The 143,963-nt window shown below is 41.4% G+C and overlaps 2 protein-coding genes and 1 pseudogene across 3 annotated transcripts; all 3 read right to left on the bottom strand.

Annotated features, from left to right (window-relative positions):
• Positions 1-39,163: 39,163 nt before the first annotated feature.
• LOC144280865 (nucleoside permease NupC-like) lies at positions 39,164-56,045 on the bottom strand. Its single transcript, XM_077843690.1, has 6 exons — positions 55,812-56,045; positions 47,598-47,711; positions 46,992-47,069; positions 44,662-44,742; positions 43,158-43,238; positions 39,164-39,658 (listed from the first exon to the last, which is right to left on the bottom strand). The coding sequence occupies exons 1-6, from the start codon at positions 56,043-56,045 to the stop codon at positions 39,473-39,475; spliced, it is 774 nt and encodes a 257-aa protein (XP_077699816.1). The 3' UTR covers positions 39,164-39,472.
• Positions 56,046-59,398: 3,353 nt separating this feature from the next.
• Positions 59,399-116,948, bottom strand: LOC144318326 (solute carrier family 28 member 3-like). Of its 2 annotated transcripts, none has more exons than XM_077905189.1 (19): positions 116,620-116,948; positions 95,387-95,485; positions 89,993-90,075; positions 87,285-87,376; positions 85,513-85,702; positions 84,287-84,431; positions 82,940-83,053; positions 82,335-82,412; positions 80,011-80,091; positions 78,499-78,579; positions 77,104-77,229; positions 74,744-74,874; positions 73,415-73,583; positions 72,820-73,017; positions 65,366-65,447; positions 64,374-64,472; positions 64,017-64,137; positions 62,933-63,088; positions 59,399-62,259 (listed from the first exon to the last, which is right to left on the bottom strand). In XM_077905189.1, exons 1-18 carry the CDS (start codon positions 116,695-116,697, stop codon positions 62,962-62,964), a joined length of 2,094 nt encoding a protein of 697 aa, XP_077761315.1. In that variant the 5' UTR covers positions 116,698-116,948; the 3' UTR covers positions 59,399-62,259; positions 62,933-62,961. The 2 variants fall into 2 exon arrangements, with proteins under 2 accessions (XP_077761315.1, XP_077761304.1); XM_077905178.1 differs by having other exon boundaries at positions 62,937-63,088.
• LOC144289159 (U6 spliceosomal RNA) lies at positions 92,245-92,343 on the bottom strand (annotated as a pseudogene).
• Positions 116,949-143,963: the final 27,015 nt, after the last annotated feature.

Below are 143,963 nucleotides of genomic sequence, written 5' to 3'. Positions count from 1 at the left end.
ACCGGTAACAGAGGTAAGATAGCATAAACTTCATGTCAAACCTTTTCTTCCATTAGCTCTCCCCATATATGTCCTAGTCACTTCCCAAATCTATTGGCTCTTAACCTCTTTCTCTCCTTCTCTTTTGTCTAATCACTTTTCCACAATTCTTTTTCCTTTGTTAAAATGTTATATAAGCCCCTGAGTTGTTTAGATTCTTTGAATTTTTTATTTCTTTTCTATGAAGCTACATGAACCTAACATTAAAATATTAATAAATTTAGTATGCCTTTCTCTGTTTAATCTGTCATTTCTCAGTTTAATTCACAGACCTCAGGTGCTGAATCTAAGAGGGAAGTGGACAAAACTATTCTTCCCTTACACTACTAACCTTGAGAGAAGATCACTGTGACTACTGTACAGGCAGCTGAACTGAAACTCAGGGAAGGGACAGTAACTTGTGGGTAGAAGACTTAGGACGTGTGCTAAAGCCCTTTTACCTTCCTTGTTCCTTTATTTGCCAGTGCCTAAAACTTTGCATTGCTTTCTTTGGTGACCCTGAATCCCAAGAGGTTGCTGACCCCCATCAATGTGGACTCCCATGCCAGCTTAGGGAAGGGACCACAGCCTGTGACATCTCTGAAAAACCCCCATCTCAGTGCCAGTCAGAACACCTGGCATTTCCCTGTAACAGGGCTCCTTCCGGGTCTCTGCAGCACCCAGCCCAGAGGTAAGTGGCATTAATCACTCAGTGAGTTTTGGTTGATGACATGAGACTGGTTTGCATAACCTGGCTGCACTGGAGAGGGGAGCACCCAGGCCACTGTCAGACGGGCTTTGGGACCTGGTGTAAGAGAAAGAAACCCTCAGGTGTGCCCCTACATCCTGGAGCTGGGTTCACCCCCATTCTCTCCATTTTACTAACTCTTTGGAAAATGTAGGCAGGGCCTGTGAGCCCAAAAGAAAAGCCAGAAAGGAAATTCTTGTTTCCAAGTGACAGGGCAAAGTTAGGGATCCAAACAAGTTCAGTTAAAAGAGATTTTTCATGTTTATCAACAGGAATAGTTCAAGAAGGAAAAAAACAATAGGTTTTTATTTTTTTTTTAAACAATAGGTTTAGGGATCCCTGGGTGGCGCAGCGGTTTGGTGCCTGCCTTTGGCCCAGGGCACGATCCTGGAGATCCGGGATCGAATCCCACATTGGGCTCCCGGTGCATGGAGCCTGCTTCTCCCTCTGCCTGTGTCTCTGTGCCTCTCTCTCTCTGTGACTATCATAAATAAATAAAAATAAAATAAAGATTAAAAAAAAAAACAATAGGTTTAAAGAGTTTCATGAGAAAATCTTATGGCATTCCAGTAATCCCACTGCTTTGTTCAGAAACCTGCCAAGGTGGTAAGAAAAGAGCCTTATCCCCATTGACGTGGTCTTAAACACAAGGCAACACGCCTGTCTGCTCACCTGGAAGCCAGTGTTGCTGCAGCCCTTGGCTCTGGGGGTTGTCATACCCGTCAGCTCCACAAAGTCTCTGCTGCTCATGGAATTGGCTGGGATCCGAATTCTTTTCAGATCTGGTCTAGAGGTTCCTCAGTAGCTTGAAAGGGATCACAGCCTCTGCTGATGTCAGGCTGCTACCTGCTGTTTGTGGCACCTGGGCAAGGCTAGCATTCGAAATTTAAGATTATCTGTTGGGTGGAGTAGGTGAAAGGAGTGGTTTTAAGGGAAGGAAACCCTTCCAGTTCAGGTCCACTGGACCCACCTCATACATTTTGGCCTTTTTTTTTTTTACTCTGGAAAACTCTTTCAGTGCGCAGGACAGAAAAGGATGCTTTCTCAACAGTCGTGAGTGAAATAATCTATTTCCTGTGGGTGGTGCTGGGGACTAGGAATCTTGGAGGAGGGCCGAGGGCCTTTAGGACTAGTTGCTACCCATTGCCAATATTCTGTGCTTGGTCTAGGCTTATACAGTGGTCTTGAGTTATCGTCAGTAGAAGCAAAAACAGGTGTGGTAAAATGAAGTTAATAAATTGCTCAAAGGTCATTTGGCTAATCAAGGGACGGTCAGAAGTCTTCATGTCTAGGAGATTCCAAAGCCTTTTGACTACATCCCTGTCCACAGACTGGACTGCTTTCAAAATCTACCTCCTAGAGATGCATACATGCAGCAGAAAAATGGAATGTGACCAACTGCTCACTTAATAAAAGTATTTTTAGGAAATCATTAGCTCGAGGATTCTTTCAAAAACGGCAGTTTCCCTTAGTACTTTTAAAATGAAGTACAATTGTGGGCCTCTTTGGAAATCTGAAAACCCTTATGATAAGTGAAAAGCTAGAATTAATGAGTGATATACTGCATACAGGTGGATAAAAGAATGGAAGAAAATATCAAATATTACTAATGGTTATTTCTGGGTTGTGGTGTTATGGGTGGTTCTTATTTTCTCCTTCATACTTTGCTGAGTTTTCTATCATGATTTACTATAATGATTAAGAACTCACTGAAACCACATTGCCTGGGTTTAAATTCTGTCTCTACCACTTCCTGCAGCAAACTATAGCTCAAGAGCTAAACTCAGCCAGCTACTTTTTTTTTTTTTTAAGATTTATTTATTTATTTTAGAGAGATTGAAAGAGAGAGAGGGAGAAGGAGCAAGCATGTGTGGGGTAGGGAGAAGGTATAGAGGGACAATCTCAAACAGACCCCTGCTGAGTATAGAACCCTATGCAGGGCTGGATCTCATGAAATAGACCTGAGCCAAAACCAAGAGTTGATTGCTTAACCAACTGTGCCACCCAGGCAGCCCAAGGTGCTTATTTTTATACATACAGCCTAAGAGCTAAGAATACTTTTTAAATTTTATTTATTTTTATTTACTTATTTTATTTAATTTTTTACTTTCTGTGATTTCTACTTTTATTCATTTATTTTTTTAAAAAGTTTATTTAAATTCAATTTGCCAACATACAGTATAATACCGAGTGCTCATCTCATCATGTGAGTTTTTAGGTTTTTAAATGGTTGGAAAAAATCAAAGGTATAGATATTTCATGACACAAGCAAAATATATTAAGTTCAAATTTCAGTGTCCATAAATAAAATTTTGTTGGAACACAAACATACCCATCCACTAATATATTATTTACAGCTGCTGTTGCTCCACAGAGCAGGGTTGGGTAAACACAGACTGATGGCTGAAAGTCTAAAATATTCACTACCTGGCTCTTTATGGACAATGTGTGCTGATCCTTGACTGACTATGTGAATATAGACAAGGTACCGTGTTTTCTGTGCCTCAGTACTTCATCTATAAAATTGGGATAATAGTTGTCATTTTACACTATATGATTGAGATGCCAAAATGTGTTAGTACACTTAAAAATACATGGCCTGGTGCTGGGCACATACTAAATTTGTTGTGATAAGATAATATTTATCTTAAAATGTTAGGAAAAAAAAGCACAGTGATCTCTAAACAGTAGTTTGCATGTGTTTTAGGGACAAGCTTTCTCCCTGAGGCCAGGTACACCTATGGCTTTGCAGGTGACATGTTGTGCTTACACAGGAAGGCTTAGCACCCCCACTAGACTGTCAATCCAGTCTCTCCCCGAAGCCCCACTGTATTGGCGGTGTGGGAAGGGTGATCTCTGACTTCTCACTGTGTGCTCCTGTACACACCCCTGTTCCAAGTCCTCACCATGTTTCAACACCATCAGAGCTTACTTTATGGTTGTGTTCTTTATTTAATTTCACTGATTAATGGAGACTTGGGAATTTTGATCAGTTCTTCCCCATAATTGTGATATGCCATGGTAAGTTGGCACCATGTTACCAAATGCAAAAAGTCCAACTGTAGGTGATCAAGAGAAGCAAGAAAAACAGAAAGCAGATCATGTGGGGAAATTTTGTTATAAAATTGTTGGAAGAAGCCAGCTGTTACAACCAGCTATCAAAAGCACCATGAACTCAAGACAAATCTACTTAGAGCCTGGGTAAAATTCTTACTCTGGAAAAAAACAAAAAACAAAACCCAAACTATATTCTGCTACTTGTTATAAGCGTAGGTAGCTGGACTGACATACCTGACATTCTGCAGATACTCTTATATGAACCTTTTATAATGTAAAACCTAGTGTTTTCTTTGCCCCCAGGCTGTTTTCAAGCTTAAATCTGAAAAGAGTACAAACATTTTTGATAACATATCACTGTGCAAACAAGAACACTCTATAGTGCCGATTGAAAAACACAGTGACTTGCCCCTTCCGTGCTCCACCTCCACCAGTGAAAAGGAAAAATGGAGACCTAATTAGAACAAATTATATGTACAATGATGATGCTAAAATGCAAAATTGACGGTCAGTCATAGAGAAGTTTTAACTTAAAATGCTCTCTATCTGAAACCTATTAAAAGCTTTAAGAACTAATGAAAATTCAGACTCTTTGCAACATTGGTTAAAATGATCAGTAGCTTAAACACATTTCATATGTAAATAAACATGGGACATGGGCACAAAAAATGATCAGTAGCTTGGTAGAAGCTATGGTTCATTTTGAACAATTTGGAAATAGAAATTGTGATCAGAAAATGAGGTGAAAGACCCTTTCAACTTTACAGGACTGGGTGATTTGGGATGGTCAGCTAAGAAGGGCTGTTACTGGGAAAAAAACATTGCAATTTCTGGAAAAGGGAACACCCAAATATGTTTTCTATATCACTTCATAACTGTTATGGCAAGAATCTTGAACAGGTGATAAACATAGATGAAAATTTTGATGAGAAGAGTATTTATAATGTTGAAACTTTATAATTGTGAGACCTGAAAGATGCATTCTTAACCAAATGGTCACCAAGAATGGGACAAAGCAACATCATGTGCCTCCCGATATGATGCACAAAGCAGGACAAATCACTTCTGAGGGATTCCTGCCCCAAATGCGTGACTCAAATCTAACAATAAGGACATTAGAATCAGTTACAAAATAAAATGGCCTGTGTTCCTTCAAATCGTTAAGGTCATGGGAGGCAATGAAGGCAGAGAGACCATTTTAGATAATAAGATACTCAAGATACAGGGTGAATAAATGTAACACACCATCCTGCAGTGGATCCTGGACTAAGGGCAATGTTTGTTATAAAGGACAATATAGGGACACATTGAACAAATCTGAACTTTGGTCATAGCAATATATCCATGTTAAAGTTCCTCATCTTCATAACTATACTGTGTTACATAAGTGAATGACCTTAGATAGACATTGGATATTTAGGAATAGAGGGGTATGATGTAATTTATTCCTGAATGTCTTAGGAAAATAAGCAAATGGTAAATGTACATGAGTATGAGAGAAAACTTAAAAAAAGCAAATGAGGCAATGTGTAAATGGTGAATCAGATTAAGTTCTGGGAGTTTATGTTATCCTTGCAGATCTTTTGTAAGTTTGAGATGATCTTGGAGTAAAAAGTTAAAAAAGAGATGTTTTTTGAATATTCACATATGCAAATATATAAATATAGTTTCTGCCTGTTATGTATGTAGATAATGAAATGGTTAATTTATATATGTTTTTTTATACACAGTCGCTCTGGAAGGCAGGATCCAGATTCATCCTGCAGGATCTGGTGCACGAGGTCAAAGTTGGATGAGATCATACTCTTCTGCTTGAGGTAATGTAAGGCCTCCTTCAGGCAGACTACTTGGTCTTCATGAGCTAAGCCATGCAGATGATGGATGAACAGGAGATCCCAAAACCTTGCCTCCCTTTTCCCTGACACGGTCAGCGAAGTCTATGCTTCTTAAGAGTGGGAGCTGCTGTCAGCCACATGGCTGTCCTCCTGTTGGATCCATGTGTAGTGGAGGGGGGCCATGCTGGCCTCAGAGCTCTGTTGTGAGACACTCAGTGGCCTGTGATGTGCAGGATGGTGTGGACATTGCCCTGATGCCTGCTAAGCAGTTTGGTGAGTACCTTGCACTTGTATGTATGGTAGGTTCTTTCAAGGTTGAGGAATGGAAGGCTTGCAACCGGGCTGCCCTCACCTGATGTTGAGCAATGTTTTCCACATTGGCTGACGAGGGCTCTCTTGTTGCACTGTTCTCTTGTTAAAATGGGTTTAACAGTCACATAACACTGAGTATACTCCGAGCCGAAGGTCTCATATGCCACTTGGAGGAAGTAGAACCACAGAGTTGTAGGCAGCTGATGGAGATAAGAGCTGCCTGACATGGTCAGCACGACCAGATGCTCACCACTTCCAGAAAAAAAAAAAAAAAAATATATATATATATATAGTCTTTGAATCTTTGTATTATCCCACATATTTTCTCCTATGTGGTTAAATGCAGATTCCATACAAATTTTATTATTTGATTACAGAGTTGGGATGATTTATTAATAAAAGCCTCTAAATTCTGTTATGGATGGAGGTTAAGATTTTTGGTATATGGATTTCCTCTCATATAACACATCCATAAAATGATGTAAGATCTGTCATTACTCAGTCAAGCATCTGGCTCATAATTACAGAATGCCAACAGTGACATCAAATTTCCAATCAGTGACATTGAATTAAAAGAACTTAAGCATGTACCCCAAATGTAAGTTGTTCTAACATTTGATGTAAATGTAAAAGTAAATGTTTAAATGACATCTTGAGCTCACTTACATTTTCAGCCGTACCCATCACTATGCTATAATTTCACATATTATCAAAGCTTGAGATAGTGTTGGGGCTCTTAAACCAGGTAGGAGCACACCTAGAAGTTGTAGCATTATTTAGGGACACTAGGCAATATTGGTATTTTATTCTATTCACTCTACTGTACTAGAAACATTTTATAAGCAGAAAAGTACTATATTCTACATATGCCTTGTAACCTTCACAAATGGTCAAAACTATGTTAAATCAGGCAAGACAACCTCAATTTTTGAGTTTTTCTGTTAACTTTAGTTTGTTAGTCATCATTTGCTTTGTTAGCATTCATTAGCAGGATTCAAAACTTATCAAAAATTATAAAAAAATTCCAGGTAACTTCTATTCATTTACTCTGTGCAAATTAAAAAAAAATTTAAACATTTGTTTATTTGACAGAGAGGAAGAGCCCAAGTAAGGGGAATGGGAGAGGGAGAAGCAGACTCCCCACGGAGCAGGGTGCCTGATGCACGACTTGATTCCTGGACACTGGAATCATGACCCAAGTTGAAGACAGACGCTTAATCAACTGAGTCACAGAGGTACCCCGAGTCCGTGCAAATTTTAATGAGTAAAAGAAAAAAAGAGATCCTAGTCCCAGCTTCCTCTTCTGAGAATTGCACATACAGAGCTACTGTTCACCATTGTTCTCTGTTGGTAGAGTAACAGGGCAGAAATGCCTGGGCCTCGACTCATCTTGTTTGTTCTCATCCTTGCTCACAAGTCTTCCAGACCCTTCAGACTCTGTTTTGGATTGGAGAATTTTCACTTGAACTTGGACTGGTTCTTTTTTTTTTAAATTTTTTTTTTTTAAATTTATTTATGATAGTCACAGAGAGAGAGAGAGGGAGAGAGAGAGAGGCAGAGACACAGGCAGAGGGAGAAGCAGGCTCCATGCACCGGGAGCCCGACATGGGATTTGATCCCTGGTCTCCAGGATCGTGCCCTGGGCCAAAGGCAGGCACCAAACCACTGCACCACCCAGGGATCCCATTGGACTGGTTCTTTCACCTTGCTTGGTCCTCAGCTCCCAAGTGGGTTGTCTCAAGCCTCTGAATCCTCCAGCTGGCCCGCCTCTAGTCCAAGGGCCTGACTGTCCCTGCACTGTTGAATCTCCCTGCAGGCACAGGACTCTTCCTGGGGGCAGCAGAGAGGAGCTATACAAAAGCTTGGAGAGCTCAGATCTTGGCTTCTCAATGCTGTCCGCCTGTAAGGAACCGGACAGGTATACCTAAAACGTGTGCTAGAAACAAGGAAGCTTTTAAGCCTGACTGAGTTTGTATCTAAAGAAGTGATCTGAAAAGGGCATCAAAAGGCATCCAAGTCAAGGTGATTTTAACACCAAAAAGAAAATGTTTATAGTGGAATGGAAACACATCAAGTATATGAAAATTCATGAGTCCATAATGAATTTGAAAAAAGAAAACTCTAGAAAAAAAAACTCTCATATTTGTGGTATTTTAACCAGGATTAATTCCTTACTGTGAAAGTTAGTTCAGGGGAAAAGTAAAACATTTATATTGTCTGGTAGGAATTACATTCAAGGTAACCAAATAGCCCAGTTGACGAGGTGGTATACTTTATATAACAATGCTAGCAGCAAATATAAGAAAAGTGATAAGAATCAAATGGTGTGATTTGGAGACCCCTTGAGTAAGGATGATTGGTTGGCATTAAATTATTTGGTGGATAGTTGGTGTGGTGCTGGACAGGGTATGGATCTGAAGTCTACACACAGGTGACATTCTGGCATAGGGAAGCACGAAAGGGTGGAAAAAGGAGATCAGGCCAATATTGAGAATGGGTCTACCTCTATTTAAAAATTAATTTTTATTAGAGAGAGAGAGTGTGTAAGTGGAGAGGGGCAGTGGGAGAGGAAGAGAGAGAATCTGAAGCAGGCTCCATGCTCAGCATGGAACCCGATTCGGGGCTCGATCCTATGACCCTGAGATCATGAGATCATGACCTGAACCAAAATCGAGAGTCTGAAGCTTGGTTGACTGCGCCATTCTAGTGTTCCAACATTTCTTTTAAGTGGGCCCACCAGCTATTATGAGCCTCTGATGTGGGATAGTATGATGTATGTGTTATCACTTCTCTTTTTGCGTGTGTTATGTTTTGGTTTCTTTTTTTCTTTTTCTCAAGAGCTCTGAAATGAGATTGCCTACTTCTACTCCTGATTCCCCCACTTCTGGGTTGGGATCTTGCGCAGTTTATGCAGCATCTCCTAGCCTCGGTTTCCTAGACCTCTTAGAGTTTTGTGAGGATCTAATAATATCTGTGAGATGTTGGACCAGAGCTAGACCATACAACACTCAATAAAGAGCTAAAGATCATATTGAGAATTTTGCCTGAGCTCCTGAATGGAGTCCCTGTTGCCTGAGGTGGGGTAGTCTGTGATGGGCAGTGTTGGGGACAGAGACTCTTTAAACATCTTGTAGAAGGACTCCTTGCTTCACCCCTGAATATTCTTGCACACAGTCCTCCTGGGCATTAAAACCTCTCCTCCACATGGAGCCCTATTAATCATTGTACTTCAGTTTCATCTCAGTCTTTCGTTGGATAATGGCATTTTAAGTGCAGTAATAAGTGCAGGATTTTTGGAGTGAGGGGGTGACAGTGTAGTGTTTGAAACAGGAGACATACAGCAGTCAGGAGACAGTAAAGGGGACCATGGAAATGCCCACAGCACCACTACAAATCAGATAAGAAGAATATAAGTTAGTTTGTGACAATCATTGCAAGCATGAGGAAGAAGGGTGGGTCAGTGGCCAAGGGTCCTAGACAAGAGTTGATTTGTGTGTACTGTTTTGATTCTTCAAAAGAAAAATGTCTTGGCATGAGTTGGAATAAATGTTAGTAGTCAGTTCTGATTGATGATAACATGGTTGTTTATTATTTTACCCTTGCATTTTCTGTGTGGTAAGCACACAAGGTGGTACTGGTTAAGAACAGATTACCTGGGCCCTGTCCTAGTTCTATTACTTATTACTTGTGTGAACTGGGGCAGTGGCTCATCCAGTCTCTCTTTTGTTACGTTATAAAGACTGTGTGAGTTTATATGGAAAGCACATAGAGTAATGCTCAGCACAGAGCTAAGGGGTATTGAAGCGTTGGCTGTTATTCTTAGAATTAAGAATATAGTTATAAGTAATTATAAATTAATCAACAAAGGATTCACAGGGTTTTACAAGTACAAAGAAACCTTGCAGTCTTGATCAAAGAAGTTCTGGGAAGGCCCTAAGACTCCCTCCGTGTGGGCCTCTGTGTGGACTGCCCCACGAGACCAGGAGCAAGGAGTAGAGGGAAGGCCAGCAGTGTAGACGCCCAGAACATTTACTTGATTCCCTCAGTGCTATCCCAAAAAATAAAGGGCCTTTCCTTATTAGTAATGTATATACAGGAAGCTTGAATTCCAAGAAGCAAGACACAAGGCTGTTTTCACACTCTTCTACACTACAAAGCTCCCCCACCCCAAAAAGTTTATCTTTCAATGATAACCTTTGCCATCTATGCATGCAGTGGATTGGCCTCACTGCAGATATGGATTATTTAAATGTATATCTTGAAGCCCAGTAGGTTTTCTTCTCCTTCGATTAGTTTGTAAACCAGATGCATTTCTACCATCTTTGCTAAGAAGAAATTATACCTTCCTTATACATTGCCTCTTAAGTGCCATGACCCTCTCAGCATGTTTATTAATTTCTGATTTTGCATGTAGAAGAGGAAAGCAAATAACTCAAGTTTAGTCTTTAAAGGAGAAATACTCATGAATGCACACATATTAAGTCAATAATTCTCTCTGTAACTCACATCTCTCTGTATCTTTTGTTTTTCTCCTCTATTCACTGCTTTGTTTCCTTAATGTTTCTTCAAAGTATTTTCCACCTTAAACTTGACTTTAATTTTCCCCCACCTTTTTTTTTAAAGATTTTATTTATTTATTTGTTAGAGCAAGAGAGAGCTTGAGCAGGTGAAGTGGCAGACAGAGGGAGAAGCAGGCTCCCCTCTGAGCGGGGAACTTGATTCCTATGTGATACTGGATCACATCACCCAGAGATCACGACCTGAGTGGAAGGCAAAATTGAGTGAGCCACCGAGATGCCCCCTCAATTTCATTTCCTAAGAGACTCTACAGCTGAGGTAAATATTGATTACTGGTTATTTTTTGCTGAGAGAAGCAGCTATGGTGTGTAGGGTGCTCAATGCCAGTCTGTAAATAATTACCTCACATCTCAACAGACCTTATTTATCCACTTCATCTGCAGGTTACTTCTTAGTTCCTTGTGCCTCATCACACTGTAGAATTTGCTCCAGTGTCCCCAGTAATCCCTCCTTGCAAGCTCATAAATGCTTGGCAGTCCTTGCTCTAGTGATGCTGGATCTTGGCCCACTCTGGCCACATTGTCCTGCGCTTTGGCCACCCTGTCTATCGAGACTCCTCTCTCAGTCATTCTCTCTTGGTTGCCTTTGGGGCTCCCCTTCGTCTACCCTTGGAGTGTCCCTAGGGCTTCCTTTTGTTCTGCCTGGGATGAGTGACTCAGTTTTCACAGATAAGATCCATCATAGTATGTCCTGAGATCATTCAAATGTTTTGCATGCATGCTGTGATACTGTGACTTAAATAAGAACTATGGAGTTGGGCTTTGTTCTCCTTCTTGGCCCAGAACTCTCAAAGACCTGTATAAATCCCCAAGTGACAAGAGCACTAGGAGCATCTTTTCTTCTTTTGAGGTGACTCTGGGTGGGCTCCTGGATAGCTCCTGGATGGGAGCTGGCCCCCAGAGAGACCTGACCATGATTAGAAGCTTGGAATTTTCAACTCCAACTCCCATTCTCCAGACAGGGTCCTGGAAATTGAGTTATTGATTAATCATGCGTACGATCATGCCTCCATAAAATCCCAATGGTACGGGGTTCAGAAGGCTTCCAGGTTGATGAACACAGAGACACACAGAGAGAGTAGTGTGCATGGGGTGGGCATGGTAGCTCTGCACTCCTTCCCACATACCTTGTATGCTTCTCTTCTATCTGCATGTTCATCTGTATCTCTTATCATCTCTTTTCCTAGTAAACTGGTAAATAGTAAGTACTACTTCCTTGAGTTCTGTGAGCTTTCTAGCAACTTAATGGAACCTGTGGAGGGGGTTGTGGAAACCTCTGATTTGGAGCCTATAGATTGGTTGGAAGCACAGATGACAGCCTGGACTTGTGACTGGCATCTGAAGTCTGTGTGTGTTTGGGGGAGGGATGGCAGGAGGTGGAGTCTTGTGGGACTAAGCCCTTAACCTGTGGGAACTGATGCTATATCCAGATGGTGTCAGAATTGAGTTAAATTATAGGACACCCAGATGGTGTCACAGAATTGCTTGGTGTGTGGGTAAAAGCCCCCACATCTGGTGTCAGAAGTGTCATAGGTTGGTGGTCGAGTAAAAGGGAAGTGAAGAGAGAGAACAGGTGTCTCTTCTACATGTATCCATACATGTCTTCCTGGGGATATGGTCTGGAGCTCTCATCATTCTTAAGAATCCGTGGCCCCATGAGAACCAGTGGGGAGCAGGTGGGAGGAGATGAGGGAAGGACACAGATGAAATCCAAGTTTGCAGGTGGCAGATGATCCACACCCATATTAGGAAAGTGCCCATTGGACATCTCCACCTGACGAACCCATAGGCGTTTCCAGCTCACTGTGACTAAAACTTAAATCACCCCTCACCCCCTCCAAACAGGTTCCCATTCCTGTTTTCTTTCACCTGTGCATGGCATTGCCCTTCACCCTGCTTCCCAAGTCAGGACGTTGAAGGAGAGTTTAACTTGTTACTTTGCTGGCACATCTCCCACTGGACCAATCTGTTTTCCCTCTCTGTCCTTGCTTCCTTTCCACCCTTCAGCATCTGCCCTGTCCACATACATACTCACCAAAATCAAAGCCACAGTTTCCTTGCCAACTTCTTACCTCTCATTCTTATTTGTCTAGGTAATATTTACATGACTGCCCAAGAAGTATTTCATACATGGACATTTCATCAGGTCATCCTGATGAAATATTCTTCAGTGGCTTCCCATTGCTCAAGGAAAAAAAACACCCAAACCAGGTTAAGGAAGGCCTTGGTCTTTGCCTACACTTTTCATTATCTTTCATTCACCTGCATGATTTGGTCAGCAATGCCAAATTCCTTGTGATTTGTAGAACTTACCAAGCTTTCTCACTGCATTGTACATGCAACTTCACCTCTGTAGGGAACTTCACCCTCCTTACCTCCCTCTTCATTCTCCAAGTCCACCAGGAAAAGCTCCCCATACCTTTTAAGCCTCCCATTCAAGGGATACCTCCTCTGTGACGCCTCCTGGCTTTCCCAGGTGACATAAGCAGAGAACACACTGGCAGTTGCCAGAGGGGAGTAGGTGGGGAATGGGCATGAAGGGGAGTGGGAGATACCGTCCTCTATTTGTTTTAAAAAAAAAAAAAGTCCTGGGATGCTTGGGTGGCTCAGTGGTTGAGTGTTTGCCTTTGGCTCAGGATGTGATTTGGGTCTGGGGATTGGGTCCCACATTGGGCTCCCTGTGAGGAGCCTGCTTTTCCCTCTACCTATGTCTCTGCCTCTCTCTGTGTGTCAAATAAATAAATAAATAAATAAATAAATAAATAATAAATAAATAAATAAAATCTTTTAAAAAATGTCCTGATTTCTTAATAATAAAAAAGTACTACCTTTGTTAAGCATTTTTTCTTTCCTCACAGATGGAGAACTTATGGAGCTCTCCACCTAGTTAGTTCTGGGGTTTGAAGAAAAAAAATTGCATTTGCATTTGAGGCTGTCATAGGCCAGGAGAGGAGTTAGGGAAAGTAGATAATTACCCCAAAGTGTGCTTAGCCCTGGGCACAGTACCACCTTGCATTTTGTTTAATCCCCACAGTTGCAAATAAATCTCAGCATGTCATAGAAGGATGGATGATACCAATGAAATTAAATAAGTGACCACCACATGTAAACTGTAACATTCTCCATATATCCCTTTCATTCCCTTTTAGCTTGGGAAGGTTTGGATGCCCAGACCTCCTGCGTGTAGGTTTTCTTTTTGTTGCTTCCATTAATCTTGCTCTGATTCTCTCAATATAGAGCAATAGTGTGGGCTTGTGTAAATCACTTAAGGTTGGAGAGCCTCACTCCAGTAGAAAATGCAAATGCAGTATTAGGGGGGTGTGAAACCTGGAGGTATGTAGGTAGGTGGGCTTCCCAGGTAGGTACCTGGGAAGTGGGCAGATCCCAAGAGTCTGGCTTATGTCACCTGGGGACTGGACGAAATCATATGGTGTTTTGTCTTTCTCTCTCTGATGTATTTCTTTTTGCATAAACAGAATTTGATACATTTTCTGAAGGAATGTGTAAAAGAGGGACCAAAAAAAGACATTTTCTAATGATTCTTATAAAGATAATTTATTGTGCCTTTGGGTAAGCAGTGTGCTCATCAGGCACTGGCTTTTTTCCTAACAGCTGGAGAGAGAATGCTGAATGGCAGCAAATGCTTCCATGGTGCAGTGTGCCAGGCTGGCTCTAAGTGCAACTGCTTACTGGATCCTCACACAGTCTGTGGTGCTGCTCATGATCCCACTTCATCAATGAGGCAGCTCAATGAGGTGGACCAGAGAGCGTGCTAGCTCCCCGTTAGAGCCAGATTCAAACCCAGACAGACAAAACCCAGAGTCTGTGCTCCGAGCCTCTGGACCACACTGCCTTTTCATCCAGTCCCTGCTCCTGCTACTCCCCTTCAGCTTTCATCCATCTATGAAGAGCATTTTCCTAAGCTCAGCACCTATATTACCTCCTCACGCCTTCACAATCACCCTGAGGCAGGTTCTACTATTTTCCTCTCTTTTCAGACTAGGAAACAGGCTCAGAGACAGCAAGTAACTGGGTCCTCATTACTTGATCAATAAGTGGGGAAGCCAAATGTTCACTCTCAAGTCCCAACTCTAACCCACCCCGATGTATTGCCTTTCTCTTAACTCAAACAATGGTAGCCTAATCAGAGACCAATACCCTGAAGTGACACCATGAGGGAACCAGTTAGGCTTCCAGGTGAGCCTGGCTCACCTGCCTGCTGGAATGGACCTGTCAGCTGGGTGGGCTGTGGGTGTGGCCCGGAGTGGGTGTGTCTGGTGGGCGTGGTCTGCATGGGTGGCCAGGGTGGGCGGGACCTGAGCCCTGCCTGGAAATAGTCTTTTGAAGTGTTAGATACAGGCTTCTGCCCTCATAGGGGTGGGGAAGACGAGCTAACTCAACACGTTGGGAGCTGGGATCTTCTGAGCTAGTTCTAGGGACACAGACCATCCCTGTGTGGAGGGAGCACTGTGGTTCACATGAGGCTTTAACCCCTCACTAGCTGTGTGATGGGGGTCCTTGACCTCTCCTCTGTCTCAGAGGTGGCTTAGAGGGCTTAGGGGTAAACAGCCAATACATGTTAGTGGGTTCTGCATTCATGAACTCAGATACATCCTTGATAAGAATCCAGACCATCACTGTATTGTACACCTGAAACTAATATTACATGGTATTTTAACTTACAAGAATTGAAATAAAAACTTTTTAGAAAAGGATAAATTGAAACAGAGAGAAAAGAAAGAATTCAGAGACCACTCTATGGAAAACGTTGTTTTCCAAATGCAAGCATCTTCCCTCGGGTCCAGTCTGAACTTCTCTGGCCTGTGGTTCTACAGATGGTGCTGCTTTTTGCTGGACACTCTCCTGGGTTCTCTTCCTTCTCTCCAGGTCTTCTCTTCTCCTCCCAATCTTGGAGGGTGCTGCTTCTCTAGAGGTAGTCTCTCAGGGATTTCCTGGCTCTGAAAATGCAAGAAAAGTGGTGCTTCATGCATTACCCTCTGTGTGAGTATTGCAGGTTGTGTGTTCTGTTCACCTTACTCTAATCTCCCTTACTGAGGACTCATGAACATGGCAGGCAAGTGGTTAAGTTTTTTAAACTTTCTGTATCATTTAAGTGTTGTAACAACCCAGTGAGTTAGGTACTCTTATCATTTCCATTCTCAAGCTAAGGAAATTGAGACTTAGTGAGATTGAGTTGCCAAAGTTTACGTCTTGTAAATGGTGTGTTTTGGATCAAATTCAGACATCAGGCTCCAGAGTCCACTCTTAACCACAAAGCTCTGTGGCCTACCAAGGGAAGATGAAAATTTTATTTTCTTTCTTTCTTCTTTTCTTCCTTCCTTTCTTCTTCCCTCCCTCCTTCCCTCTCTCTCTCTTTCTTTGTTCTTTCTTTCATCTTTTCTTTTTTTTTTAATTTATTATTATTTTTTTTTAGCGGGGCAGGGGCAGAGAGAGAGGAAGAGAATTCCTCACTGACTGTGGAACCTAACACAGGGCTCCTATAACGACCCAGAGATCATTATCTGAGTCAAAATCAAAAGTCAGAGCCTAAACTACTGAGCCACCCAGGCTCTCCTGGCAGAGGAACTCTCTAACAGATAAAACTGGCTGCTGTTGGGGCAGAAAAATGTACTCTTTTTTCTTTTAAATTCTTTGAGTGGTCCAATAATTCAATTGACATAAAACAGATAAACAAGAGAAACATAATTTTGTACAGTGGGAACCACATCAAAACATGAGACTCAAAGAAGTGACAAATCAGGAAGCTTTTATGACAATATATATTTTTTTGTATTTACTGTGATCAATCGACAAGACAAAGAGGTTTGGGCTTGGGGTAGTAAATTGGTGAAGAAGTAACAAGATTTGTTTATACAGCCTTCTTAACTCTGCATTTGCTATGTCTGGTGATAAGGATGTCTTCTACTCTCCTGGGACAGGTACCTTTCACCTGGCAAATTTAGCTCTTGCTTTCAGTGAGACAAAGGATGGTCAGGGCATCCGTCTTGTACTGGCTGTATGTCAAGCACCTTTCATTCAAAATAATCACTGTGTCAAAGTGGCATATTTTGGGGTGACCTATTCAGTCCTCTTCACTGCAAAGAAGAGGACTGGACTCTCATAAGTAGGAAGTCTGGATGGAATTGAAAGGGTTCTTTTACTGGGTATAAAATATGTATAAATTTGAGGGACTCCCTCAACTCAGCTTCTGTAATCTGTGCCATGGGAGCTAAACACAGAAATACAATTGATCCCATTATCTACAGATGTGCAAATTCACCTACGTTCTAAAATTTATTTGTAACCCCCATGTCACTGCATATGGCGCCTTAGCAGTCATTTGCGGACATGTGCACGTTGGAACAAAATTTGAGTCACATGTTCCCAGCTGCACTCAGACAAGGCGACACACTACCTTCTTGTTTCAGTCCTTGTACTGTAAATAAGTGTCCTCTTCCCTAGCTTGTGCCACATTTTTTGCATTTTCATGGTTTTTGGTGATGATTTCACTATTTAAAATAATCAGTCCTCAAGTATGATGCTGAAATGCTGTCTAGTGTTCCCTACGGCAGGATGGCTGGCTTGTATCTTATGGGAGATACATGCGTTAGATAAGCTGTGTTCTGGCCTGAGTTCCAGTGCCCTTGGCTGTGAGTGCAGTGCTAATGGATCAGCAATATACATCCAATAGGGGTCTTTAAACAGAAACACAGACAAAATGAAGCTGTGCATTGATCTGTTGAAAAAAATGTGACCAGAGGTTGACAGGAACTGAACCATGCATTTTCCTTAGAAACAATGATTTGGTGCTTGCTAATTCAGTGTTTACAATGAATTTGTAACAGAACTGCAGGAATAGCAAGAATTGACTGTATTCAGCCTAAAGCTGAAAAACATACATTTTTTCAGTGACAGTAGGAGGAGGCTTACAAAAGGTATTGCACCATAGGGGAAGTGTGCTGATAAATGAGGTACATCTTTGTGAGTATAATAAATATCCAGGATTAACTTCACTTTGTTAACACTAAATGACTTAGAAGATACTTCTTTCTAGGACCTCAGGAAGATTTTATGTCATTTGACCCCCAAGAGTAAAATTTCCCTCATTATGAATTTTCTTTTGCTCACGCTTAGGAGGGAAATTGTACTGATGATGGAAATGCAATCTCAATTTCCTCTTTGTCCTGGAAGTGCATATAGATTCCTGGTGGGCTTCTTTCCCAGTATTAAAAAAATGATCTTATTTTAAGCTCAGTCATATAGAGGACATAAATGGGTTGCAAAAGCCTTTGGGAGTTACTTGGATATGAGGGACCAAAGTGGGAAGAAAACCAGGTAGGCTGGTATGAGGAGCCTAGGGTTGATTTTTTTTGTCATTTATTCCTTGAGTTAGCCTGAAACTGCAAGAAAAAACTCTTCTCCCCACATTTCCCTCTTCCAGTGTCGTTTACACCACTCCGCCTGCTGTATTAGTCATGTTCTCCTTCCTTTCTGGTTGCATAAGTATTGATTCATGGCCTGTTTGAAAAATCTTCCTTGCTTTATTTAAATGATTAATTAATTGATTGATTGATTATTATTTTTTTACTGAATTTCTGGTTCAGACTCTAGTCTGACAAGGGGACAAGGGGAAAGAAGGCAGTTCTCTTCTGCATCTCCTCCTTCCTTTGCCAATGCCACTCTGGGCTCATTGCTGATTCCCAGCAAAAGGCCTTCCCTGGGATGGTGTCACTTTTAGATCTTGGCCCTGACTGGGTCTCCACACAGAGCAGCAGATCCATATTTCTCAGGGCTTCTTGTTTTTCCCCAGCCAGGGGAAGTCAGGGTTCTCAGAATCTGGAGTGGGAGAGCCTGTTAAATTTCAAGGACAAAATCATGTGACTGGGGAATGACTGTGAAGATTGCCTCTCAGGCTGTGACTTTATCACCACGACTATTATATTAGTAGAAGTATTGAGTAGAGGTATTGCTTTCGTTGGTCTTCCAGTCTTTGCAGCATGTTCTCTTGAAACAGAAATGCTCTTTCCCTTCAAAATGATCACTTGAAGCTGGTGTTAAAGGGATGCACACAAGATCTGCACAACTGGAGAGGCTGGCTATCTGTGCTTCACATTTGTAACTGGCATGGCATTAAATTAAATAATGAATAATACATAGTTAGCAATATTTTTTAAAATTTTTTTAAATTTATGATAGTCACACACAGAGAGAGAGAGAGAGGCAGAGACATAGGCAGAGGGAGAAGCAGGCTCCATGCACCGGGAGCCCGACGTGGGATTCGATCCTGGGTCTCCAGGATCACGCCCTGGGCCAAAGGCAGGCGCTAAACTGCTGCGCCACCCAGGGATCCCTTTTTTTTTCTTAATTTAGCAATATTTTTAATAGAGAAAAAGAGGTGAAGCTTCAAGGCCTCATGACTTCAAACCAAGCAACCAATTTACCAAATGATCAAAAAACTCCAAACCCAAAACACTCAAGTGAGATGGTTGTGTGTATATATAGGAGAGTGGACTGGTGATTGGGAGGGAGGCTAGAGTCTAATTACTCTGCCCAGACACATACATATGGGAAGAGTGATGCTCCTCTCTCTTCCCACGTCTGTGTCCCACAACTGTCTTATGAGAAGGGAAGTTACAGCTTCAAGATCAAATGGATGGTAGGGTAGAGCTTAAAATCCATCCCCCCCGGAAGCCCCACTGAGAACACATGAGTCCTCCCGGGGAATGAAGAGACATGAGCTGTCACAATGGTTTGGGGCTCTCCAAAGGGTCACAGTACACAGACAGATACAATATATGGATTGTACAAAAGCTTCACAGGAAGGGGATGGTCAGGGGAAAAAAATGTCAAAAAATGTTGACGGGGCACAATAAGACATAAAAAAAAAAAAAGATTGAGAAGGACTATGGCAATCATATTTCTCGCCAGCACTTTTTCATCCATGGAAACATTATTTCAAACGTCTTGTGTGAAATCATGAACCCCCTGGTGCAGATTTGGCTCCCTCTGGAGTATTATAAACATAGTTTTCCTACAAATAGATAGAAACCAGGCACCAAGATTTGATTTAGTTCTTTAATGAGGGAACTAGCAGGGAGGCCAAAGTGCTGGCTCAGAGCATTTGAGGGGGAGGGATTTGTGGTCCTTGGGGAAATGGGTGCTCAATAAGGTGGCCAGGTTAGATACAGGACTTTAACTTTCTGTGGCCTGGGGGAATGGCAACAGCTTTGGGGCTCACTTTTCTACTAGGTCATAAAGTCAGAACAACTTATCAATTTCTGCAGGTTAACTTTTAACCTGGCAGAGCTAACAACTGCCTGCAGTCTTACTGCCGATTGTTAGCCAAGTATGTGGTGACAGTCCCTGGGGGTGTCAGGTGAGGGTCAGGCAGGCTCACTGGGAAATGCTCCAGCATGACATAAAATATGAAGCAAATATCCCTCTACCTTTCACAAGCTTGGTGCATGGATTTATGATTGCTACTCCTCTGATTATCACTAACTGAACACCTCTGCTTTGTGGAGTCCTGATTTGGGGTCTTCAAATGATGACCAGCCTTCCTAGATGAAGAATAATCTTGATTTACACATATCTATACCCCTCAGACTAATGCTTAGCATGTGCTAAGCATCGTTCTAAGAGATTTGCAAGTATAATTTACTTGTACAATGTTACTTAACTTGTGCTATGAGGTATGCATATTAGAGATTCCAGAGGAATAGAACCAAAAGAATATGTATATATAGAAAAAAGAGGTTTATTATAAGGAATTGGTTTGTGATTATGGAAGCTGACACGTTCAGATCTGCGGTGTGGGCTAGAGGACTTGAGACCCAGGAGAGCAGATGGTGCAGATGAAGTCCAAAGTCATTCTCCTGGAGAATTTTTTTTCTTACCTGAGTAGGGGAGGGGAGTTGGTCTTTTTGTTCTAGTCAGGCCTTCAACTGATTGGACAAGGCCCACCCGGATCACTACAGAGTATGACCTGCTTTACTTTTCTATTAAAATGTTAATCCCAGGGGCACCTGGGTGGCTTAGTCAGCAGTCAAGCATCTGACTCTTAGTTTTGGCTCAGGTCATGATCTCAAGGCTCTGAGATTGAGCCCCATGTCAGGCTCCACACTGAGCATGGAGCCTGAAAAAATTATCTCTCTCCCTCTCTCTCTGCCCCTCTGTTCTTCACTTTCTCTCTTAAAAAAGAAAAAAATGTTGACGTCATCCAAAAACACCTTAGCAGAAACATCCAGAATAATATTTGACCACATGTTTGGGCACTCTGTGGCCCAGTTAAGCTGATACATAAAATAACACAGTATGGATTATTGTCATTTCCATTTTCCTGAGGAGAAAACGGAGGCTCGGAGTATGGCAGCAATAAGCCAGAGGTCCCATAACCCTGAGGCTGGTGCTCTTTTTTTATTTTTTTTTAAGATTTATTTATTTATTTATTCATGATAGACACAGAGATTGAGAGAGAGATAGAGACACAGGAGGAGGGAGAAGCAGGCTCCATGCCGGGAGCCCGATGTGGGACTCGATCCCGGGACTCCAGGATCGCGCCCTGGGCCAAAGGCAGGCGCTAAACTGCTGAGCCACCCAGGGATCCCGAGGCTGGTGCTCTTAACCACTCTTGTGTCAGCCCTCTCCTGTGACATCACGATTATCCGTGGGCCCAAATCCTCCCAGTTTTCTTCGAGGCCTTGAGCCCCCGTGGCCTTCTCAGACCGAATCAACCTCCACACCCAACCTTTCTTTCAGAGGTTTTTCCTCGCCCCACCCCCTGTTCTTTCCACCTGCCATCACCACCTGCATGCCTCCTGCTGCCTGGCGCTGCTTCCCTTCCCTGGGACTGTGGGCCTTGCGCGTTCTGGCCACCTTCTCTCTCCATCCATCTCCCCCAGCTCCTCTTCTCCCCCCTGTGCCTACTGAGCCAAAGCCATTCCCTTGGCTCCCCCTCCCCTCCTACTTCTGACTCCTCTTTTTCCCTTGGGGTCTATACAAAAATCCCACCCAACCTTCAAGGTCTTCCTACGTGAAGGCTTCCTGCTTTCCCCCCTTTGGGAGGAACATAACCCTCTGGATAGCATGTTGGGATGCTCTGGGTGTAGTTTGGAAGCAGGATTCTGCCCCCCAGGGTGAATCTTGTCAAGGACAGACGGAGGGAAGAGGGGTGGTGATACCAGGCGGGAAAGAAGGGACAGGGAGGAGCCAGCGGGTTAACACACTCCCAAGGGAGGGGGTAAAGGCACGAAGGGCTGAGAGGGCTAGCAGGAGGGCTTCTGCACCCTATTCTCATGCTGGGTTAATTGGAAGTAAGAAGCCTTCCCCTCAAAGCCCAGGGCACAGTTAATTCCTCACTCCCTGTGCCCGCCCACCCCTCCTCGCCCTGGCCCCCCTGCCCGGCCCCCTGTCCATCACCACTTCTTTGAACTTAGCACTAGTCCCACTAAACTGCCATGCCAGCCTTCCTGTCGGGGCCAGGTCATGTTGGGGGGTGCCGCCCAAACCCAGCAGTGCTTAGACGTTAGGTGCTCAGTGGTGCTGCGGAATGACCTGATGAGGGATCTGCTGGAAGCACGTGTGGGTTTATGATCGCCGCCTTTCAGTGGCTCTCAGAAACGGGCCTGAGATGAGGATTTGTGTGCAAGTGACATATTAGCAAAGTGCTCCCGGGAGACCAGTAAGGATCCCAGGAAGCAAGACAGGGGAGGGAGGAAGACAAGTGAGGTAGTGAGGTCACATCAAGGCCTGCTGGCCTGGCGTCAGCCTGGTCCCGGGCCAGCTGTGCAGGGGAAGTGACATCCACGTGCAATACTAGACCTGAAATGAGGGGACTGGGCTTTTAAACCCCTTGCCACAGTCACTGGCCTGTGGTCTGCCATGCGGAGGGTGAGAAGCACAGAAATGTCAACAGGGTCAGAAGGGTCTGGGTAGAGCCCCAGTGCTGCCCAGGACCGACACTGAGCACTGCGCTCCAACCAGAATTGTGGAGGAGCCAGTGAAGGGCATGCTTGGGACCATCCCCGCGGAGCCGTCGGGCGCGGTCTGTTCTGTTCACTGCTGGATCCAGCCTCAGTTCTTGGACGTGTGCCTGGCACAGTGTAGCGACTCTGTGTGTATGTTGATGAATGAAGCAGAGAGACAGGCAGACAGGGGGCAGCATGATTTGCCCATTCTATTCTCTCTGGGAGTTTTTAAGCATTCGAGAAGTAGAGGTAAGACAGGACTGATATTTCCTGGAGTCCTGGAAACTTCAGACCTTGGGTGCTTCTTACCCGATAGAATTGCTCTCCAGGACTGCAGGCTTGTGGGCAGTAGGATTGTCCCAGGGCCCCTCCACTTTCTGGCCCCCACATCTTTCTTCTCCTGTTGAAGACCATGACCTTTGTGTGGTCATTGTAAGGGATTATGTTCTATTTTGGCTTGTCACGATAGCCACCGGTACTTAAAGGTAGATAACATTGCATGGACCAGATCAGAGGCTGCCCCGTGTCGGTGTGTATTAAACACACATTTATTGGCAAGCGGGCACAGATCAGTTCATTCTCTGTCTGTGAGCTCAACAAAGCCCCAGCTCTCCGAGCCTGTTCAGAGGCACTGATGCCATAGTAGCATAGAGATCAGATCGAACTAATCTTATATGCATCATGCAGCTAGAATCGTCTACCCAACGATGAGGATCTAGGACCATGTATGGAACAGGGTCAGGTACCATTCCTACAGGGAAGGGCCACCGGACCCGCAGCAATCACTTCTCCAGGTCAAGGCTGTCATGTCAGAGTCCCTTGCCTCTAGGCCCCAGGTCTGAAGGAAAGGCAGGAGCTGCCTATAAGGGAAGACAGGTGCTCAGGAGTGAACGCACTCCCGCAGGTCCTGCAGGGAGCACCCAGAGAAGTGCGTCCAGGGTTTTGGGGAAGGAGGGCTCCAGAGACCTAAGGCCCCTGCTAGCCTCTGCGTGTGACTTTGGGAGAGGGTGTCCTTTCTGGGTGGATGAGTTTAAAAAGAGCAACTGCAGTCCTGAGATATGCAACTCTGGAGCCAAAGTCACCTTTGTGCAGAGGGAAGTTGCTGTCCCCTGCCCTCTCCTCCCCACTAGCTCCTGAAGGGTGCACCCTCCTAGCTAGGGCTAGGGGCTTGGAGCAGAGTGGGGCACCCTGCACACCCATGCTGGATGGTGCACTTCTCTTTCTGTCCTCTGCCTCCCAGCTGGCCCTCGCACCTTTGACAACAACCTGTGGGTGCCCGGGACCTGTTCCCTTGTCTTGAGCGGGATCACAGGTGTCATTCTGGGCCTGTTCACACCTCAGGGAGGACTCAGTATCTCTGAGTACCTGTCCCCTGAGGAAACCAAAGGCCCTGGATTACACTGGAGACATAAAGTGGGGTCCTCCCAAAGCATCCTGGGTTTTGCCTCTGCCACTTGCTTCCCTAAACCCATGTCATGTAGGCTCTGATTAGAAGGAGCCTGCGTTGGGGGCTCTCAGCTACTCATGAGCAGGGCAACCATAAAAATCCCAGGAGACGGGGCTGGTGGTCAAATCTGGGAGGGAGGCATGGTGAGGAGTAGGATCTGGGAGCTAGTGAGGGGGCCGGTGGTGGAAGCGGGAGTGGGTTGTCACTACAGATGCTCCAGCGGTAGAGGAAACAGGCTCTGAGTTTCTCTGGGGTATTTGCTTCCTTGCAGCAGGCCAGCAAGGTGGTGACTCACCCTCCTGTTCCCCACCCTGGGAGCTTCCCAGCTTCCCAGATCACAGCCAGCCTGGCCTAGGCAGGTGTTCACCTTCCCCAAATCTCTCAGGACGCCACCAACTGAGAGGGAGCGAACACCTGCCCAGTGACTGGCCTGCACCTTTGAGCTCATGTGTCTGAGCCTGGGGAAGGCAGTATGGCCTCTGCCTGGCCTCCCTGCCCGTCTGAGGGCAGCAGGTGTAACTCACAGGATGGCAGAGGCTTCTGAATCATTTTCCAAATATCTCCAGAAGCAAAAAACTGGGTAAGGTTGAGGCAACCTGCCACAGAGAACCTTGCCCCTGCCACCAGCCCAGACCGGCTGGGGAGGGGCGGGAGGGTGGTGTGGGGACAGGCACAGCTGTGCAGGAAGTGGCCTTCCAGCTGCAGCCCGACCTGGGAACCAATGCTGCGAGGCTCTGGCTGCGTTCTGATTTACAGATGATGCAAATGTGCTTGTGCTGATTCCTGTGTATTTAATGCTTCGTTTCATGAGGATGGAGAGTTTGCGGGGACATTGCATCAGAGACGCCCTGTCATCCAGCCTCCTCGTTATATGGATGGGGACCTGAGGCTTAGAGAGAGTAGACGGTGACTTGGGATTTCAGAGCCAGGTAGCTGCTGAGTGAAATGAGAACCCAGAGGCCTCCCATCTCGGGTAGGGGTGCTCCCAGCCACTACCCCATGGGAGGGTGTGTGGTGGAGTGGTGACAGGTGAGGGGCGGTGGGCAAGCCATCACTCTCTGCATTGCAGTTTCCTCATGTTAAAAAAGTGTTGTGCTAGGGTTCCGTCCCTCAGATACCAGATTCCACCATTCCAGAGTCCTTTCTATAGGTTTTCTGGCCTTTTCACTTTCCGTTTTTGTAAAGAACACTTAGTTGATCAATTCCTTAAAACAACTGCCAGCTAACCTTACATGTAATTGTTCATCATTAAAAAAATGATAAAATTGTTGGGCGATTTCAAAATGATTATTATTATTTAATAAGCCAAAAAGTTAAACTTGCCATGTTAAATATGAAGCTATCAATCAAGGAAAAAACAAGTAATATTTGGGTTCCTTTCTCATGAAATGTAAATGCAAAGATATTGTCTGATAATCTTCATGTTAGTGTGTTAAGAGTTGCTTGAAGCGTGGCTCATAGAGTCTGTGCATGTCGGAGACTTTCAAACCGTTTCAAATTCCAGGCAGTCCTCGGGGTCTCTTATTTTGCTTTACCTCGTGTTTTACGGCATTACAGATTCATGATTATACGCTACATTCTTTTGTAACTGTCTAACTGTAGGATCTCTAGAAGAGATTCTGTTAGTTCCCGTGGCCATCCATTTCAGGATTATAACCTGGCCCGTAGAAGGTCCTTTTTGGGGTCTGTTAAGCCTAAATTTCTCACAGTGCAGGACCGTGTGGGCTGTCAGAGCAGCTGAAGCTAAATAATTCAGTCTGGTACCCCGTGGGCTGGTGTTCAGGGCTGCTCGGGACCACAGAGGGTCCTCTGAATTGCAGCATTTAGCAGCAGGCCCTGGGTGCTGTGGAATCAGCCCAGATTTCTGAGAAGTGCTGGGAGGAACAGAGCTGGGCCCGTGAACACAGGTCCCTTAGGCAGGGCCAGGGAGCAGTCAGGATGAGAGAGCAGGCTCAGGCTCATGACAAGGTACAGATCCCCAACTAAGCCTCCAGGTGGATGTACCCGAGCCTGGGAAGCCAGCGCTGTGTGATCTCATGAAGGCCCATTCCTCCTCTGTTTTCTCACCTGTAAAATGAGGTTGGACTAGGGAGTTTCTAAGGCTTCCACGAAAGGTGGCTTGAGTTGATTTTTTGTGTGTGTGTGTGTGTGTGGGAAGGAATGGCCAGTTGGTTGAAATCATGTCTCTGATTTATTATCTACTGTTTTTCTTGCTGTATTTGTGAGAGGTGGGATTTTATCAATCGCAAGAGACGGGGACTGTGCATGAGCTACAGCAGGTGAGAAAATCCAAGCTGCAGATGGGGAGTATGTTTATCCGCGGTGTCTGCCCGCACCCCAGGGAGGCAGCAGGAACAGGACGGGAACGCGCCCCCCTAGGTGTAGACCACGGGAGCACCTGTGTGCTTAGAGCGCCGCCCGCTGGCTACATAGGGAACGCTCGCTACATTCACGCCTTCGGGGCCAAGGGTGGGGAGACCGACGTTCCCTTGGGGAGCCTGGGGGCCCTCCGAGTTCTGTCCGTCGAGTGCATTTCCAGTGGTATAAATCGAATAGTTTTAAGGAGAAGAGAAGGGCAAGGCGCCCCACCCGGCCGCCTGGGTCCCCGTGGGTGCGCAAGGTGCGGGGCCGGGCCGAGCGCCTGTGATGACCCGGAGCGGCCACGTGGTGGCAGTGTTTCGCTGCGGTCGGCCCGGCCACCCGCCCCCTCCTTAAGGAGCTCCCCACTGCGGATTTCTGGGCTCCTCCCTCTAGGCTTTTCTGGGCCTCAAGTGAAGATGCAAAATAGTGTCCTGAGTGGAAAATGATGGCTGTGACAGATATCCCGTGGCTCCTCCCTGTCTTCTATCAGAACATCTCCCAGCTAAAAGCCCTGTAGCCGCTGGCAGAGTCAGGGTTGCAGAGAGGAGTTCAAGGGGAAGTTGGGCTGATTTGATTGACTCCTTAATTTCTCTTTCTTCAGTCTCATTGTTAGTGCTAGAAATGCCACTGATTTCTGGGCATTGATTTTGTATCGTGCCATGTTCCTGAATTGGTGTATGAGTTCTAGCAATCTTGGGGTGGAGTCTTTTGGGTTTTCTATGTACAGTATCATGTCATCTGTGAAGAGGGAGAGTTTGACTTCTTCTTTTTTTTAATAATAAATTTATTTTTTATTGGTGCTCAATTTACCAACATACAGAATAACACCCAGTGCTCATCCCATCAAGTGCCCCCCTCAGTGCCCGTCACCCACTCACCCCCACCCCCCGCCCTCCTCCCCTTCCACCACCCCTAGTTTGTTTCTCAGAGTTAGGAGTCTTTATGTTCTGTCTCCCTTTCTGATATTTCCCACACATTTCTTCTCCCTTCCCTTATATTCCCTTTCACTATTATTTATATTCCCCAAATGAATAAGAACATATAATGTTTGTCCTTCTCCGATTGACTTACTTCACTCAGCATAATACCCTCCAGTTCCATCCACGTTGAAGCAAATGGTGGGTATTTGTCGTCTCTAATAGCTGAGTAATATTCCATTGTATACATAAACCACATCTTCTCTATCCATTCATCTTTCGATGGACACCGAGGCTCCTTCCACAGTTTGGCTATTATGGACATTGCTGCTAGAAACATCGGGGTGCAGGTGTCCCGGCGTTTCATTGCATCTGAATCTTTGGGGTAAATCCCCAACAATGCAATTGCTGGGTTGTAGGGCAGGTCTATTTTTAACTCTTTGAGGAACCTCCACACAGTTTTCCAGAGTGGCTGCACCAGTTCACATTCCCACCAACAGTGCAAGAGGGTTCCCCTTCCTCCGCATCCTCTCCAACATTTGTGGTTTCCTGCCTTGTTAATTTTCGCCATTCTCACTGGTGTGAGGTGGTATCTCATTGTGGTTTTGATTTGTATTTCCCTGATGGCAAGTGATGCGGAGCATTTTCTCATGTGCTTGTTGGCCATGTCTATGTCTTCCTCTGTGAGATTTCTGTTCATGTCTTTTGCCCATTTCATGATTGGATTGTTTGTTTCTTTGGTGTTGAGTTTGATAAGTTCTTTATAGATCTTGGAAACTAGCCCTTTATCTGATATGTCATTTGCAAATATCTTCTCCCATTCTGCAGGTTGTCTTTTAGTTTTGTTGACTGTATCCTTTGCTGTGCAAAAGCTTCTTATCTTGATGAAGTCCCAATAGTTCATTTTTGCTTTTGTTTCTTTTGCCTTCGTGGATGTATCTTGCAAGAAGTTACTGTGGCCGAGTTCAAAAAGGGTGTTGCCTGTGTTCTCCTCTAGGATTTTGATGGAATCTTGTCTCACATTTAGATCTTTCATCATTTTGAGTTTATCTTTGTGTATGGTGTAAGAGAGTGGTCTAGTTTCACTCTTCTGCATGTGGATGTCCAATTTTCCCAGCACCATTTATTGAAGAGACTGTCTTTCTTCCAATGGATAGTCTTTCCTCCTTTATCGAATATTAGTTGACCATAAAGTTCAGGGTCCACTTCCGGGTTCTCTATTCTGTTCCATTGATCTATGTGTCTGTTTTTGTGCCAGTACCACACTGTCTTGATGACCACAGCTTTGTAGTACAACCTGAAATCTGGCATTGTGATGCCCCCAGATTTTTTTTGTTTTTTTTTTGTTTTTGGTTTTCTTTTTTAAAATTCCCCTGGTTATTCGGGGTCTTTTCTGATTCCACACAAATCTTAAAATAATTTGTTCTAACTCTCTGAAGAAAGTCCATGGCATTTTGATAGGGATTGCATTAAACGTGTAAATTGCCCTGAGTAACATTGACATTTTCACAATATTAATTCTGCCAATCCATGAGCATGGAATATTTTTCCATCTCTTTGTGTCTTCCTCAATTTCTTTCAGAAGTGTTCTATAGTTTTTAGGGTATAGATCCTTTACCTCTTTGGCTAGGTTTATTCCTAGGTATCTTATGCTTTAGGGTGCAATTGTAAATGGGATTGACTCCTTAATTTCTCTTTATTCAGTCTCATTGTTAGTGTATAGAAATGCCATTGATTTCTGGGCATTAGTTTTGTATCCTGCCACGCTACCAAATTGCTGTATGAGTTCTAGCAATCTTGGGGTGGAGGCTTTTGGGTTTTCTATGTAGAGTATTATGTCTTCGGCGAAGAGGGAGAGTTTGACTTCTTCTTTGCCAATTTGAATGCCTTTAATGTCTTTTTGTTGTCTGATTGCTGAGGCTAGGACTTCCAGTACTATGTTGAACAGCAGTGGTGAGAGTGGACATCCCTGTCTTGTTCCTGATCTTAGGGGAAAGGCTCCCAGTGCTTCCCCATTGAGAATATTTGCTGTGGGCTTTTCACAGATGGCTTTTAAGATGCTGAGGAATGTTCCCTCTATCCCTACACTCTGAAGAGTTTTGATCAGGAATGGATGCTGTATTTTGTCAAATGCTTTCTCTGCATCTATTGAGAGGATCATGTGGTTCTTGTTTTTTCTCTTGTTGATATGATCTATCACATTGATTGCTTTATGAGTGTTGAACCAGCCTTGCATCCCGGGGATAAATCCCACTTGGTAATGGTGAATAGTCTTCTTAATGTACTGTTGGATTCTATTGGCTAGTATCTTGTTGAGAATTTTTACATCTGTGTTCATCAGTAATATTGGTCTAAATTCTCCTTTTTGGTGGGGTCTTTGTCTGATTTTGGAATTAAGGTGATGCTGGCCTCATAGAATGAGTTTGGAAGTATTCTATCGCTTTCTGTCTTTTGGAACAGCTTTAGTAGAATAGGTATGGTTTCTTCTTTTAACATTTGATAGAATTCCCCTGGGAAGCCATCTGGCCCTGGACTTTTGTGTCTTGGGAGGTTTTTGATGACTGCTTCGATTTCCTCCCTGGTTATCGGCCTGTTCAGGGTTTCTATTTCTTCCTGTTCTAGTTTTGGTAGTTTGTGGTTTTCCAGAAATACATCCATTTCTTCTAGATTGCCTAATTTATTGGCATATAGCTGCTCATAATATGCTTTTAAAATAGCTTGTATTTCCTTTGTATTGGTGGTGATCTCTCCTTTTTCATTCATGATTTTATTAATTTAAGGCTTTTTTTTTTTTTAATAAGGCTGGCTAATGGTTTATCTATCCTATTAATTCTTTCAAAGAACCAACTCCTGGTCTTGTTGATCTGTTCTACACTTCTTCTGGTCTCTATTTCATTGAGTTCTGTTCGAATCTTTATTAACTCTTCTGCTGCTGGGTGTAGGTTTTATTTGCTGTTCTTTTTCCAGTTCCTTTAGGTGCAAGGTTAGCTTGTGTATTTGAGTTTTTTTCCAATTTTTTTGTGGGTTGCTTGTATTGCAATGTATTTCCCTCTCAGGACTGCTTTTGCTGTATCCCAATGATTTTGAACGGTTGCATCTTCATTTTCATTAGTTTCCATGAATCTTTTTAATTCTTCTCTAATTTCCTGTTTGACCCTTTTATCTTTTAGCAGGATGCTCTTTAACCTCCGTGTGTTTGAGTTTCTCCCAAATTTCTTCTTGCGATTGAATTCTAGTTTCAAAGAATTATGATCTGTAAATATGCGAGGGGCCAATCCCAATCTTTTGGTATTGGTTAAGACCTGATTTGTGACCCAGGATGTGGTCTATTCTGGAGAAAGTTCCATGTGTACTTGAGAAGAATGTGTATTCAGTTGCATTTGGATGTAAAGTTCTGTATATATCTGTGAAACCCATCTGATCTATTGTATCATTTAAAGCTCTTATTTCTTTGGAGATGTTGTGCTTAGAAAATCTGTCATTTGCAGAAAGTGCCGTGTTGTGAAGTCTCCTACAATTAGTATATTATTATCTAAGTATGTCTCTACTTTGGTTATTAATTGATTGATATACTTGGCAGCTCCCACATTAGAGGCATAAATATTCATGATTGTTAGGTCCTCTTGTTGGATAGATCCTTTAAGTATGACATAGTGTCCCTCTTTATCTCTTACTACAGTCTTTGGGATAAACTTCAATTTATCTGATATGAGGATTGCTACCTCTGCTCTCTTTTGAGGACCATTTGAATGGTAAATGGTTCTCCAACATTTTATTTTCATCCTGTAGGTGTCCTTAGGTCTACAGCGAGTCTCTTGTAGATAGCAAGTAGATGGGTCTTGCTTTTTTATCCAGTCTGAAACCCTGCGTCTTTTGATGGGATCATTAAGCCCACTCACATTCAGAGTTACTATTGAAAAATATGATTATAGTGTCATCATGATACCTATTCAGTCCCTGTTTTTGTGTATTATTTCTTTGGGCATCTTCTATCTTTTACAGGGTCCCCCGTAATATTTCTTGCAGACTGGTTTGCTGGTCACATATTCTTTCAGTTTCTGCTTATCCTGGAAGCTCTTTATCTCTCCTTCCATTTTGAATGAGAGCCTTGCTGGATAAAGTATTCTTGGCTGCATGTTTTTCTCAATTAGTACTGTGAATATATCCTGGCAGCCCTTTCTGGCCTGCCAGGTCTCTGTGGAGAGGTGTGATGTTAATCTAATATTTCTCCACATATAATTTAGGGATCTCTTGTCCTTTGCTGCTTTAAGGATTTTCTCTTTATCTTTGGAGTTTGCAAGTTTCACTATTAAATGTCAAGGTGTTCACGGTTTTGATTGATCTTTTTTGGGGGGCGGGAGAACCTCTCTATCTCCTGGATCTGAATTCCTGTTTCCCTCCCCATGTTAGGGAAGTTCTCAGCTATGATTTGTTCAAATATGCTTTCTGGTCCTCTATCCCTTTCAGTGCCCTCTGGAACCCTAATTAAACATAGATTTTTCCTTCTGAGGCTGTCATTTATTTCATTTATTTTCATTTAATAAATTAATTTATTTATTTAACCTTTCCTCATGGTCTTTTAATTGTTTTTCTCTTTTTTCCTCAGCTTCCTCCTTGCTGTCAACTTGTCTTCTATGTCACTCACTCGTTCTACCATTAACCCTCATCGTTAGGACCTCCAGTTCGGATTGCATCTCATTTAATTGATTTTTAATTTTGGCCTGATTAGATCTAAATTCTGTAGTCATGAAGTCTCTTGAGTCCTTTATGCGTTTTTCCAGAGCCACCAGTAGCTTTATAATTGTGCTTCTGAATCGGTTTTCTGACATCAAATTGTAATCCAAATTCTGTAACTCTGTGGGAGAGAGTACTGTTTCTGATTCTTTCTTTTGTGGTGAGTTCTTCTTTCTAGTCATTTTGCTCAGGGCAGAGTGGCTAAAAACGAGTTGTACTGGAAAAAGGAAGAAAAAGAAAAAAAGAAAAAACAAACAAATAATTAAAAACAAAACAAAACAAAAAACAAGGAGGGCTGCCCTCTGGTTCTATATACTGTAAATCCCTCGACTTCCCCTGGAGCTTTCCAGCGCTGCTTGGTCAAGCATTTGCTCTTCCCCGGTCCTTCCAGCTGGTCTTCTGGGGGAGGGACCGGCTGTGCGGATTCTCAGGTGTGTGCACCGCCCCCTGCCAGGTGCAAGGCTGAGTGGGAGCTGTTTATCTGCGAGACCTCTGTTCCCTGGAGGCCCCGCCCGTCCCAGGCACAGGGTGACATCAGGAGGTACAATCCCACTGTCAGCGGGCAGCTCCCCAGCCCTGGAGTCAGCCCCCACAGTAACTACAGGACCTCTGGGTCTGTACTGGCCTGGCTGCTCCGGGGGCGGGGGTCGCTGACCTGCACAGCTGGGGGAGGGGGCCCGGTGGCAGGGGCTTCCTTGCTGTCCTGTGCCTTCTGGGCCTCCGCCCTCCCAAGGGGGGCGCCAGATCCTGGGCTGTGTCCCCCGGTGCCCTGGGCTCCGGGGCCTGCGCCGCTGGAATCGCTCCCGGGCAGCGCAGCCCCCTCCACGCCCCGCCGGGCGCTCCAGCCCTGTAAGGCGCTCGCCCAGGTGTGGGGCTCTCCCCCGGGGGGCACCTCCTCTATAGTGACCCCGGGAGCCGGGGGCTCCACTGCCCCTCCTGGGAACCTGCCCGAGTTCCCTGCGAGCGCTCTTCCCTCCAGGAAGATTCCGGTGTGGATTTTTAAAAGTTCCTGCTTCTCTGAGGCTGGGCTGTACTGTCCCAGAGGCTTTCGCCGCAGTCCTTAGCTCAGCTCCTGGGGGGGGGGGGGACCCTCGGGGGGACCCTCCCCGACTTGATTCTATTTATTTATTTATTTATTTATTTATTTATTTATTTATTTATTTATTTATTTATTTATTTATTTTTCTGTCTTCCTACCTTGTTAGAAGCGCAAACTCTTCTCTCTGTAGCGTTCCAGCTGCTCTCTCTTTATTTATTTATTTTTTTTTACAAGATTTTACTTATTCATGAGAGACAGAGAGAGAGAGACAGAGAGAGAGAGGGAGAGAGGCAGAGACACAGGCAGAGGGAGAAGCAGGCTCCATGCAGGGAGCCCGACGCGGGACTCGATCCCGGGTCTTCAGGATCACACCCCGGGCTGAAGGTGGCGCCAAACAGCAGGGCCATCGGGGCTGCCCTGTTCTCTCTTTAAATCTAAGTCAGAATTCCTAGGTTTTCAGGATGATTTGAAAGTTATCTAGGTAAGTTGGTGGGGACAGATGACTTGGGGACCCTACTCTTCCTCTATCTTGCCCTGCCCCACGACCAGGGCCCATTCTTTCTGAGGGTCCAGAGGGCAGCATCTTCCACAGAGAGACTTGCAGAATGCAAGGCAGAAAAATGTGAGGGAAGTCCTCGGGGATGAGGACCTTGTCCCCCAAGTTTCTCTTTGGTGTATGGGGGTGCTGATTTGCTTTGGAGATTCTGGGTCCCCCAGTTCAGGGCTACCTGCCCCAGGATCACTGGGGAAATCAATACACACCCAGATTCTGGGGCCCTGCACCTTCTCAGTCTGTTCTGTGGGTCTGGGTTGGAGCCCAGGGGTTTGGGGGTTGAATAAGCTCCCAGGAGAAAGCAGGGGAGCCTGCAGTGCAGCGTCTAGGGATGCCTTTTCATTTCCTTCCGGTGTGTGTGGGGCGGGCAATGTGTGGTTGTGAAGTGATAGCTCCAGTGGAGGACATGGCCCTGGATTCCACTTCTTACAGCTGCTGAGGTTTGTGTGCATTCATATCCTCAAGATGCTGGAGGACCTTCCTGGGGCGGGAAGCAGGTTCTGTGCCTGGTTTTCCCACTGACAGAGGGTGATGGTCCTCAGGAGGGCCTTTTGGCTCTTACCTCATAATGGGGGGTGGGGGTGGGAGGGGGGTGGGGGGTATCTCAGCTTTAGACTTGAGATTCTTTTTATCATGAAAAAAACGTAAACATATACAAAAGTAAAGCAAATAGTATGAGTCCTTATTTATCCATTACCTAGATTCAACAATTTTTAAGATTTTCCTATGCTGTTTTGCCTAATTATACTTTTTTTGGTCTTTGTCTTTGATAAAATATCTTCAGGCAAAATCCAAGCATCTAGTCCTTTCTTCCCTGTGTGGGGCATTTTCTTCATAATTCCTATACCATTATCACAAGTTAGTAATAGTTTCTAGGTGTTACATAATTCCCAGTCTATATGCAAATTTCTCCAACGTTGTCTCAAAAATATCTTTTTACATTTAGTTTGAGGCTAGACTTTTGCCGTTATGTCCTGACATCCCCTTAAGTTGCAGAGGTACACCAATGGGGGTGTTTGAAATGTAGCACAATGTTTTCTCCCTAACACAAAGCCCTGGTGCAGTAGAGATCCTCACAGATTCAGAGCTGGAGGAGTTTTGGAAAGCATTCAGCTCCCCCTCTCCCCAGTATTGGAGTCCTTCGACAGGTCAAGGACTGCTGTGCATTCGGTGTTTCCACAAACTCTTCTGGGGTCCCCCCCACCCCGTGCCAGAGTGTAGACTCAGAATAAGACGCCCATAGCTGTCTGACCCGGGGTGAGCTACTGACCTTCTCTGAAGCCAGAACACTCCCGCACTGAAAGGCAGAGCAGAAGCTTGCCGAGCAGATCTCCACTTAAGCATCTCTCCAGCTCGGCTCCCCTCAGTCCACTCTGTGGGCTGACAGATGCCCACGGCACGCTTAGCTGGAGATGCTCCTGGAGCTCCCCGAGGGCACATCTACCTTCCCATAGGCAGACCTGTTGTTCCCCAAACCTGTCCAGGCCAGCTCTCTTTGATATTATCCTCACATAATTTAATCAAATGTCATGAAAATTGATGAAATAGGGATGTTAAAAAGAAACAGAGGTGTTTTCATCTCTTTTGAAATGGTCGATTGAATGCAATGTCAAGACTTAGAGCAGACAAGCTGATAAAAAACTGGCTTCCCCGACCCCTAACTTCGTTGAGCTATAATCGCCATATCACACTGTATAAGAATAAGATGCACAATGTGAAGATCGGATATGTGCATGTGAAATGATTACCACAATAAGTTAAATTACACATCACCTCACATCGTTATGATCTTTTGTGTGTATTGAGAACTTTTAAGATCTATTCTCTTAGCAACTTTCAAATATGCTATAGGATGTTAACTATAGTTACCATGCTGTACATTAGATCTCCAGAATTTATTCCTCTTATAACTGGAAGTTTGTATCCTTTGATCAACATCTCACCATTTCTCCCACCCACCCTCCTGGCTTCCTGGCTTCTGTGAGTTTGACTTTTTTAGACTCGGCATATGTGTGATATCATAGGGTGTTTGTCCTTTTTTGTCTGATTTATTTCACTCAACATAACGCTTTTACAGTCCATCCATGTTGTCACAAGTGGGAAAATTTCCCCTTTTTGTGGCTAATTAATATTCCATTCTATCTATCTATCTATCTATCTATCTATCTATCTATTCATCTCGTTCTCTTTATCCATTCATCCATCGATGGACACAGATTGTTTCCGTGTCTTGGCCATTGTGAGTAATGCTGCAATAAACATGGGGATACACTTAGACACCGATTTCATTTACTTTGGCTAGATAGCCAGAAATGGAATTACTGGATCATATGGCAAAATGTGGCTTCTGAATCAGGTGTAGAGGAGGTGGTTGTAAGACCTAGGGAAAGTTATGAAAATGTGGAAAACCTGTCCACCTCAGATTGCTTCTTAAGAGAGTTTAAGTTCTTGCTCTGCTTTAAAGAAATGGAAACTGGAAATCACTATCGACACATAGAGGTAGATTTTATGAAAGACAGACCACGTAGATCTAATCAGGAGATTCCTTCAAAGAAAGGCCTTGGGTCAACACCCATTGGGGAATGAAAGCAACCTATATATTAAGTTGAAATTAAATATTTAAGGTATGTATGTGCCATCTTTTGTGATTATTTGCTTTAACTTATTTTTTTCAATTAACCACCTATCTACAGGGGATAATATTGGATATAAGGATTCTGTATTAATAATAAATGCTTATCTCAGAGGACGAATGTAAGGAAGAAATGAGATCACACAAATTTTCTACTCCAGTGTCTGGTACACAGCAGGCCCTCTAAATACAAATTCTCATTTTCTTCTCTCTCCTTCAGTGGTAAGGAACCACAACTTCCCAAGACAGCAGATTCTATTTTCAAACAGCTCTGGATCGTGAGAAGCTCTTCTAAAGCCTCCTTATAATTTGTATCTAGTAGCCCTACTTTTATCTTTTGGGTATACACAGAACTAAGGCCATCTACCTGTATTTGAAGACAATCATCTTGTCCCTCCAGCAGTGTTTTCTTCTCTACAGCTAACCCAATAACCCAAGTTGGTTTTTTTTTTAAGATTCTATTTACTTTTTATTATTTATTTATTTATTTATTTATTTTTATTTTTTTAATTTTTTTATGAGAGAGTAAGCCAAATGTGGGGCCAGATCCCAGGGCACTAAGATCATGACCTGGGATGAAGTGAGATACCTATTCACTGAGCCACCCAAGCATCCCAAGTTTTTTTTGTTTTGTTTTTAACTGTCCCTCGGATGATATGTTTTCAAGATTCCCCACTCATTCTTTTGCCTATTCCTTTCTGGGCTCACAACACATGACTCACATTATACTCCACATGTATGTGATATTCTATACATGGAGCCCTAGAACTACTCCACCACTTTGTACTTATTCTGGACACTCTCCTAAAATGGCCATCTGCTTCTGCATGAGTGTTTTGAAAGGTGTCTAATGTTGCAAATATAGGCCTTCCTTTCTGCCAACTAATATTTGCAAGTCCTTTCCTTAGAGACTCCATGAGGGCAGGTCTTCTTTATCTTGAAATTATACATTTGATTTTTTCAGCTTATATGCAGTAATTTCTATGAATTATAGTTCCTTCTACTGGTTTCATTTCTTTTTTTGGCATTTTGATGCAGGTCATCCATGAATCAACTATTTTCCCTACCTTGATGTTGTTGGCTAATTTGAGAAGGGGATCTTCTAAGTCTTTCCTCAAGCTGCTGGTAACTATGTTAGATAGTAAGGGGATGCAGAGACAGCCATGTGACACATTATTAAAGGTTCTTCTCTCCATCCAGTTCATTTAACTAATTCAATTCAACAAATAATTGTTAAGCTGTATATGTATCATTCTAAATGCTGGGGATACAGCAGTGGACAAAACACCAAAGTTTCATCTTTATAAAGCTTGTATTTTAGTAGGTGTCATTTTGGCTAGTAAGTCCTGCCAGCATAATATATATGCTTTTGTCTTCATTTAGTTCAGCTCACACTTATTCATGATACTTTGTTGAGTTCATATGTGTTGAGACTTGTTTTTTGGTCTTTGGGCACATTATAGGTGGCAGCTTGTATAGAACAAATAAGCTTAAGTGTCCATCCTCTAGATTGGCAAAAAGCTTATCATCATACTCTTCGGGGTCCCCTGTCCTTTCTGGATCATTCATGAAGCCTTTGAAAGTTTTGCAGTCTAAAAGGCAATTTCTCCAAACTTCCATTTTCCAGTGGGGAAAAATCAAGTTGGTCAGCCCTTCGTAGTGGCTGTTTCTTGTGACTTGGGGCACTGCTGAACTGATTGTCCTTGTGTCTCATCCCATTACCCTCCCTGCCCTAACCCCTTTCAATTGACCATGTGGTACCTGCTCCACCCAGTACTAGCTGGTGCCTTTCAAAGGATGGTGATGTTACTTCCTCTGGGCCTCCCTCAGTTCAGAGTGCTCTTCAGTGGATTCTCTGGAGAAGTCCTCAGTTCTTGGTCATTGTCCTCTGGGGATGGTGTTCCATAGTTCAGGGGACCTCCTCCCAGGATCTGAAACCCTGCCTTTCTTTAGTTTTGAGAATATTTTGAGTGCAAAGGTAGAGACTGAGACCAAGGTTGAGATATTTTTCTTTTGCAATCCTCAAAATCTAAAAAATGTATTCCATTCTCTTCTTGAGATAATCTTAGTTGATTCAAGCCTTCTCAATTCTTTTTCATTTAAGGTGAAAAAATTTGGATTATTTCCTCAGGAAGGGGAGAGGTTGATGAGGTGCCACTTTAGAGGGTGCTGCTGACCCCTGATTGCTCTCCATGCATACAGCATCAGGATAGTGGTGTTTGCAGCAGTAGCACGAGGGGGATGGGCAAGATACAGTGGTGGGGAAGAAATTTCAAAACTTAATGTATGAATTGCCATTTCTTAGAGGCCACTGTGCATTTTAAAATATCAGGGGTAAAAAGTCTTCTGTGTGTTACCCCAAAACACATGCATTATCTAAGTTGATCCCTAGAACAGCCCTACAAGGGGTTATCATTTTTGCCATTTCACAGATGGTGAGGTAGGTCAGAGAAGCAAAGTAAGGAGTTTGGACATTGGGTCAGTTGGGGCCTGTATTCTGACGTGGTCCACCACGCTGTGTTCCTCTGTGTGGCTCACGGCTCCTGCCCTCTGTACTGACCTGGAGCTTGCTGCACCATCATTCAAGCACAGAGGAACTGCTGGGGGCTTGGATCCCCAATGAATCTCCTATGGATGGAGAGTTTCAGACATGGCTTTTCCCTTTACAAAGAACCGCTGATTTGTTTCCTGAAGTAATACTTCTCATTAACCCAATTACATAATGGGAGTAGAAGGACCTTCACGTGCTAGAGCTAAAGGAGACATCAGTGATCAGGTAACTTGGCTTGTTTCACAGAGTTGAAATCTGAGAGTTAGGGAGCTTAAATGACAGCCAGGCAGAGAAGGAACTGGGGGAGTAACTGGGTTTTCTCATTACAAGCCCAGGGCTTATTTTATTTTATTTTTTGAAAGATTTATTTATTTATTTATTTATTTATTTATTTATTTATTTATTTATTTGAGAGAGAGAGAGAGGGAGAGGGAGAGAGAGAGAGAGGGAGAGAGAGAGAGAGAGAGGCAGAGACACAGGCTGAGGGAGAAGCAGGTTCCATGCAGGGAGCCCGATGTAGGACTTGATCCTGGGTCTCCAGGATCACACCCTGGGCTGAAGGTGGCGCTAAACCACTGAGCCACCCAGGCCGTCCCCCAGGGCTTATTTTAAACTGGTGTTGATAGCTTTAGCTTAGAGGTCGTTGTTATTCTTAGAATAATGAAAATTATTGATGTGTTAAGATTCATAGGACTTCCAATTCTTGCCAAGACAGAGTAACAGGTTCACTTTTCTACCATTAACAGATATAAAATTGGGCAAAATAGATGAAGAACTAATTCCAGGCATCCCAGGGCTGCAGTTCTTGAGGAAAGAGAAACACACAAGGTGAGGTTCACTTCCATGCTGATGTTTTGCCTGAGACATTTTCCAAACTGTAGGGAAGTGGAGCCTAAGCAGAAATCACCAGTCTGGTTGGGGAAAGGACACAAAAATAGAAGGTCAGAGTTGTAAGGCTGCTGGAACTTGCAGATTTGGGTACCAGAGAGGATGAACCTGAAGAGAACTAGCCCCAGAAATCTGTGTAAGGGCTTCCTTCAGATTCTTTGCCAGATCTTCAGCTGTATATACATGGAATGAGACTCTGCAAAGTCAGCTGGGAACAGCTTCTTGGGGATTGAGAGGTGAACCGTGATTTGAGTAGTAGCCACTCAAGAGAGCTATTGGAATTCTGACACAACTAAAGTGGAGGTGGACGCTTACTTGAGACACTGGAAAGGCCCACCTCAGGAGGAAGGACTATGTCCTAGGTGTAAGGGACATGCCATAGCATTGAGAACAAAGATGAAACATTCTGCCTTAACAAAGTCAAAACCCAAGACTCAATAGGATCAAGATGACATGTTAGTAATTCATCTGTTTGTTAAAACAAAATATCACACTTCTTAGAGGAATAGAACAAAATCCAGAGTCTCTATGATATGTCATTCAAAATGTTCAGCATGTAATAAAGATGTCTAGATATGCAAAGAATAATCTTCAATATGTGAATCTTCCTGAATTTGCAACTCCAAAAACTCTCTCAGTTGGCTTTTTTTATTTTGGGAGTGTTTTAGTCTGACTTAAATGATTAATGGAACATAGAATGTCTGGGCTTTGGCAATAAAATTATTTTTTTAAAAAATTGAGGTATAATTGGCATAACACTATATTAATTTAATGCACGCAACATAGTGGTTTGATATATGTGAATATTTTGAAATGATCGCCACAATAAGTAATGATTTTTTTCTTTTTTTATGATTTTTTTCTTGTGATGAGAACTCTTAAGATCTACTCTCTCAACTTTCACATATGCAATACCATATTATATTTTTTATTTTTAAAATTTGATTTAAGGTCAATTAATTAACTTGTAACATATTATTGGTTTCACAGGTAGAGGTCAGTGATTCATCAATATTATATAATTATAGTGCTCATTACATCACGTGTCCTCCTAAATGTTCATACCCAGTTACTCTGTCCACCCACCCCTCTCCCCTCCAGGGACCTTCAGTTTGTTTTCTATAATTAAATAGTCTCTTATGGTTTGTTTCCCTCTCTGATATTGTCTTGTTTTGTTTTTTCTTCCTTTCCCCTATGATGCTCTGTTTTATTTCTTAAATTACTCCTATGAGTGAAATCATATGATAATTGTCTTTCTCTGAATGGCTGAGTTTGCTTAGCATAATATCTTCTAATTCCATCAATGTTGTTGCAAATGGCAAGATTTTTTTTTTTTATGGCTGAGTAGTATTCTATTGTATAGATACCACAATTCTTTATCCATTCATGTGTCGGTGGGCATTGGGATTTTTCCATAGTTGGCCTGAGACCAAGACCTGAGCTGAGACCAAGAGTTGGACACTCAACTGACTGAACCACTCAGGTGCCCCAGATTCCATTGTCTAAAGCAGTATTTCTTTTTTTTTGAAAGTTTATTTATTCTGAAAGAGAGAGAGAGAGAGCAAGTGTGAGGAAAAGAGTTAGAGGGAGAGAGAATTTCAAACAGACTCCACAACAAGCTTGAGCCTGACACGGGGCTCAATCCCAGCACCCATAGAAGATCATGACCTGAGCCAAAACCAAGAGTCAGATGTAAAGCAGTATTTCTAAGTGTGAACCACAGCTCCATCAACATCACCTGGGAACTTGCTAGATGTGCAAGTTCTCAGACTTACTGATTCAAAAACTATGGGGATAGGACCAGCTATCATGTTTGAACAAGCCTTCAATTGTGGTTCTGATGCATATTCATTTGAGAACTCACACCATTGATGTCTGATTCATTGAACTCTACGTCAGTGTGCATATTGAGTCATGTGTAAAGTTTGCAGAGTTTACAAGGCCAATTCATATAAAGTCTCCACTAGCCTAGTCTACTGGCCAGGTACACTTTTCTAAAGTTGGAACACTATTGCCCAAGTAACCGAGCCCTAGCCCTGTGAACTGGTGACTTCCCATCTTCCAGCTTCATCGTGACCGACCATAAACCTCTTTGCTTACACCAAAGGGAAATAGAGACGCCTAAGAACATACCATCAATAACAAGGACAGGTTACAGGTGCCCACAGGGGCTTTCTTAATTGGGAATCATATACCCCACTCTTTCCCTAGGGTAGGAAAGGAGTTAGAGAAAGTGTAGTTGTAAGGGCTTGAATCCCATTAAGGAGGACAGGTGGCCTGCGACATGGGACTCTCCATAAATAATAACTGTACTTTTAGCATAGTAAGTATTCAGTTGAGCACCACAGAAGCATGTGTGCAATTTTACAAGTTTCCCCTCATTATTTGTAATTGTTCTATAAGATGGAATGTGTTGAGCTTCACTTCATGGACTAAATAGAAACTCAGTACATGAGCCCTTTTACCCTGCAGATAGGAGTAATCGAGTCAAGATGGTGTTCTAATTAGTCCTGAGATATTTTATGACTAAAATTATACTAATTTCAACTCCTAAGGAATGAAGTATTGGCTCATTCCTAAAGACTATCCTCCAGGCTAGCAAACTGGGCTTACCAATAAGGCTCAGCCTGCCTGGAGCAGTTGTAAGCCTTGGATTTGGAGCTATGTGTTTCTCTGGGTGACTTGAATTTTGTGTCAGATTCAATTTCCTTGGGACGCTCTGCTGGCAAGCATTCACACGTTGTTTCCTGGGTGTGTAATTCCATTTGCCTGAAGCTACATATTCTGAGTGATGAGGATGATTACCATTTCTTACTTATCCCCCCCTTAGGAATGCTGCTCTTTTGAAGGACACCCCTTGGCATCATAGTTCCTTGCTTAAATGGGCTTCTGTCAAAGCATTTAACCATGTGATTGATCAGAAATATGAAAAGACTTTTGCTTATTGGCATTTTCCTTCAGGCCCATCTAAGACAGTCTGTTAGCCAGTACAGACACATTGAGAATAAGTGCAACTATTTATACAGCTGCAGGGTTGTTGGTGAAAAGTCTTTCTTGGTATTTTTCCTTACCACAAGCATTATACCACAGAAAGTGAGGCTGCCTGTTACATCTGTGCAGCCTCAAGATAAGTGGTGAACTCCCTTTGAGAGGGTGACCTGGTAGCTTCTGAAGGGTAGGTCTGAGACCTAACAATTCAATCAACTCAGAAAAGATTGGTTGAGAATATGTACAGAATCTATATAACACTTAGATAAAATGATTGCATCTTGCCTCCTCTCCATAAACTTTGAAGAACCCAAAATGATGCTAGGGCACTGGGACACTCGGAACGGTTCTCTCTCATACACCATTTCTCTCTCTCTCTTTCTATGGAATCTGGACATTGTCAGTGCTGGGGGTTCCTTATTTTGACACCTTTCCCAGACACTAAAAGACAAAGATGCTGTTATAGTTTTAATTCTCCTTTCAGGGAGATTATCCACTTCAATAGGAGTTTTGTTTTTAGATTTTACAACTTACCTGTCCAACGAATATATTGCCAGCAGCCACTACAGATTCAATAGGAGATGATCCCATAGTAACTAACATTACCCATCCAACCTAAAAGGGGAAAAGGAACAAAGTCAGTGAAGAGCTGTATATGTGACTCTTCAAAGTAGGGATGAAAATCTTTCAAGGAAAATGCTTTCAATAATTGTTGGCAGGCCAGCACTGGTGCATAATGTGAGCGTATGTTATTTAGCCTACAAAGTGGACCCATCAAATCCTCCTATGTGAATGGTAGGGCTGAGTCACTGTATATCCTCTGAATTCATACTTTCATCATACAAACAATTGTCTATCAAAATGTTGTATAAGAGTAATAAATTATAATAATTGCTAACAGTCATGACAAGCTTTGCTGCATACCAAGCACTGTTTTAAGCTCTTGATTCAGGCAATGAATTTAATGATCACAACGACCCTTTATGAGAGGTCCTGTAATCATAGCCATTTTATAGCAAAGGAATCCAAGGCACAGAACACCTGGGTGTCTAAGATCACCCAGCTAGTAAGTAGTGGGATGTAGTTGAGGTTTGGCCTTTTGTGCTAAACTCTCAAATGAACATGGTTTATGGTCCCACTTCTACACTAGCCCTTCCGCTAGAGACTGTGGTGCCTGCTTCAGAATGGGGACATCCTGTTGCATTCTGTCCTTCCTTTCTGCTTAGACATGAGCCCAGTACTGCTGAATGTTCAAGTCAACAATCAGAAAATTACACTGTTGCTGAAATTCTGAATTCAGCTGCTATTCTTTCTCTCTGCCTCTCTGAGTCCCTCTCTCTCCTTCTGCTTTGTCTCTCCTTCCCTCTCATTTATGTGTTTACAAGGATCAAGGGAGGGCTATGGCTGTGCCCAATCTTTGTATGCACCGCCTGGTTTGAGTGTGCATTTGCACTAACTTACACATTTCCTCAGGTTCTGATTTAACACAAGTCTAGTAGAACTGACAGATGCTGAGGTGGCAGGAATGAGATTAACTTTTCAGACGTTTTTTATTTAAAAAAAAAACAAAACTTGTGTGTGCTTATCAAGTCCCTCAGAAACACAAAGCAGCTTCCCCTTCTTGCTTTGATCTTCTAACAACTAGAGCAGGCGTCTCCACTTTTGCAACATCCTGAGGGAAAGCCGGGACTCCGTGTAAGGCACAGGGAAACACAGCCAGGATGAAGGAAGGGTGCTGTTCTCCCCACAGACGTCTGCTCTGCTGGAGTCAATACTTTGGTCAAAGAAGTAATTACTAAGGTTTCCTGAAGATAGCCAGCAGGTCAAAGCCCCGTTAAATGTCTCCGAGATTTGCTCTATGGCTACATGTAGAATTTTTTGGCGAGGGTCTAATAAGTTGGGGTGGAAGAGGAGGTGATGGAGGATCTTGGTATGAACATAAAGGCATGTTGGGAAAACCTAGATAAAAGGCATTTAAGACTTTGTCCCCAAATAAGCAGCTGTACACCTGTCACCCAATCGTTTCAAGTCCCAGTACCTTTCTAATGATCCACTGCATCAATCCAAGGTAGTAAAGCATGGACATTACGGTGCTGAAGAAAACCACGATTGGCAGGACCTGGGGGTGAGTTGGGGGGATGAAAGCAATCATGAGTTGATGTCGGCCTTGGTATATTCGTATGATTCAGATCAGGTCTCTCTCCTGCCTCCTTTGCCCTGCTGAAACATCATCAACATACTGGAAACTCGAATCAAGTGACACTTTAATCAGGCAGTTTCCCCATCTATAATCTCTTATTTGAATTTGCTCTGGATAAGCTTGAGTATATTTCATAAGAAACTTGACTTTTTTTTTTTGTTTGTTTCTCTGCGATGATGTTTTCTTACTGTAGTTACTCAGAGAAGGAATGCAGTTTTGGGGGGGATTTGTAACCAGTAGATCAACAAACTAAAGGCCACTGGCAGATATTCTTGAAGTTCTTATATTAAACAGCCTCATTAGCAGAATATCCTGGTCAAAATTGAGTGCGAGTCACCTCTCAGATTTCTTATTTAGAAAGGCTACAGGGATCAGATATGGCATGATATGTGCTTACATGCACTTTCCAGAGAGTAAGCACTTATTCGTTTAGCTTTTATTTGTTTTTTATTTTTGTATATTTTTAATTGGAGTTCAATTTGAGAACATATAGTATAACACCCAGTGCTCCTCCCGTCAAGTGCCCCCCTCAGTTCATGTCACCCAATCTCCCCATCCACCTGCCCACCTCCTCTTCTACTACCCCTTGTTCGTTTCCCAGAGTTAGGAGTGTCTCATGTTTTGTCACCCTCTCTGATTTTTCCCACTCATTTTCTCTCCTTTTAAAATAACAATTATTTTATTTATAGCTTTTTTTAATTGCTAAAAAAATGAACTTTGGAAGCTAGTTTACTTCAGTGATACCACAATTGTCTTTTTTTGGATCCTGTTTCCCTGACGTTTTTGGGTGCCTTCAATGCAGCCTGTTTCCACAGTGAGCGGTTTCTACCCTGCAGAGAACACACAGAGCTGTGGGCTGGATCCCTCCGCACTCCTGCCCCTATGTACCCCTTCCCCTCTGTTCTCCAGCTAATAGGCCAGGGACAAGCTGCCACCAGACACATAGAATGACCAAGGACAATTCGTACAGAATTAATTCAAAAAATCTATTAATAATATATATTAAAAGACATTCTGTGCCATTACTCAGAGCTCACTTATATGCTTTTATTGGCTTTAATGGGCAAGCAGAGCCTTCCTGAAAGCTTCAGGGAATTATTGGGGCTTATCTCGTGAATGTTCCCACAGGGATTCTGCTTTGGCAGAAAGGATGGAGGCCACTGCTCTGGGGAAGAGGAGGTGGTGGGTGGGTGGGTGGGCAGGAAAAGTCTAAAGAGTAGCAAATTAGGCTTTCCCAGTGACTTTTCTTTTTCCCAGGTCTAGGTTCAATTCTTGATAGCAGCATATTTCCAAACCTTTGGCCTTTTGGAGATGGCTTAGTTATCTCAGCACCAAAGCATCAAATCAGCAGTTTAAAAAATCAACAAGTCAAGAATCAGTATAAAAGATGGTCTTTTATACTGGGTAGTTTGGAGGTAAGCTTAGAGTCCCTAAGTGAGAAAACAATTTAGAAGTATAGAAACAATGGCACTGCAAGAAAGAATGCTGTAGAAAAAGCCAAATTTATCCTTGGGACTCATCAACAAGTATTTGCAGGGTCTTGACAGGGGAAACTGTGCTTCCTGGGTGTGTGGGAGTGCAGGGAGGCCAGAATGCTGTTCCCCTGGAGAATAATGTCCCTCCTTTGGTTGGGAGAAGGGTCAGCCTCCAGGTCTGCTGTGCTGAAGGAAGGACACGAAAGGTTTTGCACGGAAATGGCTCTGGAAGAACAGAGGTGAATGTGGGTGGGCAGCAGTCTCCTGTTGGGAGGCTGATGGGGTTCCTGAGCACAGAGCTGTCACTGATCCTGGGCCTAGAAGCCTTCAGTGGCCATGTGCCCGATCATGGCCAGGTACCAAGTGTTCCTTTCCCTGATGTCACAGATACTATTACCCCATAGGTCTTTTCAGTAGTATCTCAGGCAATGCTAGGAGCCCCCTCAAAACTATTTGTATATTTCTGACTTCCTCTAGATGTTTCTCTCAGTGCTGTAGTCACAAAGAAAATGTTTACAATCTGTGGACTTCAGATAAAATCAGATAAGTGGAAAAAGGCAATGTTGTGCTATCTATGTAGGACATGACCAGCAGGTGTATATCTGGTTTCTGGTCAGGTTCTATCAGAATGTCTATAAAGACCCAGACGATCCTGAAAGGAGGTAACTACTTCAAAAAGGGATTTGGTTTTACCTTAAATGCAAATAAGTGGTCTGCGTACGTGTCACCGAAGACAAATTCTGCACCAGCATTAGTATATTCCAAGAAGGTCTGAGTTAAAGAAAGGAAGAGCCGACAATCATTACAACCTGGAATTGGTGGTTACAGTCGACCAAGGAGGAGCCCAGCAAACTTGCTGGTGAGTTGTGGAAGGACTATCCTCATAGCTTTCCCCGCTCCAGTAGATGGCGTGGAAGTATATTTTTGAGCTATAACTGCATACAGATTTCCTGTCGTTTGTGACATTCAGTATGACTCTGGGATGCTTAAGAAGGAGCCCGCTGTGTCAATCCACTAGGGTAATCCTGTCTGGTGTGCAGAAATAGGTTTATTCATCTGCATTAGTTGACCTACATTTTTGTTTGTGTAGAATATGTTAATCTGTTTAATTATTACTTAATAATTGTTGTCTCTCCCCCATATCATCCATGACATCACTATCCTATCCTGATTGTCCCTTTCATCCCGCCCCAGAGGTGCCAGCTGTGTCAAGCTGAACCTATTTCTGACATGTCTTGAGGATTATATCCAAATACTAAAAGCACTTATTGGCAAGATGTTCATTTGAACTCAACTTACCTGAACTTGTTGGCCCAACCAATCAAAAGCCATAAATCCAGGATCAGTCCTCAGGATTAAGAGCCCAAGAAGAAATTGTAGCCCAATTCTCCAAAAGACAGGCCTCCAGTAAACCTATGCAGAAAGATGAAGAGATAGATCTTACTAGAAAATGAATGCGAAGGTCCGCATAAACACCCAGAGGATGACTATTTCCTTGGAAGCTTCTCACACGTGGCCAATGATCCACCTTCTTTGGGAGCCAAGGCAGTTGTGAGCAGAGAATCCCTTGATAGAATCATGCCCCCAGATCTCAGGGTTGCATTTCCCGGTTCAAATCCCGAGTCTGAGTTCTCCAGCCTCTGGAGAGATGTAACTATTATAGCCTGATAGAATAACTTAGACACAAAGCATAGTCTTAGCGGGGACCCTAAAAGAGGAGGGATCTGGTCCTCTTCATCGTGCTGTAAATACTAGAGACCTATAATTATTTCCTGTCTGGAAAATGGAAAGGCAGAACATGGCTTCCCTGTGTGCCCAAGGTTTGTTAATCTGACAATTTGTAAGTGAATTAAGTGAAACTCCCCCCTGTTGAGGGGCTCTCATTTCATTGTAAAAGGAACCAATTAACTCTAATGCAGACCCAGGGGGTGCAGCAGCAATGGACAATCATCTGCTTTCATTTGTGGTGTGGAGATGAGTGGGCTGCAAAGAACTGTGGGATTGGAGGCATGGAAACGGGCAGAGATGTTGACTGGAGGTGGCCAAGGGCTTTGGATCCTATTAGGTGACTGGTTTTTTTTGGGTCAAGCTTTCAGAAAGTCAGTAAAGTCTACTGGAGTTTGCTTTCTGAGTCATGTGTGAAGGCTTCAATGTCTCCAGATTCTTGCCCATTTCACGGGTTACAGGCTGGCAGAATGAGGATGAGAACTGAATTCAAGGAAACAAAACTGTTTAAGGACAGAGTTTGGCAGGAAAATAGCCTAACTTGCAAATAGAAGTTTGATAAACTGCAGAATCTAGCAGTAGAATATTCGATTATTACCGGCCTGGAGAAATTGGGATCAAAATAGATAAGGAAGTTATCCTTCTAGAAATTATACAGACTCTTTCATTGTGACTATAAAGATAAATAGACAAAAAAATAATGTGCTTAAGTCATGAGGGTGGAGCCATTGATGGTTTTCATGTCCTTCCATCCAGTTTTCATTATACACAATGGGTCACTTCTCCCTTAAAACACTCTTGTCCCTGGCTTCTGTGATACAGATGTTGGTAATCTCCTCCTACCACCCAGACTTCTCCATTTCTTGTTTCCTATCAGCCTTTCTTCTCAACCCTTAATGTGACATATAGTTTCCTGGGTCTTAGGGGTTCTCATTCAGTCGTCTAACAAATATTTTTTTGTGTACCTGCTATGGTTTATGCAATGCTGGCCGCTGAGACTGCATATATCATCCCTGTTCTCATGGAATTTAGAAGAGAAGCTGTCAACTATAAGTTACACCCTTAATTATTTTACTATACTCATGATAAAGACCTAAGAAGTTCAAATCCTACACTTTGTAAAGCTTTTACAAATTTATTAGAAGTAACTTAGCTGTGCCAGATTTTCCACAATCCCTTAGTCATATGGGAAACAGAAATGTTCTTTTTAAAACGAAATATTTTATTTAAATTCAATTTGCCAACATATTGTATAACACCAAGTGCTTATTCTATCAGGTACTCCTTGTGCTGTCACCCAGTGACCCCATCCTTAGTGCTGTCACCCAGTGCTGGGTGCTCCTTGTGCTGTCACCCAGTGACCCCATCCCCCCACCCACATCCCCTCCTGCAACCCTTTGTTTGTTTCCCAGAATTAGGAGTCTCTCATGGTTTGCCTCCCTCTCTAATTTTTCCCACACAGTTTCCCTCCTTTCTCTTATCGTCCCTTTCGTTATTTCTTATATTCCACATGTGACTGAAACCATATGATGATTGTCCTCCGATTGACTTATTTCACTCAGCATAATATCCTCCAGTTCCATCCACATCGAAGCGAATGGTGGGTATTTGTCCTTTCTTATGAATGAGTAATATTCCTTTGTATATACACAACACATCTTCTTTACCCATTCATCTGTCAAAGGACATTGAAGGTCCTTCCACAATTTGGCTATTGTGAACTTGCTGCTGTGAACATTGGAGTGCAGGTGTCCCGGAATTTTACTTTATCTGTATATCTGTGGTAAATACCCAGTAGTGCAATTGCTGAGTCATAGGACAACTCTATTTTTAACTCTTTGAGGAACTTTCATACTGTTTTCCAGGGTGGCTGTACCAGTTTGCATTCCCACTAACAGTAGAAGAGTTCCCCTTCTCCACATCCTCTCCAACCTTTATTGTTTCCTGTCTTGTTAGTTTTAGCCATTCTCACTGGTAAGAAGTTGTATCTCATTGTAGTTTTGATTTGTATTTCCCTGATGACAAGTGATGTGGAGCATTTTCTCATGTGCTTTTGGCCATGTGTAGGTTCTTTTTGCAGAAGTGTCTGTTCATGTCTTCTGCTCATTTCATGACTGGAATTTTTGTTTCTTGGGTGTTGAGTTTGATAAGTTCTTTATAGATTTTGGGTACTAACCCTTTATATGATATGTCATTTGCAAACATCTTCTCCCATTCAGTAACTTTTCTTTTAGTTTTGTTGATTGTTTCCCTCGCTATGCAGAAGCTTTTTATCTTGATGAAGTCCCAACAGTTCATTTTTGCTTTTGTTTCCCTTGCCTTCACAGGTGTGTCTTGCAAGATGTTACTGTGGCCAAGTCCAAACAAGTTGTTGCCTGTGTTCTCCTCTAGGATTTTAATGGGTTCTTATTGCATATTTAGATTTTTCAAACATTTTGATTTTTTTTTCTTTGTGTGTGGTGTGAGAGAAGATCCATTTCCATTCTTCTTCACATGGCTCTCCAATTTTTCCAATACCATTTGTTGAAGAGACTCTCTTTTCTCCAGTGGATATTCTTTCCTGCTTTGTGGAAGAAGGGTAAATCATAGAGGTGAGGGTCCATCTCTGGGGTCACTATTCTGTTCCATTGATCTATGCATCTGTTTTTGTGCCAGTACCATTCTGTCTTGATGATCACAACTTTGTAATGCAGCTCGAAGCCAGGCATTAGATGCTCTCCAGCATTGGTTTTCTTTTTCAGTAATCCTCTGGGTATTTGGGGGTCTTTCCTGAGTACATACAAATCTTAAGATTATTTGTTCCAATTCTGTGAAGAAAGAGCAAGGTGTTGATAAGGATTGCATGTAATGTGTAAATTGCTCTGGGAAGTATAGACTTTTTCACAATATTTATTCTCCCAATCCACAAACATGGACTTTGTTTCTTTGTGTCTTCCTCAGTTTCTTTAATAAGTATTTTGTAGTTTTTAGAGTATACATCCTTTACCTCTTTGGTTAGATATATTCCTAGGTTTCTTATGCTTTGGGTGCAATTATAAAAGGGATTGATTCCTTAATTTCTATTTCTTCAGTCTCATTGTTAGTGTACAGAAATGCCACTGATTTCTCTGCATTGATTTTGTATCCTGCCACACTGCCAACTTGCTGTGAGTTCCAGAAATCTTGGGGTGGAGTCTTTGGGTTTTCTTTTTTTTTTTCTTTTTAAAAAAACTTTACTCCTTTTAAAAAATTTTATTTATTTATTCATGAGAGAGAGAGAGAGAGATAGAGAGAGATAGAGAGAGAGAGAGAGAGAGAGAGAGAGGCAGAGACACAGGCAGAGGGAGAAGCAGGCTCCATGCAGGGAGCCTGACATGGGACTCGATCTCCAGTCTCCAGGATCAGGCCCTGAGCTGAAGGTGGCTCTAAACCACTGAGCCACCGGGGCTGCCCTGGGTTTTCTATATATAGTGTCATGTCATCTGTGAAGTGGGAGAAGTTGACTTCTTCTTTGCCAATTTGAATGCCTTTTATTTCTTTTTGTTGTCTGATTCCTAGGCTAGGACTTCTAGTACTATGTTGAATAACAGTGGTGGGAATGGACAGCCCTGTCGTGTTCCTGATCTTAGGGGGAAGGCTCTCAGTTTTTCCTCATTGAGAGTGATATTTGCTGTGGGCTTTTCATAGATGGCTTTTATTGTATGAGGAATGTTCCGTCTATCCCTACACTTTTTAAAAAAGATTTTATTTATTTGTTCATGAGAGACACACACAGAGTGAGAGAGAGAGAGACTGGCAGAGACACAGGCAGAGGGAGAAGCAGGCTCCATGCAGGGAGCCCGACATGGGACTCGATCCCGGGTCTCCAGGATCACACCCTGGGCTGAAGGCGGCACCAAACCATTGAGCCACCAGGGCTGCCCCTGAGCCACCCCAGGCTGCCCTATCCCTACACTTTGAAGAGTTTTAATCAGGAATGAATGCTGAATTTTGTCAAATGCTTTCTTTGCATATACTGAGAGGATCATATGGTTCTTGTCTTTTCTCTTATTGATGTGATGTAACAGGTTGATTGTTTTACAAATGTTGAACCAGCCTTGCATCCCAGGGAAAATTCCATGCGGTCATATTGAATAATCCTCTTAATATACTGTTGGATCCTATTGGCTAGTATCTTGGTGAAAACTTTTGCATCCATGTTCATCAGGGATATTGGTCTGCAATTCTCCTTTTTGTTGGGGTCTTTGTCTGGTTTGGGATCAAGGTAATGTTGGCCTCATAAAATGAGTTTGGAAGTATTCTTTCCCTTTCTATCCTTTGAAACAGCTTTAGTAGAATAGGTATTATTTCTGCTTTAAATGTTTTTTAGAGTTCCCCTGGGAAGCCATCTGGCCCTGGACCTTTGTGTTTTGGGAGGATTGTAATGACTTCTTCAATTTCCTCCCTGGTTATTGGCCTGTGCACGTTTTCTATTTCTTGCTGTTTCAGTTTTGGTAATTTGTGAGTTTCCAGAAATGCATCCATTTCTTTCATATTGCCTAAGTTGTTGGCATATAGCTGCTCATATTTTCAAAATTTGTATTTTCTTGATATTGGCTGTGATCTCTCCTCTTTCATCCGTGATTTAATATCAGTCTTCTCTTTTCTTTTTAATAAGGCTGGCTAAGGGTTTATCTATCTTATTAATTCTTTCAAAGAACCAGCTCCTTGTTTTGTTGATCTCTCCTACAGATCGTCTGATCTCTATCTCATTGAGTTCTGCTCTAATCTTTATTATCGCTCTTCTTCTGCTTGGTTTAGGCTTTATTTGCTGTTGTTTCTCCAAATCCTTTAGGTGCAAGGTTAGCTTGTATATTTGAGTTTTTCCCAGTTTTTTGAGGGAGGCTTGTATTGGAATGCATTTCCCTCTTAGGACTGCTTTTGCTGTATCTCAAAGATTTTGAATGTTTGTGTTTTCATTTTCACTAGTTTCCATGAATCTTTTAAGTTCTATTCTAATTCCCTGGCTGATCCATTCATCTTTTAGTAGGACGCTCTTTAACCTCCATGTTTTTGGGTTTCTTCCAAATTTCTTCTTGTGATTGAGTTCTAGTTTTAAAGCACTGTGGTCTGAAAATATGCAGAGGACAATCCCAATCTTTTGGTATTGGTTGAGACCTGATTTCTGACCCAATATGTTGTCTATTCTAGAGAAAGTTCCACGTGCGCTTGGGAAGAATGTGTATTCAGTTGCATTTGGATGCAATGTTCTGTATATATCTGTAAAAACTCTTTGATAAAGTATCATTCAAGACCCTTGTTTCTTTGGTGATGTTCTGCTTAGAAGATCTGTTACTTGCTGAGAGTGCCCTGTTGAAGTCTCCTACTGTTAGTATATGATTATCTAAGTATCTCTTTACTTTGGTTATAATGGATTGATATACTTGGTGGCTCCCACATTAAGGGCATAACTATTCATGATTCTTAGGTCTTCTTGTTGGATAGACCCTTTAAGTATGATATAGTGTCCTTCTTCATCTCTTACTACCGTCTTTGGGATAAACTCTAGTTTATCTGATATGAGGATTGCTAATTCAGCTTTCTTTTGAGGGCCATTTGAATGGTAAATGGTTCTCCACCCCTTCATTTTCAGGCTGGAGGTGTCCTTAGGTCTAAAATGAGTCTCTTGTAGACAGCATATAGATGGGTTTTGCTTTTTTATCCAGTCTGATGCCCTGTGTCTTTGGATAGGATCATTTAGCCCATTTACGTTCAGACTAACTATTGAAAGATATGAATCTAGTGTCATTGTATTATGTATTCAGTCCCTGTATTTGTGGATTGTTTCTTTGGGCTCCCTCTTTCTTTTTACTGGGTCCCCCTTAATATTTCTTGCAGAGCTGGTTTTGGGGTCACATATTCTTTCAGTTTCTGCCTAGCTCTTTCAGAGCTGCCTCTTGGAAGCTCTTTATCTCTCCTTCGATTCTGAATGACAGCCTTGTTGAATAAAGTATTCGTGGTTGCATGTTCTTCTCATTTAGTACCCTGTCAATATCATGCCAGACCTTTCTGGCCTGCCAGGCTCTGTGGAGAGGTCTGCTGTTAATCTGATATTTCTCCCAATATAAGTGAAAAATCTCTTGTCCCTCACTGCTTTAAGGACTTTCTCTTTCTCTTTGAAACTTGCAAGTTTCAGTATTTAACGCCAAGGTGTTGAATGATCTTTATTGATTTGGGGGAGGGTCTTCTCTACCTCTTGGATCTGAATGCCTGCTTCTTTCCCCAGATTAGGGAAGTTCTCAGCTATTATTTATTCAAATATCCTTTATGGTCCTCTCTTTCTCTCTCAGCCATTTCTGGAATCCCAATTAGATGTATATTTTTCCTTCTCAAGCTATCATTTATTTCCCTAAGCTTTTCCTCATGAGTTCTTAATTGTTTTTCTCTTTTTTCCTCAGCTTCCTTCTTTTTCTGTCAACTTGCCTCTTATATCTCTCACTCTCTCTTCCACTCCATTAACCCTAGCAGTTAGAGCATCCAGTTTTGATTGCATCTCATTTAATCTATTTTAAATTTTGGCCTGAGGAGATCTCAATTCTGTAATAATGAAGTCTCTAGAACCCTTTATGTTTTTTCCAGAACCACGGGTAGCTTTTTAATTATACTTCTGAATTGAATTTCTGACATTGTATTTAAATCCTAATTCTGTAATTCTAGGACAGAGAGTATTGTTCTGCTTATTTCTTTTGTGATGAATTCTTCTTCCTAGTCATTTTGTCCATTGCATAGTGGCTGTATGAGCAAGCTGATTCAAAAATATCAACCACAACCTAAATTAAATACATTGTAGATGATTCCAAAGCAGTCAAAAAAATTAAACAAAAAAAACACAACAAAATAAAATGAGATCTCTAAAGTGAAAAACAAATAGTAAAACAAAGTAGTTAAAATAAAATACCAAAAACAAAGAAGAAGAAAAGAAAAAGGAAAAGAGAGAGAGAAAAAAAAGGGCTGGAAATGGTAGTTGGGAGGAAGCTGTAGTGGAGAGTGAATGTAGTCTCCCTGAGGGGTCCTAGAGGATGATCATCTTGGTTCTGAGTGTTTTTTCTTCTGTACTTTAGAAGGTGCTTAATTCCAAAGACACAACATTGACCATAAAATCCTAAACAAGATAAAGGAGAGGGCAGAATGGGAAGGAACAGAGAATATAATCTCACAGAATGAAACACCAGAGTGTCCCACTTGGTTCTGGGTGTATTTTGGTTGTGTGTTGGAAGGTACTAACTTCCACCATTGTAAAACAAAACGAGGCAGAAAAAACAAAAATAAATACCCATATCTTGTATATCTACCAAAATCAAATTGAATAGATTGAAGGGAATCCAGAAGTGAAAAAGATACCTAAGACATGCAATTGTAGTAATATGAACGTCGAAAGGGGAAAAAAACTTAAAAAAATGTAGAGTTGGTAAAATATTGTAGTTAAGTTGGGAAAAGAGAAAAATACTGCAAATTTTTAGTCTGATATAAAAACAAGTCGTAATGAAAAAAAATCCTCTAGTTCTTTATGCTATTGTCCCTCAGTCCTGAAGCTTTCCAGTGCTGCTTGGTCAATAAACTTGCTTTTCTCTTGCTCCTCCTTTGTTCTTCTGGGGGAGGGTCTGCTGCACTGATTCTTAGATGTCTGTGCTTGGGTGGAGATATCCCATCCCTTGCCAGATGCTGGGCTCAGTGTGAGCTGTTTATCCTGTGAGACTTTTGTTCCCTAGACACCCTGCCTCTCCCAGGCACAAGGTAAAACAAAGAGGGGGAAAATGGCAGCCAGCAGACTTCCATCTCTGGAGTCAAGCTCCCTGCGAGTGCTGAACCACAGTCTCCCAGTCCACACTGGCCTAGTTGCTCCTGGTGGCAGGTGTGGGTGCACTGATCTGCACATTTACCAAGCGCCCAGTGGCAGGAGAGTTCTTGCTTTCCTGTGCCCTCCTGGCTTCCCCCTGTCCCAAGACAGCCGGCTTTGTCTGCTTTGGTGCCCTTGGATGGAGGGCCCTGCACCACTGGATCCATGGTCCTGGGGACTGCCTCTCCCAAAGGGAACAGAAGACAGCCACCTCTGTCTGTTGCTGGGCTTTAGTGTAAAGGTAGCTCCAGAGCCGGCCTGCATAACTAGTGGGTTTCTCCCAAATGCCCCAGAAGACTGCGGTGCTCCTTTACTGATATCAGACCTTGATTTTTGGTGAGCTTTCCTCTGGATACTCCTCCTCTTACAGTGACTCCAGGAATCTTGTGGCTTCACTGCCCCTCCTGTGATTCTGCCCAACTGCCCTGCTAAGCACTTTTCCATCAGGGAAAACTCAGGCACAGATTTTTAAAGTTCCTGCTTCTCCAGGGCTGAGCTTTCATGTCCCGGAGGCTTTCACCACTCAGCTTTAGCCCTGCTAGTCACAGTTTCCCTCCCCCACCTTATTTCTTTTTAATATTTTCACCTTCCTACCTTGTTTGAAGTGAAAGCTTTTCTCTCTGTAGCATTCCAGCTGTTCTCTCCTTACATCTCAGGTCGAATTTTTAGGTGTTCAGGATGTTTAGAAAGTTATCTAGGTAGGTTTGTGGGACTAACTTAGATGAGGAACCCTACTTTTCAGCCATCTTGCCCAATCCCAGAAATAGGTTTATTTGCATTTTATAGATAGGGAAAATGAGGCATAGAAAGGTTTTATAAATTTCTAAGGTAATGGAACTAGTGCCTGGGACTAGAGTTTGAACCCTGGCAGCTCAGCTCCAGAGCTGGACTCCTAGCTACTGAAATAAACTTCCACCCCCAACAGAAGTAGCAACCAGTTTGTTGTTTTCCATTTGCTGTAAGAGCTTTTCCAAATCCAATAGCACAACAATTGTTCATTTAAGCAGAAGGAATCTGGTTACCTAAAATACACCTATTTATGTTGGGCATTTGGATGCTTTTAATGATTCCATTTAGTTTTAACATGGAAAACACTACTAAATTGAAGATTGGCCTTGAAGAGTATCAGGAAGGCCACTAGTCATGGTACAACACAGTTTTGCACAACAGGCAAATCCATGTGCCCTACGTTGCCAAGAAAGGGAATGTGAAGGTGATTCAGACATCGGGCTTGAAAGAAGACCCACTTCAGTTTGTTATAACTTACTATAGTTTATCATGTAAAGGGAAAAATTAGCAGCGACACCAATGTGTTACCTTTAGCCGACTATGGGGAACAGATAGAGGTGGGAGGAAGAGTTCCAATTTCTCAGTTACATACTTGTCTATCACTTGCAATTTTTGTTAGGAGTATGCATTTTTGATGGGATTTTAAAATGTTTTTAACAGTGATCTAATTAACCATTCCTACTTATGTGAAGATGAACCATTTTGTAATTCATTTATTCATTGAATGAGCAAATATTTACTGAGTGTCAATGAGATGCCAGGTGCGAGGTACTAGAGATACATAAGAATTAGTAGTCTAGTGGTCAGACAGACATAAGGGCCAACAATTATGGAATGAGGTAGATACTCTTCAGTTGAAGGGATTTAGATTAGACCAGGGAATACTGTCCCCAACTCTGCTTTTAGCCATAGTAATCTATGGGTTTGGTGTCTCTATGTGACTGGGGTAGGGTGGCTAGAGGAGATGGAAGCATTTATGAATGACCTAGGGTTCTACAATTCTCTTATCTTATGGAAATTACTGGAAGCATGCCCAGCACATGGAAGATGTAGGCCTCGTTCTGCATATTAATATAGCTCACAAAATATCAGTTTTTCTCTGCTCCTGGTTTCTCATGGCAAACTGGTTGCTTCTCAGTTGCCAGAGGACTACATTTCAAGGTTGTCATTTAAATACTTTTCTCAGTTGCATGATTATAGGCTGCATCCCTACTATCAGAAACTTGTCCTCCAATTTTGCAAAAGGCATAACAGGTGAGAGGGGCTGGCTTGATGCAGATTCATTGTTTACTTTCTAGAGTCCCCTGAAATGAAAATGCCAAGTAGTCCACTAAGGACCGGGGTTGAAATTACTCACTCTACCTCCAGAGGTCAATCACATCGCCTTTGTAATATAAAAGAAAACGTAATGATCCTAGGTTTATGCTGTCTTTAGATCCTGAAAGAGAATAGCTAAGGGTATGCTTTCCTTCAGCTTAAAACAATTTTTAAAATTAAGCAACAGGTTGTAAAAAGTTGCTTTTCTCAGGACCATATGGTTCATTAGTACCATACAGTGCACATGTACCAGACGTTTCTTTCTTAAGTCCTGTATTCCTGCCTGTTTAATATGTGAATGATTGCCTCCCCATCCCTGCCTCCAGTACATCTAGGGTAGTTTAATGCTTCCTGGCACGCTGTGTCTTTCAATACCTTCTTTACAAGCATGCCTGATTTTGGAATTGTTCTGTAATTGGAAGTCAGCCTCATGGGCAAGAGCACACCTTAAGCTCTTCACATGGCCTCCCAGCCTAATTAAGCCTCAGAAATATTAAAGCAATTATTTGGGAACACTTGCAAAATGAATGCATGTTGGTAATCTATATAGTTACAGAGACCTTCTTACTCAGATCTAACTGCTTGGGGGTGCTGATTTTATTAACGAAATGAAGAAAAATCAGAGAACATTCTTCACACCCCATGACTACAGTCTGCTCTTTGCTGAGACAATAAGGCCTCTGCAGGTCCAGAGAACTTGTGTATAGCCATGGCTTCTGCTTTGGTGACAGAAATGCCATTTCTGCCCCCTCTCCTTTTCAAGCCCATAGAAAACAATGAACAGAATAAGAAGCAATAAACCAAGCTTCCACCTTCATTAAAATTAGGAAATATTCATATCTGGATTCATGATACAGTGTTTATAAAAGGTGTTTCAGACTAGTGAAAACTGTACTGATGTGAAGACGGGCACAGAGAGAAGTATGGCAGCTTCAAATTTCCTGGGCTGCCTAGACAGAGTGCAGAATTCCTCAAAATAGTTGTCACAGCCTTGTCTTGAAACAGGCTTAGGGTGCATAGATTCACAGCAATGTTCTGTCAGCACCGAGGGATCTCAGATGTATAGGAAGCACATGGATACCCTATCTTGGCCATCTTAGAAGACTACAGGTAGGTGGGTGTAGGGTGAACTGAGGGGAACAAGCAGCTTCCCAGCTTTTATGTTTGCTAAAGACGAGTGGAGACATCACCATGTACCCAAAACTCCAATAAGGGGAGGAGGGGAACTTTCTGCCAGTCCAGAGCCCATTCAACATTTATAGGGGATTGGTAAGATTTCTGGATACAATAAGCCCAAAGTTATCATCAGCTCATTTGTCTGGTCTGTGCCCTTACTCTTCTTTCTCATGTGGCTCAAGAATAATATGCCCTCCTCAGCTCAAGGATGGAAAATATTAAAAAAGAAATCAGCATGGGATTTATGTGAACAGGGTTGCATTTGAAAAGAAATATCACATATACACACAAAGGTAGATGAATAAAACACATTAGAAAGATTAGATCACAATGCAGGTAAAAATTAAGACAACATATTTCTCCAAGAAGCAATCTGACAACGTATATTAATACCAAATATACACACTCCCGTCAGTCCACCTAGGAAACCACCATATAGACTTGTCCTGCCCAATATGGTAGCTGCTAATTGAACTATGGAACTATTTTATATGTGGAACAGAGGAAACTAAAATTTTACTTAAAAAAACTGATGCTCATTTCAGGTATTGGAAAGCCTTTAAGTGTGTTTGGAACAATTTGGGCATGTGTATTTACTTTCAACTAAATTTTATGAAATCTAAATACAGATCAAGTATTGCCAATGAAAATGTGTCTTAAGATGTGTTCTAAGTATAAAAAATATACTGGATTTTAAATGATTAGTTCAATAAAAAGAATATTTAATAATTCATTGAAATGATAATATCATGGGTATATTGGGTGAAATATAGTATTAAATTTAATCTTACCTGTTTCCTTTTACATTTTTAACATGGTGACTAAAAAATTTTAAATCACATGTGACTTGCATTATATTTTTATCAGCTAGCACTGCTATAGAATAAAGCTAATAATATGTGAAGTAAATGGGCAGGTATTGTTCCAAGTAGTCAAAACCAAAATCAAATCCCCAAAAGTGGATGCTTGTCCTTAGAGGAATGGTTAATACATATACATAATATGTCATGGAATATTATGAACCCTTTGACAAAAATAGTTAAAGTTTTGCCAGTGGACCTGAATATCCACAAAGTATTATTATTATTAATTATTATTATTATTATATTCATTTATTCATGAGAGACACACAGAGAGAGGCATAGACACAGGCAGAGGGAGAAGAAGGCTCATCATGGGGAAGCCTGCTGTGAGACTCAATATTGGAACTCTGGGATCACGATCTGAGCTGAAGGCAGATGATCAGCCACTGAGCCACCCAGGCATCCCACAGAAAGTAATATTATTGAAGAAAAGTAAGCTGCAGAGAAATGTGAGTGGTCCCAGAATATCCCACTATGGTAAAACAACAATACCAATCCTCAATAAGATATGTTTGTAAAACAGGACCTGAACAGGAACGAAAAGTACAGAAAGCTATATGTCAAGTTATTTTACCTGGGTTACGTGTATGTGGTGGGTCAGGGATAAGGAAGAGGAAGGAAGCAAGTAGCAAGAATGTAAGATGTTTAATTCCTTCCTTCTCCCAGCATATATATTACCTCATTTGTGTGGAATTGTACACACAGACACAGACACACACACACACACACACACGCACACACACACAGAATAAGAAGGGAAGCATAGAGTTAGAACTATATAAAATGACTTGGTAGGAATGTCCAAGATATATTGCCAGATGAAAAGAAGTTGAACAAGATATTTAAGTGGACTCTTTCTAGTTTCATAGAATCAACAAATCCTCTACATGTTTATATATGTTTGAAGGAAGGTGTGTGTGTTTGTCACTTTTTATTACAAATGGATATTACTTTCTGCAACTGAAAAAAAAGAAAACTTTAAAAACAGGACAGTAATTATTGTTTTCTTTGAAGTAAGAGACCTCAGAGTAGAGCTATAAGCATCCAAAGAACAGTAATGGCAACAGACAGAATTTGAAAATTAGTTGGCCATAGAAGCACACAGAAAGAGGAAAGAAATTCTCTTTGAGAGTCTCAGGAATCAGCAAAATAGAAAACTGCAAAGAAATGACACGATAAAAAGGAGTTAGAAAGATAATAGCCACAGTAAACCAAAAAGAACCAACATATGAATAACTGGAACACCTGACATAATGAAGACTTTTTTTTTAAATATTGCCACAAGGAATATAGAGAAGAGAGGGAAAAAACATGTAAATGTAGTTTCCTAAAGTAAAATCTAAATACTGAAAGGGCATATAAATTTTAAGAAAAATTTGATTCAAATGATCAATAGTTAAGAATATCCTAGTATATTATACTTTAGAGATAAAGAGTCCTTTGGGCATTTAATATCATTCTTCACCTCTATTGCCACACACACACACACACACACCAGCTACTTATATATACATTTCAAAAAATTGTGCACGAGCAAGAAAGAAACCATAGCTAAAATAAATTCAAGTATTCCAAAAACCCTTTTCACGTATCTCTTTCTGGGGAATCACCTTTTGACTCAGTCATTGGTGTCCTTGTTTCCTCACACAATGTGGTCTTTGTGTTATTAAGAGAATTGGCGATGAGCATTTCATTTAAGAGACCCTGTCATTGTCTCAGGAATTTTCTTCTGACACACATTAAATCTCAGAACCCATTGAGGAAGGTTCTTATTTAATACCCAGGAAGCAGCTTTGGTGCTGCTGCTTTCCTGGTGAATGGAAGTGTCTGTGGAAGGCTTCGAATGTCAACCAGGACTTAGTTTTCTCCCTCCAGTGGTTCTTAAGGGACATTTCAACAGAAAAGTTGTGCTATTTTCCAGTAATGTCAACAGGAACAAACCAATTTTACACACGAGTAGGCTTTCTGTTATGGGACAGGTGACTCCTTGAAGGGAGACATGGATATCGTGCATCCATGTAGTATATCATATTTTTTTCCCCCAAAATGCTCACTATCCTTCCCTAGGACAGGATAATTCATCCATAACCATTGACATTGTGCTCATCATGATTAGCTTTGGGTGATGGAATGTAGTAGAAGTGAAGGGTCCTTCGTAGCAGAAGTTTTAAGAGCCACCTTTTTTTCCACCTCTCACAACATACCCCACATAGTGGCTGCTCCTTTAGCCTGGGTCCTAGAAGTGAAGACAATATGAATTACCACCAGAATTGTCCCTCACTAGGCATATGGTGTAAGAGAAAAGTAAACTTGCAAGTCACCAAGTTTTTTGACTTATATCCTATTGCAGCAAAATTTCGGGTAAGCTGATTGGTATAAATCTCTAAGCATGTAGTATTTGAAACCTGATTCTAGAATGGTCAAAAAGTTCTCTTAGGGAATGCTTGATTTCTGTAGGACTTCCTCAGGCAGGCAATGAGCAGGTGATAAGTGATTGATTCTTTTCCATGTGAGATTCAACTTCTGGCTGTTTTAGGTCAGCCAGGATGACTGCAGTGACCTCCCTAAGTCATTTTAGAAGGGAGCCACTCTGGGTGTGGCTGAGCCACAGCCCCATTGTTGTTACCCTTCATTTATGCCTGTATTCTGGTAAAATGTCATAAAATTCTAGGGTCAGAAAACATCTTTGGGACTGGAGACAAGAGCTCATCTTAAGATACCATAGTAGTTGTTAGTGGGGAAGGGTTTGCAGAAGGGAAGGAAAGAAGGAAAGGAGCGTGATTCTGGAGATCCAAAAGGTTCACTCCTGTTTTCCTTTTTTCCAATTAAAGCTGATTCCACAATGAAAGTATCAGTCTGTGAAGAATAGTTTTTTTTCCTCCCCAAAGCAGAAAATTCAGCATCTATACCTACAGTTCCATTGGAGAAGCAGCTGCACTCAAAATGCATCAGGGATCCAACTGCAGTTCAGTGTTGGTGGAGTTAACAACTTGCAGCAGCCCCTTAAAGAAGACAAGCTGTGGTTTCCTCCTGGGATGATGACACCAGGACCGTTGACAATAGTGCTGGTGAAAAGTGTAATAAAACAGTTAGTTGGGCTGTAGAACAGAAAAAGTAGATAAGCAGGAGAAGTCAGATTAAACATAGCATCAAAGGGCAAATGGGGTAGGGATATTGATTTTGCAGATAGAAACTGTACAGAGTGGGAGTGGCCAGATGGGTCACTGGTGGCACCTCATGCACTGTAGCCCACCACTATCGCTATCACCATGTTTTCAGGACAGCCTGCACTGCTTGGTGCCCTTGAAAGAGAGGCAGTAACAAAGAATTAGTGCTTGGGTACTAGTTAAGGGCATGGACTCTATAGACAGAAAGACCTAAAGTTTGCATCTTTATTGGTCTTGGGAAAGTGGTATAGCCTCCTCAAGGCCTATTTTTATTGAACACTAAAAAGAGCAATAGTTCTTACCTTATACTGTGGTTTCCAGGGTTAAATGAGCTAATTCATACAAAGTGCCTATCACAAAGCTGAGGGCATAAGAAATGCTTGCATAGCACTAGCTAGTATTATAGGTCCTAGTCTCAGATGAGAAAAGTCAAAATGAAGGGTGATCTAAATCCAAATAAATTTTTGCACAAGTTATTTATTTTTTAAAAAGTTTATTTATTTGAGAGAGAGAGAGATAGAGTGTGTGTGTGTGTGTGTGTGTGTGTGTGTGTGAGTGTGAGTGGGGGGTGGAACAGAGGGAGAGGGACAAACAGACTCCCCACTAGGCTCTGAGCCTGAGGCAGGGTTCCATTTCAGGACCCTGGGATCATGAGCTGAGCTGAAACCAAGAATCGGACACTCAACTGACTGAGCCACCCAGGTGTCCCACAGGTTCTTATTTTTAAACAGATTTATAAAGTTATAAAAATGAGTGGATGGGCTCTATAGGCCTAATTTGTTTATTAATAATAGATATGAAGAAGTTAGACTCAAGAATACAATACCTGTTTAATAGAGATTGACAACAAGATACCACATCTGCTGTGTTCGTAGGTGAACTGGAGTTGAAGGCATTCTCTAAAATGTAATGGCAGTTGATGTCTACAGGGGTGCTGGAGAGTAGTCCTGGAAGTGAAATAGTGTCATCTATTTTATTAATTTACGACATTACTGTGCCCTCCTGTTCCTAGCTTTTCAACCATGTTCCACACATTTCACTTTACAATATGCTCAGCAGCAGCTCTGCCTCTCAGCTTCCGACAGTAGCATATGCTGCATCTGCAGGTTGGAGGCACGGCCCCCCTGAAAGCTGCCATTCTGTGGGCTCTGGAAGACAGGACACAAAGGATGGCATGTGGTACCTGCAATACAGGCTGTCATGAAGCAGGCGACAGTCCCTGCAATCAGAGCTCTCACTGACCCCGATGTGATATCACGCTTTCTGGAAGGAGCCATAGATGCTGGGAAACATGGAAGAAGGAGATTAATGTTGAGGTAATTGATTGGGAATTCCAAATCCCCAGCCTCTGAGAATTGTTCTAGGGCTGGGAGTCTCATGACTTTCTTTCTTTCTTTCTTTCTTTCTTTCTTTCTTTCTTTCTTTCTTTCTTTCTTTCTTTCTTTCTTTCTTTCTTTCTTTCTCTTCCTTCCTTCCTTCCTTCCTTCCTTCCTTCCTTCCTTCCTTCCTTCCTTCCTTCCTTCCTTCCTTCCTTCTTTCCTTCCTTCCTTCCTTCCTTCCTTCCTTCCTTCCTTCCTTCCTTCCTTTTTTTCCAAATTAGCTGGGAAAAATAAAGATTCTAGAGCTTAATGATGAGCTTTACATCCAGAGAAGTTCTCTGGTGGGAGAGGAAAGGAATACATTTGTCCACAGGCCCAGAAGCTTCCATTTTTTACAGAAGAAGTGAGTCCTAAGTTTTATCACAGTGTATGGAGAGCATGGCAAGGCAAACAGATTTCAAGGAAAGATCCAAACATTTGCAACTCATCGTCACCATTTATTTCTATGCCTATGGAAGACATCACTAATTAATAACAGCATTTTCCACTTTCACTAGGCCTCAGAATCCTTCTCCAGTGGCCCTTAAAAATTGACTGGAATTGTCATACAAAGTGAGACCTAGTGTCATCCTTGGGTAGACAAGCACCTGCACATTTGAACAAATTCTTTCTGAGTTTAGCTTGGGTATACAAAGGAAAACTATATGGCAGAGCAGGGATAAAAATAGGCTGCAAAGGGTTTACTACTGTCCCAGGGCCTTTTCTTCCCCTGACACAAATAATGTTACAGAGCCAGATGGAGATTGAATGTATGTTTATGTCACATACATTATTAAAGAAAATTCTTTTCACTTACTAAGTCCGCCGATCACTATTCCTAGAGAACCGATATTCGCAAAGCCACAGAGAGCGTAAGTGGCAATTGTCTCAGAACGAATCTGTAAACAAGCATAAACACTTAGAAGTATACATGGCGTGACTAGCTTAGTAAATCTGACATCCTAACCAGGCTTCCTTTTCTGACTATGGAATTAATATTGACAAATAAATATTCAGTGCATGATGTCAAACAACTGTTGTTTCATAGACTTTTTTTTTTGTCTCCCCTTGAATCTTGAGAGAGGGAAAAGGGCTGTGTGGATTCAGAGATTTTCTACAAAGGAGTTGGAATTGATAATCTTGGCCTCTACAAATGCCACTTTCAGCTCAATGAAAAAAAATTTTTTTTTAAAGATTTTATTTATTTACTTATGAGAGACACACAGAGAGAGGCAGAGGCATAGGCGGAAGGAGAAGCAGGCTCACCATGGGGAGCCCGATGCAAGACTGGATGCAAGGACCCCAGGATCATGACGTGAACCAAAGGCAGACACTCAACCGTTGGGCCACCCAGGCATCCCTTCTTCCTTGTTTTTATTAAATATTTTTATTTATGTGAGAGAGAGCACTAGCTGGGGGATGGGCAGAGGGCGAAGCAAGCTTAGGTCAGGACTTCAGGATCATGACCTGAGCCAAAGGCAGCTGCTTAACCAACTGAGCTTCCTAGGCACCCCCAATGATAACTTCTAATATTCAGTATGACCTGGCCACCTGCTATAATGTACCAGGCCCAGTGCTAGCTACTGAAGATATAAGATTGGTTCCAGAAAATATTCACATTACATTTGTTTGACAAAGGATTTATTTAGAATCTATAAAGAGCTGTTATAATTTAATAATAAGAGGACAAGCACCTAATAAAAAATGACTAAAATGTTTTTACAAGATATATATATATATATATATATATATATATATATATCACATCAGAATTTCTTCTTGTGATTGAGTTCTAGTTTTTACAAGATATATATATATATATCTCACATCAGAAGATGTTTGACATCATTAGTCACCAGAGAAATGCAAAACAAACAGTAACATAATACTATACATCCATAAAATGGCTAAAAAATCAGACAATACCAAGTGTTGACAAGGATGTAGAATAATTGGATTTCTTGTACATTGTTGGTGGGAATATAAACTGACACAACCTGTTTATAAAGTACAAACATGCTTGACAGTTTCTTATCAAGTTGGTAGACATAGCCTGCATTATCCAGCAATAATGTTCTTTGGAATTTTCCCTGGGGAAGTAAAAATCTATATCCACAAGAAGATTGTACATGAATATTTATGGCAGTTATAATAGCTTCAAGCTAGAAACAATCCAAATACCCTTCAACAGACAAATCGATAAGCAAATTATGGATATCTATGAAATAGAATACTACTCTTAGTAAGTATAGTAATAGTAAGAAGGAAAATATATACATGCAACTACATGAAAGCTAAGTGAGTCCATTTGTATGATTTTACAAGCAAATGTAATCTATAGTGAATGAAAGATCAGGCTGTCTGGGAATGAGGGGGTGGGTCGGGGTACTATTGACTGCAGGTGGCCCTGAGACAAATTTTCCAGGTGTGATAGAAATGTTCTATATATTCATTGCAGTTGTGGTTACACAGGTGATACATTTCTCAAAACTCATATATACACAAAAAAAGGAACTTTATTGTACATAAATTATACTTAAAAGAAAAGGGATTAATTTAGTAAAGAGGAAACTCACAGATATAATAGGAGTTCCTTTCATTCTGGCTGTGGTGTGTCCTTGCCTCTCTTTGGTCCTCAGCTCTAACCATCCCCTGGGAATGTCAGGTGCCCACGTTTACAGGGCAGTAGAAAGATGGAGGGTGAATTTGTGGAAGTGTGAGCATAGCCCTCTGGTTCTGATCTGACAACCAAGAGGTGTTGCTCAGGCCAAATAATTGTGATGCCCCCAGCTTTGGTTTTCTTACTCAGCATTTTACTGGTTATACAGAGTCTTTTCTGATTCCATACAAATATTAAGATTATTTGTTCCAACTCTATGAAGAAAGAGCAAGGTGTTGATAAGGATTGCATGTAATGTGTAAATTGCTCTGAGAAGTATAGACTTTTTCACAATATTTATTCTCCCAATCTACAAACATGGACTTTGTTTCTTTGTGTCTTCCTCAGTTTCTTTAATAAGTATTTTGTAGTTTTTAGAATATAGATCCTTTTACCTCTTTAGTTAGGTATATTCCTAGGTTTCTTATGCTTTGGGTGCAATTATAAAAGGGATTGATTCCTTAATTTCTATTTCTTCAGTCTCATTGTTAGTGTACAGAAATGCCACTGATTTCTCTGCATTGATTTTGTATCCTGCCACATTGCCACTTGCTGTATGAGTTCTAGAAATCTGGGGGTGGAGTCTTTTGGGTTTTCTATATACAGTGTCATGTCATCTGTGAAGTGGGAGAAGTTGACTTCTTCTTTGCCAATTTGAATGCCTTGTATTTTGAATGCCTTTATATCTTTTTGTTGTCTGATTGCTGAGGCTAGGACTTCTAGTACTATTTTGAATAACAGTGGTGAAAATGGACATCCCTGTTGTGTTCCTGATCTTAGGGCAAAAGCTCTCAGTTTTTCCTCATTGAGAGTGATATTTGCTGTGGGCTTTTAATGGATGGCTTTTATTGTATGAGGAATGTTCCATCTATCCCTACACTGTGAAGAGTTTTAATCAGGAATGGATGCTGAATTTTATCAAATGCTTTCTTTGCATCTACTGAGAGGATCATATGGTTCTTGTCTTTTCTCTTATTGATGTGATGTAACAGGTTGATCGTTTTACAAATGTTGAACCAGCCTTGCATCCCAGGGATAATTTCCACGTGGTCATATTGAATAATCCTCTTAGTGTACTATTGGATCCTATTGGCTAGTATTTTGGTGAGAATTTTTGCATCCATGTTCATCAGGGATATTGGTCTGTAATTCTCCTTTTTGTTGGGGTCTTTGGTTTTGGGATCAAGGTAATGTTGGCCTCATAAAACAAGTTTGGAAGTATTCTCTCCCTTTCTATCCTTTGAAACAGCTTTAGTAGAATAGGTATTATTTCTGCTTTAAATGTTTTTTAGAGTTCCCCTGGGAAGCCATCTGGCCCTGGACCTTTGTGTTTTGGGAGGATTGTAATGACTTCTTCAATTTCCTCCCTGGTTATTGGCCTGTGCACGTTTTCTATTTCTTGCTGTTTCAGTTTTGGTAATTTGTGAGTTTCCAGAAATGCATCCATTTCTTTCATATTGCCTAAGTTGTTGGCATATAGCTGCTCATATTTTCAAAATTTGTATTTTCTTGATATTGGCTGTGATCTCTCCTCTTTCATCCGTGATTTAATAATATCAGTCTTCTCTTTTCTTTTTAATAAGGCTGGCTAAGGGTTTATCTATCTTATTAATTCTTTCAAAGAACCAGCTCCTTGTTTTGTTGATCTCTCCTACAGATCGTCTGATCTCTATCTCATTGAGTTCTGCTCTAATCTTTATTATCGCTCTTCTTCTACTTGGTTTAGGCTTTATTTGCTGTTGTTTCTCCAAATCCTTTAGGTGCAAGGTTAGCTTGTGTATTTGAGTTTTTCCCAGTTTTTTGAGGGAGGCTTGTATTGGAATGCATTTCCCTCTTAGGACTGCTTTTGCTGTATCAAAGATTTTGAATGTTTGTGTTTTCATTTTCACTAGTTTCCATGAATCTTTTAAGTTCTATTCTAATTCCCTGGCTGATCCATTCATCTTTTAGTAGGACGCTCTTTAACCTCCATGTTTTTGGGTTTCTTCCAAATTTCTTCTTGTGATTGAGTTCTAGTTTTAAAGCACTGTGGTCTGAAAATATGCAGAGGACAATCCCAATCTTTTGGTATTGGTTGAGACCTGATTTCTGACCCAATATGTTGTCTATTCTAGAGAAAGTTCCACGTGCGCTTGGGAAGAATGTGTTTTCAGTTGCATTTGGATGCAATGTTCTGTATATATCTGTAAAAACTCTTTGATAAAGTATCATTCAAGACCCTTGTTTCTTTGGTGATGTTCTGCTTAGAAGATCTGTTACTTGCTGAGAGTGCCCTGTTGAAGTCTCCTACTGTTAGTATATGATTATCTAAGTATCTCTTTACTTTGGTTATAATGGATTGATATACTTGGTGGCTCCCACATTAAGGGCATAACTATTCATGATTCTTAGGTCTTCTTGTTGGATAGACCCTTTAAGTATGATATAGTGTCCTTCTTCATCTCTTACTACCGTCTTTGGGATAAACTCTAGTTTATCTGATATGAGGATTGCTAATTCAGCTTTCTTTTGAGGGCCATTTGAATGGTAAATGGTTCTCCACCCCTTCATTTTCAGGCTGGAGGTGTCCTTAGGTCTAAAATGAGTCTCTTGTAGACAGCATATAGATGGGTCTTGCTTTTTTATCCAGTCTGATGCCCTGTGTCTTTGGATAGGATCATTTAGCCCATTTACGTTCAGACTAACTATTGAAAGATATGAATCTAGTGTCATTGTATTATGTATTCAGTCCCTGTATTTGTGGATTGTTTCTTTGGGCTCCCTCTTTCTTTTTACTGGGTCCCCCTTAATATTTCTTGCAGAGCTGGTTTTGGGGTCACATATTCTTTCAGTTTCTGCCTAGCTCTTTCAGAGCTGCCTCTTGGAAGCTCTTTATCTCTCCTTCGATTCTGAATGACAGCCTTGTTGAATAAAGTATTCGTGGTTGCATGTTCTTCTCATTTAGTACCCTGTCAATATCATGCCAGACCTTTCTGGCCTGCCAGGCTCTGTGGAGAGGTCTGCTGTTAATCTGATATTTCTCCCAATATAAGTGAAAAATCTCTTGTCCCTCACTGCTTTAAGGATTTTCTCTTTCTCTTTGAAACTTGCAAGTTTCAGTATTTAACGCCAAGGTGTTGAATGATCTTTATTGATTTGGGGGAGGGTCTTCTCTACCTCTTGGATCTGAATGCCTGCTTCTTTCCCCAGATTAGGGAAGTTCTCAGCTATTATTTATTCAAATATCCTTTATGGTCCACTCTTTCTCTCTCAGCCATTTCTGGAATCCCAATTAGATGTATATTTTTCCTTCTCAAGCTATCATTTATTTCCCTAAGCTTTTCCTCATGAGTTCTTAATTGTTTTTCTCTTTTTTCCTCAGCTTCCTTCTTTTTCTGTCAACTTGCCTCTTATATCACTCACTCTCTCTTCCACTCCATTAACCCTAGCAGTTAGAGCATCCAGTTTTGATTGCATCTCATTTAATCTATTTTAAATTTTGGCCTGAGGAGATCTCAATTCTGTAATAATGAAGTCCTACAATCCTTTATGCTTTTTTCCAGAACCACGGGTAGCTTTATAATTATACTTCTGAATTGAATTTCTGACATTGTATTTAAATCCTAATTCTGTAATTCTAGGACAGAGAGTATTGTTCTGCTTATTTCTTTTGTGATGAATTCTTCTTTCTAGTTATTTTGTCCAGTGCAGAGTGGCCTTCTTCTTGTGGTGATATGAAATGATAAAGTGCCTATGTGATGTGATAAAGGGTAATAAATGATGTAGGTGTTCTGATGTAATGTTAGATGATACGTCAGAAGGAGGAGCATCTACTTCTGAACCCCAGTTAATCTTGGTCAACTGAAACTATGTTGAGCACACTCCCTCAGATCTGAGAAACCACTCTGCTCCAGAGTGGGTTCCATCTAGAGTTTTGTAATAAGAGGGACAGGAGGCTAAAATGTTACTGTTCTTCCTTTTCCCATATTTGAGTGATGGAAAGAGCTGCATTGCACTAGGAAATCAATAATACATCGTTTGGTTCTCCCAGAGCCTGAGCAACGATGCTGGATATACAGGGACAGTCATTGTAACACTGCTTCCAATAGCAGAAAATTGGTAGCAGTGTCCATCAACAAAAGATGGCTTAAAATTAATAATTGTGTTCAGTCTATAGAATACTCTTTCACAGACACTGATAGGGAATGGCATCCAAGATATCTTATTAAGTGCAAAGAGCAAGAGTAAGAGCATAATACGGTACAAAGAGAATAGCTGAGCAGCAGAAAAATAGGGAGGATGACTCACTTATCCCTCTTGCTTTTTTGTACCTTTTTAATACTATACCAGGGTGTGTATAAATTAAGTGTAAACAAACAAACATGCACAGTATTTCTTTTATGTTAAGAAAGAAGAGATGATGGCATAATGAAGAGCTCATCCTGTGGACAACATGCTACATACATATTCTGACCTGGATAACATTGGGCTTTGCCTCATGGACCTAGATCTTATGCATTGGTCATGTGGTGCCTTTTCCAGGGGATGATGTGACACCCCCCACCACTTGTTGGTTGGTAAACAAAAATTGCAGGTACTCATCCCCATTTTGTTGCCTGTAAATAGGAAAATGGGAAAAAATGCTTTTGCCATTTTGACTAAACAGTAGCAGAAGCTATTGGGCTCCTGTCTTCAAATATCTTCTGTGGATCTGCCTCTGGTTGGGATCACCCCCAACCCAAATCAGTCCTACTGTTCTGTCTCTATTCTTGTAATAATGTGCACAAATCTGCTTGGCACTGCTAGGATTATGAGCTTCTTTTTCTCAGTATAAAAACTACTTTCTTTTGGTCAGAAGGTTCCCATTTTCCTTAGAGTTCTGTGTGTGGGACAATTCTGTTTTTCAGGAAAGAAAGGCTGGAGACTCGGCTGTAGAATATGACCTAAGTAATGGCTTCACCCACATTCCCTTGTCCCATCTGAGGTCAAGCAGACATGAATAAAGCCTTGGAGTGTATTTATCTGAAGTCCTGACATAGTTATAGGGTGCTTGTCTCAAAAATTCAGACCACAACCCAAGCTTTTCTCTTCCCTCATTCACTTGAAGAGTAGCAACTGTGTCTCACTATTTCCTTAGGATTTCTAGGCACTATTTTGCATTTGGGCAGTTTCTCAGAGTTCATAGACTTTTAAGGCTGGAAGGAAGAGACCCTTGACATTATTAGACTATGATCCCATGAGGGCAGAAACCTCATCACTTGTTCCATGTTGTGGCCTCAGTGTATATAGGTGCTTTGCACACAGAAGATATGTGGCAAATATTTTTTCATTGATTCTTGTCCCAGCTCATCTAGGTTTGGATCTACAGGTCTCAAAAGTAAATGATCATAGTAGTAAGGACTAGCTGTGTATACCTCACACAAAGATACACACACACGGATTAATTCAACATTATTGAAAATTATGAGGTGCTATGTTCAGTATGAGCTCCATGAGATCAGGGATTTTTGGTTTGTCTTTTTCTCTTATGTATACCCAAATGCCTGGCCTACTATGCACAAGCACCAGTGACTATTTGACCAATGTAGATATGTGAGAAAGAAGTGTATTGAGAAATCAATGTAATTACTCACCGACATATATTGTTGCACACCATTCACAAATTGGGGTCCGGCCTCCTTTCTTAAACTGATCAATTTTGAGAGGTGTTCATAAGCGACAAATTCATTGAAAAATGTCTTATAGCCTATGAGTTTGGCCACCATGAAGCTGTCTTGCCATTCCACTCCCATCATGAAGGAAAGGGGCATGAAGACATAGGAGCATATTATCTACAAAACTCAAAAATAGATTCCTTATTAGAATGGTGATTTGCTTCTTGTTTCTCTGCCTCACCCTTTTTACAAGATTTTTCTCAACCTCTCTATATCTCCTTTAGGTGTAGAAATTTCTTCACATTGCTTTGCTCATCTCTTTCCATTAGGAGTCAAGGTTAGCATTGGGTTATATGAAGTCCCCTGAATTTCTGGCATGAGGTCAATCATTCTCTCCAGGAGGGTGATAGGAGTTGAGGGGCAGGAGGAGGTGGGAAGATGGGAGATACATGATGAGTGTGTGCATTGTGTAAGAGTATACTACAGGTGGTTACGGAAGGCAATTCACAAACCTATTTTTTTTTTTTTAAACAAAGGTAGAAACAAAATGGAGAGAGACATGATAGAATTATACCTCAAAACTTAGTTGTGGGTAGTCAAACATGTTTCCAAGCCAGGACAAGGCTGCATTCACAAAAGACAACAGGGCCAGGAAGGCAATCAGATTCACAGCTATATTTGCCACAAGGGAGATGGATGAGGATGCTCCCTGTGTTGCGGCTTCTAGGAGGTTCCTTGAATCACTTTATCAAAAAATAGCAATTTCAGAATTACCAAGGTGTTATCAGTGGATGGACATCACAGGTGTAAGAATGGAATAATCAGAGCTCATTTGGTTGGAGACACAACCTCACAAGCTCATGCCTTGGTCAAAATAACTAAATTCTATGACATCACTTATAATTGCTTATAATTCCTGAGTGTAGGTGATGGTCATATGGGTGTCTCATGGTTATACTACTCTGTTAATTGGGGAAGAGGTTATAATTAAAATTTGGGAAAAGATAAAAATATTATAAGTTTAAAAATTATATTAAGGTAGCTACTAGAAAATATTTATAAAATATTAGTAAAATATTAGTTCATGGCATAAGAACTAATAATTCAAAGAAGGCCTGAATATCCATCACCTCATTTAAGAAATGGAATGCCACCATCACTTTTGAGTACCCCTTCTTCCTTAATCTTATTCTCTTCTCTTTAATCTCAAAGGTACCTGGCTCCTTAGAGGTTGCTTATCATTCCCTTTCTTTTCCCTTTTCCTATGTGAGTGTGTACCTAAATAATATGTTGCATAGATATACACATTTGCTTAACTTTACAAGTGAAATCACACCTATTCCATACATGCATTCTTTGACAAGTTGCTTTTTACTGACTATACCTATATACAAACAGGGGATGAATCCCAGCAACATGTTTGTTGATGGATTCTGTTATTGAATTTGATTATTTTGACTATCTTGAACCCCTTTATCCTTTTCACCCTTTCTTCCTTTCTTTTGCACAAGGCAAAAAAATGAACTGAAGAGGGGCTAAAGATATCTATATCATACCTTAATACTTCCTATTATATAAGAAACTTCCAGAAATGGTTGTCCCATTGCTTTCCAACGGTCTTAAATCAGTGCTCAAAAAACACTACACCACATTTAAAATGAAATATCTACATTCTACGGTTAAGGAAATGTATTGACATACAAGTATTTAGGAAGCTTTTCAAGTATTGAAGAAGGATTTTTTTTTTTTTTTTTTGGGAAGTCTAATGAAGCCTGATAGTCACTGGGAAATTACATTCATTTTAAGGTCATGGGCTCTCCAATGATCAACTTTTGTCTGTGCTTTGAATTTGGACACCCCCATCCCACCTCCCCAGCTTGTAGGAACGAGGTATCCCACTTACCCAGTTTCCATTTTCATGGCATTCTTGAGGGTTATTTTAGGTGTTTCTGTCTCAGGCCAGAAGAGTTTAGCCACAGCCAATGATGCAGGTGCGGACATCACTGACGCAGTTAAAAGGTGGGAGGGTGAAACCTGTGATTTTGGGAGAAGGGCCAGCTGAAGTGTAGCTTTTCTGTTGTGCTCAGAATGAACAGCCCAAAAGCTTTACAAGGGGAGAGAAGGGCAGAACGGAGCCTGCCTCACAATAGTGTATTTTTGGAGGCTTGGGAGCACTCAGTGAGCCATGTCAGCATCACCTTGAGAGTCAGAGGACGAAGGGAGGAATTTGTGCTAATTGACCACATCCTTTGGTGAGAAGCCCAAAACCAAAATCTAATCATTTCAGAAGAGAATGAATCCTGGTAAAAACTTCAGAAGAAGATTCCTCTCCCTCCCTGTGGACCTGATGAATGTTTAAATAGTCCCGAAAACACGTATTTCATTAGATCATCAGTTTAGACAAGGGAAGTGTCTGGGGTGCAGGCACAGGTACACCCCTCTCTGTCTTCCTTTCAGTCTTCTGAATTCTGTGGTGCTTTTATATAATATTCATTATCCAGAGTCCCTTTAATCTGTAAGTGATTTCTGTTTCCCTCACTGTGAACCTACTTAAACTCTTTTGCCTTTCGTCCCCACATGCTTATTTTGTTTCTGAATTCTCTTCCCTATATTTTCAGAATGCCGGAATCTGCACTTCCCTCCCCACCCCCAGTCCAGCCAGCACATTTTCACAGGCAGCACTCTTAGAGCGGTGGCTGAGTGGACCATCTGCAGATCCACACTGCTATTCCTGAGAACTCTTTCAGCTCCTCCCTCCTTTTAGATTATTTATTTATTTATTTATTTATTTATTTAGCAGAGAGAAGGACAGAGAGCACAAGCAGGAGGAGGGAGAGGGAGAAGCAGGCTCCTCGTAGAGCAGGGAGTTGGATGCGGGCTCCATCCCAGGACTCTGAGATCATGACCTGAGGTGAAGGCAGATGTTTAACTGGCTGAGCCTCCCAGGTGCCCCCTCTTCCACTTTTGCTCTTCCCTCTTCCTATTGGTTGGCTCTCCGAGGACTGGTTGAAGTGAAGGGATGAAACCTCTCTAGTAAGAGCTCCTACTCACCTGGGGCCACACCTCTTCATTTTTCCGTGTCTGCACTGGAGGCTGCCTCTCTTTGGGGCTTACAAGCTCTGTGCTTGGGGCACAAGCACCGGTTATAATGCTCTGCGGCCCTGTGCCACACACCAGCAGCTCTCTAACTGGGTTCCACATAAGAATGTACGGGAGGAATTTTTTTTTAAAAATTACTGATGCCTGGGTCTCACCCCAAGGGCTTCTGGTTTAATTACTCTGTGGCATGGGCCTGGACGTCCGGGTTCTTAAACATTCCTGGTTGATTCTAAATGTGCAGTAAGTTTTGAGAACCACTGCTCTAAGCCACTGGTCATAAAACTTTTTCTGTGAAGGGCCAGAGAGTAAATATTTTTGGCTTTTTCAGGCCACAACTACTCAACTCTGTAGCATGAAAGCTGCCATAGAAGAATGAATAGAGTAGCTGGTTTCTAGTGAAACTTTAGTTACCATAAAGGGGAGCAATCTAGCTTGGCCCACAAGTCACACTTTGCCGACCCTCAGTCTAGACTGCCTTTACTAGTGACAGTAATAACGGTTTTGTTATTGTTTTACGTTGTTAGATATTTGGCCAAGGGAACCTCATAATATGATTTCATTCTACCACACTTGAATACAATTCAGTTTTAGGTGGCAGGATTTGAAAGTGAAGCCACAGAGATCCTCAGGGTCACTCCATTCCAAGGCCAGAGGAAGAATAACCAACTATACAGCAAAAGGACACTCTTTGAGGAACCTCCACACAGTTTTCCAGAGTGGCTGCACCAGTTCACATTCCCACCAACAGTGTAAGAGGGTTCCCTTTTCTCCGCATCCTCTCCAACATTTGTTGTTTCCTGCCTTGTTAATTTTCCCCATTCTCACTGGTGTGAGGTGGTATCTCATTGTAGTTTTGATTTGTATTTCCCTGATGGCAAGTGATGCAGAACATTTTCTCATATGCATGTTGGCCATGTCTATGTCTTCCTCTGTGAGATTTCTGTTCATGTCTTTTGCCCATTTCATGATTGGATTGTTTGTTTCTTTGGTGTTGAGTTTAATAAGTTCTTTATAGATCTTGGAAACTAGCCCTTTATCTGATATGTCTTGCCTCCTATTCCAACAGCAGTGGTCAACAAAAGACAGAGATATAGAGGATAGTTATAGATCAGCAAAGAAAGAAGAGGTTGAATTTTCCATAAATTTATCTTCAAATGTTCTTACCCCAAAAGAAATGTATGCACCCAAGACACTTCCAGCAATGGTGGAGAACCCAGCTGTCATGATTGCATGGAGTTCAGACTTGGTGATGTGTGGTAAGTACGGTCGGACCAGCAGTGGAGACTCTGTCTAGAAACAAAGCAAGACAAGATTAAATGCTCTCTTTTAAATCATAGGAATGTGTGCCAATCTACTAAAGATTCTCTCTCCCTTTTATCTTTTAACGGAGCCCAGTGCAGGGCTTAAAAACACGACCCCGAGATCAAGAACTGAGCTAAGACCAAGAGTTGGACACCCAACTGACTGAGCCACCCAGGTCTCCCAGATTCCATTTTCTAAAGAAGTATTGATTTGTTATTTTTTGAAAGATTTATTTATTTAAGAGAGAGCGAGAGAGAGAGAGAGAGAGAGAGAGAGAAAGGGAAAGAGAGCACAAGTGGAAAGGGCAAAGGGAGAGGGAAGGAAATCTCAAACAGATTCCACAACAAGCTCGAAACATGACTCGGGACTAAATCCCAGCACTCATAGAAGATCATGACCTGAGCCAAAACCAAGAGTTAGATGTAAAGCAGTATTTCTAAATGTGAACCACAGACAGCTCCATCAGCATCACCCGGGAACTTACTAGATATGCAAATTCTTAGACTTACTGATTCAAAAACTATGGGAATAGGACCAGCTATCATACTGTTTGAACAAGCCTTCACTTGTGGTTCTGATGCATATTCATTTGAGAACTAACACCATTGATGTCTGGATCACTGAACTAGAGTTCAATATGTCAGTGTGCATATTGAGTCATGTGTAAATTTTGCAAGAGTTTACAGGGCCAATTCATATAAGGTCTCCACTAGCCTAGTCTACTGGCCAAGTACACTTTTCTAAGTTGGAACACTATTGCCCAAGTAACTGAGGCCTAGCCTTGTGAACTGGTGACTTCACATCTTCCAGCTTCATCGTGACCGACCATAAACCTCTTTGCTTACACCAAAGGGAAATAGAGATGCCTAAGAACATACCATCAATAACAAGGACAGGTTACAGGTGCCCAAAGGGGTTATCCTAATTGGGAATCATATACCCCACTCTTCTCCTTGGGTGGAAAGGAGTTAGAGAAAGTGTTGTAAGGGCTTGAATCCCATTAAGGAGGACAGGTGGCCTGTTACATGGGACTCTCTATCAATAATAGCTGTACTTTTAGTATAGTAAGTATTCAGTTGAGCACCGCAGAAGCATGTGTGAAATTTTACAAGTTTCCCCTCATTATTTGTAATTGTTCTATAAGATGGAATGTGTTGAGCTTCACTTCATGGACTAAATAGAAACTTAGAACATGAGCCCTCTTACCCCGCAGGTAGGAGTAATCGAGTCAAGATGGTGTTAGATTCTACAACTTACCTGTCCAACGAATATATTGCCAGCAGCCACTACAGATTCAATAGGAGATGATCCCATAGTAACTAACATTACCCATCCAACCTAAAAGGGGAAAAGGAACAAAATCAGTGAAGAGCTGTTTGTATATGTGACACTTCAAAGTAGGGATGAAAATCTTTCAAGGAAAATGCTTTCAATAATTGTTGGCAGGCCAGCACTGGTGCATAATGTGAGCGTATGTTATTTAGCCTACAAAGTGGACCCATCAAATCCTCCTATGTGAATGGTAGGGCTGAGTCACTGTATATCCTCTGAATTCATACTTTCATCATACAAACAATTGTCTATCAAAATGTTGTATAAGAGTAATAAATTATAATAACTGCTAACAGTCATGACAAGCTTTGCTGCATTCCAAGCACTGTTTTAAGCTCTTGATTCAGGCAATGAATTTAATGATCACAACAACCCTTTGTGAGAGGTCCTGTAATCATAGCCATTTTATAGCAAAGGAATCCAAGGCACAGAACACCTGGGTGTCTAAGATCACCCAGCTAGTAAGTAGTGGGATGTAGTTGAGGTTTGGCCTTTTGTGCTAAACTCTCAAATGAACATGCTTTATGGTCCCACTTCTACACTAGCCCTTCCGCTAGAGACTGTGGTGCCCGCTTCAGAATGGGGACATCCTGTTGCATTCTGTCCTTCCTTTCTGCTTTGACATGAGCCCAGTACTGCTGAATGTTCAAGTCAACAATCAGAAAATTACACTGTTGCTGAAATTCTGAATTCAGCTGCTATTCTTTCTCTCTGCCTCTCTGACTCCCTCTCTCTCCTTCTCCTTTGTCTCTCCTTCCCTCTCATTTATGTATTTACAAGGATCAAGGGAGGGCTATGGCTGTGCCCAATCTCTGTATGCACCGCCTGGTTTGGGTGTGCATTTGCACTAACTTACACATTTCCTCAGGTTCTGATTTAACACAAGTCTAGTAGAACTGACAGATGCTGAGGTGGCAGGAATGAGATTAACTTTTCAGACGTTTTTTATTTAAAAAAAAAACAAAACTTGTGTGTGCTTATCAAGTCCCTCAGAAACACAAAGCAGCTTCCCCTTCTTGCTTTGATCTTCTAACAACTAGAGCAGGCGTCTCCACTTTTGCAACATCCTGAGGGAAAGCCGGGACTCCGTGTAAGGGACAGGGAAACACAGCCAGGATGAAGGAAGGGTGCTGTTCTCCCCACAGATGTCTGCTCTGCTGGAGTCAATACTTTGGTCAAAGAAGTAATTACTAAGGTTTCCTGAAGATAGCCAGCAGGTCAAAGCCCCGTTAAATGTCTCCGAGATAAAATTTGCTCTATGGCTACATGTAGGATTTTTTGCGAGGGTCTAATAACTTGGGGTGGAAGAGGAGGTGATGGAGGATCTTGGTATGAACATAAAGGCATGTTGGGAAAACCTAGATAAAAGGCATTTAAGACTTTGTCCCCAAATAAGCAGCTGTACACCTGTCACCCAATCGTTTCAAGTCCCAGTACCTTTCTAATGATCCACTGCATCAATCCAAGGTAGTAAAGCATGGACATTACGGTGCTGAAGAAAACCACGATTGGCAGGACCTGGGGGTGAGTTGGGGGGATGAAAGCAATCATGAGTTGATGTTGGCCTCGGTATATTCGTATGATTCAGATCAGGTCCCTCTCCTGCCTCTTTTGCCCTGCTGAAACATCATCATCATACTGGAAACTCCTCTTGAATCAGAGACACTTTAATCAGGCATCTATAATCTCTTATTTGAATTTGCTCTGGATAAGCTTGAGTATATTTCATAGGAAACTTGACTTTTTTTTTTGTTTCTCTGCGATGATGAGTTTTCTTACTGTAGTTACTCAGAGAAGGAATGCAGTTTTGGGGGGATTTGTAACCAGTAGATCAACAAACTAAAGGCCACTGGCAGATATTCTTGAAGTTCTGATATTAAACAGCCTCATTAGCAGAATATCCTGGTCAAAATTCAGTGCGAGTCACCTCTCAGATTTCTTATTTAGAAAGGCTACAGGGATCAGATATGGCATGATATGTGCTTATGTGCACTGCCTTCCAGAGAGTAAGCACTTATTCGTTTAGCTTTTATTTGTTTTTTATTTTTGTATATTTTTAATTGGAGTTCAATTTGAGAACATATAGTATAACACCCAGTGCTCCTCCCGTCAAGTGCCCCCCTCAGTTCATGTCACCCAATCTCCCCATCCACCCGCCCACCTCCTCTTCTACTACCCCTTGTTCGTTTCCCAGAGTTAGGAGTGTCTCATGTTTTGTCACCCTCTCTGATTTTTCCCACTCATTTTCTCTCCTTTTAAAATAACAATTATTTTATTTATAGCTTTTTTTAATTGCTAAAAAAATGAACTTTGGAAGCTAGTTTACTTCAGTGATACCACAATTGTCTTTTTTTGGATCCTGTTTCCCTGACGTTTTTGGGTGCCTTCAATGCAGCCTGTTTCCACAGTGAGCGGTTTCTACCCTGCAGAGAACACACAGAGCTGTGGGCTGGATCCCTCCGCACTCCTGCCCCTATGTACCCCTTCCCCTCTGTTCTCCAGCTAAATGGCCAGGGACAAGCTGCCACCAGACACATAGAATGACCAAGGACAATTCGTACAGAATTAATTCAAAAAATCTATTAATAATATATATTAAAAGACATTCTGTGCCATTACTCAGAGCTCACTTATATGCTTTTATTGGCTTTAATGGGCAAGCAGAGCCTTCCTGAAAGCTTCAGGGAATTATTGGGGCTTATCTCGTGAATGTTCCCACAGGGATTCTGCTTTGGCAGAAAGGATGGAGGCCACTGCTCTGGGGAAGAGGAGGTGGTGGGTGGGTGGGTGGGCAGGAAAAGTCTAAAGAGTAGCAAATTAGGCTTTCCCAGTGACTTTTCTTTTTCCCAGGTCTAGGTTCAATTCTTGATAGCAGCATATTTTCAAACCTTTGGCCTTTTGGAGATGACTTAGTTATCTCAGCACCAAAGCATCAAATCAGCAGTTTAAAAAAATCAACAAGTCAAGAATCAGTATAAAAGATGGTCTTTTATACTGGGTAGTTTGGAGGTAAGCTTAGAGTCCCTAAGTGAGAAAACAATTTAGAAGTATAGAAACAATAGCACTGCAAGAAAGAATGCTGTAGAAAAAGCCAAATTTATCCTTGGGACTCATCAACAAGTATTTGCAGGGTCTTGACAGGGGAAACTGTGCTCCTGGGTGTGTGGGAGTGCAGGGAGGCCAGAATGCTTTTCCCCTGGAGAATAATGTCCCTCCTTTGGTTGGGAGAAGGGTCAGCCTCCAGGTCTGCTGTGCTGAAGGAAGGACACGAAAGGTTTTGCACGGAAATGGCTCTGGAAGAACAGAGGTGAATGTGGGTGGGCAGCAGTCTCCTGTTGGGAGGCTGATGGGGTTCCTGAGCACAGAGCTGTCACTGATCCTGGGCCTAGAAGTCTTCAGTGGCCATGTGCCCGATCATGGCCAGGTACCAAGTGTTCCTTTCCCTGATGTCACAGATACTATTACCCCATAGGTCTTTTCAGTAGTATCTCAGGCAATGCTAGGAGCCCCCTCAAAACTATTTGTATATTTCTGACTTCCTCTAGATGTTTCTCTCAGTGCTGTAGTCACAAAGAAAATGTTTACAATCTGTGGACTTCAGATAAAATCAGATAAGTGGAAAAAGGCAATGCTGTGCTATCTATGTAGGACATGACCAGCAGGTGTATATCTGGTTTCTGGTCAGGTTCTATCAGAATGTCTATAAAGACCCAGACGGTCCTGAAAGGAGGTAACTACTTCAAAAAGGGATTTGGTTTTACCTTAAATGCAAATAAGTGGTCTGCGTACGTGTCACCGAAGACAAATTCTGCACCAGCATTAGTATATTCCAAGAAGGTCTGAGTTAAAGAAAGGAAGAGCCGACAATCATTACAACCTGGAATTGGTGGTTACAGTCGACCAAGGAGGAACCCAGCAAACTTGCTGGTGAGTTGTGGAAGGACTATCCTCATAGCTTTCCCCGCTCCAGTAGATGGCGTGGAAGTATATTTTTGAGCTATAACTGCATACAGATTTCCTGTCGTTGTGACATTCAGTATGACTCTGGGATGCTTAAGAAGGAGCCCGCTGTGTCAATCCACTAGGGTAATCCTGTCTGGTGTGCAGAAATAGGTTTATTCATCTGCATTAGTTGACCTACATTTTTGTTTGTGTAGAATATGTTAATCTGTTTAATTATTACTTAATAATTGTTGTCTCTCCTCCATATCATCCATGACATCACTATCCTATCCTGATTGTCCCTTTCATCCCGCCCCAGAGGTGCCAGCTGTGTCAAGCTGAACCTATTTCTGACATGTCTTGAGGATTATATCCAAATACTAAAAGCACTTATTGGCAAGATGTTCATTTGAACTCAACTTACCTGAACTTGTTGGCCCAACCAATCAAAAGCCATAAATCCAGGATCAGTCCTCAGGATTAAGAGCCCAAGAAGAAATTGTAACCCTATTCCCCAAAAGACAGGCCTCCAGTAAACCTATGCAGAAAGATGAAGAGATAGATCTTACTAGAAAATGAATGCGAAGGTCCGCATAAACACCCAGAGGATGACTATTTCCTTGGAAGCTTCTCACACGTGGCCTATGATCCACCTTCTTTGGGAGCCAAGGCAGTTGTGAGCAGAGAATCCCTTGATAGAATCATGCCCCCAGATCTCAGGGTTGCATTTCCCTGTTCAAATCCCGAGTCTGAGTTCTCCAGCCTCTGGAGAGATGTAACTATTATAGCCTGATAGAATAACTTAGACACAAAGCATAGTCTTAGCGGGGACCCTAAAAGAGGAGGGATCTGGTCCTCTTCATCGTGCTGTAAATACTAGAGACCTATAATTATTTCCTGTCTGGAAAATGGAAAGGCAGAACATGGCTTCCCTGTGTGCCCAAGGTTTGTTAATCTGACAATTTGTAAGTGAATTAAGTGAAACTCCCCCCTGTTGAGGGGCTCTCATTTCATTGTAAAAGGAACCAATTAACTCTAATGCAGACTCCAGGGAGTGCAGCAGCAATGGACAATCATCTGCTTTCATTTGTGGTGTGGAGATGAGTGGGCTGCAAAGAACTGTGGGATTGGAGGCATGGAAACAGGCAGAGATGTTGATTGGAGGTGGCCAAGGGCTTTGGATCCTATTAGGTGACTTGTTTTTCTTGGGTCAACCTTTCAGAAAGCCAGAAAAATGTGCTGGAGTTTGCTTTCTGAGTCACATGTGAAGGCTTCAGTGTCTCTGGATTCCCATATCATGTGTTACAGGCTGGCAAAATGAGGATGAGAACTGAATTCAATGGAAACAAAACTGTTTAAGGACAGAGTTTGGCAGGAAAATAGCCTAACTTGCAAATAGAAGTTTGATAAGTGCACAATCTAGCAGTGAAATATTAGATTATTACCGGTCTGGGGAAATTGGTATCAAAATAGATAAATTTTCTTTTTGTGCTTGATTGAGGGAGGTGGTGTATGTGAGTAGAAATTGGACTAGGCAAGAGAGAACACCTCACTGGTGGTGTAATTGGAAGATAACTGGGAACGAAAAATGAGAGTACCAGTTCTAAGAAAGCTTGGGAAGAAAGGTCCCTGGCTACTTAAAACAGCATAGCAAGGTAAGACAAAATCTGAATAACAGTGAAATTCTCTCAAACTCATTATTTTGAACAATTTAGACATTGAGGGGAAAATTAGAAGGAAAAGTTTAAGTCTAAATCTATTTCATACTTACTTTGGTTGGGTGCTTAGAAAATAGAAACACCAGGATAATGTACATTACGAGCCCACCAAAGGATATCAGCTGCTGTTGGCCCAATTTGGCAGTATCAAAGATCAGCCAGAGAATAACTCCCAGGATCAGTAAGCTCCAAACCACCCTAAGATAATCAGAAAGGAGGCATCGACAGCATTTTTTGTGCTACCCTGAAAATCTTAAGCAGGCTTTAACAAACAGAAAATTTATTAAGTGTAACACACCCTGGCACCAGGAAGTTATGTTTCTAGAAATTACACAGACTCTTTCATTATGGCTATAAAGGCAAATAGACAAAAAATTACGTGCTGTGTTAAACACCTTCCGCAAATTTGGGGCTCTTTGCTGGTTCAAGGACATACAAAGGGGTCAGAGATGAGAAAGGATGTTTAGAGATGGAAGTCTGGTGATTTCTTTAAGAGATTTGCTGTGTGTCCTCGCTTCCATTTTGGGAGATAGGAGAGATTTTACTTTTCTTCGTTTTAGGGGAGAACTTGAAATGTGTTTCTGAAGCTGGGGGACTTCAGATGGGCCTCAGAGAGCTAAGGGCTCTGACTCCTTGGTGGATCTAGTGGGCATAACATGTTTGATTCACAGTTTGGATCACAGAGGTGGAAAACATGCTGTGTTGGGATTGCATGAAACTGTGTAAATAAGCCAAGGATATGTGAACTTTCCTGGTACATTCCTTATGAGCCATTCTGGGGAGAATCCTGTCTGGTGTGCAATCCACTAGGGTAATCCTGTCTGGTGTGCAATCCACTAGGGCCACCTGGAGGAAAGGGAGGCTCACAGAAAGAGGCAGAAGGAAAAGCCCTGAGTGGTCATTCATAGGATATGAGATTCTATAGGGAAGAGTTGGCTTTAATAATACACAGGGTCTTTCTCTCCAAGAGGCCAGCTTCAGGCCCAGAGCAGAAAGCTGCCTCCTCAAGTCAGAACTATCCCATCATTTTATCATTTGGTGGCTCTTGAATTACAGGCACTTGTAGGGGCATTTGAACATATCTTGAATGAATCAATGCCCTATCTAGACCTTGATTTCCTGTTTGTAAAATGACGGCATTATAACAAGCATCATAACTAGGTTATTCTAGTTTCAATAGCCCATAAATGAAGGAGCGATTTCAGAACATGTGTTTGGAACAGTGTTGGGAAAGACTAACATCCCTCTCAAATGCAACAAGAGGACTGGGTGCATTTACCACTTCATCCAGAACCAATGGCTGTTTAGGAGCCTTTTGGCAGGAGACAGACACTCATCGATTTGATGCTCATATTTGGCCATAAAGTAATCCCAGATAACAAAGAAGATGGCAGCAACAGTGATCACAAAAAGGGCAAGAGCTCTCTGGAAGTTCAACACACAAGCTGCAATCACCATCGCCAGATAACCTGTTGGGAAAGTGAGTACAGAACAGAGAACATCACCAACACCAGCTGCTAACCAGCACTGACAGTGCTCAGTCACAAGCAGGTTCAGTCAAGAGGTCACCAAATGCAGGAGAGCTTTTGATACAGCTATTGGCTCCAGTAATTATTAGTACTATGTTTTGAGGTGTTTTTTTTTTTTTTTTTTTTTTTTTTAAGATTTTATTTGTTTGAAGGAGAGCATGAGGGGCAGAGGGAGAATGAAAAGTAGGCTCCCCTCTGGCAGGGAGCCCAAAGTGGGACTCGATCCCAGGACCATGAAATCATGACCTGAGCCAAAGGCAGATACTCAACCAACTGAGCCATTCAGGTGTCCTGTTTTTTTCTTTTTTCAAAGAAATCCCCTAAGAGTCTCACCCATGCAGGGAGGACAGAGTGCTAGATCTGTTTTCTCATGGAAACCTGAGTTCTTGAATCTTGATGCTAGATTGTTGGGTCTCTCAGTACTAATAGCTTTTTTTGTGTGTTCAGAGTCAGCAGGTGAGCTTCTAGCAGAGAAACATCAGGTGTGAAGCAACCACTGGCAAAAAAGTATTGATTCTCCTTATTGGCAGCTCAGATTTGGCCTAAGCTTTAGTAGGAAAATAGACTTACCAGAAATCTCAGAGTTCCAAAGAATCTCTAAAGAAAGGGCTGAGGGATAATTACCAAGGTGGCTGCTTTGAGGAGGAGATTCTAGAGCAAGTTTTCCTAGAAGGGTCAGCAAACATGGTCTGCAGGTCATATCTGGCCTACCACTTGTTTTTGTAGGTGGTAGGTACAATTGTATTTGTATACTCGTATCTGTGTTCTACAAATAAAATTGTTTGGAAACACAGCCATGCCTGTCTGTTTACTTTTGTAAACTGTAGAGTTGTGTGGCTTTTGATGCCTTGCCTGAAAAGTCTAAAATACTATGTGGCCCAGTACAGTGGAAGCTTTCAACCCTGTTGTTCCTTGTTTCTGAGATCTGAACACCAAAAAAGCCACTGACCCTAGAAGGGCATTGGTCTTGGATTAATGTCAGTGGACTTGGGTGTGAGGGTTCATATTTTATAGACAGGAGTGTTCGTCAAAATGGGCTGCAGAATCCTTTGCTTTGGAAGGAGTAAAAATAGGGAAGCTTCTCATCTGTGAAGACAGGAAAGAAGAATAGCCTACATGACCCTAGACTCCTGCTCATGCTGTATTTGCATGAAGTGTTAATTGCTTAGATTCCCTCCTGCAATTAGGTTCCCACCTTGTGAGAATGACCATATTTTCTAGTTACCTGGATTTGCATTAACCAACCCTTAAATCCATATCACAACAACAAAGGCCATTAGAGCAGGGGACCTAAATAATTAGCTGCTGGCTGCATAAGTCAAACAAGGAAACGATCTGTATATTCAACCACAATTGAGACCCACTACTCAGGGTTTCTCAATTAACCTCTCTGCTTCTGTGGATTCGCTGAAGTCTGGGGGAACAGAAAGATTAGAAAGATTTATTTTCCTTCTACAGAAAGATAATATATGGGGGATTCTTGAATAAAGACACTGGCATCTATCCTCCTTTCATTATTTACCTAGTATTAAGATGCCCCAGATGATGTACTGAAAGATGGTCTTGTGTTTCTTATAAAAATCACAAACTGTATCATATTTCCTTTCCAGATACCTGTAGCAACACAAAAGCAAAAATGCTGAAAGAAAACAAGAAACAAACGGACATACTGAGCTAGGTGAGGCTTTGTAAATTAAACAAGCAAACAAACAAATTGATGAGGTGTATGTCCTACTAGACAGAAGGGGGATACTGATCTCATTTTAGACTACAATCAACCATGGCTTGGGTCGACCTTTGCTGCATGATATGACAAGCCCTGAGGGCTTACAGAAATGTAGAAAACATGCTTCTGGAGATAGAGCAGGGGGGATGGATACTAACCAGACGCTGATAAAAAATCACGAGACAAGAATGTTTCTCACTGGGCTAGGAGGGCCTCTGATAGCTTTTAGGACACAGTTATGAAATCTGATTTTAGAAACTCTCATGCCATCTGGTCTCACAAAGTTTGAGTAAGTTGGTCATTCCCTGTCCTGGCTCACCGTATGTTTTAGTGGGAGACTGACACACTTCACTGGGTGCTTGAAATGTAAAGAAGGATTTTGTGGATTTCAGAGCTATTAACCAGCAGGTTGTAATATAGCTTTTCAGAAAGTTCTGGCATTGTTGGCATGCCTTTGTTTCTGTTCAGAGCTTTGTTAGGGGGTTGTGGGTAGTGAGTGAGCAATATGTGCATCTGATCACTTCTGCTGCGGAATACGGTGTCCATCAGTGAGTTTGGAGGGGCCCCAGGGCCATACACATGATGACTCTCCTCTACTTCTCCTGGGGTCCTCCTGGTTCCCTCCACACCTGCCCTGAAATCTGGCTTCCCTGCACTCACCTCTTTCCTCTATGCCCCCTGTAATGGAGACCTCTTCTTCTCCCACTGGAGGAAGGAATTTATTCACACATTTAATCATTGCTAATTTGAGACCACTTCTAGGTCACTTCTGGTCCCTAAAGGAGATTCCTTATCTCCAGGATCACAAAGGACTCATCCCTGAGTTGGGACCTCCCCTCTACTTGTTAACACCCTCACTTCTCCACCTTGCAGCAGCTATGCCAAGTATCAGCACCCACTGCCTGCTTCAGGGCGCGGCCCAAGCCCCTCACTCCTACAACACCTTCTTGCATCTCCTCAGACAGGGACAGAGGCATTCCTCTGTGCTTCACTCCTACTGTCTTCCTTGATCATATTTTGCGATGAAACCTCAACTGGCTAACTTTCTGGAGATTAGATGTGAGCCCAATACCACTAGGATCTTGGACATTCGGCTGCTTGACCAGCATATGTTGAATTACTAGTTAAATGAAGTGGGACTGTGTGTTGCTTCTCTGGAACACTATTCTACCCCTGGGCGGGGGGACCCATCTGTGGGTTATGAAGAACACTGCAGGACACCCATCTTTAATAAGAAAGAAGAGGATGTATCAGAGCATATCACACATAGTAACGATGAGTCTTATTTCATGAAAACTTTAATGTATGAATACATGTACTGAGCAGTGGAAACACTGATCTAGAAGATATTAAGGGAATACCAGTTCAGTAGACACTAAGTTTTCATGGTTGAATTTAGGAAAGGTGGATGATGCTTCCTCCTTAGTTTCTGATAGAGTTTCACAGTGGCCATGGAGGAAGGCAACATTTAATTGGGTGCATTCATGTACTTTAGTCTGGATTCATCAGATTCTTTAATTGCAAGGAATATATGTGGTCCCAAATAGCAATCTCACACCGCATAAAATAAAGTAGCTCAAAATAGAGGCTTCAGCCATTTGGTTATCTTGGCTAGATGACTCCCAACCTCCTGATGATTGCTTCCATCCCATTAACATTAGCAACGTCTGATGCCTCTGACCATTCAGGAGAATTTCTGAGGCCCTGGGGTCAGAGATCCATAAAGTAAAATGAAAGATGGAAGTAAGCTCAGGTTTCTGAGGTGGTAAATATTTTCGATGGTGCATATGTGACAAGAGCTTTTGATCCCAATTCTCACCAACTCCAGAGATATCTTCTGATGCATAAAAACAAAGTTCCTCAGAGACTTAGACATTGAAACAAAACTTAAATGGACATTCAGAAACTTGACAAATACTTGAGTGTTAAGACAGAGTCCCAGGCAATCTTAGACTAGAAATCAGAAGCTGAAATTGTGAAGGTAGTTTTGTTCCTCTCTAGCTAACTAACTTTGAGTAAGCCACTTCTAGCTTCATCTTCCTGGTTCAAGAAATAAAGAAAATAATTTGCCTCTCTTACCTCATGAGGAAATAAGGACTAGGAATACCTTCAGGATATGACAACGTAAGAGCAAATTCGCTGGGACTTAATATGGATTGGGTTTTGAGAAATCAATTGCTTATTGATTGACATTGGGAAGATGAATTAACTACTTTTGCATGGGCTGGAGCAATTAGTTGGTAATGTATGCCTTTATTAGATGACTGGCCAGGATATTGGGTTCTCAGGACATCAGTAGTTTGAATTTACTACAATTATTATCATAGAAATCCATTAAATTTTCTGAAAATGGTGTTGGGTGGGTAGTAGGGAAGAGGGATTGGTGGTGGTGGTGATAATAGCTAATAAATAGTAATAAATGTTTAAAATTAGAGGAGGATGAAACAAAGTGACAAAACCAATTAGGAGATCAATATGGTTATTTCTCTGATTTAAACCTGTACCCTTTTTTATGTGTCTCTGGATCATCCTCCATATCTTCTTTGTTTCTTAAAGAATCCTGCTCAATGGTGATCTGCTCTTCATCCTGAAATCAAGCATTGTAGGAGAGATGGAATAATGAGAATCTGGGGCATAACAGCCCCTAATCTTTGCCAGAATTTTGGCAAAGGATTGACAACAGGTCTTTTAAAATTATTATGCAAGAATATAGCTCCTATTACCTAGTTGTGCAGACATTTTCCCCTTTATCATGAAAAGTACAGGATCACACTTCTCTCTCTCTTTTCTCCAAAAGAGCTGCAGTGTTTCCTCCTTTTCTTTAGGAAATAGGCTCATATCTCTGCCTCTTGCTCCTGTCTCTACTCTAATCCCTGCTCTGTTTTTGGGCATGAGCTCAATGAAGTTAATATCAGAGGCTGCATAAGTCTCCTTTTATACTCTACCAGACGTGGTTTCCAGAGGGCGGAGACCAACGCCAGTTTATTTTCCTGGAAGCCCAAGGCTTGGTCTGCAGATGTGAGCACTAGTCCAGTATCTTCAAGGGCTGATAAACATTCCCTTGGGAACTAGGGTCCTCCTATCAATGGGCTAAAGTTTGGAAGTAGTGCCCTTTCTCAACTAACCCTTGCTCTAAGGAATGGAGTGAAGTATATACCTGGGTATCTTTGAAGGTACCATTTGAGCTTTTCAAGATCCATGACCCATTCTGCTTTCAGGATAGCATAGAGGATTGCCTGCCTCCCTCCATTTTGCAATAATGTCTCAAATAGGTCCAGCTATTGTAAGCATGGCAAAGACAGGTAGCAAGGCAGTTTGCAGATGCGGAGCAGTTTTGAACAGGTTCTAAAAAGGATAATGTCAAATCTCAGCTTCTGTTTTCTGTCATATCCCAGGTAGCCATTGGTTCTCTGTACTGTGCGAACTCAGAAATAAGTCATAAGTGGGGCACCTCGGCTCAGATGGTTAAGTGTCTGACTCTTGATTTTGGCTCAGGTCATGACCTCAGGGTTATGAAACTGAGCCCCGTATTGGACTCCATGCTGGGTGTGGAGCATGCTTAGGATTCTCTCTCCCTCTAGCCATACCCCATCTCTTCTTTCACTGAAATTTCATCTTTCTTTCATCATCTTTCATTGAGATTCATCTTCATCTTCATCATCTTTCTTTCATTGAAATGTCTTTCATTGAAATTTCTTTCATTGAAATTCAAATTCAAAGAAATTCTTTCTTTCATTGAAATTTCTTTCATTGAAATTTCAAGTTACCTACTGTCTATGGAATGTCTGGCATTAACTGTCTGGCCCCCCCAACCTGTTCCCATCTTTATTTATTTATTTGTTTGTTTGTTTATTCTTACCTATTAGATTGGCACAGATTTTTTCTTTTTTTAAATTTTAATTTTAAGATAATTAACATGCAACTTCATATCAATTTCAATTGTACAAAATAGTCTTCAACAGTTCTCTACATTACTCAGTGCTTATCAGGGTAAGTGTACTCTTAATTCCCTTCACCTATTTCACACCCCCCCCACCTCCTCTCTGGTACCCATCTCTTTTATAGTTGTCTGTTTTTTGGCTTATCTCTTTTTTTCTTTGTTCATTTATTTTGTTTCTTAAATTCCACATATGAGTGAGATCATACGGTATTTGTCTTTCCCTGACTGACTTCTTTCAGTTGGCATTATAGTCTCTAGAGCCATCCATGTTGTTGCAAATGACAAGATTTCATTCTTTTTTATGGCTGAATAATATTTATGCATATAAATATATATACATATATATATAATACACTTATCACCTCTTCTTTATCCATTCTTCTACATCAGTGGACACTTGGGTTGCTTCCATAGTTTGATATTGTAGATGATGCTACAATAAACAGAGGTGTGTATGTATCCCTTTGTATTCTTTGGATAAATACTCAGTAATGCAGTTACTGGATTACTGGGTAGTTCTATTTTTAGTTTTGAGGAACCTCCATACTCTTTTCTGCAGTGGCTGCACCACTTTGTGTTCCTACCAACAGGGCACAAGGGTTCCTTTTTCTCCTCATCCTTGCCAACGCTTGTCATTTCCTGTGTTTTTGATTTTAGCTATTCTGAGAGGTGTGCAGTAATATCTCCTTGTGGTTTTGATTTACATTTCCCTTATGATGATTGATGTTGAGCATCTTTTCATGGGTCTGCTGGCCAACAGACATGTCTGTTCATGTCTTCTGCCCATTTTTTAATCGGTTTATGTTTTTTGGTGTTAAAAATATGGAATGCTTCAAAAACTTGCATGTCATCCTTGTGCAGGGGCCATGCTAATCTTTTATTGTTCCAATTAATATATGTGCTGCCAAAGTAAGCTCCCATCAGTATCTTTATTTTTTTATTTTTTCAGTTTTTAAAATTTAATTCAATTTGCCAACTTATAGTATAACACTCAGTGCTCATCCATCAAGTGGCCTCCTTAGTGCCGTCACCTAGTAACCCCATCCCTCCACTCACCTCATGTTCTGCAGCCCTTTGTTTGTTTCCCAGAGTTAGGAGTGTCTCATGGTTTGTCTTCCTCTCTAATTTTTCCCCACTCAGTTTCCCTCCTTTCTCTTATAGTCCCTTTCACTATTTCTTATATTCTGTGTTTAAGTGAAACCATATGATGATTGTCCTTCTCCGATTGACTTACTTTACTCAGCATAATACCCTCCAGTTCCATTCAGGTGAAAGCAAATGGTGGGAATTCATCCTTTCTGATAGCTGAGTAATATTCCACAGTATATATAGACCACATCTTCTTTATCTATTCATCTGTCGAAGGACATTGTGACACCTTCCGCATTTGGCTATTATGGACATTGTTGCTATGAACATTGGGGTGCAGGTGTCTGCACGTTTCACTACATCAGTATCTCTGGGAGTAAATCCCCAGTAGTGCGATTACTGGGTCATAGAGTAGCTCTATTTTTAACTCTTTGAGGAACCTCCACACAGTTTTCCAGAGTGGCTGTACCAGTTCACATTCCCACCAACAGTGCAAGAGGGTTCCCTTTTCTCCACCTCCTCTCCAACATTATTTGTTTCCCGTCTTGTTAGTTTTAGCCATTCTCACTGATGTGAGGTGTATCTTATTGTGGTTTTGATTTGTATTTCTCTGATGGCAAGTTATATGGAGCATTTTTTTTATCTGTTTGTTGGCCATGTGTAGGTCTTCTTTGGAGAAATTTCTGTTCATGTCTTCTGCCCATTTCATGACGGGATTGTTTGTTTCTTGAGTGTTGAGCTTGATAAGTTCTTCATAGATCTTGGATACTAGCCCTTTATATGATATTTAATTTGCAAAAATCTGCTCCCATTCTGTAGGTTGTCTTTTAGTTTTGTTGACTGTTTTTGTTTCCCTTGCCTTCATAGATCTTTTTAGCAAGAAGTTGCTGTGGCCAAGTTCAAAAAAGTTGTTGCCTGTTTTCTCCTCTAGTATTTTGATGGATTCTTGTATCACATTTAGATCTTTCCACCATTTTGAGTTTATCTTTGTGCATGGTATAGGAGACTGGTCCAGTTTCATTCTTCTGCATGTGGCTGTCCCCATCCCCATCTTTAAAACAAACCAAAAACGACAAAACTACACAAAATCTTCCTGACCTCATAGTCATGGGATATCTACTCTCCCTCTTTCTCTTCACAGCCAAACCACTTGAAATTATTGCCTTTACTTTTAGTGACCCTCACATCATATTCACTTAGCCGACTGTGATCAGACTTCTATTGAGATGGCTGCTGCCAAGGTCACTCAAGGTCCACTGTTGCCAAATCTGGTGGCTCCTCCTCCCTCTTTATATTCTTGTTTATAATAGTAAAGTATCTATTTTGTTTTGTTTTTGGCTGTTTTGTGAAACAATAAAAAAAAAAGACTTCATTTTTTAAAGAGCAGTTTCAGGTTCTCAGCAAAATTGAAGGAAAAGTAGAAATTTCCCATGTACCTACTGCCCCCATGTATGCATAGCCTCCCCCCATTAGTACCATCTCCTGCTAGAGTGGTACATTTGTTGCAATTGATGAACCTACAGTGACACATTAGCACCCAAAGTCTATAGTTACATTAGGGTTCACTCTTAGTGTTGTACATTTTATGGATCTGGACAAATGCATAATGACATGTATTCACCATAGTAGTATCACATAGAGTAGTTTCACTGCTCCCAAATCCTCTGTGCTTTGCCCACATGTCCTTCCCTCTCGGAAACCACTTGTCTTTTTACTGTCTCCACCATTTTGCCTTTTCCTTGGAATCATATAGTATATAACCATTTCAGACTGCTTCTTTTAATTACTAATACATACTTAATGTGCAACCATGTCTATTCATGGTTCAAATGTTCATGTCTTTTTGGTGCTGAAGAATATTCCATTGTCTGGATGAGCCACAGTTCATTTCTCAATTCACTTGCTGAACAACATCTTGGCCTCTTCCAAGTTTTGGAAGTTAGGAATAAAGGTACTATAAACTTCTATGTGTGGGTGTTGTAGGGCAGAAGTATTGTTTTCCCTTCTTTTGTTGAACAATGAGTGTAAAGGACACTTTTTTTTTTTTTACAATATATTAAGTACAGTAGACAGTAATATATGGATAGCATGATCCCAATTTAGGTGACATGTGCATGTGGGTGTATATTTGCCTTGAAAGGACAAATTTTAAGATGCTAGGCATTGATTTTTTTCCCCTGGAATTATACAGGTAACAATTTTTTGTCTTCCAAATTTTACTGCGATAATTTCCCACACTTTCCACTTCAAGCAAGTTATTCTTTTTATCATGAGAATAATTCCCTCCAATAAATGGGTTGATAGTAGGCACCCAGAATTACCCGCCCCCCCAAAAAGAAGGATGATCTACATGGATAATAGGCTTGATTTTTAGCAGCAGAAGGCTTTCTTCAAATGAGATCCTAGCCAGAATTCAATATATTAAAAAAAAAATGAGAGTGGCCTTGTGCAGAGTGCACCTGTCTGCTGTAAATTTAGGTGTCTCTGGATAACATGAGGGCTCAATGGACAGTTTAAAAAACAGATCTTAGAACTTTCCTCATCTGCCTCACTTACTTTAACATTGAGATGCTTTGGTTTAAACCAGTGTTTTTTGCTTTAGGATGGAGTTTGGAATCTGTACTAGTGAAGTGTTAGAGAAAGCCTCTGTACCCTCCCCAGCAGAAAACTCTGAGGACGGGTTTATAAACACAACATCTCTTTATTTGAGCATGTGTGGTTTCTTCATGACCTTGCCTTACACATTCTAATTACCATTTAATTAATTCCTCTGAGTGTCAGCTGAGTGCACGCTTTCTGTCCCCATAGCTCAGTCTCTTTTGCACAGCAGTTACGTGGTAATAGATTCACTCAACCATCACTGGAGTACCTGCTTGGCGTTTTCGTGTTCTCTGCCTTTTGAAACTCTACACCTTAGCGAATTGTTGTTTCCTGATGTGTTCTGGTTTTCATCAAGGTCTTCGTCATTCTACGAAAAATGTACAGATTGCAAAAAATACAATTTTAGAACAAAAAACCCAAATGATCTGTCAATAAATATTACCTAGAAGACGTTTGAGGAATGGGGCAGCAAAGATAAGGTATTCAGATGGATCAGCTGAATAAAGACAGGCAGTGAATCTTGGACTCGTAATGAAACATGATTTCTGTTTTGTTCTGTTCTGAGAGAAGGAATGGTGTGGTCTAACTTGAGAAAGAGAGAAAGGAGGACCAGGTGCCCCCATCTAAGTCATGTGACTTTATAATAAGCTTAGCTGAGACTAGGGTATATCATGTTAACACAGGCTTCCAATTTATAAATGAAGCATAATGTAGGCCAGAGAGTTTCCTTCTTAGATGTTAGATTTTTGAGATGCTAAAATGTGTTTTGTTTGGTTTAAAGCAAACTCTGGTAGTAATGAGAATAAGAAAAATGCCTTCTTTTGTCAGGCTGTCTTGATTTGACTTTAAGGACGTGAGTAAGCTGTGTTCTTGGAGGAGTGTCCTCACCCCGGAGCAGTTATTTTGAGATGTGACAGACACCTGGCTCATTTCTCTTTTACCTTTTTGAGGCAGTCCAGTCTTTCTCCCATCTCATCCCAACTTTCCTTCCTCAGGTACTTCATTTTGAGTAAGGCAACAAGATAGATAAACTGTGTTAGGTAAGTCCCTGTAACTTTCCAGGAAATGTCCTCTGTGAGGCCTGTTGGCTGTGACCTTGTCTTTGAAAGAAAAACAAGTCTATGGCTTTGATTTTAACTTTAGATCCCAGGCTGGCCTCAAGGATCTATAAAAATAATACAGTTCCAACTTGGGTTAATTCTCTATCTAGTTCACTTGGTTAAGCGTCTGCCTTCAGCTCAGGTCATGATCCGGGGTCCTGGGATCCGCAGGGAGCCTGCTTCTCCCTCTGCCTCTGCTACTCCCCCTGCTTGTGCTCTCTCTTGCACACTCCCTCTCTCAAATAAGTAAATTCTTAAAAAAAAAAAAAACCTAATTTCCAGCACACAACGTGATTTATGCATGAAAGCCTTGTTGCCATACTGCCCTTTTGGTTACAGCTGTGTATCTTACTTTTGCACAATTCCCCACACGTAGCAGACACTAGCAGTTATTTGTTGAATGAATGAACCACAGTGATTTTAAAGTTGCATTAACTGGTATTGCAATGTAGTACATGCGAGTATTTGGTAAAAAATATAGTCGGGGGCACTGTATGTGCTATGGAAAGATGACAGAGTGTTGCTAATTGCAGAAGCCGGCTGGTAGGCACTTCGGGACTCATTTTATTATTCTCACTTTCATGGATGCTGAAAATTTCCTTAACCAAAAATTAAAAATAAAACTCAGCGTGAGGTGGTGGAAATATAGGACACAGATGGGTGAGGGTGCTGGTCTTCGGGGTCCCCAATTTCATGTGTGATGCTGGGTAGGTCATATCTTCTCAGCCTCAGTCTAAGAGTTTCGATTTGCTGCTCTGATCCCTTCCAGAAACCAGACATTTTCTGGTTTCCAGAGGAGCCAGGGCAACCTCCTTGGTAATTCCTGCTAATTCTTGATTATTCCTGCCACCTGGTGGCAAAATCTGAAAGTTGGGGAACACAAGGACAGGGCTTGCGATTTTAAAGTTCATGAAAGAGAAGGTGTGTGTGTGTGTGTGTGTGTGTGTGTGTGTGTGTGTGTGTGTTTGGGGATGGGGTAGAGAAGGTGTAAGTGGCGACAGAGGCACCTCCGGATGGATTTTGTGACATGTGGTGAGATTGTTTTACCCCCAGTAGAGTGTTTGTCTTGACTTATTAACATTTTCAGGAAGGGACACTTGGGTGGCTCAGTGGCTGAGCATCTGCTTTTGGCTCAGGTTATGATCCTGGGGTCCGGGGATTGAGTCCTACATCAGGGTCCCTGAGAGGAGCCTGCTTCTCCCTCTGCCTGTGTCTGTGACTCTCTCTCTCTGTCTCTCATGAATAAATAAACAAAATTAAAGAAAAATTTTCAAGAAGAGCAATGTCTCCCATTTGAGGATTTCCAACAGGAATAATGGGGCTGTTGTGGGTGTTGGTCGGTATTGGAAAAATAACCCTTAAGATGTCTCTTGGCTTTGTTTTATCGCTTCTTTTCAAATTGGAGTCATAAGTCTGAATGGGTGTCTATAAGTACTTCTTAGCTCCTTGTTTCTTTACATATATATACTCAGCATTTCAGATTAAGTAGATCCGTTAGTACAGATTACTACATACCTTAGGGCACTGAACTACAACCAATATTGTGTTCTAAATGCAAGCTGGTCACTCCACTGAGTGGGTGGCCACGTTGTGGGGTTGTGTATGAGTAATTCTAGGCAGCTGACGGCACATCACTTAATTTCCATAGTTACTGTTATTTGCTGGGTGTACTCGTCCTGGCTTGAGATTCTCAAGAGCAGATCCTTGAGCCTGGAGTCCCTTGTGCCTGGACTTTGATCCTGCACATTCAGCGCTGTTTGAGCACCTGCAGATCCACAGTGGGTGTCGTGGGGAGTACAGTTGGACAGAAGGTTTTTAAAAATGATTAATTTATTCCGTTCATTCAGTTTCAACTTCTAAAACATTCTGGAAATCATCCCCTCAACGCCATCTATTTGTGCTATTTCCCTTTAATAGAATTATAGCTGAACATGAAGCCACCCAGAAGACAGGCTACATTTCCACTTATAACTAGATTCTGGCCAGTTCAAATATAAATACATGTGGTGCCCTGAGTGGGGCAGCTCAGAATGTTCCTTCAGAGATGACGGCAGATGCCCGTTGTCCGTTTCATTTTGCCCTACATCCTGCTACCTTGTGGTGGATGGTTCCAGTTGGGCCATGAACACAAGAGCCCCACCATGAGGATGTCAGCGTGGTGAGTTGTGGGGTACTTGGGTCCTTGATAACCTTGAGTAGTGCTTCCACTCCAGTCCTGTACTACCTCCTTCCTGACTTTTAGCTGAAGGAAATAAGCTTCTCTCTTACTATTTTTTGTTTTTGTTTTTATTTGTACCTGGGTTGATATAATATGTAGTCAGCACAAGACACAGGGTTAATCTCTTTAAAGTCCTGTGATCTCCATTTTTATAGATGAAGAGACTAAGGCCAAGATAAGCCATTTACGTGACTCAGGTTATATAACCACAGTAGCCGAGATGGGACGTGAACTCAGACTGTCCAACCCAAACTGTATTGTGCCTATAGAGTTTGAACATTGGGCCAGGACACTTTGGCCTCAGGAGTGTCTAAAAGGTAGTGGTACACCTACAGATTAAATTCTGCTTCCATCAAGAATATCTGATTTGACCTCAGGATATTAAAAGACCAGTCAGAGTGGCTAGAATAAAAAAGACAAGGAATAACAAGTGTTGACAAGGAAGTGGAGAAAAAGGAATCCTTATGCATCGTTGACGGTTATGTAAGTTGGTGTAGCCACTCTGGAAGACAGTATAGAAGTTCCTCAAAAAATTAAAAAGCAAACTACTACCATAAGATCCATTAATTTGACTTCTGGATATTTATCTGAAGAAAACAAAAACACTAACTCAAAAAGATATATGCACCCCTATGTTTATTGCAGCATTATGTATAATAGCTAGACATGGAAGCAGCCTAAGTGTTCATCGATAGATGGATAGATAAGGAAGATGGGGTCTATCTGTACAGCAAATGGAATATTACACAGCCATAAAAAGGATGAGATCGTGCCATTTCGAATGTGGAATGACCTAGAGGGTGTTATGTGGAGTGAAATAAATCAGATAGAGAAAGACAAATACAGTATGATTTCACTTATGTGTGGAATCAAAAAACCCCACAAATAAGTAAACAAATTAGAAGCAAATCAGACCCATAAATAGAGTGAACAAACTGCCAGTTGCCAGAGGGGAGCAGGGTGGCGAGATGGGCAAAATGGGTGAAGAGGAGTGGGAGATACAGGCTCTAGTCATGGAGTGAAGAAGTCACAGGCATAAAAGATACAGCATAAGTCGATGGTATGATAATAGCATTTTATGGGGGCAGGTGGTAGCTACATCCGTGAGCATAGCACAATATAGAACCTTGCAGAATCACTATATGTACACCAGAAACTACTGTATCATTGTGTATCATTGTGAAGAACTCTTGAAATTTCTTGTGGCCATTTTCTAACTATACCTAGGCTTTGGTGTTTTTTTCTCAAACAGAATAGTGGGCCTCCCCCTCACAGACTGGTTTTAAGTAGATGTTCTCTTTTATTTGCATAAGTGGGCACTCCTGCTTTTCTGAACATGTCTTGTGTCCATTAGTCTGTCGCTTTCTCTTGCAACTGTGTCTGCTCCACTTATTGGTCTCTCCCTCCCATGATGGCCCTGGATGCACTGTGTGGCATCCATTTCTCAGTTTTTGTGGTTGTGGTTTCTCTGCTGCAAGCTGAACATCATTGTGCCAGAGGAGACTTTCTTCGAGCTTCTTTATGGAAGCTGCTCTGGCCTGGTGTGCTCTGACTGCATAACTGACCTTGACAAGGAGGCATTGATGGCCGTGAGCCTGGAGCAAGAATGGACACCTTCACCCCCGGAGAGACTTGCATCTTGGCCTTGATGGGACATAGATGATGTTTAATGACAGATGGGAATGGCCTACCAGGCAAATATGATGTCAAAAAGGACTCTGAGGAGCCGCTATTGAGATATTTACCTGATTCTAGAGCTTGACACTTCACAGCAAGTTTGTTTTAGTGTTTGCTAATATACCTTGGCTGGAAGGCTTTATAGCACCAGAAGAGATTTAGATTGGTGATCAGAGTTGTTTATCGTATTATGTGTGTATGTGTGTCTGTCTGCCTGTCTATGTATGTATGTATGTATGTATGTATTTATCTATCTTTCTACCTACCTATCTCCACATTCTGAACATCTTTCAAGCAATCTACCTAGGGGTGCCTGGGTTGCTCAGTCGGTTAAGCATCTACCTTTGGCTCAGGTCATGGTCTCAGGGTCTTGGGATAGAGGCCCGCATCATGCTCCCTGCTCCTTGGGGAGCCTAGTTGCCTATCCCCCTGCTCATACGTGCGCTCTATCTCTAAAATAAAAAAAAAAATATATATATATAAAATAAAGCAATATTTCTAGAAGCAGTCAGTGAGGTACATTCTGAGAAGTGATGCCTTAAAAGTTGCTATGGATGCCCAAGTCTCAAGGCTTGTGGAAAAAATGGGAATATGATGTCACTTCAAAAACTTGGAACTGTGTAAATCTGTATAAATCTAGATTATACCCCTAGACTCTAAGCTGAGAAGCCAGATTCTCTGTCCCCTCTTCTCTTCTGAATACCACATGCATAACACAATGGCAGGCACAGTAGTGCTTGGTAACTGTTTTGCAATGGAAAGATAGTCCAGGTGACAGTTGAGCTTATTATAGTGCAGCTGAAATAGTGTCTCTACCTCTGAGTAGAGACAAAATGGTACAGGACTGCTTTCTCTACTCCTCCAAGAAGATTACTATATGTTCCAATATTTTAAGCATTAGGTGCCTAAATGAAGATGTCAGAAATACACTTCTATCTTTTTAAGCTTCAAGTGATCCATTTAATATTTCTGTATCCATTTCCATGGACATGGATTGGCACTAGATTGGAGCAACTGCTTCAAACAGTGACTTAAAATTCCAAAATCCAACTTGAGTAGATAAAAGGAAGCGGCTCACCATAAATCTTAGGATGGCTGGTTTCAGGAATATTGACAAATTATCTATATTAATTGGTGCTGCATTATGATAAAAGGCTGTGTTTCATCATCATTTCTGAGTTCACATTGAGACTTAATCTCTTGAGGCTGTATTCACCACTATATAGGAGCACAGCATTCATTACCTACCTAGTGCCACATATAGTAATTGACTTTTGTCAGTTGACTTTTAGATTAATTTTATGGTTGAGTTTGCTACTTACTCACTTGCTTTTATGCATTTATAGTCACTTTGTTCTCTGTGGTTGAAATCTGGCATGGAAATGCCAATATCTGTTTGGTGAGTCTGATCTCTTTGCATTGTTTGGAAATGTAGCTCACCCTTATTTATTTATTTACCTTATTTATTTATTTCGTACATTTAAAAACTACAAATGTCAAATATTTTAAGACCATTTTCTCTATCACATTTCCTCATAATTGTATGGACTTTGCCTTGGAAGGTTTGGGTTTTCAAAGGTGGTATCCCAGAAGCCTTTGCTCTTTGCATATCGCGCATGACTCTCTTGTCTCAGGTGGCCTTCTGCCTCAGGTCTCAGGTTTATGGAATCCTTAATGTAGTTCATGGACAGTAGCTGGACTGTTCCTCCCTGAGCAGTTCCTGTTTTTGTTGCTGGCCTGTGTGGGGTAATGGATTGAATGAAGGAACAGCAGTACGGTGCGAGGCAATCACCTGGTCAGCCTGTGGTTCATGGTCCCACTTTTCTGGCACAATTCTTTGTCACCTCTGAATGCTCTGAAGGCAGCTCTGAGTTGGGTGCAAAGGAGGCAGGACCACAAAACACTGATAACATTCTCCCTTTGTGATCTTTGTGATCCAGGGGCAAATGGAACCCCCCAAGTATAGGAGTGTAAGGAAAGGCAGGGTTCTATATCCAATGAGAAAAATTAGAGGAAGGTGAGTATGCCAACTTTATCTTTGATTTCTAGGAGCTAAAAGAGATTATAAGCAACAATGTTTAAGATAGAAAGGTAAATGCTAAAATATATATCCAGCTAAGATCAAATGGTAGAAGAGAAGGAATGAAAATAATAGTAGTTAGAAAATATGTTAATTTTGTGATGACTTATAATCTTAAACTTGTTGTAAAAGGAACCACTAAAAAAAAAACATACGCCTTCAGAAGAAACCAAACACAAATAAAAAATATGCAAAACATACAGTGAAAAGATATTTAGAGAGCAGGATATAAAATATGGGTGGAGCTCAGAACAAATAAACCCATCTGGCAAATCAGTGGATTTGACTGAGGTGGATGGAATAACAAACACAACCATACACTCATGTCTTTCAATTTTATGATGTTGTGATAGTCATATGCATTGAGTTACAAACTGTACTTTGAATTTTGAATTTTGTCCTCTTCATGGGCTAGTGATGTGGAGTATGATCCTCACATGTGATGCTGGACATTGCCTTGAGGTCACTAGGGTCAACAACTGATATGCTTACAATGAAGTTTGTACCTGCTCAACCATTGTTTTTCACTTCACAATATTTGGTACACGTTACATAGATATTTGACACCGTGTTATACAATTGGCTTTCTGTTAGATGATATTGCCCAACTGTAGGCTAATATAAGTGTTCTGAGCACATCTAAGGTATGATGTTTGGTAGATGAGGTACATTTCATATACCTCATCTGGATATACAATACTTTGAAGTCCTGATTGGTTTATTGGGGCATCACCCTATTGTAAGTTGAGGAGGATCTGTACTGGAAATGACTCAGTAGCAACTCAGAAAGATAAAACAGGCAGTGGTCATGATCTTAATTTACCAAGTCTGAATACAGGATTAAAAAAAGCAATTAAACTGTTCCAAAACAACAACAGTCAGAGTACAAACTCTCGCTCTGAGAAGGAGGACTCTGCATACAAATGGCATAGATTAATATAAAGGAAACTGAGGGACAAGTACCTAGAAACACATTTAGCAAAAGGTTGATAAAACTCTTTCAGTCTATGACAGATCAAGTGGGCAAAAGTAAGGATAAGAAAGATCAAGATAATAATAAATAATACAATCTGATTAACATAAGTTGAATTCTATAACCCCAGTAGGAAATATATTGTGGCCAAGACTCCTAGTTGTCACTAATATCTATTCTTTTCTATTTCCTTTTTTCCCCTTCTATTTAAAGGGCAGGAGCAGAGGAAGAGAGAGAGAGAGAGAGAGAGAGAGAGAGAGAGAGAGAGAATTCCAAGCAGATTCCACACCTAGCACCAAGCCCAATGCAGTGCTCGATCCCATGACCCTGAGATCATGACCTGAACCAAAGTCAAGAGTTGGATGCCCAGCTGACTGAGCCACCCAGGTGCCCCTTCTCTAATTCCTTTAAATATAGGGCTCTGAATTTGAACAGGGCCCCAAATTTCCCAGCCTCAAGGTATATTTCTAAACTCTCTGTGGCTATGATTAAATTCTGCCCCTGTGATTGAAGCTATGTGTAACTTCTGGGAAGTGTCCCAAAGCAGAACAGTTGGTACAGCCTATGGTTTCCTTTCAGAATGTTTTAAAATACATAAAATTAAACATATGATACTAAAAGGGAACCAGTTATAGTTAAATCTATTTATTAAAATTAATTTGAGATAGTGCATATGCATCTTTATTAACACCTTAAAAATCAAGAAAATAAACCCCAGCAAGGTCCAGGGGAAAATTCTATTAACTACCTTAATTTCAGTGCCATCATGTAAATTTTATTTGGAGGTATTTGCAACAGATACCAAATATTTTCTCTACTTATATACATTAACTCAGTGTAGGGAGGGTTATTTTGCATCTTTCACCTCCATTTCAAACAAGCAGTTCTACTTCCTCTTGGTCTGTGGGATGGGACTTTCTCTCTCCCTCTCAGGTCCATCTTCCACCTGGTGCATCTCATAGGAGTGACCATAATACATCTGGGAGATTACATACTTTTCCTTCTTATTTGCACTTGGATATTTGGGTTTTACTTCCAGGTCTGTCCATCTCATCATCCAGCAAATCTACTAGTGGAGGATAACAAATAATGCCCAGGAATAAAGGCTTTGGTATCGTGTTCATAGAGATTTTTGAAATAAGCATTTAATGAGTGATGTTTAAGCTTCCTGCTTAATCGAGGTGAATGTCATATGATTTTCTAAAACTAGGTCATTTTTTTTTTTTTTTTTGCATCAGAACTCATTAGAGTTCTCTTTGGAAGATAAAATGCAGATTAGCTTTTGCTGTTATTGTGGCACCAGACCAAACATGCTCAATGCAGGCCAGACACTAATGGTTGCTGCTTGAAATGTCCACTTGGTGGCGCCAGTCCACTAACACTAAATAGAGGTGTCTTGAAGGCCAAGGTGTGGCCCCACTTCTGATTCTGGCTGTGGTTAAAAGCATTAATATGCTAAAACATGGCCTCAATTTTATATACCATAAATGTTTACTTCATATATTGTTTAGGATAGTTGCATCTAATAAGTAAATTCAGTCCTTATCAAAAAGCATTCTGAGATCACTGGCCAAGTTTGGGACAAGTTGAGCACTAAAAAGCCAAAAACATGAATAATGCCTGCAACTTATTTGTATCAAACAATGAGCTGGCCTGATGGGTGTATAGAGGGGAGTGTAGATGAACAAATATGTGAGAAACTTGAGTATGGCAAAACGTTAATTATGAAGCACAGATGGTGGATATAGAGATGTTTGCTATGCAAGTCTTTTAACTTCCCTTTATGTTTAAAAGTCCTTATCATAAAATGTTGCAAGAAATAAAAAAATGTTGGGAATTGATTATAAAATATGTAACAAAAGAAAGAATGTTAGTCCAGAGAGAAGAAGATGATCAAAGTGTATTCTTAAAAAAAAAAAAGGGAGGTGTATTCTTTTCAGAAGAATGTCAGGGTAGGAACAATGAAGCAATGAAAACCCTCATTTTGCAGCTCCCTAGGTGATAACTGATTCAAGGAAGGGAAGCTAACACCATTGGGTGAAATGTGTTGGGCAACTGGATATTCACATAGCCTTGAATATCACCTCTACAGATAGCTAACTAATACAAACAGGGAAACATGCCTTGGTAGTGGTGGGGTGTTCTCCTCCATCCTAACCAAGTCATCACCAAAAGAGTGGAGTTAAATGTCTGCAAATGCACTTGTGTATATTTTTATTTTTATTTTTTTATGCCCAGAGTTTCCTGAGCCTGGAGCTAACTAAAAGTCATATAAATGTAGAATTGTGTGCTCCAAGATATCACTGACCTTCTCCTCCTGGCTTGCCTTTCACTCTTATTTTAGCTTTTGATATTTATATTGATAATTTATATTTGATAATGTCTGATTTCAGCCTGGACAAGCTGCTATCCTTAGAGCAATATATGACAATACCTGGACTCCTTACTTCCTGGGCCAGACACAGCACTCTGCAGTCCTCCCTCCCCACAACTGTACTTAATATTTCCTTCCCTTGCTTCTCAAATATTTGAATCTTTATCATTTTTTACTGCCATGAAACCAAGCATTCACGCATAGGCATCCTTTCCTTCTGTTAAAAACCAGTCTTCTGTCTGACGTCATGGGTTGCTATGGTCAATGGGCTAGCAGTGCTGGTCGCTGAGACTGCATATATCATCCCTGTTCTCAGGGAATTTAGAAGAGAAGCTGTCAAACATAAGTTACACAATTAATTATTTTACTATACTCATGATTAAGACTTAAGAAGTTCAACTCCTACACTTCGTAATGCTTTTACAGATTAATTAGAATTAACTTAGCTGCATCTGAAATTCCAAAGATGCAATCCCTTTAGTCATGGGGAAACAGAAATGTACTTTTTAAAAATATATATTTTATTTAAGTTCAATTTGCCAACATATACTATAATCCCCAGGGCTCATCTCATCAAGTGCCATTCTCAGTGCCCATTCAGTGCCTGTCATCTAGTTACCTCATCTCCCCACCCTCCTCCCATTCTGCAACCCTCTGTTTGTTTCCCAGAATTAGGAGTCTCTCATGGTTTGTCTCCCTCTCTAATTTTTCCTGCTCAGTTTCCCTCTTTCCCTTATAATCTGTTTCATTATTTTAATTTTCACGTATGAGTGAAACCATATAATGATTGTCCTCCTCCGATTGACTTATTTCACTCAGCATAATACACTTCAGTTCCATCCACGTCGAAGCAAATGGTAGATATTCTGATGGCTGAGTAATATCCCATTGTTCATACAGACAATATCGTCTTTACCCATTCATCTGTTGAAGGACATTGAGGTTCCTTCCACAATTTGGCTATCGTGGACATTGCTGCTATGATATTGGGGTGAAAGTGTCCCATCTTTCACCACATCAGTATTTTTAGGGTAAATACCCAGTGGTGCAATTGCTGGGTGGTGAGGAGCTTTATTTTTAACTTCTAGAAAACCTCCACACTGTTTTTCCAGTGTGCTGTACCAGTTTGCATTCTCACCAACACAAGAGGGTTCCCCTTTCTCCACATCCTCTCCAACATTTGTTGATTCCTGTCTTATTAGTTTTAGCCACTCTCACTGGTGTGAGATGGTATCTCATTATGGTTTTGATTTGTATTTCCCTGGTGGCAAGTGACATAGAGCATTTTCTCATGTGCTTGTTGGCCATGTGTAGGTCTTCTTTGGAGAAAGTCTGTTCATGTCTTCTGCCCATTTCATGACTGGATTGTTTGTTTCTTGGGTGTGGGGTATGATAAGTTCTTATAGATCTTTGATTCTAGCCTTTTATCTGATATGTCGTTTGCAAATATCTTCTCCCATTCAGTAAGTTGTCTTTTAGTTTGATGATTGTTTCCTTCACTGTGCAGAAACTTTTTATCTTGATGAAGTCTCAGTAATTCATTTTTGCTTTTGTTTCTTTTGCCTTCACAGATGTGTCTTGCAAGAAGTTACCATGACCAAGTTCAAAAAGGTTGTTGCCTGTGTTCTCCTCTAGTATTTTAATGGATTCTTATTTCACATTTAGATCTCTCAAAATTTTGAATTTATCTTTGTGTATGGTGCAAGAGAATGGCCTAGTTTCATTCTTCTTCACATGATTATCCAATTTTCTCGACACCATTTATTGAAGAGACTGTCTTATTTCCAGTGGATATTCTTTCCTGCTTTGTCAAAGATGTTTTGATCATAGAGTTGAGGATCCATCTCTGGGTTCTCTATTCTGTTCCATTGATCCATGTGTCTGTTCTTGTGCCAGTACCACACTTTCTTGATGATTATAGCTTTGTAATGCAGCTTGAAGTCAGGAATTGTGATGCCCCCAGCTTTGGTCTTCTTTTTCAGTATTCTTCTGGCTATTTGGGGTCTTTTCTGGTTCCATACAAATCTTAAGATTATTTGTTCCAACTCTATGAAGAAAGACCAAGGTGTTTTGATAAGGATTGCATTGAATGTGTAAATTGCTCTGGATAGCATAGACATTTTCACAATATTTATTCTCCCAATCCATGAGCATGGACTGTGTTTCCTTATGTCTTCCTCGATTTCTGTCATAAGTGTTTTGTAGTTTTTAGGATATAGATCCTTTACTTCTTTGGTTAGGTTTATTCCTAGGTATCTCACGATTTTGGGTGCAATTGTAAATGAGATCGATTCCTTAATTTCTCTTCCTTCAGACTCATTGTTAGTGTACATAAATGCCACTGATTTCTCTGCATTGATTTTGTATCCTGCCACATTGGCAACTTGCTGTAGGAGTTCTAGCAATCTTGAAGTGGAGCCATTGGGTTTTCTATATAAACTATCATGTCATCTGCAAAGAGGGAGAGTTGGACTTCTTCTTTGCCAATTTGAATGCCTTTTAATTTTTTTTGTTGTCTCATTGCTGAGGCTAGGACTTCCAGTACTATGTCGAATAACAGTGGTGAGAATGGACATCCCTGTCGTGTTCCTGATCTTAGGGCAAAGGCTCTCAGTTTTCCCCATTGAGAATGATATTTGCTGTGGGCTTCTCATAAATGGCTTTTATTGTATGAAGAATGTTCTGCTTATCCCTACACTGTGAAGAGTTTTAATCAGGAATGGATGCTGAATTTTGTCAAATGCTTTCTCTGCATCTGAGAGGATCATATGGTTCTTTGTCTTTTCTCTTATTGATGTGATGTAACAGGTTGATCGTTTTACAAATGTTGAACCAGCCTTGCATCCCAGGGATAATTTCCACATGGTCACATTGAATAATCCTCTTAATGTACTGTTGGATCCTATTGGCTAGTATCTTGGTGAGAATTTTTGCATCCATGTTCATCAGGGATACTGGTCTGTAATTCTCCTTTTTGTTGGGGTCTTTGTCTGGTTTTGGGATCAAGATAATGCTGGCCTCATAAGACGAGTTGGAAGTATTCCCTCCCTTTCTATCCTTTGAAACAGCTTTAGTAGAATAGGTATTATTTCTGCTTTAAATGTTTTTTAGAGTTCCCCTGGGAAGCCATCCGGCCCTGGACCTTTGTGTCTTGGAGGATTGTGATGACTTCTTCAATTTCCTTGCTGGTTATTGGCCTGTTCACATTTTCTATTTCTTGCTGTTTCAGTTTTGGTAATTTGTAGATTTCCAGGAGTGTATCCATTTCTTCCAGATTGCCTGATTTGTTGGCATTTAGTTGCTTATAATACGTTTTTAAAATTGAAACAGAAATGTTCTTAACAGCAAACATCTTCCGACAGTTGAGGAAAAAATGAACAAGGGTATAATCCCTTTTAAGCCATCAATTGAAAAAAAAAATTCTTCTTATTCCCTCTCTGATTGGTTTTTAGTAGGTAAATCTCCAGTCTGTCTAAAGGGATCAAGGATGATAATAGATCTCTTTTTTTATGAAAATGCATTTGATGCCAAAGCCTGAATCACCTCCAGGATGAAATCTTGGTTTCATGGGCCTGCCTTACTCTTGTTCAATTTTGGGAAATCATGGTCACTTCCTAAGTATTAGTCTTATCCTGAATCAGGCTATCTCAAGTCAGAACATTCGATAGTGAGGCATTAATGAGAATACATCAGTGTGCCATAAGCATTTGAATTTGCTTACATTAGGAAGAACGTTGCTTTTTGGCTAATCCTAAAATCACTTTGGTTATCAAGCACATCATTCCAAAGAGCACTGACTAAATGAATGTAAATTAATTAGAAACACAGTGAATAAATTTAGAGCCTAAAAAATTTTTTTAGAGATGCATTTGACTTATAAGAAATGGATCAGAATAAACCAAAAGTTATTTAAAAATAACTTTGTAGGGATGCCTGGGTGGCTCAGCAGTTGAGCATCTGGCTTTGGCTCAGGGCATGATCCTGGGATCCGGGATCGAGTCTCACATCGGCTCCCTGTGTAGAGCCTGCTTCTCCCTCTGCCTGTGTCTCTCCCTCTCTCTCTGTCTCTCATGATTAAATAAATAAAATCTTTAAAAAAATAAAAATAACTTTATAAAGTCCTTTTAAAGAGACACAGATGCTGAGAGCCAAGGTCTCTCAGTCTGGCAGGGACCCAAGGGACTTGAGGTTTACATTTGGCTGACATTAAAATAATTCCAAGTTGCCTCTTAGCATCTTCCATAGTTTCTTATTGTAGATACACAGAATTCACACCTGGATTTCAAACTTTGGTTTGGCCTTTGCACCCAAAATAGCATCCCCAACTAAATGGTTTAGCTAATAGTTGCTGATACTTGAGCATTTGTTAGGTGCTAGAGCTTTCCACTATCCCCCCTAGTCTTATGATGTAGGGTATTAGGACCTGGTTTTTGGATGGGGAAACAGATTTGGGGGTTAGGTAACTTGCCTTAATGGTAGGCTGGCATTCTGGCTTTGAAGTCTCAACTCTTCACCCAAAGAACCTATGTTTTGCCCTCCTCACAATGATTCAGTATGTGACTTTTAACCTTAGCATCTGTGGTTAACCCACCACCACACCCCAGTGTGGCTTTTTCTCAAAAGCTCATCCCTTTCTTCCCTCTCCATTTCCTCCTTAAGAAGAGGCTCCTTGTTATCTCTAACCAAAGTCAAAGTCACATGCCATATAGTCAGTTCTTGGAACATTACAGACCACCTCTTTTTCCAGCTGTGCTTTTAAAATTCTTCCCCATCTACTTCTTTCTTCCCTCTACTCTGACCTCGAGATCTCATGCTCTGCAGGGGAATGAGGAAGTAGCCATGTGGGTCAACAGGAAGCCTAATTTTGGTGCCTCCTGGAAATGTCACTTGTCGGTTTCTTTGCTCTCACATGCTCTATCTGCATGGGTCAGTAGGCGCCACTATCTTCATTTTAAATTAAGAGATGTGAAAAAAAAAAACCCACAAGTAAAGTGAGAGACTGGAGTAAAGGGCAAAACTAGATCACTAAATCCTTCCCCACTGAGGCATCATGGAAATGCCTTGGGTTCTAGCCATCTAGGTTGTTAGAAATAAATTAAGTATGATCTGATTTGAGGAAAGGAGAGAGAAGTTTTTAAAACGTCCTTCACAAAGGCAATTATTGTCATGTGTTTTCTGTGTTTTAATTCACCTGTGGGCTGAAAAGTACCTCAATAGTTCTGGCCAAGCTTGTTCTGAGTTAGTGGAAACCTACTCAACCACCTGGTGTGATTCATGTGGACCTCCCTCAGAGGATTAGAGAGAAATAAAGCTCTTCCTCCTTACTTTGCATGATTACTCCCAACCACAGATAATTTGAACTTCTCTATTCAAATTATCTGTGTCAAACATTCTTGCACTTAGATGACCTCCCAAAATTTCCCCATAATTTAACAAACTCTTCAAATTCAACTAACTCGCCAGACTATTCAAGGAGTAGGTCAATCTGTGTATGTGTGTGTGTGTGTGTGTGTGTGTGTGTGTGTGCAGAGTCACATTTCCCACCCAGTTCCGTGTTGAGACTCTTGTAAGTGGGTACCACGCAGCTGACATCTGAGTGAGCATGGGCTGTGTGGCTCTGAGGGCCACAGGTCCTAAAATCAATGACTCATAGGCAGGATGAAACCTCACCTGTATTTCTACAGAACACCCTTTAGTAAGAGTATTCTTTCAAAAATTGCCTCAATTTTCACCCTTAGAAATCCTGACCTCTCTTGCTGTCAATTTTCCATTCTCTGTCTCCTCTGGATCCTTCCCCCTGCTTTCAGTTTGGGAAAATCTTTTGGTTGCCCTATTCTAAAAAGACATACCCTAAATATGGACGCTTGATAAATGTGATACTAGTCACGTGGGGAAAATATTGTTTTTTAAGTGATGCTGAAATAATTGGATGCCTGTGTAGAAAAACAAAAACTTGATTCCCACCTTGTTTATTCATAAGATCTAATTTCAGGAGGACCAGAGTCCTCAATGTGGAAGTCAGCAACAAGTTTTTGGAAAATATGGGGGGGTATTTTATGATCTTGTGAGACAGAAAAAGATGTCTTAAACAGGATATATAAAACAGAAACACTTAATAAATAATTGGGACCACAATGTAATTAACTTTTGTGCATCCAAATATTAAAGGGTGAAAGACAACTTAAGAAGTATAGAAGTCATTTGGAAACCATATAACTGAAAAAGGGCTTGTCTTTGGAACATAAAAAGAACTCTTTCAAATCAGTAGAAAAAAAGACAAAATCCAGTAGAGAAAACAGGTGAGAGACTTGAGCAAGCATTCCATAAAGTTGGTATCTAGTGGCCAATAACAAGGGAAAAGTAAAATGAAACCAAAGTGTTGCACTACTTACTATACATCTACCAGAAACATTGCAGTTAAAAAGCCAGATAAATATTGGTGAGGCTCTGCAATAAAAAGAACTCACACTCCCTGGATGGAAGTGTGTATTAGTAAAACCACTTGAGAAACCAGGTTGCCAGAGTCGCTAAAGTTGAAAATATAGATGCATTCCCAATGACCTAGCGATTCTACTCCTAAATATAATGCCAAACAAGTCTGTTACATACGCATCAGGGGACATGTCTGAGAGTGTTTAGAGCTGTGTTTGCTTGTAGAAGCTCCTAAAAGCTCCAAGCTTAATGACATAAATGTCCACCAACAGTAAAAGAGATAAATTGTGTAATGTTTATGGAGAATACTGTATATGAATGAAATGGGATGAACTCCAGTTACACACAATACCATGGCTGAGTCTCAGGAATCCAAAACTGAGCAAAAGAAGTCAGACACAAAATGATTCATCTTGCCCAATTCCATATAAATGTTTTAAAATAAGCAAATATTTTCTTGTAATTTTCTGTTTATATAAAATTTAAAAATAGGCAAAAGCAGTGCTAGGGGATTCATAATTATAAGATAAGACATAAAGCAAAGCAGGGAAGTAATTCCTATAAAGTTAGGATCATTGTCATCCCCAGTGGAGGTGGCAGTTGTGACAGATGTACAGAATTGGGGTGTCCTAGCTGAGGGATGCAATGTCCTGTTTCTTGACGTGGATGGCACTTTATAATAAGTGTGGTTTTTTTTGCATGTTATATTTCACAATGAAATTTTTTTGGGGGGATGCTCAGTGGTTGAGCATCTGCCTTTGGCTCAGATCGTGATCCCGGAGTCCTGGGATCAAGTCCTGTATTGGGCTCCTGGCAGGGAGCCTGTTTCTCCCTCTACCAATGCCTCTGCCTCCCTTTGTGTCTCTTGTGAAGAAATAAATAAAATCCTTAAAAAAATTTTTTTTGAGTTAAAAAGCCTCCTGTCTACAGTCTCAATCCTGCCTCCCCTGAGTCTGTCTCTCTTCCCCGCTCTGCTCTGCCAGGGGAAAGAACGTCCTCTCTTCCCTCATTTGCTCCCCTTCACAGCTCCCGCTCATAACACCACCTGTCCTCCTCCCCCACTCCTGGTCACTGGTGACTTCTTGGTTGGCAAATCCAGTGAATTTGTCTTTGCTGCTGCTCATGTAGTTCTCTTTTCCCTTGGCTTCCCCAGACTCTCCCCTCTCCTGGTGCTGCTCCTCATTCTCTCCCTGAGGATGAAGATCCTCTGATTGCTCCAACCTCCCAGCTCCATAAACACTGGGGCTTCCTAGGTTTCTCTTATAAGCCGGTCTCATTCATGCCACTGGATCATCAGTGTGCTAACAGCCCCCAAATGCATGATGGCCCCTTCTAGCCTCCAGGTGCATGTATGCCTGCAGTTTCCTGCCTCCTCCCCATCTTCATCTAGGGGTGAGGAATCACCCTAATTTCATCCAGCAGGCCTCAAAATGAATTCATGGTTGTCCTTGTTCTAATCATCCCTCTGGATTTCCTGTTTCTATAAAGGGAATCACTTCTAAGTTCTGCTCTCAAGCCAGATATGTTGGCTAGTCACTCTCTTTAACCTGCCCCAGCACCAAGAGATACTATTATTATGTTCACTCTGAGTGCTAGCTAGGTACCTGCTAAGGTCTGAAGGTGTCCCTGCTATCCTCACAAAATTCCTGCTGGAAAATCTAATACTAACGTGACAGATTTAGGTGGTGAGGACTTTGAGGTGATTAGGCTATGAGGGTAGAGCCCTCAGCAATGGGATCAGTGCCCTTATAAAAGAGACTCCAGAGATCCCTTGCACCTTCTGCCCTTGAGGACACAATAAGTAGATGGCTGTCCATGAGGAAGTGTGTCTTCACCAGATCCCGAGTCTGTTGGTGCTACAGTCTTGCACTTTCAGTCGCCAGAACCATGGGAAATAAATTTTTATTTATAAGCCACCCACTTTATGGTGTTTATACCAGCCTGAACGAACTAAGACAGCACAGTTTTTAAAAACAAATACTTTCTCCCCCTAACATATATTAATTCACTTAATTCTCTCAACCCCAAGATATACTATCATTATCCTACCTTTCAGAGGAGAGAACGGGAATATTCACAGCCAGAGCAACTCTTACCTCACCCTGACTCAACGCTAGTTCCACGCTGAGAGGGCCTCCAACCAGTATTGGTACTTCTGCCCCGTGCTGGTTTGCACCATGATTATCATGCTACCCTTCTAAGTGGCATCACAACCACACACAAATCTCTTTCCATTTTGTCCACCCTCGACAGGGCTAGTAGAGTACTTTAACAATTGGATAGTCAAATTCTGGTTGATTCGTCCCCAATGTGCTAGCATGCGTTGAGTCCACATGATCTGGGGCCAGCTTGCCTACTCTCCAGCTCCAGTACCTCATCTTCTCTATCCCAAGCACATACCCTCTTTCGGGAAGTTCTCTTTGCTTGCAGTGCTCTGCTGACAGCTCTCCCTGTTCAACTGGGAAATCCCTGCCCCTTCTTTCACCCTGAGAGGCTTCCTGGTCAGCCCGGCTCACCTGCATCTGTATGGGCAATATACTCTCTGCCAACTTCTGACATCGTTTTTTGTTTATTTTTACATCATGTTACAATTGCATATTGGTTTCTGCTTGCTTTGCTCCTGGAGGGCAAGAATAGTGTCTTATCCCTTCTTGCCTTGGTATCCCTTTCCAGCAGTGGTCTTAAATAAGGGGGGAAGTTAATGATTTTGCTGAGTAAACATGTGTCTTGTCAAACCGCAAGCGTTGGAAGAAATAACCTGGTCACAGTTTGTGGGTGTTGATGTGTGGAATTCTCCTGAGTTTGATACCTGGAACTGCTATGTTTGATAGAAGAGAATGAAGCATAGAAACCAGGGCTATCTTTGATGGATTTGTGTCCTCCTCACTGACTGGGATGCCAACTACTGGTGATATGGGCCCCCTTCCACTGCAGAAAAAGGGGGGGGGGTCCTGCTTCATCCTGACTTTAATTCTATGCCATTCTGTTTCTTCCATTCTCTTGAACCGTAAAGAACCTCTGCTTTATGCTTTTTCTCATTTAACTCCTATGAAGGGAGTTAGGATATACCACCCCCAAAAGATGCCATTTTGGCTAAGAGTAATTTTGAGCTGTAAGCAATTAAGGAAAAGCAGACACAGAAAACTCTCTTCAGTCTTCCTCCCTTTTTCTGAGAGCAGGGCATGAATTTCCCTTGTGCAGCTGTCCTCTCTTCCAGCAGTGAGAGGAGAATACTCCTAATCACTGGTAATAGAGTTAAGATTGCATAAACCTCATATTAAACCTTATCTTCCATTAGCTACCCCAATATTTCCTAGTCACTTCCCACAATCTCTTGGCCCTTAACCTCTTTCTCTCTCTTTCTCTTTTGTCTAATCACTTTTCCACAATTCTTTTTCCTTTGTTAAAATGGTATATAAGCCCCTGAGTTGTTGAGGTTCTTTGAATTTTTTATTTCTTTTCTATGAAGCTACATGAACCTAACATTAAAATATATTTTTTTAATTTTTATTTATTTATGATAGTCACAGAGAGAGAGAGAGAGAGGCAGAGACATAGGCAGAGGGAGAAGCAGGTTCCATGCACCGGGAGCCCGACGTGGGATTCGATCCCGGGTCTCCACGATTGCGCCCTGGGCCAAAGGCAGGCACCAAACCGCTGCGCCACCCAGGGATCCCCCTAACATTAAAATATTAATAAACTTTATTACCTTTCTCTGTTTAATCTGCCATTTCTCAGTTTAATTCACAGACCTCAGGTGCTGAATCTAAGAGGGAAGAGGACAAAACTTTTCTTCCCTTACACTACTAACCTTGAGAGAAGATCACTGTGACTACTTTACAGGCAGCTGAACTGAAACTCAGGGAAGGGACAGTAACTTGTGGGTAGAAGACTTAGGACGTGTGCTAAAGCCCTTTTACCTTCCTTGTTCCTTTCTTTGCCAGTGCCTAAAAGTTTGTATTGCTTTCTTTGGTAACCATGAATCCCAGGAGGTTGCTGACCCCCGTTAGTGTGACTCCCATGCTAGCTTAGGGAAGGGACCACAGCCCGGGATATCTCTGAAAACCCCCATCTCAGTGCCAGTCAGAACACCTGGCATTTCCCTGTAACAGGGCTCCTTCCGGGTCTCTGCAGCACCCAGCCCAGAGGTAAGTGGCATTAATCACTCAGTGAGTTTTGATTGATGACATGAGACTAGTTTGCATAACCTGGCTGCACTGGAGAGGGGGGCACCTAGGCCACTGTCAGACAGGGGCTTTGGGACCTGGTATAAAGAAAGAAAGCCTCAAGTGTGCTCCTTACATTCAGGAGCTGGACTCACCCCATTCTCTCCATTTTACTAGCTCTTTGGAAAATGCTGGCAGGGCCTGTGAACTCAAAACAAAAGCCAGAGAAGAAAGTCTTGTTCCTAAGTGACAGGGCAAGTCAGCGATGCAAACAAGTTCAATTAAAAGAGACTTTTCAGGTTTGTCAACAGGAACAACTCAAGAAGCAAAATACAATATTTTAGAAAAAGTTTTATGAGAAAATCTTATTGCATTCCAGTAATCCCACTGCTTTGTTCAGAAACCTGCCAAGGTGGTAAGAAAAGAGCCTTATTCCCATTGACGTGGTCTTAAACACAAGGCAACACGCCTGTCTGCTCACCTGGAAGCCAGTGTTGCTGCAGCCCTCGGCTCTGGGGGTTGTCATACCCGTCAGCTCCACAAAGTCTCTGCTGCTCATGGAATTGGCTGGGCTCCGAATTCTTTTCAGATCTGGTCTAGAGGTTCCTCAGTAGCTTGAAAGGGATCACAGCCTCTGCTGATGTCAGGCTGCTACCTGCTGTTTATGGCACCTGGGCAAGGCTTGCACTGGAAACTGAAGAATCTGTTGGGCGGAGTAGGTGGAAGGAGTGGTTTTAAGGGAAGGAAACCCTTCCAGTTCAGGTCCACCCACCTCATTAAACTTGGGCTGTTTTTACTCTGGAAAACATTTTCAGTGAACAGGACAGAAAAGGATGCTTTCACAAGAGTGATGAGTGAAATAATCTATTTCCTGTGGGTGGTGCTGGGGACTAGGAATCTTGGGGGATGGGGAAAGACCTTAAGGACTGGTTTTTATCTATTGCCAATATTCTGTGCCAGGTCTACACTTTTACAGTGGTCTTGGGTTCAGTACAAGCAAAACCAGGTGTGGTAAAGTTATGATTTGCTCAGGGTTGTTGGCTAATTAAGGGATGGTGAGAGGCCAACCTCATGTCTAGATGATTCCAAAGCCTTTTGACTACATCCCTGTCCACAGATTGGATTGCTTTTCAAAATCTACTTCCTAGAAATGCAAATATGCAGCAGATAAATGGAATGTGACCAACTGCTCATTTAATAAAAAGATTCTCTATTTTAGGAAATTATTAGCTATACAATTCTTTCAAAAATGGCAGTTTCCCTTGGTACCTTTAAAATGAGTGGCAATTGTGGGCCTTTTTGGAAATGTGAAAAATGCTTGCAAGAAGTGAAAAGCTAGAATTAATGAACGATATACTGCATACAGAATGAAAGAAAAGAATGGTAGAAAATATCAAATATTATTAATGGTTATTTCTGGGTTGAGGTATTATGGGTGGTTCTTATTTTCTGTTTCATACTTTGCTGCAATTTCTATCATGATTTACTATAATGATTAGTGAGTTCTTAATCCACATTGCCTGGATGAGATTAAATTCTGGGTTTAAATTCTGTCTCTACCACTTCCTGCAGCAAACTATAGCTGAAGAGCTAAACTCAGCCAGTTGCTTTTTTTTTTTTTTTAAAGATTCATTTATTTATTTCAGAGAGATTTAAAGAGAGATAGAGAGATAGCAGGCACATGTGGGAAGGGGGAAGGTGTAGAGGGGTAATCTCAAACAGACCCCCTGCTGAGTACAGACACCCACTCTCCCCACCCCCATGCAGGCAGGATCTCATGAAATAGACCTGAGCCAAAACCAAGAGTTGTTTGCTTGAGCAACGGATCCACCCAGGTGCTCCAAGGTGCTTATTTTTATACATACAATCTAAAAGCTTGGAATAGTTTTAGATTTTTATGTATTTTAATTAATTTATTTTGTTTTACTTTCTGTAATTTTTATTTTTTTTATTTTTTAAAAAAATTATTTAAATTCAATTTGCCAACAAATAGTATAACACTCAGTGCTCATCTCATTGTGTGAGATTTTAGGTTTTTAAATGGTTGGAAAAAAAATCAAAGGTACAAGTATTTTATGACACAAGCAAAGAATATGAAGTTGAAATTTCAGTGTCCATAAATAAAATTTTGTTGGGACACCAACTTACCCATGCACTATGTATCATTTACGGCTGCTGATGGCTCCACAGTAGCTTGAAAGGGATCACAGACTGATGGCTAAAAGTCTAAAATATTCACTACCTGGCTCTTTATGGAAAATGTGTGCTGATCATTGACTGACTAACCTTGTGAATTTGGACAAGGTACCAAATTCTGTGCTCAATAGTTCATCTATAAAATTGGGATAATAGTTGTCATTTTACAGTATATAATTGAGATGACAAGATGTACAACTAAAAATAGACTGGTGCTGGGCACATATTAAATTTGTTGTGATATGATAATACTTATCTTAAGATGTTAGAAAAAAAGAAAAAAAAACACGATGATCTCTAAACAGTAGTTTGCATGCATTTTAGGGACAATTTTCTCCCTGAGGCCAGGTACACCTCTGGCTGAGCAGGTAACATGTGCTTACACGGGAAGGCTTAGCACTCCCACTAGATTGTCAATCCAGTCTCTCCCCAAAGCCCCACTGTATTGGCGGTGTGGGAAGGGTGATCTCTGACTTCTCACTGTGTGCTCCTGTACACACCCCTGTTCCAAGTCCTCACCATGTTTCAACACCATCAGAGCTTGCTTTATGGGTATGCTCTTTATTGATTCTCACTGAGTAATGGAGACTTGGGAATTTTGATCAGTTCTTCCCCATAATTGTGATATGCCATCATAAGTAGGCACCATGTTACCAGATGCTAAAAGTCCAATTGGAAGTGATTGAGAAAGGTGAGATAAACAGAAAGCAGATCATATGGGGAACTTTCATTGTAAATTTGTTGGAAGAAACCAGCTGCTACAACCAGATATCAAAACCACCATGAGCTCATGATTCAATCTAGTTAGAGCTTAGGTAGCATCTTACTCTCTGGAGGGAACAACAAAACAAAACTCAAATTTTATTCTGATATATGTGGTTATGAGCACAGGTAGCTTGACTGACGTGCTTGACACTCCTGCAGATACTCTTATAAGAAATTTTTATAACATACAACCCAGTGTTTTCTTTGCCCCCAGGCTGTTTTCAAACTTCAGTTTGAAAAGAGTACAAACATTTTTGAGAATATATCACTGTGCAAACAAGAACACTATAGTGTTAATGGAAAACACATACTTGCCTCTTCTATGCTCCACCTATACCAGTGAAAAGGAAAAATGGAGAGCTAATTAGAAAAAATTATATGGGGCAGCCCTGGTGGCGCAGCGGTTTAGCGCCGCCTGCAGCCCGGGGTGTGATCCTGGAGACCTGGGATCGAGTCCCACATCGGGCTTCCTGCATGGAGCCTGCTTCTCCCTCTGCCTGTGTCTCTGGCTCTCTCTTGCTCTCTCTGACTGAATAAATAAATAAATCTTTAAAAAAAAAAAAAAAGAAAAAATTATATGTACAACAATGTGCTAAAATGCAAAAGTGATTGTCAATCATAGAGAAGTTTTAACTTAAAACGTATCTCTTTCAAACCTGTTGCTAAAAGCTTTAAAAACTAATGAAATTCAGATTTTCTTTGCAACATTGGTTAAAATGATTGATAGCTTTGTAGATCTATGGTTCATTTTGACCAATTTGGAAATAGAAATTGTGATCAGAAAATGAGGTGAAGGACCCTTTGAACTTTACAAGACTGTATTTTAAATCCTTCCTCGGCCATGTAGAATCTTATCTGTAAGGAATAGCTGGTGCCCGGGCCAGAGGAACGGTCCCTTAACTCTGAGTCTGAGCTATTTTCATTGCCGTGTTCCTCAAACTCAATTTTAAACTTGAAACCATTGTGTGGGGATTCTCAGTGGCTCACTGGTTGAGAGTCTGCCTTCAGCTCAGGGCATGATTCCTGTTCCCCAGATCGAGTCCTGCATCAGCTTCCTGCGAGGATCCTGCTTCTCCATCTGCCTATGTCTCTGTTTCTCTCTCTCTGTGGCTCTCATGAATAAATAAATAATTAATTTAAAAAAATAAACCGTTGTGTGGCCAGTCACTGGTGTTTTTAATCAAATAATTTCTACATTCCATACCCCAAGAATTGGCTTTATGAAGACTGCATGTACAAGCTCATCGAAGAAAAACAAATGGAAAAAATGCAAGTACTTCAAAGTTTATTAAAAATACGAAAGCAAAGAAAATGAAATATATGACAATACATCTTGCCTTGTGAGTGATTCTAGAGTAAGGTTACTCTTTCTTTTTTGGTGAGAGTGTTTCCAGAAGGAGTCAAATGAATTTTCAAAATATGTGTAACACTTGTCCCACATTAAGAACAATGTGTTATAACATGAGTTTTATCTGCTCCCTGCTGTTTTCCCCTAAGGGACTCATCACGTATTACAGAGTGACATTTGCTTATACATCTTGTAGTTTAATAAACCAAAAATGTAATCCTGGGATGCTAACAAAGCTTAATCTCATTAACCAACTCTATTCAGATATTCAAGAGTGGAAGAAAAAAAAACCCCACAATAGCATGTAGCTGAAATAAATACTTTGGGATGTTTTCAAACAAGAAAACTTTTTGCTTTTCAACATTCCTGCTGTGCTAAGGATAGCTAGCCACAATACTTCCTATAGTCAAAGATAGGTCAGTGGATTTTTGGCCTGAGGAATACTTAACTGTGATTTAAGATTGTTTGGCAGACTGTATCACTTTATTTATTTATTTATTTATTTATTTATTTATTTATTTATTTATTTATTTATGAGAGAGAGTGCACAAATGGGGGGGGGACAAGCAGAAGGAGAGGGAGAAGCAGGTTCCCCACTGAGCAGGGAGCCTGACTTGGGGTTTGATACTAGGACCCCCTGAGTCAGTCACTGAGCCAGCCAGGTGCCTCTGTCTGTCTGCACCACTTTAGTTAGAATCCTGGGAAGGATGATTGTGGCTCAAGGGATGACCAATAAAGAAAGAGAGAGAACTAGCATCTGTGAGCACTGCCATGTGCCTTTTAAGTATTTATGTTGTTTCCATTTTATCTTCGTAACTTTGCAAATGAAGTATTACACTCTCTGTTTCACAGAGGAAATACTGGAGGCTCAGAGAGACACACTGATTTTTCCCAGAACATAATGAATAAGTGGCAAAGTCTAAATTGGGCCCATGCCTCTTGATGGTCATATCAAGAGCTCTATGTTCTGGGGAGAAATACAGTCCAGAGGAAGCACAACTGAGTTAATACCCAGAAGCACTCATTCTATCAGTTGAGAAAGCAAACCATCCCCAAGCTAAATGCAAAAAAGTGAATAAAATGGAAAAATGATGGGCTCGACAGCAGAGTCTCATCCACCTGTGTATTTTGAAATCCTCAAAAAATGTGCCAATGCTTAGTTGAGGTGATTTGTAAGAAGGCCCAAGTAATGGCTTGACTTATTGTTTCCACCAGAAATGAACATTTGGGCTGCAAGCTATCCCCATCTAAGCTGTACCCATCTTAGTCTCTGCTTTCTCTTCTGTGCTCTAGAACAGAGTAGGCTCGAGGCTGAATAGCTTGTCCATTGATCAAAGGAAGAAAATGGAAGTCCCTACATTCCAGTAAAATGAGGTGTATAGTGGCACCTCTCTTACTTAGAATAGGCCTGCTGTGGGGGTTAAATGAAATACTGTGTGAACAGTGGCTGGCATTAGGTAGTGAGAATGTGCATACTCAAGATTCTGAGGGAAACATGCCAGCCCAGAGTGGACTCCTAGTGCTCAGTGTCTGGTAGGCTAGGTAGGTACCATCACACGTCCCTTAAATAAGGTTAACTAAGGGAGTGGGGAGTGATAAAAAAAATTGATTTTGGCCTGGGTTATGGTAATACCAACGTAATCCTTGTGGAGGAACAAAGGCTTTTGAGGAAACCTGTTCCTGAGTCTGAGAATATGAGATTCCCAGAGGTAAAAACCTTCCCCTTCATTTTGTTAGTTTAGAGAAAAAAAGTGGTCTGCAGAAAAGCATCATGCTGGGCTGGGTCTGCATATAAACTCTCCTCAGTTCTTACCCATAAAAGTGGTTAACAATAGTGTCAGCTGCGTTCTTCTGACATGATCAGGTGAGTGGATCTTATGCGATTTCAGGGTCCATGGACCTGGCCCAAGGTCTGAACACTTAGGCATTATTTCCTAAGTTACCACGGTGCTGGTCATTCTACTGTGGAAAACACTCATTGTCCTTTATCATGGATGAGAAACCAGGACATAGTTCATGAGGGAACAGTGGGTGGTTTTAGATGGTCAGCTAAAATAGGGCTGTTACTGGGGAAAAAAAAATTGCAATTTCTGGAAAAGGGAACACCCAAATATATTTTCTACATCACTTCATAACTGTCATGGCAAGAATCTTGAACAGGTGCTAAACGTAGATGAAAATTTTGATGAGAAGAGCTCATTTATAAAGTTGAAACTTTATAATTGTGAGACCTGAAAGATGCATTCTTAACCAAATAATCACCAAGCATGGGACAAAGCAACATCATGTGCCTCCTGATATGATGCACAGAGGAGGACAGATCACTTCTGAGGGATTCCTGCCCCAAATGCGTGACTCAAATCTAACAATAAGGACATTAGAACCAATCAAAGGATATTTTACAAACTAAAATGGCCTGTGTTCTTCCAAATTGTTATGGTCGTGGGAGGCAGTGCAGGCAGAGAGACCATTATAGATGATATGATACCCAAGATAAAGGGTGATCCTGGAGTGGATCCTGGACTAAGGGGCAATGTTTGTTATAAAGGACAATATAGGGACACATTGACCAAATTTTGGACATAGCAATATATCAATGTTAAATTTCTTCATCTTCATAACTATGCCATGTTATATAAGAGAAAGTCCTTAGGTAGACATTGGATACTTAGAATTAGAGGAGTATGATGTCTGTAATTTATTCCTGAATGGCTTAGGGAAAAAAGCAAATGATAAATATACATAAGTATGAGAGAAAATTAAAAAAAGGAAATGAGGCAATGTGTTAGTGGTGAATCTGATTAAGTTCTAGGGGTTTATGTTATTCTTGCAACATTTCTATAAGTTTCAGATGATCTCAGAATAGAAAGTTATAAAAAGAGATGTTTTATGAATGATTCACATATGTGAACTTATAAATTTAGCTTCTGCCAGTTATGTTTGTAATAACGAAATGGTTAATTTATATATATAATTCCCCTTGAACTATTTTATTTTGCACAGTAGAAAACAAGAACCAATAATAATGCTTTTCTTCACATTCATACAGATTTTAGGAAATTACTGCCTTTTCCTCTGGAGAAATAACCTACAGACAAAAATACAGTACCCCATTGTGAAATCTGCAAATGACAGAAGTCAATCGCTCAAAGACAACCCCCAGGGCAGGAAAGCACACAAGTGAGTCACAAGATGGGGCAAGCACATAAGCACCACAAGCTGGGGAAACCAGTCATTTCTGTTTTCAACACCACTGATCCAGAATATACAGTAGGTTCCACAAAGGGATGATTTTTGATATATGGTCTGAAGAACGTTTCCCAAATGACACAAGAGTGTCTTTGAGGAGCTGTGCAAGGAGAAATGTTCAAGAGTAAGAATCATGCCAAAGATCAGGGTCAGGGAAGAACCTATAGGGAAAAGGAAACTCAGAATGTCAATGTCTGGATACTTCCTTCAACCAACTGTCTCTGTGGGACTCAAGAGGGAACCTCAAAAATTTTGAGGGCTCAAATCAGCATATATATGGTGTCCCTACAAATCCTCTAGGGTTAACTATCTTGGATAGTGATCAACATATATCCTAAAGCAACAGAGACAGACACTGAGGCTGTCAACATTAAAAACTAAGATGGAAATTGTGCTTCCGACAAGATGAATTGGGTTTCTGACTGGCTTTTATCCTGATCTAGCAGCTTCCTTCTCCCCTGTTATTCCTTATATTTTTTACCTTATACTCAAAATTAAATGTGAAATCTGAGGTGCAGGTACTAGGTAGTCCAGAAGGCAGGGCTTCTGGAAGTGCTGGAGTCAGTACTCACTGTCTTCTCATAACAGCCTGACCTTCCTTCAGACTCGAGAACCTACTACCCTGGAGGTAGGTCTGAAGTTCATCCATAAGCCTGGTGACTGCTCACTATCCCCCCTCCCCTGCCCTCCAAAGTAGGGGAACGAGTGAATCTTTACTATGGCACAGGTATGAAATGCACATGAGTTAAAAAGAAAATCACAGTCGCTCTGGAAGGCAGGATCCAGATTCATCCTGCAGGACCTGGTGCATGAGGCCAAAGTTGGATGAGATCATACTCTTCTGCTTGAGGTAATGTAAGGCCTCCTTCAGGCAGACTACTTGGTCTTCATGAGCGAAGCCATGCAGATGATGGATGAACAGGAGATCCCAAAACCTTGCCTCCCTTTTCCCTGACACGGTCAGCGAAGTCTATGCTTCTTAAGAGTGGGAGCTGCTGTCAGCCACATGGCTGTCCTCCTGTTGGATCCATGTGTAGTGGAGGGGGGCCATGCTGGCCTCAGAGCTCTGTTGTGAGACATTCAGTGGCCTGTGATGTGCAGGATGGTGTGGACATTGCTCTGATGCCTGCTAAGCAGTTTGGTGAGTACCTTGCACTTGTATGTATGGTAGGTTCTTTAAGGTTGAGGAATGGAAGGCTTGCACCCGGGCTGCCCTCACCTGATGTTGAGCAATGGTTTCCCACACTGGCTGGCGAGGGCTCTCTTGTTGCACTGTTCTCTTGTGAAACAGTTTTGACAGTCATGTAACACTGAGTATCTTCTGAGTCAAAGGACTCATATCCCACTTGGAGGAAGTAGAGGCGCAGAGCTGTAGCCAGCTGATGGAGCTAAGAGCTGCCTGTCGTGGTCAGCTACTGACCTGTTTTTCACCACTCCCAGAATTCCTCCTATATATATATTTAAAATCTTTGAATCTTTGTATTATTCCACATATTTTCTCCTATGTGGTTAAATGCAGATTCCATACAAATTTTATCATTTGAGTTCAGAGTTGGGATGGATTTATTAATAACAACATCAAAAATTCTGTTATGGATTGGGGGTTAAGATATTTGGTATAGGGGTTTCTTCTCATATAACACATCCATAAAATGGTAAGATCTGTTATTAGTCGGTCAAGTAGTCTGGCTCATATTTACAGAATGCCAACAGTGACATCAAATTTCAATTAGGGGCATTAAATTCAAAGAACTTAAGCATGTACCCCAAATGTTGTCAATTGTTCTAACATTTGCTCTAAATGCAAAAGTAAATGTTTAAATGAGATCTTGAGCTCACTTATATTTTCAGCCGTACCCATCACTATGCTATAATTTCACATATTATCAAAGCTTGAGATGGTGTTGGGGCTCTTAAACTGGGTGGGAGCACATCTAGAAGTTATAGCATTATTTGGGAACACTAGGCAATATTTGTATTTTATTCTATTCACTCTACTGTGCAGCAGGAAAGGATTATATTCTGCATATGCCTGGTAACCTTCACAATTCTAAATTCTCAAAACTATGTAAAATAAGGCAAGAAAACCTCAGTTTCTGAGTTTTTCTGCTACCTTTAGTGTGTTAGTCATCACTTGCTTTGTTACCATTCATTAGGAGGATGCAAAACTTATAAAAATTCCAGGTAACTTCTTCATTCATTCTGTGCAAATTTTTTAAAAGATTTTTTAAAAGATTTTATTTATTTATGAGACACAGAGAGAGAGGCAGAGACACAGGCAGAGGGAGATGCAGACTCCATGCAGGGAGCCTGATGTGGGACTCGATCCCGGGGCTCCAAGATCAGGCCCTGAGCTGAAGGCAGTGCTAAACCGCTGAGCCACCCAGGCTGCCCTAAAGATTTTTTTTTAAACATCTCTTTATTTGACAGAGAGAGAGAGGTCACAAGCAGGGGGAATGGGTGAGGGAGAAGCAGCTCCCCATGGATCGGGGTGCCTGATGTAGGACTCGATCCCAGGACACTGGAATCATGACCCAAGCTGAAGACAGATGCTTAATTGACTGAGCCACCTAGGCACCCCGACTCCATTCAAACTTTTTTGAGTAAAAGAAAAAAAGAAATCCTAATCCCAGCTTCCTCTTCTGAGAACTGCACATACTGAAATGTTGTTAACCATTGTTCTCTGTTGGTAGAAGAACAGGGCAGAAACGCCTGGGTCTCGACTATCTTGTTCTGTTCACATCCTTGCTCACAAATGTTCCAGACCCTTCAGACTCTGTTCTGGATTGGAGAATTTTCACTTGACCTTGGACTGGTTCTTTCACCTTGCTTGGTCCTCAGCTCCCCAGTGGGTTGTCTCAAACCTCTGAATCCTCTAGCTGGCCCGCCTCTAGTCCAAGGGCCTGACTGTCCCTGCACTGTTGAATCTCCCTGCAGGCACAGGACTCTTCCTGGGGGCAGCAGAGAGGAGCTATACAGAAGCTTGGAGGGCTCAGATCTTGGCTTCTAAATGCTGTCCCCCTGGAAAGAACCGGACAGGTATCCCTAAAATGTGTGCTGGAAACAAGGAAGTTTTTAAGCCTGACTGAGTTTGTATCTAAAGTTTGTATCTGAAAAGGGCATCAAAAGGCCTCCAACTCAAGGTGATTTAACACCAAAAAGAAAAATGTTTATAGTGGAATGGAAACACACCAAGTATATCAAATTTCATGAGTCCATAATGAGTTTTAAAAAAGAAAACTCTAGGAAGAAACCTCTCATTTGTCATCACTTAAGCAGGATTAATTCCTTACTGTGAAAGTTCGTACAGGGGAAAAGTAAACATTTACGTTGTCTTGTAGGAATTGCATTCAAGGTAACCAAATAGCCCAGCTGATGAGGAGGTATACTTTATATTAGCAGCAAATATAAGAGAAATTATAAGAATCAAATGGTGTGATTTGGAGACCCCTTGAGTAAGGATGATTGGTTGGTGTTAAATTATTTGGTGGGTAGTTGGTGTAGTGCTGGACAGGGTATGGAGCTGAAGTCTACACATAGGTGACATTCTGGCACATGAAGCATGAAAGGGTGGGAAAAGGAGATCAGGTCAATTTTGATGAAAATGGGTCTACTTTTTTTTTCTTCAGTTTATTTTTATTAGAGAGAGGGAGTGTGTAAGTGGGGAGGGGCAGTGGGAGAGGAAGAGAGAGAATCTGAAGCAGGCTCCATGCTTAGCATGGAAAGCATGGGGCTCGATCCTATGATCCTGAGACCATGAGATCATGACCTGAGCCAAAATCAGGAGTCTGAAGCTTGGCCCCCTGAGCCATCCTGGTATCCCAAAATTTCTTTTAAGTGGGGCCACTAGCTATTATGAGCCTCTGACGTGGGATAATATGATGTATGAGTTATCACTTCTCTTTTTGCATGTGTATGTTTTGGTTTCTTTCTTTCTTTTTTTTCCTCAAGAGCACTGAAATGAGATTGTCTACTTCTACTCTTAATTCCCCCACTTCTGGGTTGGGATCTTGAGCAGTTTATGCAGCATCTCCTAGCCTCGGTTTCCTAGACCTCTTAAGGTTTTGTGAGGATGTAATAAGAATATCTGTGAGATGTTGGACTGGAGCTAGACCATACAGCTCTCAATAAAGAGCTACAGATCATGCCAAGATTTTGCCTGAGCTCCTGAATGGAGTCCCTGTTGCCTGAGATGGGGGCATCTGTGATGGGCAGCGTTGGGACAGAGACTCTTTAAACATCTTGTAGAAGGACTCCTTGCTTCATCCCTGAATATTCTTGCACACAGTCCTCCTGGGCATTAAAACCTCTCCTCCACATGGAGCCCTATTAATCATTGTACTTCAGTTTCATCTCAGTCTTTGGTTGGATAATGGCATTTCAAGTGCAGTAACAAGTGCAGGATTTTTGGAGTAAGGGGGTGACAGTGTAGTGTTTGAAACAGGAGACATACAGCAGTCAGGAGACAGTAAAGGGGATTACCTGGAAATGCCCACAGCACCACTACAAATCAGATAAGAAGACTATGAATTAGTTTGTGACAATCATTGCAAGCATGAGGAGGAAGGGTGGGCCAGTGGCCAAGGATCCTTGACAAGGTTGATTGTGTGTACTGTTTTGATTCTTCAAAAGAGAAATGTCTTGGTATGAATTGGATTAAATGTTAGTAGCCACTTCTGACTGGTGATAACATGATTGTTTATTATTTTACCCTTGCATTTTCTGTGTGGTAAGCATATAGATAAGAACGAGGCGGTAGTGGTTAAGAACAGATTACCTGCATCCTGCTCCAGTTCTGTTACTTATTAGCTGTATGACCTTGGGCAGTGACTCAGCCAGGCTCTCTTTTTTTTGTGTGTTATAAAGACTGTGTGAGTTTCATAGACTAATGCTTAGCACAGAGCTAAGGTGTATTGAAGGTTTGGCTGTTATTGTTCTTAGAATGAAGAACATAGAAGTAAATATAAATTAATCAACAAGGGATTCACAGGATTATACAAGTACAAAGAAATCTTGCAGTCTTGATCAGAGAAGTTCTGGGAAGGCCCTAAGACTCCCTCCATGTGGGCCTCTGTGTAGAGTGCCCCACGAGACATGAGCAAGGAGTCAAGGAGTGGAGGTAAGGCCAGCAGTGTCGATGCCCAGACCATTTACTTGATTCCCTCAGTGCTATCCCATAAAAAAGGGCCTTTCCTTATATTAGTAATGTATACACAGGAAGTTTGAATTCCAAGAAGTAAGACACAAGGCTGTTTTCACACTCTTCTACACAACAAGGCTCTTCCCCCACCCCCAAATTGTCAATCTTTCAGTGATGACCCTTGCCATCTATGTGTGCAGTGGATCGGCCTCACTGTGGATGTGGATTATTTAAATGTAAGTCTATCTTAAAGCCAAGAAATTTTTTTCTCCTTCAATTAGTTTGTAAACCAAATGCATTTCTACTACCTTTGCTAAGAAGAAATTATATCTTCCTTGTACATTGCCTCTTAAGTGCCATGACCCTCTCAGCATGTTTATTAATTTCTGATTTTGCATATAGAAGAAGAAAGCAAATAACTCAGGTTAGTCCTTTTTTCTTTTTAGTGATTTTATTTATTCATGAGAGACACAGAAAGAGCGAGAGGCAGAGACATAGGAGGAGGGAGAAGCAGGCTCCATGCAAGGAGCCTGATGTGGGACTGGATCCCGAGACTCCAGGATCATGCCCTGAGCTGAAGGCAGGTGCTCAACTGCTGAGCCACCCAGGCATCCCAGGGTTTAGTCTTTAAAGGAAAAATGCTCATGAATGCACATATATTAAGTCAATAATTCCCTCTGTAATCGCATCTCTCTGTATTTTTTTTCTCCTGACTCTCTGCTCTGTTTCCTTAATCTGTTTTCAAAGTATTTTCTACTTTAAACCTGATTTTAATCCCCCTCTTTTTAAAAGATATTATTTATTTATTTATTTATTTGTTAGGGAGAGGGAGAGAGAGAGAGAGAGAGAGAGAGAGAGAAATTGAGCAGAGGAAGCAGCAGGCAGAGGGAGAAGCAGGCTCCCCCCTGAGCAGGGAACCTGTTTCCGATGCCAGACTGGATCTCAGGACCCTGAGATCATAATCTGAGCCAAAGGCAGAATTGACTGAGCCACCCAGGTGCCCCCTGACTTTCATTTCCTAAGAGAATCTAATTGCTGAGATAAATATTGATTACTGGTTATTTTTTGGCTGATGGAAGCAGCTATGGTGTGCAGGGTGCTCAATGACAATCTGTTAATAATTACCTCAGATCTCATCAGACCTCATTCAATCCACTTCCTCTGAAGGTTACTTCTTAGTTCCTTGTGCCTCATCACACTATAGAATTGGCTCCAGTGTCCCCAGCGACTCCTCCTTGCAAGCTCATAAACTCTTGGCAGTCCTTGCTCTGGTGATCTTGAACCTTGACCCACCCTGGCCACATTGTCCTGCACTTTGCCCACCCAGTCTGTCGGGGCTCCTTTCTCAGCCACTCCCTCTTGGTTGCCTTTGGGGTTCCCTTTCCTCTACCCTTGGAGTGTCCCTAGGGCTTCCTTTTGCTCTGCCTCGAATGTGTGACTCAGTTTTCACAGATAAGATCCATCACAGTATGTCCTGAGATCGTGCAAACGTTTTGCATGCATCCTGTGATACTGCGACTTCTTTAAGAACTATGGAGTTGGGCTTTGTTCTCCTTCTTGGCCCAGAACTCTCAAAGACCTGTGTAAATCCCCAAGTGATAAGGGCACTAAGAACTTCTTTTCTTCTATTGAGGCGACTCTGGGTGGGCTCCTGGATAGCTCCTGGATGCGACCTGGCCCCCAGAGAGACCTGACCATGATTAGAAGCCTGGAATTTTCAACTCCACCTCCCATTCTCCAGACAGGGTCCTGGAAATGGAGTTATTGATCTATCATGCATACAATCATGCCTCCATAAAAATCCCAATAATACGGGGTTCAGAAGGCTTCCAGGCTGGTGAACAAATGGACACACAGGGAGAGTAGTGTCTGTGGGTAGGACATGGTAGCTCTGCACTCCTTCAGGCATACAAGGTATCTGCATGTTCATCTGTATCCTTTATCATCTCGTCTCCCAGTAAACTGGTAAATAGTAAGTACTGATTCCCTGAGTTCTGTGAGGCTTATAGCAACTTAATGGAACCTGTGGAGGTGGTTGTGGAAACCTCTGATTTAGAGCCTGTAGGTTGGTGGCAAGCACAGATGACAGCCTGGACTTGTGACTGGCATCTGAAGTCTGTGTGTGTTTGGGGGAGGGATGGGGAGTAGGGGAGTCTGGTGGGACTGTCCCCTTAACCCGAGGAATCTGATGCTACTACCAGGTAGATGGTGTCAGAATTGACTTAAATTTTAAGACACCCAGATGGTGTCACAGAATTGCTTGGTGTGTGGGTAAAAGCCCCCACCTCTGGTGTCAGAAGTGTCATGGATTGGTGGTCGAGTAAAGGGGAAGTGTAGGGAGAGAACAGGTGTCTCTTCTGCATGTGTCCATATATTTTTTCCTGGGGATATGGTCTGGAGCTCTCATCATTCTTCAGAATCCGTGGCCCCATGAGAACCAGTGGGGACAAGGTGGGAGGAAATGGGGAAGGACACAGATGAAATCCAAGTTTGCAGGTGGCAGATGCTCCACACCCATATTAGGAAAGTGTCCATTGGACATCTCCACCTGACGAACCCATAGGCGTTTCCAGCTCACTGTGACTAAAACTTAAATCACCCCCCCCCCAAACAGGTTCCCATTCCTGTTTTCTTTCACCTGTGCATGGCATTGCCCTTCACCCTGCTTCCTAAGTCAGGACCTTGAAGGAGAGTTTAGCTTGTTAACTTTACTCTCACACCTCATGCATGGCCAATCAGTTTTCCCTCTGTTCTTGCTTCCTTTCCACCCTTCAGCATCTGCCCTGTTCACATACTCACCTAATTCAAAGCCACAGTTTCTTTGTCAACTTCTTGCCTCTCATTCTTATTTCTCTTATTCTTCAGTGGCTTCCCATTGCTCACAGAAAAGGCAGCTGAACCAAGTTAACGAAGGCCTTGGTCTTTGCCTACACTTCTCGTTATCTTTCTATCTCCAGCATGATTTGGTCAGCAATGCTGAACCTCTTGTGGCCTGTAGAACATGCCAAGCTTTCTCACTCTGCTTTGTACATGCAGCTTCTCTGTAGGGAACTTCACCCTCCACCTCAATACCTCCCCCTTCATTCTCCATGTCCACCAGGCAAAGCACCCCCAGGCTTCAAGTCTGTCCTTCAAGGGATGCCTCCTCTGTGAGGCCTCCTGGCTTTCCCAGATGACATAAGCACACAGAGAACAAACTGGAAGTTGTCAGAGGGGGTAGGTGGAGAATGGACATGAAGGGGAGTGGGAGATACAGGCTTCTAGTTGTTAAAAAAAAAAAAAAAAAGGTCTTGATTTCTTAAAAATAAAAAAAGTACTACCTTTGTTTGTCTGTTGTTAAGAATCCTTTCCTCACGGATGGGGATTTTATGGAGCTCTCTACCTAGGTAGTTCTGGGCTCTGAGGGAAAAAAATTGCATTTGCATTCGAGGCTGTCATAGGCCAACAGAGGAAGTAATGAAAATAGATAATCACCCCAAAGTGTGCTTAGATCTGGGCACAGTACCATATTGCTGTTTTGTTTAATCCCCACAGTTGCAAATAAATCTCAGCATGTCATAGAGGGATGGATGACAAAAATGAAATTAAACGAGTGACCAGCACATGTAAATTGTAACCTTCTCCATATAGCTTTTTCACTCCCTTTTAGCTTGGGAGGTTTGGATGCCCTGACCCCACTGGGTCTCGATTTTCTTTGTGTTGCTTCCATTAACCTTGCTCTGGTTCTGTCTATATAGAGCAAGAGTGCCGGCTTGTGTAAATCATTTAACGTTGGAGAGCCTCACTCCAGTAGAAAATGCAAATGCAGCTGGGGGTGTGTGAAACTTGGAGGTATGTAGCTAGGTGGGCTTAACTAGGAAGTGGGCAGATCCCAGGGGTCAGGCTTATGTCACCTGGGGACTGGACAAAATCATAGGGTATTTATCTTTCTCTGTCTGACATATTTCTTTTCTGTAATAAGAAACTGATATATTTTCTGAAGTAATGTGCAACATGGGGAACCAAAATAAGATATTTTCTAGTGATTCTTATAAAGGTAATTCATTGTGCCAGGCACTGGCTTCTCTTCTCACAGCTGGAGAGAGAATGCTGAATGGCAGCAAATGCTTGGATGGTGCGGTGTAACAGGCTGGTTCTAATGCCACTGCCTACTGGATCCTCACACAGTCTGTGGTGCTGCTCATGATCCCACTTCATCAATGAGGCAGCTCAATGAGGTGGACCAGAGAGCGTGCTAGCTCCCCGTTAGAGCCAGATTCAAACCCAGACAGATAAAACCCAGAGTCTGTGCTCCGAGCCTCTGGACCACACTGCCTTTTCATCCAGTCCCTGCTCCTGCTACTCCCCTTCAGCTTTCATCCATCTATGAAGAGCATTTTCCTAAGCTCAGCACCTATATTACCTCCTCATGCCCTCGCAATCACCCTGAGGCAGGTTCTACTATTTTCCTCTCTTTTCAGACTGGGAAAGGGAGGTTCAGAGACCAAAACTGGATCCATATTTCTTGGTTAATAAGTGGTGAAGCCAAATGTTCAGGCCGGGTACACACTCTGAAGTCCAAACCCCAACCCACCCGGTGTATTGCCTTTCTCTTGACCTGCTCAAGCAACAGTAGCCTAATCAGAGACCAATACCCTGAAGTGACACAAGCGAGGGGACCAGTTAGGCTTCTAGGTGAGCCTGGCTCACCTGCCTGCTGGGATGGACCTGTCCGCTGGGTGGGCTGTGGGTGCGGCCCGGGGTGGGCGTGCCTGGTGGGCGTGGTCTGCGTGGGTGGCCAGGGTGGGCGGGACCTGAGCCCCACCTGGAAATGGTCTGGAGGTGTTGGATACAGGCCTCTGCCCTTATAGGGGTGGGGAAGACGAGCTAACGCAACGCGTTGGGAGCTGGGGTCTTCTGAGCTAGCTCTAGGGACACAGACCATCCCTGTGTGGAGGGAGCACTGTGGTTCACATGAGGTTTTCTTTCTTTCTTTCTTTCTTTCTTTCTTTCTTTCTTTCTTTCTTTCTACGATTTTATTTATTTATTCATGATAGACAGAGAGAGAGAGACAGAGACACAGGCAGAGGGAGAAGCAGGCTCCATGCCGGGAGCACGAGGCAGGACCCGATACCGGGACCCCAGGACCGCACCCTGGGCCAAAGGCAGGCGCCAAATCGCTGAGCCACCCAGGGATCCCCTCACATGAGGCTTTAACCCCTCACTAACTGTGTGATGGGGGTCCTTGACCTCTCCTCTGTCTCAGAGGTGGCTTAGAGGGCTTAGGGGTGAACGGCCAATACATGTTAGTGGGTTCTGCATTCATGAACTCAGATACGTCCTTGATAAGAATCCAGACCATCACTGTATTGTACACCTGAAACTAATATTACACGGCATTTTAACTTCTAAGATTTGAAATAAAAACTTTTTAGAATAGGATAAATTGAAACAGACAAAAAAAAAAAAAAAAGAATTCACTCTATGGAAAACGTCCTTGCCAAATGCAAGCATCTTCCCTCGGGTCCAGTCTCAACTTCTCTGGCCTGTGGTTCTACAGATGGTGCTGCTTTTTGCTGGACACTCTCCTGGGTGCTCTTCCTTCCCTCCAGGTCTTCTCTTCTCCTCCCAATCTTGGAGGGTGCTGCTCCTCTAGAGGTAGTCTCTCTCAGGGGATTCACCATCCCACCACCACCAGCGGGCTTTCCAAACTACCTTCCCTTGCCCCTCCTCCCATCCTAGCCGTGTTTTCATCTCCAGCTGCCCCCAGGTGTTTTTGTTCCGGGTGTTCCTCTCCTGTTACAAAGCACAACAGACCACATACTGTCTAATACTCGAGTTTAGGGCAGCTAGACCAAAGAGAAAACAGTTAAAATGCACATTTCATATACACTCCAGCATTCCACTTGTAGGAAATTGACTTACAGAAATATTCAAGTCCTCGGGGACACATGTACTAAAGATGTTCATTGTAGCATTAATAAAAGCAAAACAGTAGAACAGCTTATAGGGGAAACTGTGAGTTATGGTACATTCATACCAGGGGAGAGTGAGCACCAGAAAGAATAAAGCACATCTATAAGAACTGATATAAAAGGATTCTGCAAAATACATGAAAAAAAAGTAACTTGGAGAACAATATGTGTACTATCATCCCTTTTGTGGGTGTGTTTGAAAGCATGTACATGAGATATAAATCAAGGTCTAAAACAGGGTGTCCAAATTAAAATGTCTTTGGACCTAACCTGAAAGCTACAGCTGGTATCAGCGCCTAAGAACAAACAAAGGGACCTCATTGTAAAGTATCGAAGTGCAAAAAATCTAAAGACTACTCTCATGTTTTATCTCTGTGGGTGTGTAGGAGGTAAAGATTCTGACAAGGGCTCTGGAACCTACAAGGCCTTTGTGGCTAGAGTGGCAGAAAATAAAGCCAAACTCTTAAGGTAGAATGTGCATTCTGTTCTAAGAAACTATGAGAAGCCCCTGGGAGGTTCTCAGTGAGGGAGGATGGATCTGTGCGAAGGGGCGGGCCTGGAAGCTTGGGAGACCAGTTGAGAGTCAGGCAGGCATTTGCTGACAGGAGCAAGGGGTAGTGGCAAGGTGGAAAAAATGTGAAGCCTTTAAAAGTAACCTGGCTATCATTTACTTAGATAAGCAATCTCAGAGATTAGCAGTTTGGTGTGATGGCCAGGTCAGGGCATGGAGAGTCCTGGCAACATTTGGGATTCTTACAGGGGATCTGAGCAGAAAAGAGAAAGAAGTTAGAGTTTGTTTGGATGTGCCCTTAGAACCCAAGCGGGGGGGGGGGGGGTAGAAATATGAGTTGACAGCGTGTAGACATGTAGGGTGAACAGGAGACAGTAGTCCAGGATTAATCCCAAGAGATTGACATTTCACTGGGGATTAAATGATACCACTCGTGAAAAACCCCCAGCATAGTGCCTGGAATGCAGCACACACTAAGTAAATGTTAGTTTCCCTCCCCACATGAAATACTTGTTAACTGAGCTCATAGTCAATGATTAATCTGAAACCAGACTGATATTTAAGGATAAACGTAAAATAAGGTGATGGGGCTTATTCAGGATATGAGCCATCACGTACTTGCTGAGTTATACAAAGAAAAGCATTTCAGGAAAGGAAGTTCTGTTCTCTGTACTCCCACTGGGGCCACAGATGATCTCTACACTTTAGGGTGTGTCCTCCCTGGTGGATCTGACTGGAGGGCCAGAAGCCAGGTTGACTCTCCATCTTGCTCACCTGTGATGATGTCTTCTACCCTTTGGGAATGCCTTATGAGTCCTACCTACCAGCTGGGTGTTGATAAACTCATTTTAAAGGATCTGTTTGTTTTCTTCTTTCACTCTGCCCTACCCATCCTGATTTGTACGACCCTAGGGTAGGCCTCAAAAGGATGGACAATATGAATTTTCAATCCAGGGGGTGGGAGGGTGTGTGTGCAGGGGAATTCATCCCTAGTAACTACTAAGGGAGGTTTCTGGTTTGGGGTTTTTCTGAAGAGGCTCATTGTAGCTATTCCAATCCTTTTCTGACTTCAAAATAAGAATCAACTAACCTTTTCTTCGGGGGGCACACCTGGCTTCTGTTTTTTCTCCTGAAGCTTGTAGACTAGAGAATTTCAGGTGCTGTTCTGGAGGTGGTCGTCTTTGTGCTTTGGCGATTTGAGGGGGAGGAACTAGTGTGGAGCCCTTGAGTTGTTTTCTCTGTTTCTGATGTTGAGGGGCCTCCTGGACACCTCTTGTGGAGGGACTAAGGAGGCAACTTAATATATGAGGTTGCAGCCAGAGTGAACTCAGATCTGAAGTTAGATCTTTAGGACTAATCACTTAACTCAGGAGTGATTAACTTTTTTTATGCCATGGACCCCTTGGGAACCTAGTGAAGCCTAGAATTTTTCTTGGAAGGATGTCTTAAATATAAAATAACATGCATAAGATCATACAGGAAACCATATCAAATATAAAGAAGTTTTAAAAATTGTGATTAGTAACATAATGTGTTCTTTTATCAACACATTAAATAACAGATCTAATAGAAATATGTGTTAAATTAACAACTGGAGGTCTGAGAAATTAAGGACTATGGTTTCAAAGTAATAAAAAAATAAATAATGTCTTCAGATAATTGGAACAACTGTAATGTCATGTGAAAATGTGATTTCTATTGGTGACAAATTCAGTTGACTGAAGGTAGTACTTAAGTCTTTTATTCATGAATTTTAAAAATATCAAATTTCAGTTACAGATTAGTGGAAATAAGATATTTCCCCATCCAAGGTCCTAGATATCCTGACTGGTATTTAAAACCACAAAACACAATGAAAGCAACTAGTAGTATATAGATGAAGAAGAACAAGGTTCCTAAAACTAATCTCTGGGATATTCTGGCATTGGAAGATTGAACAAAAGAGGAGGAGGAGCTCAAAAGAGACTGAGAAGGTACCAGCAGTGAGGTAGGAGAGTAGTGGAGGAGAGGGCGGAGTTGAGAAGCCAAGTGAAGAGAATGTCTCTGGGAGAGGATCCAAGGATCTGCATTGTTTATAATCCTGTGTTTGCATATTGGGATTTGCTACGTAGAACAACTTTTAGATTCTTTTCTACTGGACCATTTCCATCGTTCATTCATTCATTCACTCATTCATTCATCCACCTATCCATCCACCCATTCATTCATCCACCCATCCATCCACTGATCCTTCTGTTTATTAATTTTTGTCAATTCCAACAAAATACAAAGCAAAGTGTTCTGGGAATACAGAAGCAATGGCCAATTACTCTGTGACACGCCCTCAATGTTCATGATTAATTCTTACAACAACTCATTTATTATTACTCCCACTCAGTAGATGAAATCAGGGCAGGAGAGATTAAATAAATTATCCAAAGAAAGGGATATAGCCTGGATTTAGACCTGACTCCTTAGCCCTACATCTTTTTTTTTTTTTAAGGATTTGAATATTCATGATTCTCTTTAAAGTTGGTTTACCTCTGCTTCATTAAGATATAACTGACATTTAACTTTGTGTAAGTTTCATAATGATTTGATATATGTGAAACGATTATCACAATAAAGTTAGTTAACACATCCATCACTTCACATAGTTAGAATTTTTTGAGTGTATGTTAAGAATATTTAAGATCTAATCTGTTTGCAAATTTCAAGTATACAATATGATATTGTTAATTAAAGTCATCATATGGTACATGAAACCTCCAAACTTATTCCTCTTATAATTGGAAGTGTATATACTCTGACCAACGTCTCACCTTTCCACCACCCAGCCTCAGCAATCACCAAGCCTACTCTTTGCTTCTATAAGTTCAACTTTTTTAGATTCCACTGCAAGTGATATCATACTGTATTTATCTTTTTCTGATTTATTTTACTTAGCATAATACCATCAGGATGCATCCATGTTGTCACAAATGGTGAGATTTTCTTCCTTTTATTTTTTTTTATGGCTGAATATCCCATTGTATACATACATGCACCACATTTTATTTGACCATTCATCTGTTCAAGAATGGGTAGGGTAGTTTCGATGTCTCAGCTATTGTGAACAATGCGGCAGTGAACATGGGGCTGCAGGCATATCTCTTCAAGGTATTGCTTTCATTGTCCTTGGACATATGCCCAGAGGTAGGATGGCTGGGTTATATAGTCCTGTTTTTAAATTTTTTTTTTAAAAATTATTTATTTATTTGAGAGAGCGAGAGAGAGCGGGAGACAATTAGAGAGAGTATAAGTAGGAGGAGGGCAGAGGAAGAGGGAGAAGCAGACTCCCTGCTGAGTAGGGAGCTCAACTCAGGGCTAGATCCCAAGAACCTGGGCTCATGACCTGAGGTGAAGGTAGATACTTGACTGACTGAGCCACCCAGGTGCCCCTATCTTTAATTTTTTGAGGAGATGCCATATTGTTTTCCATAGTGGCTGAACAAATTTACATCCCACCAATGGAGCACAAGGGTTCCTTTTTCTCCACATCTATGCCAACACCTATTATCTGTTGTCTTTTTGTTAATAGTCATGGTAACAGGTGTGGGGGAATGTCTCAATGTGGTTCTGATTTGCATTTCCCTGATGATGAGTAATGTTGAGTACCTTTTCATGTATCTTTTTGCTATTTGTTTGTCTTTGAAAAAATGTCTATTCAGAGTTTTTAAAAAGTTGAATGAATTTCTTATATATTTTACATATTAACCCCTTATCAAAAATATGATTTACAAATATCTTCTCCCATTCCTTAGGTTGTCTCTTTATTTTGAGTTTTTCTTTTGTTTTGCAGAAGTTTTTTTTGTTTGATGTAGACTTGTTTATTTTTGCTTTTGTTGCCTGGGTTTTTGGTGTCAGTTGACGTTTTATCTCTTCTCTCTCTTAACCTGATTCCACTTTTTTGAAGCATCATCTTCCAGTTTCTTTGACCCATCACTCTCCTGGTTTCCCTTCTATCTCACTGCTCTTTCTCTCTTATGCTCTATATGAAGACTAATGATCAAACTTTGGGCTGCATCAGAATTGTGTAAATGTTTTGTTAACAAAGAAGAAAAAAGAAAGATGACTAGGCCCTACTCTAGACATTCAGAGTCAGAATGCATGGTCGGATGCTCATAAACCACTGCCTCTTAGGTAAATGGCACAGGTGATTTTGGCATAGACCAAAGTTTTAAACCTAGCACTAGCTAGGATTTTAAAAATTACTTTTCCATATAATAGTTATAATAGAATCAACAAAGTATTCCTTTCATACTTTGAGTGTTATGATAATTCCTTTTCTAAAATGAGATTGTTTCTGTGATTTCACCAGTTATTAAGGATGCAGGAAAGTACACATTCTGAAAACCAATTATAAAGATCAATTCTCTTGTTTCCATCTTATGTCTGAAAATAGAAGAAGCAGTAATACTAGATATGGGTCAGAAGACCCAAGTTCAGTCCCTTTTATAGATGTGATTTTCCAGTTCTGGACTGGATCTCAGTTTTATCTCATTCACGATATGAGAATTGTCATAATCCCTATTGAGACATGATTCATTGTGCTATTGGCTTTCCTCTTCCCCACCTTAGAATAATTAGATGTTTCAAAGTTCCAGAATGACTGTTACAAATATATCCAATCATCAGTTTCTATCTATCTATGGAGGGGTCAGTCCCCTTATCCAGATACTGTTTGATACCTAGAGTTGCCTGGTATAGTTATTTGTTTATATTGAAAGGTTATTTTGATAAAAGATGGAAGGCTGAATAATAATTTTATTGCTTTGGGGACAGACTTTTTACTAGAGTAGAAATAAAGAATAGATAAAATGTGAGCTGAAAAAATTATGAATGTGAGGGAAAAGCAAGATGAGGATTCATCTCTAACTAACAGATCTAACAAATCTCAAAAAAGCCTATGTTCCTTTTGTTCCCTTTGTGTGTAAGAAAAAAAATCTCTGCAAGATTCTGATTATGATGTAGGGTATGGCTGGATAGAAACAGGTCACAAAAATAGCAAACCTATTTCTAAAATCAGGAAGAAAACTGCCTTGGACAGATCTGGTTGGAGTGTTTTTGTTTTTGTTTTTTCCTCCTCTCAATCTATAAAACAAACATTTAGTAGTAAACTGCTGTAAACACAGTTCACACAACTTGTTTGGCACCTTAATAAAGTCTCAGTTCTCTTTCTTTGTAGATACTCTGGCCACCACCTTCCATGAAGGGTTTACTCAAGACAGATATGATTTATTCTAGACCTGTGTTGCCCAACATGGTAGTCTTCAGCCACATATAGCTATTCAGATTTCAACTTGAATGAATTGAAATGAAATAAAACTAAAAATTCAGTTCCTTGGACACAATAATCAATCACATTTCAAAGGTTAGTAAGGTATATGTGACAATGGCTTCTGTGTTGGACCTGTGTAGACATTGAACATTTTCATCATCACAGAGAATTCTATTTAATAACAGTACTTGAGAGCAATTTAGCTCCCTCAAGAATGTTTGGTAATATCTGGAGATGTTTTAGGTTGTCAAAAGAGAGGGTTGTGTGCAAGGGTGCTGCTAAAAAATCCTACAGTGCTTAGGATAGTCTTAAACCAAAAAGGATTATCTGGGCCAAAATAGCAACAGTGCCAAGGTTGAGAAACTGCTCGAAAGGTAGGAATCTGTTAGATTGATGATTGGCATCAGGTAACAAGCACAATGAAATCATGGTGGGACCCCATAGGATTTAGCTCAGGGCATTTTCCTTAAGATCACAGGTAATAGATCTCCCTGGTTTCCCTTATTTGTTTGGGCTATTGTTTGTTTTTGAAGATTTTACTTATTTATTTGAGAGAGAGAGGGAAAGAGAGAAAAAGAAAATAAGTGGTGGGGAGGAGCAGAGGGAGATGGAAGCAGATTCCTCACTGAGGAGGGAGCCTGATGCAGGGCTTGATCCCAGGATACTGGGATCATGACTTGACCCAAAGGCAGATGCTTAACCCATTGAGCCACCCAGGTGCCTCTGTTTGGGCTATTATTGATTGGGTAGAGTCTCTGGAATATTTGAACCAATCCATATATCATTAATTGATCCAATAACATTAATTTCCCTAAATAAAAGCTCACTTTTGGGGTGCCTGTGTGGCTCAGTAGATTGGGTGATGGACTCCTGATTTTGGCTCAGGTCATGATCTCAGGGTCATGAGATGGAGTCCAGTGTCAGGATCTGCACTCAGTGGAGTCTGCTTGAGATTCCCTCTACCCCTCCCTTGCCCGCACTTGCACGTGCTCTCTTAAATAAATAAATAAAACCTCTTCTTTTTCTTTCTTAAAAAAGCTCACTTTTAACAACTCTTATGCTTAGTACCAAGCTTACTAATTTCCCCAATGAAAAATCTATCTGAAACATTTATTATGTTTACCATGATGGCTCTCCTATAGCCTAGAAGCCTTTCTCATAAGTGGCTGACTATGTGCTCCTGATCGGTGCCAAAGATAAAAAAAGCCAGAACATAGCAAAGATCTGCCACCTTAAATTTAATTATTTTTCAAAGTACTCAAACATCAGTATCACACACACACCAAAAATCTGAATGTAGGGGTATATGGGAGTCTTTGTGTTTCTGCTACTTCTTTTCGTTCTTGGCCAAAGCTCAGGTCCCTAGTTCCTCAAATACACAAGCGTATCCAGCCAGGGTGATTCATTACCCTGTACCCTGTATCCATGACATGTTGCTGCCTGCAGTGTGTCATGTCTTATTTGACTGGACCAAAGGCCACTTATGCATGCATTGCAGTTTGTCCACCTTGTGTGCAAATTCTCCCATATCTTGATACCTTTACACTGACTTCGGGCCTACCATAATGAGACCTATGATACCCTTAATTTCGGGGCTTTGTTTCTTTTGCCTATTAAATGAAGGGGGTTGATCTGCTACTCCTTTAGTTCCCTTTTAGTTACAGCTTCGTATAACGCTACACTATTGGCTTGGTAGCCACCTTCACCTACACTAAACTCAAAGAAGGTCGAGTGATTTTGCTGTCTCCTTAAAGCTCATTATAATGGATTTTAACACAGCTGAAATAGTTAGGGATGAAATTGATGTTCAAAAGTTCTCACAGAATTAATTCTAAGAGAGAGAGAAAAGGAATTGTAGCAAAATGTCAGTGAATCCAGTTGGAAGACATATAGGTATGCATTACAGAATTCTTCCACCTTTAATAAGGATGACTTCTTTTTCAATGAAAAATTAAAATAAAAACAAAATGAGGTGAATTTCTAACTCAGTGCAGTTGTCCAAAGGGATTTGTTTGCTCCCTGCTAAAGTCAAACTCAGAAATTTCCTAACTATCCAAAGAAACATATTCTTTCTTTCTGGAAGCTGTTGACACACAGGAATGAAAAGACCAGGCAAAATGAGCACCCCCCTATTGATTTTGGAGAATGCCATAGCCCAACCCTTCAGCTTGTTCTTTTAACAAATAATGAATACAACATTTATCTTGTCCCTCCAAAAATGGAAAATAGGGACATAAGACTTTAAAAACATGTTGAACTACAGTTTTGTACATGTTGAAAACACGTGAGGGTTTTACAGTTGACCCTTGAACAACATGAGTTTGAACTCCTTGGGCCCACATACATTTGAATTTTTTCCCATAAATACAGTATGGTACTGTAAATGTACTTTCTCTTTATGATTTTCTTTTAAAAATAGGTTTTTATATAAATTTCAGTTAGTTCACATACAGTGTAATATTAGTTTCAGGTATACAATTTAGTGATTCAACACTTCCATACAACATCCAACTCCTCACAAGTGCCCTCCTTAATCCCCATCACCTATTTCTCCCATTCTCCCAACCACTTCCCCTCTGGTAACCATCAGTTTGTTCTCTATAGTTAAGAGCTTGTTTCTTGGTTGGCCTAGCTCTCTCCCTCCACCCACCCCATGATTGTTAGTTTTGTTTCTCAAATTCCACATATGAGTGAAATCATATGGTATTTGTCTTTTTCTGACTTACTTTGCTTAGTATAATACTTTCTCGATTCCATGCAAATGGCAAGATATCATTCTTTTTTATGTTTGAGTCATATTCCATTGTGTGTGTGTGCATGTATATATATATATACACACATCTTAATCCATTCATCAGTCAATGGACACTTGGGCTCTTTCCATAATTTGGTTATTGTTGATAATGCTGCTATAAACATCAGGGTGCATATATCCCTTTGAATTAGTATTTTTGTATTCTTTGGGTAAATATCTAGTAGTGCAGTTGCTTAATTGTAAGGTAGTTCTATTTATATATATTTATATACTGTTTTCCAGAGTGGCTGCACCAGTGTCGTTCCTATCAACAGTGTGGGGAGGGTTTCCCTTTCTCTACATCCTTGCCAACATCTATTGTTTCCTGTGTGGCTGATTTTAGCCATTCTGACAGTTATGAGGTGATATCTCATTGTAGTTTTGTGTTTGCCTGATAATGAATGATGTTGAACATCTTTTCATGTGTCTGTTGGCAATCTGCCTGTCTTCTTTGGAAAATGTCTATTCATGTCTTCTGCCCATTTTTAAAACTGGATTATTTTTTTACTGAGTTTTAGTTTTATAAGTTCTTATATATTTTGGATGCTAACCCTTTATCAAATATGTTA

This window comes from Canis aureus, chromosome 1, assembly GCF_053574225.1.
Source record: "Canis aureus isolate CA01 chromosome 1, VMU_Caureus_v.1.0, whole genome shotgun sequence".
Taxonomy (NCBI): domain Eukaryota; kingdom Metazoa; phylum Chordata; class Mammalia; order Carnivora; family Canidae; genus Canis; species Canis aureus.
The sequence above is the reverse complement of the archived record's forward strand: the minus strand, read 5'-3'. Positions and strand labels throughout refer to the sequence as shown.

What these genes read in the sequence shown, in the direction of transcription:
- LOC144280865 (XM_077843690.1), bottom strand. Translation starts at nt 56,045, where the DNA reads ATGGATCCAGTGGTGCAGGGCCCTCCATCCAAGGGCACCAAAGCAGAC. An exon ending in ACCACTTATTTGCATTTAAG is followed by an intron (nt 44,743 to 46,991) that starts GTAAAACCAAAT and finishes ACTCACCCCCAG; the next exon opens with GTCCTGCCAATCGTGGTTTT. An exon ending in GCAATATATTCGTTGGACAG is followed by an intron (nt 39,659 to 43,157) that starts GTAAGTTGTAAA and finishes TTCCCCAACCAG; the next exon opens with ACTGGTGATTTCTGCTTAGG.
- LOC144318326 (XM_077905189.1), bottom strand. Translation starts at nt 116,697, where the DNA reads ATGAGCAGCAGAGACTTTGTGGAGCTGACGGGTATGACAACCCCCAGA. An exon ending in AACACGAAAACGCCAAGCAG is followed by an intron (nt 90,076 to 95,386) that starts GTACTCCAGTGA and finishes GCTTGATTTCAG; the next exon opens with GATGAAGAGCAGATCACCAT. An exon ending in GTGCATACATTTCTTTTGGG is followed by an intron (nt 74,875 to 77,103) that starts GTAAGAACATTT and finishes CCAAAATCACAG; the next exon opens with GTTTCACCCTCCCACCTTTT.